The sequence below is a fragment of the Ambystoma mexicanum genome, chromosome 1q (assembly GCF_040938575.1).
Source record: "Ambystoma mexicanum isolate Mex_15411 chromosome 1q, UKY_AmexF1_1, whole genome shotgun sequence".
NCBI lineage: Eukaryota > Metazoa > Chordata > Amphibia > Caudata > Ambystomatidae > Ambystoma > Ambystoma mexicanum.
The window spans coordinates 317,980,860-318,125,038 of record NC_090922.1 but is presented as its reverse complement, the minus strand read 5'-3'; positions in this window follow the sequence as shown (position 1 = coordinate 318,125,038).

Here is a 144,179-nt window from a genome sequence, read left to right as displayed (position 1 = left end):
AAGAATTTATATTGGTTCTTCTGGAGTTTATCAGTAACAACTCATACTTTCAATATAAGAATGAGTACTATCTCCAAGTGGCTGGGACAGCCATGGGAGCCACCATGGCCCCCTCTTATGCTAATTCATTCATGCATAAATTCGAATCTGAACATATACTACAGAATGAACACTGGTTCCCGAAATTAAGTCTCTGGATCAGGTACATTGACGATATATTTGGAATATGGAAAGATACAGAAGAGGAATACCTAAAGTTCTTCGCACATCTGAACAGTATAGATGCTCGTATCCAATTCACTCAAGAACACTCCCAAACCAGCATACACTTCTTAGATGTAGACATTAAGATTACTGACACAGGATACCAGACTACCATTTTTCGCAAACCCACGGATCGTAACAACCTATTACAACGTCTTAGCTTCCATCAACCGAGCCTCATAAAAAATCTTCCATACAGCCAGATGCTCAGGGTAAAAAGATTGGTAAGTGACCCAGAAGACTACAAGCTAGCTATCCGTGAGATGGGGAAAAAGTTTCTGGAAAGAGGATATACAGAAGAGGAAATAAACATAGCGGAATCACGAGTAGCTACACAAAACAGAGAAGAGCTATTGAAAACAAAAACTAGACAGGAATCAGCTCCACCATTAGTATTTGTGTCCAGATACTCACGACAAAGTAATCGCATTAAGTGCATTATTCAAAAACATTGGAATACTTTATTATGCGATCAGAGAGTTGAACATCTATTTAAAGAAGTACCCACATTTGCTTACCAACGGAGTCAAAACTTAAAAGATAGACTGGTTCATACGAAACCAGCACCAAAAAAGAAGCTTACAGAAAGAATTGGGACGTTTCCGTGTTTAAGTTGTAGTAATTGCAGCTATGTGATGAAAGGAGAGACAATAAAACATTCACACACAGGAGAGACAATCAGACTGAGAGATTTTGCTACATGTGATTCAACCAACGTGATCTATGCTATCAAATGTCCGTGTGGACTGTACTATGTGGGTCAGACATTGCGAGTGGCAAAAATTAGGTGGAATGAACACAGATCGTGCATAAGAAACCATAATCCTAACTCAGCAGTGTCAAGACATTGGGATGAAAAGAAACACAACTTGGTCCAAATCCGTTTTGTCATCCTAGAGGTGGTTTCAAAAAGAGACATGCACGAGAATTTCCAGAAAAGGATGGACCAAAGAGAATCCTTTTGGATAGACCGGATGAGCTCCCTCTCTCCAAAGGGGCTCAATGAAGAAATTAACTTTATGTGTTTTTTATAAAAACAATTTCTTCACTTTCGATTTTTTATTTAAGGAAGATGTAAATATCTGTTATATATCTGTTATCCTTTTGTCACAATTTATATTCTAGTTGTACTATTCCGCTGTTTGCCCTATGACTTAGTAGCGACAGAAAATATGTTCCGGAGCGTAAATGCTCTAGACTGTCCATCTTTATCTTTTCCATACGTTCAATTGTTAATGCGGACCTTATGTCTTACATATAATACTACTACGACAAAATCTCACATATGCTGCTAATTTTCCAATCTCTACAGCTACGGCGCCAATTGACGCTGTAAAAGGTTAACTACTTGCACTGTCTCACAGAGCGCTGGTCACCATGGAGACATCCCCGCCCCCGGGCTACCACTCGGGGGTGGGGCGCGAGGCGTACGTGCACCAGGACGGTCCACGACGCCTCGTACCGTCTCCATGGTGACCTTTAAAAACGAAAGGTAAACTTGCATGAGCGCGTTCCGGGTAGCTCAGACTGCAGCTACACGTCGAGCACGACAGGAGCTGAGTAAGTATAGCAGTACTGATTAGGATTAACATACCCACGAAAGAGATTGAGGATGATTCACATTGTTGTTTAATTTATTCATAGATCTAATTGTACATACGTACATACGTACATAGACTCGAGTCTAAAGATCGTCTTGACCGAGGTATGACAAACATTTGGAGCTAAAAGTAAATGATAGAATGTTTATTTACTTCAGTCAACTAACTGACATACCGTTTTGTTTTATTTTTGCTTATTTCTTCTCCAAATGAACATGACTCGTGGATGGGTATGTGACTTTTGAAATAACTCTCTATCAATGTCTGCAATGATTGTTATATTGGTTGTAATCACTTGATTTGCATATATATATACTGTTACTAGTTAAGCTAATTCTTGCTATAATACCGCCCTGAAGAAGGATTGTATCCGAAATGCATTGGCACCAAAGTATTATGGGCAATTTGAGATGAGAACTCATTGTGTGATGTACAAGAACTAAAAACTTTTATTGGCGGCAAAATATAGGAATGTGAATTAAACAATTCCAGCCAAAAGAATTTATTGGAACTCTATTACTTACATATCATGAATCAGTGACTGAATATTAGCAACCATATTGGGGCAAACTGAGATGCGCCTTTCTTAACTTAGTGGATACACTTTGTTTCTTGGAAATTTTTTGCTCTTGAGAACAGGCCTTCAGCGGATTTACCATGAGGTGGAGGCTGGGGGGAGGGGTGTATGTTCCTGTGAGCGCAGTCAAGCCGGGGTCAGACTGCATCTTTCTGTGTGTGCGAGTGTGCAAGCAACTTTGCATGGACTGGATTTAAGCGCCTTTTTACACAAAATGGAGTTGTCTTAATACAAAATGCGGTCCATGCTATGTCTTATATTGTAGTCGTGCAGCCTCACATGTCGATCGGCAGCCCCCCCGCCTCCTGGGCCCTTAGTGTGAGGGGGCCGCCGACGAGTCATGAGTGTCCACCTGGGTCGGAGATGTATGTGAGGTGGGTCCTGATGACCTATCCTCCCCAACAATAGCTGGATCAGGGGTGCGCGATGGGTTTAGGGGGAATGGGCACCCAGATTAGGGCACAAATGGAGGGCAAACTCACCGGAGAAGAGCGGAGCTCCAAAGGGCCTTCAAGGGTTGCCGCGGGTCGTTGGACCCAGGCCACACAGTTGTCGGTCCAATCAGGGCAGGGAGGCGGGTCAGGAGGTGGGAGGGAGTATACCAGGAAGCGAGGGTTGCAGCGGGGAAACTAGCTGGATCAGGGGGTGCGGGATGGGTTTAGGTAGAATGGGCACACAGATTAGGGCACAAATGGAGGGCAAACTATACCGGGCACAGCTCAAGTGCGTGCGTGTGTGCGTGTATGAAATGCCAATTGTTATGCAAAGTTGCACAATGTTCCTATGGATATACCAGATCAAGCAAGTCCACGCTCTGAGACAGCCCCCAGCGCTAGGAGCAAAGAGCAGTGGCAGGAGAGCGCATGATAAATGTGCTCATGTGTCAGTAATGTAAGGCTTTCTGCTTCTAAGATTTTACAGTTCTCACAGGAAAATATGTTATTTACTGAAATGTAGCCTGCAAAAGACATACGCCAGGCAATGAATGGCTTTTACAACTAACAGGGGTGAAATGGTGACCTTGCATCCGACCTCGGGAGATTTTGGAGGTGTACCCCAAAGCTGAGTTTTATTTGTAACACAATGTTAATTGTTGCCTTTGTATTTTGCACCCCATAGCAACGAACTACACTAAGTGGAACTAAAAATGACATGAACATCATTCACGCGGTTTTTTCTTGCATTAATGCTCTGAGGAGGAAGCCGTGCGATAGTGCGCCATAGGCAAGCAGGACCCGCGGCTTCCTCGTTGACTAATGAAAGAAAATTGTGCAAGTGCCTGAAGTAATTTGTGCAAAGAAAAGGTAATAATATGCTCAGAAAAACATGGCCTCTTAAAGCAAAATGTTCACGACTGTTTTATTTTGCCATGAATTGCCCCGTTGCTTTGTTCAAAGAATGTATTCCATTGTCAACACTGCGGCCCTTATTATGAGCCCAGGGGTAAAAGTAAAGAAATGCCACAGCTGCAGTAACTTCAGTGCGGCACGTGCTCCCCCCCACACCCCTCCCCACCTTATGAAAGGACCCATTACAAGATGACTGCCACAATGGTGGTAGAATATGTGTACATGCAGTCATATTTATACTGCCTATTCTCAATACCTGCAAAGAGGGCGTGGCCATGTTAAAGGCGCAGGAAATCAATTCCTTTGACTAGAGCTCCAGTGATAACTGTCCTGGGGAAATGTCAGCTGCAGATGCTAGAAGCCACGCTGAAATCAGGAGATGGTGGCCTTTGTGCAGGGCCTAGTCAAGCATAAGGAAAGACTGGCCGTTTCATGGCCAAACAGGCACCAGGAAGAAGGCGGCAGTATGAGCCTCATTACGAGTTTGCGGTAATTCCAGCAGGATACTGGCAAACTGCGCCTACCATGTTTTGAAAATCTACAATATACTCAATTAACTCTCTTGATTTGTGAAATGCATGATGCCTTTTTGGCAATCGGTCTTTGTTGTAAGATTTTTTTTGGGATGGAACTGAATCACAGTAAAATCCCAGCTATTTGATCTGATTCACTGGCGCAATAAGACTTCTACCCATTTTCCAACAAAAATTATATGTTTTTTAACAAGATGTAACTAAGCGAAGGATTCTGGTTTTGCTCACATTAATCTTAAGGCATTAATATCTGCGTACTGGCACAGGGAGTCAATAAGATGCTTTAGACTAGTATGCGTGTTATCTAATAATATGATGGCATCTGCATAAATGAGATCAAATATTCCAGGTGCCGGCAGCGGCGGGAAATCCCGATTCCATGCAGCCCCATAGGACTCCATGGAGGAAATGGCGGCATTTATTTGCCAATGGCGGCCTCATTTACCAGCAGGTCAGCCTTGGAGGTATATCTGTGGCCCCCACTGGCAAAATTGTGTTTCCCCGGTACGGTAGAAATGCTGGTGGTGGTTTACCGTCAATTTTACCTGCATTTTTAACATACTGGGGAAACTGTAATGCGGCCCTATGTCTTAGCATCCGTGACCAGACCGATACCTTTTCCACCCACTGAAGTAGGCGCTGATGCAGTGGAAAAGAAGTCGAATGATCGTGAGGCATTTGAGAGTTATGGAACATTGCCACACGTTCATTGCCACAAGGTCATGTGAGGAAAAGGTGGGCCTAATGGGTGCAGCGCTAGCAGCGGGGACAGCGGAGGCAAGGCCTTCCCAAGGTAGTCGTCTGCCCCTTCCTCCGTCCATTGACACCGAAGGACACTTCAGTTCATTTGCAGTAGCAAAACAAGTCAAATTGGTTAAAAATCACATTGCACTTCTGTCAGAGTTTTTTTTATTATGCTTTTATAAACCCACTATCACACTGATGGTGCGAGCTAAACATACTCAAATGCTCCAGTCACTAAGAGTTCATACTATACTGCATGATGATTCCTAATAAAAACTAAAACTTATATGTAATTGTATTCTTGAGAGGTGTCCGTCTTGGAATGCATATAAAAGCTGTGTCTATAAAACAAAGACCATTTTCTGGAGCAAAAAGCATGATATTGAGCTAATTTGAATACCCACAATGCACTGCTCAGTAGCTCTGTATTGTAGGTGAACTTCTCGGAATGACTACTGGGTGGTCCTGTGACCTGTCACATTTCAGGTAGAAGGGATTTTCATGTTTTTTAAGCCTACGTTTTTTTGTGGTACAGCTTTAACATAAAACATTTCACATGTACAGTACAGTTTTAAACATCCAATTTTTGAACATCCATTTAATTGTAATATTGGTTTGTACAAGCAAACCTTACACAAAAAACAAACACACATTTGAATCATTTAAACAGACTCATTACAACAAACAATGATTTAAATACAGTAACATGTAAAATAAACATTAAACTCATTTTTAAAATTCTGTGGGGAAAAAGTAAAAATACTGCACTATAAAGAGTCAAATGCAATAAGGTACATATATTTCCATGATTTCTAACAAGTGAAATTCTTTCAGTTCATTTTTTTTTAAATTTCATTTAGTTTATACAAACTTTTTGAAAGAATGTATGATCCCACCATACACATCTTACAGAGGCAGAGAAGTAGAAAGACAAACATGCAAAGCACTTTATAAAAAGATCGATCCGCCCATGGCAAGGAGCGGCTACACACAAAAGCCCACACGATCTTCCTGTCGGTTTCGCATTAGTTCTCAGGTTTCTAGGTTTTTTCAAGTTGGTGTCCGTTGGGTTCATTTCGCGGTTTGCCTATTCAACGTCTCTGCCTCTCCGGTAGTTCCCATTTCCTGAATTAGTCTCTCACGGTCTCAGGCTGCTAACATGGTTTCTAGTTTATGCAGAAAGCTTGTCAGGCAAAAGACATCTTTTTCTCTTGGGCTAGCGAATTTCAGACATAGCTCTTCTCCAGATAAGGTGGCATATTGATTAACTACTTGTCCCAAGTGCAGAGTTCTCAAGTCTTTCAATCCAGAACAATACAGCGTGAGGTGTTTTGAGGTCTCGAGGTGGTGATTGCAAAATCGGCAGCTAACTATCGCAGTCAGTTTTCGAAATCTCAGAGCTAGACTTGTTCTTGTATCAAACAAGTTAAGTCTGAATTTCAAAAGCATCCTTCGATGCCTGGCATTAGCTGTTTTCGCCACGTATTGCAGCTGCTTTTTTTGATTTTTCCCTTCACTTGCTGCATCTTCCATCAGCTTGTGACGATTTCTGTCGTCTACCGTTGCACACCAATCTCGTACCCATAGCTTGTTTTTCACATAGTTCGGATTGGTTTTTAGTGTTTCCAGGTCAGTGCCTATCTCAGCAAGATGGTTTTTGCATGCATTTGCCCATTTTATCAGTAGGGACTCCTGATTTCCTTTCATTGCATCTCGTAGTATGGCAAATTGAGGTGTGCAGTCGTCAATGATTATTTTCCTGTAAACAGACAGCATGTTCCACATCACACGCGCGTTCATAGATATTAAATTTAGTTCATATTGTAGACACGCACTAGGAATACCTTTTTGTAGCTGCAGAACACGCCTCCAATACTGGTTTTCCAGTTGACTCCATAGATTCGAAGTTACTCCTAAGTCACATTCTGTCCCATAAATTAATGTTGGCACTGTTTTTTGATTATAATGGGCCAGAACAGGCAGCAAGGAGAACTTTCCGTACTTTTTGGTTATGATCATTCCCTGACATGCTAGTTGTTTGCATTTTTGTTTTGCATTCTCAGCCCATTGGGCATCATTTATGTTGCTGTTGATCCACATTCCGAGATATTTGGCCTTTTTTACACAACTCAGATTTTCGTTATTCAGTCTCCATGTCGGCTTGTTTTGTCTTGGAGAATTATTACTTCAGATTTTGCGTGATTCATTCTCAGTTTATTTATTAGCACGTATCCTTCAAGGGCCTTTAGCTTTCTTGTTAGACCGATTGGTGTTAGATCAAGCAGCGCGATGTCATCCGCATATAACAACCAATTTACACTCATGCCATTGATTCTAGGTGGATGAGAGTTCACCGTTCCTATGGATTCTCAAATGTCAGACAAAAACAGGCCAAACAGGGTTGCTGGTAACGGGCATCCCTGCTTTACACCCTGATTTGTCTTAATTGGCTCACTAAGGGTCCCACCGGCGTCCAGTCTGATCTTGATTTTGGTGTCAGTGTGCAGTTCTTTAATAGGATCTTGTAAGTTTTCTGGACAACTCCATTCCTTCATTTTGTCCCAGAGCATTTCACGATCAATAGGATCGAATGCACTGGACAGGTCGACAAACGCAATGTTGATCTTTTTGTTTTGTGGGATAGCTTCCATTTTTAATAAGTTTATGATTGTCAGATTTAGGCCAGAACCGACACCCTTAACAAATCCTGCTTGCCGAGGATCATAACGTTCCGATTCTTGAATCCACTTTACCAGTTTATTGTCAGACTTGATTGCCGCGAAGATTATAGGAACCTCCGTCCCCAAGTACCGAACAGAGAATAAGAAACAACTCGCTGTTCAGTCTTTGAGGCCACAGGTGGTGGTTAGGTACAGGAACGCTGGAGACCCCAGGTAGCACTGCAAAGGAAACAGGCAATTACATACACAATAATGCAAAGCACAAATGGCAGGTGTTACAAGGAATAGCAGAATGGTCTTACCAGGGTGTGGAATGAAGAATACAAGGATGGCTGTAGTGTATGCAGGTCCTGTATCCTCAGTAAAAAGAGGCAACACAAATGGAAGAACTGCTGCCCACAGGAATTCACTGGATGCCCCAGATGGTTTTTAACACAGCACAAAAATGGAGGGGCAGCGTGCTGTAAGTTCAGTTCTGAAGTAACCAAGTCCCAAAACAAAATCCAATAGAAGCAATCTGGTAACAGTTCCAAGGTCGAGGGTCCGTGATTCACACTGTTGACAAATCCAAAGGACAAGAGAAGAGGCAGCCCGTGTAACAAAGTCTGTGGTCCGTGATTCAAAAAGGTCCAGAAACAGAATACAGAATACGCGCCAAACAACCGAGTGGAACAGCTGTGAAGCACGGTGTAACGCTAATCGTGACCTTTTACAGTCACTGAGCCACATGATCGTTGTTCCATGTCACGTGACCTTGTCTCCGCATCACGTGACCAGCAACGCTGTTGGAAACACGAAACCGAAACCCCATTCGAGTCGTGGTCCTGCGCCACGGCAGCTGCCAGTGAAGAAAGGGGCGCAGACCACGGGATAAGCAGCAGTTTCGTTGTGTCCATGCGGATGATGAATGAACGCTCGTCCTTGCACGGGCTGAGGAGAGCTGAACCTGCGGCCGTGAGTTGCATGATTGGGAAAGTGTGGATGGAGATGAACATAGCCGCAGGGCATTGTGGGAATCTGAGTGCAGGGAATAAGGAGGCATGACAGAACCCCCTGCAATGGCCCATGACCCTGTGGGCTGGACGGGTTGCCTCGATGGAAACGAAAGACAAAGAGGGGAGCGTTCACCAGATTAGCACAGACCCACAACCTCTCTTCCGGGCCATAACCAAGCCAGTCCACCAGATATTGCAAGCGACCTCTACTAAAACGAGAACCCAGGATGACACTGATCTCGTACTCGTCAGAGGAGCCCAAGGAAACAGGAGAAGGAGGTAAGACAATACGAGCAGAGGGGGGACAAGGTTTGAGCAGGGAGGTATGAAAGACTGGTTCGATACGCCATTCCGAGGGAATCGAAAGGTGAAAAGCCACAGGGTTGATGACCTTAGTAACTCTATAGGGCCCCACGAACCGAGGGAGCAGTTTGCGGCAACCAGGCAAACGCAGGTGGCGAGTGGACAGCCAAACTCTGTCACCTAGAACATAGGTAGGGGCCGGAGCACGTTTCTTGTCTGCAGCATTTTTCATAGCAGCTTGTGCCTCATTGAGATGGGTAAGTGTCTGGGTATGTATCTGAGTCAAATCCCGGAAACATGCAGTGGCTGCTGGAGTACATGACAAGACCTCATCAATAAAAGGCAGGGTGCGGGGATGTTGGCCGTAGAGGGAATAGAAGGGAGAGAAGCCAGTGGAAGAATGGGGAGCATTATTGTAGGAAAATTCCGCCACGTGAAGTACCCGATACCATGACTGTTGGTGTTGCAAAGATATGCAGTGTAAGTACTGTTCTAAAGACTGATTAACCCTCTCAGTTTGTCCGTCCGTCTCTGGATGGTAAGCAGAGGAAAACCGGACGTCCATACCAAGGAGTTTGGTAAGAGCCCTCGAAAATCTGGACGTGAACTGTGAACCCCTGTCGGAAACGAGGACCAAGGGAAGCCCAAATAGACAAAAAACAGACTTGAAAAACAACCCCGCCAGAGTGGGTGCCGATGGAATACCAAAACAGGGTATGAAGCGGGCCATCTTGGTGATGGAGTCTACCACCACCCAGACTGTATCGAAACCCTTGAGTGCGTGGAAGACCCGTAACGAAGTCCATGGTGACAGTGTGCCAGGGTTTGGGTGGTCTGGGCATGGGTTGTAATAATCCCAAGGGATGTCCTTTTCTGGCCTTACACTGAGCACAGACTGAGCAGGAGTTGACATAATCGTGGCAGTCTTTTCTCATGGTGGGCCACCAACACCATCGTTTGAGTAGTAACAAGGTGCGCTTCTGTCCGGGGTGACCGTTAATGGGGGCGTCGTGAGACCACTCTAGGGCTTGTTTACGAATATCTGGTGTAGGTACTACCAACTTGTCTTGGACGTAGGGTAGACCTTCTCGATGTACTGGGTCCCACTCTGACAGATGTTCGGGATGGTGGAGAACCCAGAGGCGGATAGCTGAAATCATGGACATGGGGGTGGGGGTACACAGACAGATGACATGTTTTTTATCTAACAGGGACTCGGGGAAGACAGGCAGAGAAACACCCCCCGGGGATCGGGAGAGGGTATCAGCTTTTCCGTGTGTGGTTCCGGAACGGTGTTTGATCATGAAATCATAAGCTGCAAAAAACAAATGCCACCGAACTTGACGACTGTTGGTGCATTTTAGGGTGGCTAGATCCTGTAAATTTCGATGGTCTGTGTAGACGATAGTTTGATGTTGTGAATCTATACCCCGATTAGACCCATGGGTCTTATATCTTCAAGATAACAGAGATATATGACCTGGCTCTACCCTCCAATACCCTCCAATACCCTAGAGTGAGGTTTTCACCGCTCAGCGCATTTCTGTCAACAGAGCACTCCTCGGGAGAACTTAGGATTGGCCAGTCTAGGCCTCCTAACTGAGGGTAACACATGGACCGACAATGTCTTTGTTTTTTGTGGATGCATATATAATAGAAAGTATTAGTAGCAAATTTACTGTACGCTACTATTTACATTTCATTTTGGATAGAATTGAAGTGTTTAACACCCAATTGTTGGGTTGTTTTCTGTCTTCTTAGTCCACTACGCCTTGGACGTCACACAGTGTTGACATTGTTGACATAGATATGACAGCTCCCTGACGAATTTCCTTTTACTTGGTTCATACCCCTTTCTTTGTGTGTTTGGTTGTTGGAAAGAAACATCTTGGATGATTGTGTGTCGAGAAGGGTGTGTATGGAATATTTCTGAATGAGAGAATGATATGATGTTTGACAAAAACTTTATTAACTTTATGAAAATCACTGTGTATTTGCACTAGCACAAGACACTTTTTTTGTGCAAATACTCCAAACTTTGGAGTGCAGTTACTTTGACCAGTCCCCCACACCCACGAGACCGGCTGTCTATTCTATGCTGTTGCACTTATGTCTTTTTAGTGTTTGAAACTGTAGAACAAGAGAGGCTAAGTTGAGTGGAAGTTAACCACATTTTTTTCTTTTTTGGAACTACTCCATGCTAGTACAAGTTTACAATGTACTGCCTTGTTCTTCATTTTATGTTTTTCTGTGGGTTTTTATGATTGACTTTTGTATATCAATAAAATTCATATATATTTTTTAAGACTGTTGACATTGGCTGCCAATTTAATGAAATAGGAGCAGACTATTATTCAAAAAACATTGTTGGTTCAGAAGTTACCCATGTGAAATAGAATCAAGATGCCCGTTTGACCCTTATATATACGACTAAAGGTTGCTGACCTTTTTGAGGGTGGTTGAATACGGGCTCTTCCTCCCCTTTCTACCTCCTTTTTGTGTTATTGAAAGTTCTTGCGCCAGTTGTTGTGTTTGATATAATTTTTTGGACTTAGGTCGTATCGATCGGGATTTTTTCCCCCCAAAAGATCCTCTTCTTTGTTGGCAATTGGACTGTGCTATTGGCATCCGGGGATAAGGTCAGATAATGGTCAGGTGGTTTGTTGTCTCGAGGGTCACGTAATTCCCTTGTGTGTCTCTTTTGAGAGTCGGGTACGTGTTCTTTTGCTTAGCCCATTTGGCCCAAGGCATCTGCTCTTGTAGATTTTCATCTACAGGTGTTTCGACAAGGTGATCGGGTTTTGCTGATTTCCAAATCTTGCATTTAGTTCTCTTAGGTCTTTTAAGACCTTATCTACGGCCACAATTGAACTACGCCTATCAGGGCTTACCACAATGCTAATAGGCTTGTCAGTTAAGATGTTCGATCTCCCCCAATCTACCCTCAGCTGAGCATTTAGCTCCAATCCAGCCGTTGGTTTTTCCACCAGAGCATGAGGGCTATCTTCAGCTTCAAGTAGAGAATTGTCGGTTATCTCATGGTTCACATCGTTTCCTTGATTGACTAGTTTCAGGTCTCTACGACCCGGGGTGAGATTTCCACACGGCATCTTGTCCTTGTGTATTACTGAGATCTCTGGGCTGTTAGTATCAAGATCATTCGAGCAGCTCTTGTTAAGGTCTTTGGTGTGTGTCAAAGTTTGTGAAGCCAGAGATTGCAGGGTCTTGACGATTAGGGTGTCACCTCTCGCATTGTCTGAGGCAATGACATTTATCGGTGCAGTCAGTCGCATCTCTGCATTATAATCAGTGAGCATATGACCGACAGGCAAATCCTTTTCAGGCACTTCTGCCTCTTCAGCGTTTATTGCTCTACTCGCGCTCAAACACACAGGTAATTTCGTACCATTCAGCAACCCCCTGTCCAACCCCCTATCCACCCCCCTGTCCAACGATTCCATGGTTGTGGGAGGGGTTAGCGGGGAGAATGTCGGGGAGCTACTGACTAAAGAGTCAAAGAAGATGTCAGAGTTTGTAGAAGTGGTGGATGCACAAGTTATTTTACGAGAGGCACGGGCACTTACCAGCGGGGCCACACGGGGCTCAAACAGTTCTCTGCCTCCTGCGGCCAGGAATCGACATTGCCACCCTCTGAGCAGGTGGGCGCCTCCGTCCACTCCTGTGTGATGAATAAGAAAGACTTTGTTGTTCACACCAAGCCCCGAAGTGCTGGGGCCCAGCGTGTCCAGGGAACCCATTGAGTGTGCAATTTCACGTTCGAATCACTGTTTATGTCGAACCAGCATGTGGCCAGGGGGACCCGCACTGCGCACACCGACGCACCCCAAGCAACACGGTCAACACACTTGCAGCACTCCGCAAAGCTCCGCGTATGAATGCAGTGTTTCGTTAAAGAAACTCCTCCTCCACACCAGTAGAGAGCGAGAACAGACTCGTTGAGCAGAGGTCACTGCAGCTCCTCCAAGGATTCCAACACGGTCAACACACTCGCCGCACACATTTTTTAAAATTTGTTTAAAGCTGCAAACATCAAGGGTATTTCATTCAAACTTGAAAGGTGGGTCCAAAACTCCGGAATCAGCAGCTATTCATCACTTTCAACCAAAGGCCTCAAGAAAACCAGTCCTAAATTATGGCAGTCAATCCACTCATCACCACATGTTTTAGAGATTGTTCTGCCACATGAACAGTGCCCTGCTTCACACTCTGAGACTCGCTTCCTAATGGTTAGCACTTCACCAGTGGGCAAAAGATTCAATCCAAGCTGTAGAAATTGAGCACGCCAATAAGCGTCCGGGAACTCAATAAAATACCGCAGAGGTGTTCCAAGCAGTTTGTTGAATTTGTAGAATTTCATGACATGATTATACATTTTATAGTTTCCTACACACGCTATAGTGAAGCATCAATCCTGTAAAAAAAACTTTTCTTAACCTTTAAGGGGTTTTCAATTAATGATGCATCAGATCCCGATATATTAAAAAGAAATTCTTCATTTTTGATTTTAAAATCATAAATAGATTCAAAATTCAGATCTAAAATACTTCATTATATCAATGTCATAAGTCAATCTAAAGCACCTGGCCCTGACGGTCTTTCTAATAAAGACTTTAAACAACATCCTGAAATTTGGTCGGATATACTATATCATATTTATGAACATTTCAACTACTCTCAAAGCATTCCTGCCTGTGGACGCACTCTATAATCATTCCAATCTACAAAAGAGGCGACAGTCGCATGCCGGAAAGCTATTGACCTATCGCATTGTTAGATGCTCCCGGAAAAATCTACAGTCATATTATACTGCAGAAACTTAACAACTGGTCTCAACAAAAGCATAAAAGAGACCCTTTTCAATCTGGTTTTGTGTGTGGAATTGGTACCTCCCCAAACATGTTGACTCTCAACATGCTTAAATCAAAATATTTAGATCAAAATCAAATGCTTTATATGGCATTCGTTGATTTTCATACAGCCTTTGACTCAGTAGACCACCAGTTGCTTTTTGCTAAATTGTCACGATATGAGTGTCCGTCATCATTGCTCACTATAATTAAAAAACTTCATTCTAGCACTACCATCCAGGTTAGACTTAGCTTGGACGGAATCTTATCTGCTAGTATTCCGACCAAACGAGGGCTAAAACAAGCGTGCATTTTGGCATCCACTTTGTTTAATTTATTTCTGCTTGATTTAGGAATTTCCTTTGAGACTATTTTTGCTGATGCTCCAAAACTAGGTCATTAAAAGATCATTTGGCTTCCTTGTTTTACTGTCTCAAACACCCAAAGGTCTTAAAAATCTCGTAAATAAATTGGACGAGTATGTATGTAATAAAAACTTGACCATCAACGTTGATAAAACCCAAATTGTAATCTGCTAGAGAAAACATAAGATCAAAACTACCAATCATGCCTGGACTCTGCAAAATAAAACACTTTTAGTAGTGCCTCATTATAAGTATCTGGGAATTCCATTTACCAGAACCATTAGCGACACCATGCACATGGTGACAATGGACACTACAATTAGATTGCTTATATCCCAAGCCAAGATACTGTTATATAAGTATGTCAAATTTACTCTGTCCCAAATACTGACTTTTTTTCAACAGAAATTTGTCCCGATTGTAACATACGGTTCGGATACAAGTGCTCTGAAAACAAGACAGTACTGGGATCAGCATGAGAGTAAATTCTGGAAATCAGTTTTGGGACTTCCAAGGTGTACGCCCTTTCCACTATTACGCTATGAACTAGGCACACAATCTATCTATAGCCAAGTTATTTGGAAAACGTGCAGCCTGTACAGAAAATGTCTATTAGGCTCCATGACACCGCATATTGTAGGTATAGTAGCTCAGTATGTTCTTATCTCAAACAAAAGGTTTCCTAAAATCTGGTCAAACTGTGTGCTTGATGCTTTATATGATGCAGGCATTTCAAATGAACTTCTGTTATTGAATCCTACAAAGGCTAAGGTTTAGTTACATTGTTTTGATTGGATAAGCAAACAGGCACAGTGTTGAAAATATCAAGATTTTAACCTGGCAATATTCCTACACAAAAGATATCGATTTACAGAGAGCTATTTAATGAAATGCCCCTCAGTGCTTGTTAGAACACAAATGCTCAGAATTCGATTAAATCTTTGTAGCACTAACCAGATTCTAGCAAGTAGGGGAATGATCAGTAAAAACCAAACTGTATGTCGATTTTGTGGGGAATCAAACCAAACTGAACCTCTTTCTCACTTAGTGATAGGTTGTTCATCATTAAATACTATTCAACAAACATATTTTAACAACTTGTGCCAATTTATGTGCTCCTATCCTGAAGACGACATATGGGGATTTTTATTAACTAGTCCAAGAGGCGCAATACATATCGCACTTGTTCAGTTCATAAATGCAGTTTTGCCAAGAGAAATAAAGTTGAGCTAGGCTTTGTTATGAATATCTCTAAGCTTAGAGAAATAGGGCATGATGTATGTTTGCACAATTATGTTATCTTTGTTAGCTTGAATGGCCCTTGCAACCATACAATGCACTTTCGGTGATAATTAAGCTTGCCTGCAATACATTTTAATGTTTTATATGTACATTTTAAGCAATAACATTGTTACGATTAATTACATGTTGTATGTAAAATTTATGAAAATTTGAAAGGTTGATTCATTCAGCCAAACAAATTAAAAAAAAAAAAAACTTTTTCTAAAATCACAAACTAGAGAATTCTTCAATTGGAACTAGAGCAAAAATGTTCCACTGTAGCCTCGCATAGAGTGGGGACACACCTAATTCAAACCAAATAACAGGTATGGGGTCATACATCAGGAAGGACACATTTTTTTTTCATATTCCACTCTCAATGCTTAGGATAAGATTTTCAGAGAAGAGGTGGCAAATCTGCAACCTTTAGAGAGGTGTTGGTACTGTTTTTAAAAGATAACATTTTAATCAATGGAATAATTTAAAATCTACAATATACTCTATTAACTCTCTTGATTTGTGAAATGCATGATGCCTTTTTGGCCATCAGTCTTTGTTGTAAGCTTTTTTTCATAGATGGAACTGAATCACAGTGAAATCCCAGCTATTTAATCTGATTCACTGGCAAAATAAGACTACTACCCAATTTGCAACAAAAATTATATGTTTTTTAACAAGATGTATCTAAGCGAAGGATTCTGGTTTTGGTCGCATTAATCTTAAGGGCATTAATATCTGCGCACAGGCACAGGGACTCAATAAGACGCTGTGAACCGTGTGATCTAAAAATATGACATCATCTGCATAAGTGAGATAAAATATTTTTTCACTGCTGTTAATCTTAGGCGCAACAAAAGAAGTGGAGGCCAAGTGCACTTCCATGTCTGAAACATAGAAATTAAAAAGGCACAGGGTCAACACCCCCCCCAACATAGACGTTTGTGTTTTTATGGGTTTGGACAGGATATCACCCTTATCTAATATAACCATTAGACAAGTATCAGTGAGAAGATGTATTCAAATCATTAGCAATGATTTCGGGATTTCCCACTCATCTAACTTTTTCCCATAACAGTTCTCTATTCACAATATCAGATACCAGGGAAAAATCGACACAGGCCACATAAATAGGAGGGGATTTTTTCCCGCTGTATTTTGTGGAAAAACATATAAAATATAACCATTTAGAGTTGTTCCCAACCCCTTCCTAAAAACAGATTGCTTTTTTCCCAGCTGTCCAGTCGATACCGCACATTGCTCAAATTCTCCTAAGTTTAAGGTGGCAAATATATTACTTTCTGTTTCCAAAAGAGCAATGGGCCGGTAATTCATTGGATCCAGACGATCACCTTTTTTATACATCAGAAATATAATGGAACATTTCCATGTTTTTGGAGTATTTTTTGTCACAATCACATTTTTAAATAATAAATACAGAGTTGCTGCCCATAGACTAACCTTATGTTTTAGGATATGATTACTGAGGCTGTTTGGGCCAGCAGCCCTAGAGGTGATGCTCTTTACAGATAGTTCCATATCTTCGAGGGTAAATGACAGTTCCCAATTCAATGAACAGTTACCAACAGGGTAATCAATTCTTGAGTGATTATACAAGGTGGAGAAATGAGTTTCCCGCATTCCTTCCGAGATTGGGTTGCACTATGGATCAGTCTTTTTAAAATTCAAAGAATTTATTAAACCCCAAAACAGTTGATTGTGCTTGGTGGTGATAATATCCAACATACATCCCCTATCCTTCCGTAATAGAATGTAACAATGGCTACGATGCCAATGTTTATAATACTGTCTTACAATATACATTACCCCCCTTTTTTCAGTATCAGGAAAGTCAGATTTTTGAATTGACCGTATCCTTTTTCGCAGTTCACACATCTTGGTTTGCATATTGTGATCACAAACATGTTTCTTATTCTTTAATTCATGTCCAAGTTTTAGTTTAGGAACTTGAATTACAATAAAAATTGGGAAATTATCTGAAGTGTAAACATTACATTTGTCTTCAAAAGAGGAGTTGGTAAATATGGCATCTATTCGGTTATTAAAAAGGGAAACGTTCTTAAACCTTAATGGAACACGATTTCCTACTCCATTTACGGTTACATTTGTTAGGTGATTAAGACTAGAAACTGAATATCCCACCTTTAGTTCTGCAGAGGGAAATTCACATAATTCAAATAGGTGTGGAGTTATTTATTGGTCATTTGTAAGGCGCTTTATACAACAGAATTGTGTTTCAAAGTGCCATAAGGCTAAATGGGAGGAAACAGGGGAAATAAAACAGTAGCAAGAAGCAAAGAAGCAACAGTAATATATATACAGTAGTGGTATTACTAGGCCTTGTGGCATTCGGCTGTGCAAGTGCATTGATGAGAAGTGCAGGGGAGGTGGGTGGCAAGGGGGGGCAGAGGAGTAGAAAGTGCTGGAGGAGGGCCCAAGAGGGAAGTGCTAAGGAGAGCCAGGAGGAGCACCTCAGGCTTAGTGCTGGTGCAGGTAACTCTCAACTGTGGCATGTGGAGCCACCAGGCATGCGCCGGAAGGGCAATGCATTGGTGGGGGTGCTGAGAGTGACTCATAGGAAGGTCCTGAGAGCCTGTGGGGTTCATGAGGAACAGGCCTCTGATCACAGTGACAGTGGAGTGATTATCACGAGAGGGGAAGATGGATAGAAGTAGAGAAGAGTAGAGTTTTGGGACTTTTTGTGAGGGGTGAAGGAGAGAGTGGAGTCGAATATGATCCCAAGGTCTTTGGCTTCACAGGATGGTGGGGGAAGAGGGCCCAAGGAGGGTGGCCACAGGATAGGAGTAAAAAAGGGGAAAGGTGTCCTGATGAGGAGGATCTCTGTCTTACTGGCATTGTAACAGAGATTGTTTGCTGAGCACAATGCCTGGATGGCGGACAGACAGTTGGGAATGAAGGAGGAACAAGAGGGGGAAGTAGAGGGAAGTTTGAAGGAAAGCTGGGTGTCATCAGGAAAACACTGGAAATGAGGATAGAAGGAGTATATCAGATGAACAAGGGAGCGAGATAGATATTGAAGAGCCGGGGTGGTAGGATAGAGCCCTTGGGGACACCATAGGTAGAGAGGGTGGTGGGCAAGGAGAAAGGGCCCAATTGGAGTTGGGGAAGGCGGTTAGTGAGGAAAGAGGTCAGCAAGTCCAGTGCCATGTCAGTGATGCTGACGGTGTCACAAAGTCGTTTTAAGATGATGGAATGGTTGACCATTTCGAAAGCAGAGGAGAATGAGAACAGCAGGAGAGTTGGAGTCAAGATTTGCGAGCATGATTTTACGGGTGTTCAGAAGAGCAGTTTCTGTGCCTCTGCATGCCCAGAATCCAGATTGGGGGTCACGGAGGCAGCCAAGGAGATCAGTGTGGAGGGTCATTTGGGTGAGCGACAACCTGTTCCAGGAGTTTATGCAGGAAGGGGGCAATAGAGGTAGAGTGATAGTTAGCCAGGCAGGAGGGGTCAGCAGACACCTTTTTTAAGAGAGGGTGCTGCACAAGTGAGTGCTTAAGGGATGGAGGGAAAGAGCCAGAGGAACATATAATCAATGCAGAAGCTCCAAAAATGATTATTCCAGGTATTTTTACTGGAGATGTCTCCCCTTACGTTCCCATTTAGCATCTGCATATCCCATCTCTGCGTTTGATGTTTGATTCCTAGTTCGGCATTAAAGTCTCCATGGCCTTTCTACACTAAGAATTAATGTTGCTTGCAATCAAGATATCTTGATTTCCAGGCTCTTCGTAGAATTAATCGATACGATTACCTATATATTGAATAAAAGGAGCAATACGAAATTGGGAAGGATTACAGTAAATATGAATAATTAAAGAAGATGTAATACCATTCCCCATCTTAATGTTGGCTTTTATGGCCAGAATGCCAAAATGTCGTCTGAAATGAGTTGGTATTTTGCCTGGGCAGACTGTTTTACAGCAATGAAAAAGACCCCCCCTCTACCCCGAAGGACTAGCACCATTAGGGAAAAACCTGCTAACCATCTAAAATGCGCGCTGAACGAATCCATACTTCCTGTAATAACAGAACTGTAACATTTTTAAGATGCTTAGATCATTTCATATTAGTAAGTAGATGGCTATGACCCCTCAAATTCCATGATGAAATAGAAAGTACTTGATTACCATTCTTTTTCTAGAGGCCTGTACCCCATCTCCCAAAAGGTTTGCAGCTGATGAGAGGGTACCGGCAAGCCATGACCAATCTTCCAAATTGCATTGTGTGTCTATTGGATTTCTTACAAATTGGACTGAGCTCTTCGTGAAGTGGCCACTCAAACCCCTTCTACGTAACCCTTCCCGCCTACCCCCATTATTATCACCTTTTAACCGGTTGGTATCATATGTTGAGATATAGTAATGCTGGGCAGAGCTTCACTACGAGGTGTCAGATCATAGCCCATTTGTTTCAGCAAATCTCGCTCATCTAATGACATGTTTCTGACCATTTCAGATGGAATTTCTAATAAAGCTATGTCTGTTCTCTTTACATCATGAAAATACACCTGATCAAAATCCTTTGTAGTAAGCAGCCTCAAGCATGGTATTTCATGGAAAAGTTTTAAAATGTTGTTACGGTTTAAAATTATATCATTTAATGGCTGTAAAACAAACTCCAAATCCAACACATCAGTGAAAAGTGTATTGAGGAAGTGGATTTTTGCCTTTCCAATAGCGATTCTTTTTGACACGTTAAAGAACAGCATGGCATTGCAATGGCATTAGGGTGAGACAATAACGATCCCTCCAAAGAGAAAGCATTTGTTGAATACTCTTTCAATGGAATGTTCCTTATATCAGTATATGTTGCACAACTGACCATGGAAGCGTGGGGGGAGGGGGTCAGATTGCACTCCCTCGTCAGTTGTTTTTACTGTCTGTGTAGTGGCACCAGCTCTCTCCATAACTTTCTGCAGAATCAATTGACTCCCTTGGGCTGCTTCAGCACATTGTGCTATGGAACTACCAGGACGGTCCGCAACCGATGTTTGATTAGAAATGACTGGTTGTACTTTCTAGAACTTTTATTATTCCTGTTCAGTGTCTTTTTATTTTTGGCTTTTTTTGTTGACATATTTTCCACCTCAGTCAACAAACGTCCTTTCTGCATAAGAAGTGGCAATGGTTTTGTCCGAGGTCGTTGAACCACACTGTTAACGGGAGAAGTGGGAGTAGGTGCTCTGTCTGTCTTGTTATTTTTGTCATCTGTTGTATTACATTTTTCGACAGGAGCCACAATTTGTTTTGTCGGCCTAGGACTAATTTCCATTAATTTGAATTTTAGCATCCTTGTATGAGCTTTCAATTCCAAATTCATGTTCTCATATAAATTCACAAAGGAACTGAGGACCACATTTAAATCCGATATGGACGGAGCTGTGAGAGGTAACATTTAATCCAGGTCACGAAGTGTATAGTTTACATGAGGTGAAACTTGAGGAGAAGACCAAGAGCAAGCTGATGATACTTTATTATAGCTGCCCCCTCCTCTAACAATGAGAATAGATCATCAATCAGATCGGAAATCGGCTGTTTGTAGGTCGACCTCAAACGGTCACACTGCTCCTGTAAAATGAGTTATTCTTTAGAAGGATTTAGCTCAACAAGACTTCCTCCATTAATATCATTATCTTTGCCTTTGCTTTCTTTTGCAATTGGAACCTTCTCAACGCCTTACTTCCGTACTTGTAGAATAGAAGTCAATGATTTTTGCTCATGTCCAATCTTTCTTTTTTTTGTTTTTTTCCGTAGTGGCATGACCAGCGTCTCCAGGGATGAATTTATATCCAAAGCATTAAATCAAAAATGTACTATCCCCATTTGCCACAATGTTACTACTTACCATCACCTAATTGGTGGTCACTAGATCCTACCATTTTCGTAGGGCTTCATGCAATTATCCCATCATGGCGTTTAGCCGTGGGTTCTACTTTGCCTGGAGTATGGCCATCAGACAGAATGGCCATACAGGTGCTGGGTAAACGAGGCGTCATTTCACTCAAGTGGAGATTTTGTTCCAAACTCTGAGAATATAAAACCCCTGAGGGCACACCACCTGCACAATCCACCAGAGAGGTTTTACTCCGTAAATCATACATCCTCCTCAAAACTGTCATTTAGGGCCTGATTCACAGAGCAGTTTCCTATGGGATTGTGCCATTATGAAACGCTTCTGTGAATCAGGCCCTTAATCGTAGTCACTCTACAGAGGCCGCGCTCCGCTGCCCCATGTGGTTTTTTTTATGCTTGGTGCGTGTCACCTTAGAAAGCGTTTAACCAGCTTATTTAATATCCGGCTGTTTATCTGAAAACCAAGCAGAGGTTGTGTATCTTCTTAATTACCAATCACTGCACTCAACACTGTGTGAATCTGTGTTGAGCTCTTGTATTTGATATATCCCTTCACAAATGTGACCTGTGACCAGCTCAGAGATTCCCCCCCTATATAGGAGGACCCCACAATCACTGTGTTCAGTCTCTTTAGACAGACAGACAGTGAAGAATTGTGTAGGGACTCAGCACGTATTACAGTGTAGTGTTTTGCGGTGACACAGTCACATGGGTCTACTTGCCTTACCACCGGGCCACTGTAGCACTCTGTCCCGCCCTAACCGCCCTAGGGAACTGCAGACAAACTTCTGCCCTCAAGGTGCACGGCACAGTACTCTCAACTCTGTCTGGGCAGATGCTTTAAACGTCTGCGCTGACCACACTAACCACACTGCAAATCCAAAAGCTGAAGGCTAGAGGAGCATACCTTACAATGTCCGTTAGTCGTAACACGTATCGTCAAGCTGGACCAAACACTAGACACACGCCCTTTTCTGACAATCCACCGTCACCCACGTAAAAAAATATCCAAATTGAACAATAGAACTTAAAGAATAAAAAAACATACCGTCTTCCCAAAACTAACAGTTAATGACATTTGTTAATTAATATAAAATCATATAAATAATCTTTCCATCAAAACGTCATGGTATTTGCAAATATATCTGATCAATGCTTTTATTAAATAAACCTGCTCTCCACTCATCAAGATATTCTAAAAGTGGTCAGTTTCTATATACATTGGATTATGACCAAATTTCCTAAATATTTCAATCCCCATCTGTTTTCTTTGTTTGCATCCTAAGATGCAATGCTTCCTTATCTTATATTGATCCACAGATCGACAAATACGACAAATTCAAAGATCATTTGTAATTTCTCTTCTGTATATATTCACAATATCGACCGAAGAAGTCGAACTCAGTTGGGCACTCCATACAAGAAATGTAATCGTGCATATCCTTGTTTCATATTCTAAAAAGGTGAACAGAGAACCAACGTTTCACTGTCTCCTAAGCTTAATCATATATTACAGGGCCTGCGCTGTAAACTGGTTAAGTTTCTGAACCGATAGGGTGCACTTTTTGGGCGGCTTAAACTGTGCTCCTCCCCTCGGACGAATCCTTACCAAACTTTCCCAAAAAAGTATATGGCCCCTGTCAGATTGATTCTGTGAAGTTTGGCGAGGTTTCGTCAGGGGGGGTGGGGTTTAAAGTTATAGGGGCAGTCCAAAAATGTCAGTTTTTTCCATAGACGCAATAGAAATAAAATTTGCTCACGTTTACAGCTCAAACCGCTGGACGGATTTTCACCAAATTTTCAGCAGGAGCGGCAGCTTTGTCAAAAAAGCGTGCTTTTGTACATTTGGTGTAGATTAATCCAGTAGTTTTTTTTTAAATGGGCCAAAAATAGGTAAAACAAAATTAATGATATCTGGGTTCGGACCTTGGACATATTTCCCTGTTCGGTCCGCGGACAGGCCTCCAATTGGCCTGGAGGGCGACATGATGTCCGCAGACATCAGATGCACCCACTGATCGGATGGTGAAAAGCGTGAAGTGGATCAGAGTTTTGGAAACGCCCGCCATGTTGTATTTGCAGACAGCCACCGGTGTCCTTGAACATCGCGGTAAAAACATATTAAAAAACACAACATTGCACTTGTCAAACTCATCAAACAATGTCTGGGGAGGTAGGGGGTGATGCGCATGGGATGGAATATGGCCATAAGAAGCCAAAAAACAGATGTTCGCGTACAGTCCTTTGATGTTCGCGAACACTTCAGATGTTCAGGGACATCTGTGCCTATTTTTGCATTACAGGGTGGTGAAAATCTATTTCTGGATGGCTTATAACTTTGGCACCACTCAATGAAACTGCACAAATGATTGTAAAACTATTTTAAATCTAGATATAAATGTTTTAGCAAAGTTTGGTGGTGATGAGATTCTGTCAAGAGGGGGCAAAATTAGAGGTGGGTCCCAAAATATTGTAAAGGCTTATAAATGTGGTGCCATTTGACGAATCTGCACAAAAGTTTGCAAAAATGATTTTGGATCTAGATATAAATGTTTTCGCAAAGTTTGGTGGGATTGTTTAAAGAGGGGGCTAAATTAGAGGGGGGTCTCAATATTTTTAGATGTCTTATAACTTTTTTCCCATTTTGCGACTGTGGATAAAAGTTTTCAGAAAGATTATAGACCCAACCTTGAATGTTTGTGCAAAGTCTGAATGGACTTTGTCAAGTGGGGGCCAAACTATATGACTATTGTACGTGCATACATTTTGACACTTTTCAAAAAAGAAAACATGTGTGGATATCCAGCAAACCTATGTGAAGAGCATTGGCAAGGACCTTAAAGCATGGTTTTGCCAATGTGTCTGTGTTTTATTTTTTGACAAGTGTCCTAATGTAGGTACAAATAATAGTGATATACCTTTGGTGACTGAGGTAGAGCCTGTGGCCATGCGCAGTGGCCAGATTGTTTGGGTCATGGTATAAGGTCATGATCCGGACAATCTGGCTACTGGCCATGACCACGAGGGACGACCAATGGGGCTAAATTGGCCATGTCCACCTGTGACCCGCTATGTGCTAAAGTTATTCGAAAGTGGGATAGGTTTGAAAGGGAAAACAAATGTGCTTGTGTCAATATGGCCATAGGATTCTCTATTCGCCTTCTGTAGACTGCCATGGAAATGGAAGAGGGGCTCTGTACCCGCCTTCCCTTTCCATGATGACCATCTTGGAAAAGGATTTTCCTTCCTACAGCGGGATGCCGCGCGTGTCTCAGTGTAGGAAGAAAAATACTTTTTATTTTTTAGCACTCCAGGTTACTGATTTGGGAACCCGGGGTGCTAATGGCCTTCATCCCCTACTACAGGGGCTGGAATGGGGGATAACAGTTCAGAGCCCTCGTTATCAACCCTTGCTTCGCTTGGGCCGATAGCTTGGGGTGCCGGGCCGTTATCCCCCATCCCAGTCTCTGAAATTGGGTATGAACGCCACATTATTTCCATTAGCATAACACAAAATACTAATGGAAATGTTGGAAAATCTTATTGAGTCTATGTACTTTACTGAGAAATGTAAGTAGATGGAGGCTATAAGATTTTTTTTAGTTCTATTTTTTTAACTGTGAAAGGTGGTTCCTAAAGGAACCTTTCTATTGTTGTTTTTTGATATATATATATTTTTTTTTGCAGGAGAGTTTAGAACATAGGATAGGGAGGGAAATGAGGGAAGAGGCACCAAGCAGTAATATGGAGGGGCAGGTGGACAGGGGAAGATGTTGCACGTGTGTTACTTCTAAGTTAGAGGGCAGTGTTTCTCATGTTCCTTGATTACACCTTCTAAAGCACTTCGAAATTGCTCCCCCCTGCAGAGTGGTGTGTTGCACGATATACAGAGGACTGTTGTCTTCAAAAGATATGGATCAACAGCCACTTTTATTGCTTGCATGGTAGCTGGTTGGATTTTGTTACTCACAGAAGTAGGCTGTGTGGTTACAGTATTGGTTGAGGACGTTGAGGTGGAGGAAGACAGCCTACTACTTGCTAGCATTGCAGTGGTTGGATTTGGCGTGCGGCGCATGGAGGTGATCCCATAGGAGTACTGTCCAGGTACACCTACTCAGTGCATTTCCCTTTGGTAGCTTTAGCCTTTGGTACATTCCCAACATTGGTAAGAAAAAACAACACACCCATGATTCTCTCTGGGTGCTAGAGGTAGGTACCTCCTCTACCTCATCTTCTTGGTCTTCATTTTCTTTGGAAGTACTGTGCTTTTTTGTTGTGTAGGTCCTCCAGCTGGCGGTGGCTCTTGGGGAGGAGAGATGGAAAGAGCTGATGCCATTTTTAAGATGTATAGCAGTTTTGCTAATATTCTTTCAAGTATGTGCTCTGTACTAGATTGTTAATGGATAATGAGTAAGAATGAGTGTAGGAGCTGTGAAAGGGTAAATTGTGAGCTTGAAAGTTCCTAGATCAGTAGAAAGTGCAGTTCCGAACTGTCTGCGAAGCATGGACCCATCGCAAAGTCCGGCCACGTTCGCGGACACGTCATCATGCCGCGTGCGACTGCGTGGTCAAGTGACACTGGGCCTGATCACGACTTTGGCGGTAACGCCGGTGGTATTAGCCCTACCGCCGAACTCCCCAGCGCTAATAGCGCCGGATCACGAGTTCGGCAGTAATGTAATTCCCTATTGAGCCCATTCGGGAATGCCCCATTCCCCATTGGGCTCAATGGGGAAAATTCGCACTCTTACCGCCGGCGGATTTCCCGCCGGCGGTAATAGCGGAAATTTTCAGCGGATTTCCCCCCAGCTCAGAGCTAGGGCGAAATCCGCCGAAGTCCTGATTTGGCGGACCCTTAAATCCGGCGGTAATAGCGCGACCGCCGGATTTAAGGGTTACCGCCAAAGTTGTGATGAGGCCCGAAAGTCTGCGATGACGTCAGATGTTTGCGAATGTCAACAAAGGCAAAAACTGTAAAAAAAAGTTTCAAAACGTGTAAGTCTAATAAATTATGCTAGAAAGTGTTTTAAAGTGTTAACAGAGTTTTAAGGTGAAACTTTGTAAATTGGACAAATATGTTGCTATATTGGGGTAAGTATGATATTAGTAAGTTGTAGGAAACTAGCATGCACTGGTAAAAACCCATGAAATTCACTGAAAAAACATTGTTAAAGGGACATTATTGTTAAGTTTCATTAATAAAAATCTATGAAATTCAATGAAAAAACTTTATTAAAGGGACGTTATCGTTACAAGTAAAACCGAAAAACCTCAGAAATTCACCAGTTATGGTAAGCTAAGCAACCATAACTTGTGCCATCACCCTGCACTGCTAAGACTAACACCCAGGACATCAAAGATGACATCACAAATGTCATTGTTGACATCACTGATGACATCACATATGAATTTAATTTTGATGAAAAGTCCCTACAATGAGTTGTGTTTATAGTATGGATAACAAGATGTTGGGGGGGATCAGGAAACCTATCATGAACCACTTAATCTATTAAAGAATGTACTCGTCTAAACAAAACATTATATTGGAATGCTGTTATTAATATAGGAACCTAAGCATAAATAAACATAGGCAATGGCTGCAGCATGCACCATTGAAGTACAATATTTTTTATCTTGGACTTTTTGGATAGTAAAATAATGAATGTTACCGTATCAGATTTTTGAGTAATGTTAAACATGTAATAAAAGCTAAGAAGACTTACTACACACTTGTGCTAGTACAAACAATACACATGAAGACCCATAATGCATACAAATCAGAGGCACATACAGGGAAACTAAAGTAAGGAAGAAAGAAACAGCATCACCAGAAAATATTAATAACATTAAAGTTTTTCTTCATGTATACAAATGAATTGTATGTTTGAGGCTTGCTTATTGCTCCATGTATGTGCACCATGAGCTGAGACCAAACCCTAAGGAAAGTACTTTAAGAACATACGACAAGGTTAACGTCTAGATATATAGCACCTTTTGAATTTTAATATCCTGACTGGTAGTGAACAAAACCACCAGGCCTAGATATGTCAGTGAACAAAAAAAGTGGCCCAGATATGTGATATCATCAGTGATATCATCAATGATATTTGTGATGTCATCTTTGATGTCCTGGGTGTTAGTTTTAGCATTGAATACATATATATGTAGCTGGGATCCAGAGTGCCACCCTCATTGTCTCTCTTTTTGAAAAAGAACATGTGAGTGAAGACTAGGGCTCCAGTGGGACTACACCCAGGGGACCCATGCCATACTGTTGGTAATTCCCCCATGCCCACTGAGGGTAAAGAATGAGTAATGGATGGGAGTTGGATCCTGGCTGGCTCCTAACTACAGCAACCAGAATTCCATGCTTAAACATCTTGGTACTTATTTAAGAAGCATTTAACCTTACACACCTAAACCAGATCTGCCTCCCTGATAATTGCTGAGGCATGGAAGTGCTATTGGAAGAGAATATCACTCAACTGTGGGACTGACTGCAGTTGGTATTCAGAGTGCGCCCCTCATTATCCCTTTTTTGGAAAAACATATATATATATATAATGTTTGTTCAGACATGCGCAGAAATATAAGTGTGTAGAGCCCTGTTTTAGACAAATGTTGGCATATTCATTACACACCTTAAAGGTTATAGTAATCGTTTTTGCCAGGGGCCACACATACTCCTATAATTTCCACCTAATGTAAACATAAATTCTTTTCACAGTCATATCTAAATTTCAATAAAACCTTTCCTGATTCCTGCATACAGTTGGATTTAAGATTCTTGCATAAATCATTATTTTTTTCCAGACTACTCAGGTGTTAAGTGACAATAAACCCAATTTATAACATATTATTACTGTTGGAACTTTAAGGGGTAAATTAAGTACCTTCTTCCGCATACCACCTTCAATTCTCTTTAAACCGGTGCATTTGGTTCAATGAGATACAGCCAACCCATAGATCACACTTGGTTCAACCTTAATTTTGGGAAAATGTATTAATGGAATAATTGTCTGTGACAGAAAATGTTTTTCAGTTTATTCATCTACACTATAGAATTCTTTTATTTTTTGTTATGTCAATTAGTCGTGCTTTGCTGTTTTGATTATAACTTGGGAATCTCAAATGAATACAATCTTGTACTTGCTCCAGTTCTCTGTTATTTATACTTTTCCTCTCACTACTAAATTTAAAAATGATAACTTCCCTCTTTTAATCGGCAAGTCATTTTCTTTTACTTGCAAGACAATAGTATCCAAGCTCTGCTGTGAGCCTATTGGTGGCAAGTCAAAAAAGATAATATTGCCATCTTAAGCAAGCAACGTGGATATGTAAATATGCACAAATGTACATGGATAAGGATGGGTATTATTCAAAGCATTATTTAAATATGACAAATGTATATTTAATAGATGTGTGCTGGAAGGTAACCCCGTCTTAATCCTGAGTGTTTTTTAGCATCTGTATGTAACATCATTATCATTTTCAAACCGCCCATTTAATATACCCCATATCTTTAATGTCTTCCATAAACAACTGTGAGTGGTCGGACGTGTGAGACAGAAACTTAGGTATAGGTTTGTCACAAGTCGTCATTTTATTAAAATAAGGGATGACACAAATACCTATCTTTTCCTAGCCTAACACAGGTTTCCCTACCTAACAAACTAAGGATAAAGGAAATTGAGCTAATGTCCAAACATATCTGTCCCTCACACTAATACACGCAACAAAATCATACAGGAATAATTCGGCGATTTAGCTACATAAAATAACATATAAGTTCAAACACAAATGTTATAACCAAGAATCCTTGTGACCAGGGTTGGATCACCTTCCCCTGGATCAATTCAGGATGTTTCCAACTAAAGTTCAGTTTCAGAAAAGTTTTTTCACAGCCAAGTTCCACTCCAGGTAGAAATTAAAGTTCCTTTCATTCAATATATCCTTCCCCTGGCAAAGTGACTGTCTCAGTTCAAAAGGTCTTTCACGCTTGCAAACAATGGTTAAAGTTTCCACAACCTTCTGCTTGGCAAATCAATCTCTGAAGATCAATCCATTATTATTGCGTCACATTTCTACTTTAGAAACAACATCTTAGTCAGGATAGTTATACAACAGTTCATCAAACACTGTACAAGATTTGCCACTTCTTTTCCACCACACACTTATACCACATTCACAGTACTTCAAGTTATCTTCTTCCTGGTTTACTCTCCTGCCAGGATAAAACCTCCTACTACTACAACTTGTACTCTATGGTAAGGCTTGTTGACATGGTTGGTAGACAGTTTCCTTTTCCAACATGCTACACAAAAGGACAATAGTTCTCTCATTGGTCTGTTTGCCATAAGCAATGCAGGTTACACTTCTCACCCCTTGTTCCTTGTTACAAGGGTGGCTTGTCTCCTGTTGCATCTGACTTTCCTTAACACAACCTTTTGGCTGTGGGTAATGTGGTTTACAACTCTCTCCCTCGAGATATCTTGATATGGGACTGTTGCATTCATCAACTTTTCTTGTTTTCACTCTTAGCTTTCTTTGGCTTTGGCGATGTAAGTTACAATGTCCCCTTTTTAGATATGTCTCTTCAGGAAAGTTGTATCTCCTTTGTCTTATTATTACCTCTCTTTGGCTTTGACAATGTGGGTTATAACATTCCCTTAATGGATATTCCCCAATCTGGCTTTGGCAATGCAGGGTAAAATATTCTCTTATTTGACATCTCATTATAGGAAAGTTGCGCCCAGTTTGCCTAAACACAAAAGTTTGGTATTCAAAATTACTCGTGGGTCTCCATCAGAGCGCCCCGGGGTCACCTGTATCAGGCCAACTCATTGGTCTTTCCTGGCGTCTCCCTCTGACACACTGGTTCCACCTCTTCGCTTGTCTGGACTCCTGCAGTGTTTGACAGCTCCCGCCAACCTGCCACTGCTCGCGCTGACCATCAACAGAGCCTGCACAACGCTGAATGCTCACTGGTGAGATCCTTACACCAGAGTGGGTTGTAGGATGCAGGCACCTTCTATCTCCCTCGGGGTTGCCGCACTCGATACTGCTTCCTGCTGTGCGTCCTGTGCACACACCAGAGATTCCGACCTCCACCAGGCTCTCCACATGGCATCCTGCTGTCAGCATAGCGGGGACTCCATTCTCTGCTTCTTACTGCTGCTTCTCTACGGCTCGCAGCTGAAAGGCCTTTACATGTTTAAAGGTCCTGCTTAGGTGTGGGCCATTATAACAATTAGACCGCACATTACACCTTGGTAACTCCGGATCCCTCTTCCTCATCTCAGTAGTAGGAGCATTATGGGACTTGAAGTCCATAATGTTCCCAGTTGTTTAAACATCAAAATCCTCAATTTCACAATAGACCATTAAAACGGTATGTTATGTTATTTGTTCTGTTATTTGGCATTTATATAGCGGTCTATATATCATTGGTATGACCTCAAAGCGCTGGTAGGTTGTACGCCCTCGGGATGGTAGTCCAGGGTGCTTGGGTGCACAAGTTATGTGTGCAGCTGATGTAATTGCTTTATGGTAGCTGCATCCTAGCATAAGGTGGGGTGGTATTGTTATCAGTTGAATGTGTGCAGCTGGCGGGTGGACACCAAGACTGGGTTTTGGCTGTGTTGGGCATGTAGGACACTTATGTGTGCAGCAAGGCTGGTTTGTCATGGGATATAGCTGCGTTTTATTAGAGTGATGAGGTGTTTATGTGTTAATGTTCATATGTGAGCAGCTAGGCTGAAATTGATTGAGGGGTATAGCTGCACTCTAATTGAGTAATGGTGTAGAGAAGAGAGTAAGCATAGTGATATGGGGAGGTGAGAGTTTGGGTTGAGTTGTGATCTAAAACATAGGTGATTAAATTTCAGAATTATCTCAGGGGGGCATTCTTTTTTGTAACTCTTTATTTAGATTTTCAAGACCATTAACACATCAAATAAGCATTACATAAGTAACGTGCTCAGCATTTAACTTAAATACCATCCTCGAAAACAATAAACAAAATAAACCAATGCCAACAGAGCGGTCAAAACATCAATTGAACATTTAATCAACTAATAACTAATTGATGGTGTAACATTAAAGTTATACATTAAACTAACATAAACACAAGACATAGGACATGACAAACACCAACTCCCAAGACAAACTCCCACCCCACCAAAATACCCTATCCACTCTAGTTTATTATTATTCATAGAAATCATGAACCGGTCCCCGTTGCTTCTTATCTGCTTCCTCCCTATGTTGTTTACCAAACTTAATCTTCTCGAGGTTTGAAAGAATTTGTACATTAACAAGCCATTCCTCCACGCATGTTTTTTTTCTTTTTTTCCAAACTCTTAATATTTGTCTGGTTGCAACCAAGAGAACTTTGTTAATCCAACACAATATCGTATAATCAATGTATCAACCACATTTCAGGGATTTCAGAAGCACTGCTGAGTTTTCGGGAATACAGTATACCATATCATGTTGATCCTATCTAATACATCATTCCAAAAACCCATCACTCTGGTACAATTCCACAACATATGCAACAAAGGGCCCTTTTCCTTCGGACATCCCCAGCATTTTTCACTTTCTGTCAATCCTAATCTATGCATCCGTACCGGAGTCCAATAAATGCGCCCCAAAATCCTTTGATGGATGTAACGCAGATTCAAGTCAACTTTAGCTCTAATGGGAACCTTCCATAGACTCTCCTACTCCTTCGTTGAGATAACCCTGCCCAGTTCTTCAGACCAAGTAAGTGTCAATTTATACCATGACACTATAAAATGACCCTGCAATGGGAAGAGTTTTTAACAAAAGACACTTTATGTGGTATAGTCTTAAGGAAACCATACCTTTCATGCCTCAGCATCAATGGTACATCTAACATTCGTTGTCTTTCAGATATCAAAGCCTGCATTAATTTATATCTCCTCAATTCCCTCTTGTGTAGACCAGATTTCCCCCTCAAATATTCAAAGGTCATCATTCCTCCATCATCCCAGATATCTCTGATTGACAAAATGCCCCTGTTAATCCAGCTCCTCCAACACAGCATTTTATTATTAATCTGCAATCCTGGATCAGTGATATCAATGTCTATTTAGTAGCAACCGTTGCCTGCAAATCAGACACATGTTTAGGTAACTTCCCCAATGAATATAAACTCTCAATCCGATACAGCCTCGTTTCTTGTTTTTCAATCTGCGCCCATAGCGGTATTGATGGTCTATCCAAAGTGAAATAAGTAACCGATTTCTTCAATATGAATCCTTTAAAATAACTTTCAAGAATAGGGTAACCAAACCCCAAATCCTGTACGCTACGGACCATGACATATCGTGGTATTTTTGGTTTCTTACCTACCCCCATAGAATTTCCTGGAACTCTTTGTCTATACGTCCAAGAATTATTTTTGTAAACCTTAAAGGGAGAGACTGAATTATATATAGGACTTTTGGTAGAAGCACCATCTTGATCGCATACATTTTCGCCCAGATGCTTAATAAAAGTCTTCCCCACTTACAAATATCTCTATGAAGAATTTCTGTTAATTTATCCACATTATATTCAACCAGTCTCTTCATATCTCTTACAAGATAGATCCCTAAGTATTTCACATTTCCATTCTCCCATTTGCAGTTCCAATTCATCAATTGATTACATACAGGAGTGTCTCGAACAGGAAATACTACCGTTTTCTTCCAGTTAATTTTGTAACCCGAAAGCAAACTGAAGGATGCCTCCGACACGGTAAGTGAGTTTTAGTTTTTTATTTAGCGGAGCTCCCCGGAGCCCAACATGGCGCTCCACTCTCCAATTTCAAACCGTCTCTCGCTGGTCACGCGGCTCCCCCAGCCACAATCGAGAGTCCACGAGACCAGCTCGAGAGCAACATTCTAAACCAAAGCTCTACACATCTTTCCCCTTATGCAAATATAAATAATAAGAACTGATTCTACTAAAACCTAAAGTATATTCTATTACGTTTTCACTTAACCAAAACAGTCCTAATATTGAATTTCTTTCTGCAAAATTCTCAAGTTTCTGTTTCATAATCTCTCATCCACACAGGCTTTGACCTATGCCTATGTGAACTTTCTTCATTCACTCTTACATCTGTATCCTTCTTTTCCACTTCCACATCCACCATTCCCCCTTTCACTTTCTCTTCAGCAACTCTTTTTTCCACCCCTTCTTCCTCTTTCTTATTTTTTTCCACATTCTCTCTTCTTTCCTTCACTGTATCTTCGTCCTCCGTTCTTGCTCTTGCCAACCTTCCTTTTGACCAAACTTCCGCTCCCTCCAAGACCACAACATTGCTTTTAACCGCACATATCCTTTTTGGACCTAAAAACTTACTTTCCACACACTTATTCACCAACCTTGGATTTTTAACATACACCATCTCCCCAACCTTCCACTCTTGTTCTTTTACCCTCATCCTGTCATCAAACAGTTCCTTGTTCCTTTCCTGATTCAATTTAATTAATCTCATTATTTGATCACAATCCACACTGACCACCTTGGCCATCCCCAGCCATCCTGGACACAGTCTCATACCAGGTTCCCTACCTTTCATTGACACAAATGGAGATACACCGGTTACCGAGTGTGGCGTAGTGACGTAACTCCATGTTAACATCTTCAACACCTCCCTCCATGGTTGTTTTGACTTCATTGCCAATTGTAGGCCCCCTTTTAGATACCTGTTGATTCTCTCCACTAGACAGTTCGCCTTGGGATTATACAGTGCAGTCCTTGTGTGTTTTATGCTGTAGCCCGCCAGAAAACTCCTCATTGCCACAGACACAAACTGTACCCCATTATCAGACACAATTTCCTCTTGCAACCCTTCCTTAATGAAAACTTTTTTTCCAAGAAACCAATCAACTCCTTAGTCGTCACTTCCTTCACCACTTCCCATTCGAACCATTTAGAATGGAAGTCTACTACCACCAATATAAATTTATATCCTTCTCCCAAGCCAGTCATTGGGCCCATAATGTCCACTGCCAATTTGTTCCAAGGTTGATCTGGTACCACATTAGGTATTAATGGGGCCTCTCTTACCACTCTGCACTTGTCGCTTGTTTGACAACTCCAGCAATCCTTAACATACCTTTCAGCACTTTTGTCAATCCCCGGCCACCAATAGTTCTGCCTCAACTTCCTTTTCATGGCAGCTTCCCCTGGATGTCCTTGATGTGCCAATCTCACCAATACCAATCTAATGGGTTGAGGGGGAACCAAACACCTACCCCTCCTCAATCTGCCTTCACACAAATTCAATTCATCTCTTACTTCCCACCATGTATTGAATTTATTATCCAGCACCTTTTTATCTGGCCACCCTTTCACTGTCCATTCCTTTATAAGTTTGAGGTCTTCATCTGACTCTTCTTGTAGTGTCCACTCTTCTCCACTGACTGCACATTGTATTTCCGCCACCACTGACTCCTCTTCTACCTCTTTCTCTTCTGCCCCCGTCACTTTCCCTTGGTAGCCTGGACAGGCAGTCCGCCACCACATTTCGCTTCCCCGGCAAGTAGCTCACATCAAAGTTAAAATTTTGAAGTCCTAAACCCCACCTGCTTATTCTTGGAGAACCCAACGCCCACCTTCCACTTTCAAAGAGCTGCACCATGGGTTTGTGGTCTGACCTGACCACGAATCTTCTCCCCCACAATAAATACTTAAAATGATTTACCGCCCAGAACATAGCCAAAGTTTCCCTTTCAATGACAGAATATTTACACTCTGCCCCTCTTAGCGTCCTAGACGCAAATGCAATAACTCTTTCTGTATTGTCTTTGTCATACTGCACCAACGTTGCCCCCAACCCCAACATACTCGCATCAACCGCCAACACACTTCTATCCTTGGGGTCAAATCTTCCTATGGATGGTGCTTCACTCACTGCTTTTTTAATACACTCAAAAGCCGCCTCACATTCTGTTAACCATTCAAATCTCACACCTCTCTTAAGTAACATTCTAAGAGGAGTTGATACTTTGGCAAAATCCTTCACAAATCTGTGATAATACTCGGCCAACCCTAAAAATGATTTGACCTGTTCTTTATCCTTTGGCACCGGTGCATCCCTCAATGCTTCCACTAGATTCTTCTTCGGTCTCACTCCCTGCTCATCAATTTCATGTCCCAGATACTCCACGCTGCTCACTGAAATCTTACATTTGCTCCTTTTCACCGTTAGCCCTGCCTCACCCAATCTGTTCAACACCTGTTTCAGCACTTCATCATGTTCCTTAGTGGAACTAGCATATATCAAAACATCATCTTGGAACACAATAATGTTTTTTACACCATCCAGTACTGTCTCCATCACCCTTTGAAATACCGCAGCCGCCGAAGCGAGTCCAAATGGCATCCTACAGTACTTATATGTTCCAAATATTGTTATAAATGCTGTTAAATGTTGACACTCTTCCGTCAATGGAATTTGATGGTACGCCTGAGAAAGGTCAATGACTGAAAATACTTTGGCATTGTTTAATACAGATAATTTATCACCAATTATCGGTAAGGGATGTCTATCCACCAGGATGCTTCTGTTAAGATCCCTCAAGTCTACACAAAGTCTAATGTCTCCACTCGCCTTTGCAGCCACCACCACCGGCGACAACCATTCCGAGCTTTCACTTCTTTCTATTATTCCTCTTTGAAGCAATGACTCCACCTCCACCTTCAGTTTCTCGCTCAATTCATGAGGTACTGGCCTCACCTTATGCACCCTTGTGCTTGCGCCCGCCTTCAGCCGAATTTGGTGCTCAAATCCTTTCAACATACCCAACTCATCCTTAAATACCATGGGATACTCCTTCTCCCACTTGTCCTTTACTTCGGCCACATCAATAGGTCTCTCTGCATTCGCTTGGATTCTGATCCCTAATTTCCATTGCTCACCCCACCCCAGGAGTGTTGACCCTTCTTGAGTCACATATACTTCTGCTTCACAGCTCCTTCCCTTATATTTTATGGAGGCCTGGAACGTCCCTACCATATCAATCTTCACGTTTCCATATGCATAAGGTTCAATGTTGTGTTCTTTCAACAATTTCACGTCTCCCTGCATGCAACTCAGAAAAGTTGCCCTTGACATTAATGTCCACGGTGAACAACTGTCCACCTTCATGGTCACCACTCTCCCATTGACCATGAATACATCTGTGGGTGCACCTCCTTGGCTTGACACCTCAGAAATCTCTAGCACATGCTTTGTCCGGCTGCACAGTTCCAATTCTTGTTCCTCTATTTGTTCTGGTACCTTTCCTCCTACATCAATGTTCTGCACCACGCCTGATTCCCAACACACTCTCGCAAAATGGCCCTTCTTCTTGCACTTCAAACACGATATATTCCTGGCGGGACAAAACATACTTGTGGAAATGTGGCGGTTACTTCCACACTTGTAACATCTTATTTCCTTGTGTGAAACAATCTTACGGAAACTCTTCACTGCAGCCACTTCTCCCTCTCGCTTGTCTCCCTTCATGGTCGACATATACTTATGGGTTTGTTCCATACTCCTTGCTGTATCAATGGCTAATTCCAGTGATGCATCCTTTGATAATAGTCTTTCCTGTATTTTCACATTATTCGTGCATCTGACCAATTGGTCTCTTATAAGGGAGTCTGTGAGTAGGCCAAATTCACATGTGTGGCTCAACGACCTTAGTGCCGCAATAAAGTTCTCCACTGGTTCCTGTGGATCTTGTATCCTTTGGAAGAACCTATGCCTTACAAACGTTATGTTCTTCTTGGCTTCAAAATGGAGTTCCAATTTTTGTTCAGCCATTGAATATTGGTCGATTTCACCTTGGCCTTGCTGCACGAGATTAGGCAATCCATCATAAACACTTCTGCCCTCTGTTCCTAAGTTATGGAGCAGGATAGCTTCTTTTCTCGCCGCCGCAAACTTATCACCCCCTATTGCAATCAGGTAAGTGTCGAACAACTTTTTCCACCTGTCCCATCTTATTGGTGGAGTTCCGGGTTCTGACAGAAATGGGGGTGGCGGTGACATACTTGCTGCAGCCATAATTGTGTATTATAGTTCAATATATTCAACACTGGGCTCTATATACGCAGTTGCACACTGGCTGTATCCTCTTGCCCCACCTTATTTATTCACATCAGACTACTTATAGTCTTTACTCGTATTTCTGTCTGTCTACTGGTTCTGTAGCTCCTCTCTTTACCTTGTCCAAATCTTCCAGAAGTGCCCTCTGTAGACCTTACAGTCATTAGCCTGACAACAACCCTTATGCAGCTTCCATCTTAGGGTGTCACTTCACTTTTCTGATAATGACAAGGATGCTGTAAATATCACTGCTTTCCTCAGAAAATGCCTCCCCTTGAATCTGTTCCCTTTTTCAATGCCTCTTCTGGTTGACACTTTTCCAAAAGTTCCACTAGGTGGCACTGTATTTATATGTGCCTAAATATCACTGCTTTCCTCAGAAAATGCCTCCCCTTGAATCTGTTCCCTTTTTCAATGCATCTTCTGGTTGACACTTTTCCAAAAGTTCCACTAGGTGGCACTGTATTTATATGTGCCTCCTTTTCTTCCTGTTGTCCCCAGCCCCCTCTCCCCCTCCGTCCTTCCTCCTCACCTCTTTATCTTCAGGGGACTGGGAACCGCAGCACCAACCAGTTTCTCCTGGTGAGGTGGGGAGGATGAAGAGCTCCACTCCTCCTCCTCCGCGGAGACCGTCTCCCTGCAGCTCTGAAATGTCGCTGCCGAGACAGTCCCTCTGCAGCCGCCGCGGGGACCGTCTCCCTGCAGCGCCAAGTCTCTGCTGCTGAGACCGCTCCCTTGCAGCCCCCCACACCTCTCTCCCTGCTACGCGATCTCCCGTAGCCGTTGGGATTGCCACTACAGAGGTCCCGACACTGTTGTCTGTGTCACAGGACCACTCCGGCGGCTCTGTGGCGAGCTCCGCTCCTCGTCGCCATATGAAGGATGCCTCTGACACGGTAAGTGAGTTTTAGTTTTTTATTTAGCGGAGCTCCCCGGAGCCCAACATGGCACTCCACTCTCCAATTTCAAACCGTCTCTCGCTGGTCACGCGGCTCGCCCAGCCACAATCGAGAGTCCGCGAGACCAGCTCCAGAGCAACATTCTAAACCAAAGCTCTACACAAACCCACCTCCTCAATCATGTTTTTCAAAATGGAACCCCCTTCCTTTGGATAACCGAGAATGATAGTGACATCATCTGCGTAGGCCAGTACTTTCATTTCTACCTCCCCTACCTTTAAACCCGTAAGGATCTGACTCTGTCGAATATAAATCCAAAAAGGGCTCCAATGCCAAATTAAAGAGGAAAGGCGATAATGGACACTGTGTCGTGTGCCTCTGAATAGTTTAAAAGAAGCTAAAAAGTCCTCATTCACCCAAACCCTGGCACTGATATCCAATTGTAACTACCCAACAGCATTAACAAAAAGGTTCCAAAAACTATCTTCACCAATGTGTAATTTAGAAAAGTCCAATTTACTCTGTGAAAAGCCCTCTCGGCATCTAAAAAAATTTGTCTTCAACTTCTGATTTTGACAAATTCAATACATCCAGAAGCGTTCTGATATTATAATAACCATAACGTTGTTTCATAAATCCTACTTGTGTTCTATCAATTAGGTCTCCTATGTATTTATCCAATCTGGATACCAGTATCTTTGTAAAAATCTACACATCCACATCGAGCAAAGATGTAGGACGGTAATTACAACATTTAGATGCATCTCGTCCTGACTTGGGGATCACTGACAATAGCCTCCCTCAAATAATACCTTCTACTAGAAAACGATTATAAAGATCACACAATTCTGGTGCTAACTGAATCTCAAATGATTGATAAAATTCAACTGGTAGTCTGTCTAAACCCGGGGATTTTCAAACTCTTAATCCATTAATAGCTTGTAAAACCTCTGCAGCAGAAATTGGGGCATCTAGAAAAACCCTACCATCATCAGACAGGCTAAGGCTAAGAACATCAATCTTACCAAAGAAATCAGCTAGTTCATTTTCTAGTGGCATACGGTCTTTAGTATATAGGTTGGCATAAAAAGAGCGGAAACATTCACTTATCTCCTTCTTATTGACCGCCAGACCATCGAGACCATTATCAATATTTTAAATAAAAGACCTTTCCGAGAAACCCCTCAATTTATTTGCCAGTAACCTACCTCCGCAGTCCCCTTTCTCCCAATATTGTTGTTTCAAGTAAAATACACCACTATCAGCTTGAGCATCAACTTCACATCTCAACAATTCCCTTACTTTGTCTAACTTAATACGATCCTCTTCGGCTCTAGTCCAAGCAGAAGCTTTTTGCAAGTCCCCTAAATCCAATTCAAGTTCCCTCAATTTAATTCTCCCTATTTTCCTTGCTCTAGCAGTCAATTAATTAATTATCCCCGAATCGAGGCTTTAAAAGAGTCCCATATCATTAGACTATCAGATGATCCTTTGTTCTCGTTAAAGGAATTCACTACAAAATTACACAGAGCCTTCTAAGCATTATCCTCCTTCAGGATGAATGGTTTACGTCTCCCCCTATAGAAACTTTGCCTACTCAAACCAAAATTTAGTTTAATCTCTACTAATGAGTGATCCGAGAGATGCCGCTCACGAATATTTGCCTCAATGACTATTTCCACTAGCTTATCAGAGACAAGAACATAGTCTATTCTGGAAAAATAATTGTGAACCGGAGAGTAAAATGAGAAATACTTTTATCCCTGATGTAAATTTCACCAGATATCAACCAAATCAAATATATCCATAAGTTCTCGAAATTCTTTACTCGATTTTTGTCCAGTAAAAGAGCATGTTGATTACATCTAAAATGCAATTAAAATCCCCACCTAGGATCACCAATTCCCCTACCACGCCGCTTAACATTTTGGCTAAGGATTTAAAGAAGCTTCCCCCTCCAAAACATGGACCATATATAGAACCTAGGGTGATAAGTTTGCCTTCGTGCTTCAAGTCGACCAGAATAACACGTCCCTCATCATCCATAGCAACCTTATCCACACTAACCCCCAACCCTCTTAGAAATAAAATTCCTACACCTCTTGACTTTGACGAATAACAATTTAGCCACATTTGTGAGTATTTTGAATTAGTAAAGAGGTTCCTGGTGCCTTCTGCAAAATGCATTTCCTGTAAAAAACACATAAATTCTTTCCCTCCAGAGCTTGGACAATACTTTATTTCTCTTTATTGGGCAATTGAAACCTTTCACGTTCCACGTACTTAATGATAACAACTACATTTCCAAGTATTTAAATTTCGATTTTGATACTCTACAATGATATTAGAATTAATCTCACCTAGTATTTGCAATAATAAGCAGTCTAGTATAGCAACCTGACATTTCTAACAATAAAAGTAGAAACATTAGACCATTGGTATTATATAAACCTAGAACGTAAACTATCCTCTTCTCCCTTACAAAGACAAACACAAAGACCATGCACAAAAACATGTAACAGTTTCAATTGAAAGAAGTCCAACAGATGCCAGGCTCAACTAAAGTTCTATTATGTACATTACTAAAGATTTTCCTAACCATACCCCCCAGTAACCTATGCCCTCATTATTATTATTTCATTCTATCCTTCCCATTGTCCACGACAAGTTATAAAGCTTATCTAGAAACCAGTATATAACCTCAAACAACTAGTAATCAGTGTGATTCATGGAATTATGCACACCCATGTCAGCGAAGAGAACTGTACAACAAGGACTCACCACTATCTGTTCCTCCCCACACATTTATTTCTACCACTGCTAATACCAAATCTGGAAGCCCAGTAGGAAGAAGGGGTTGGATGATTGAGTGTCAGCAGATCTGTACATGCTAACCTGCCCCATACAAATCACAAGATGTTTCTGCAATACTACTTTCCTGTGCATTCTAGGGGTACATAGCCCATAAGTTATGATGGGGAAAGTTAAAGCTACAAGCTCACGACAATTGGAGGGGTGTCTTTGAATAACATGGGGTATATTGCTATGTATACTGGACAGATCAAGGACAGCAAGTGACTTGCATGAAAAACATATACGGAAAATAAGAATATAAAATTTGAGGGGATTGGGTCCTCCGACGTATTCCATATCTATGACAGTAATCACCACAGCTGTGCTTTGGAAAATCTTTCTGCGTCCTGCGCCGATGACGTCGATACGCCGTCCTCGAGGACCTCCTCCGACAGCCGACGTCACCAGATGTTATAAGTAGGACGCACGACGCCCGTAGCCTCAGTTCTGTTTTTTCAGCGAACGTGTTTGCTTCGGAGATCTCGGCACGCCTCGACTCTTTGGAGTATCTGTTCTTCTAACCTGTTCATTTTGTGAAGTATTATCGGGATGTCTTCCTCTTCTTCCACTCCGCGTCCGGGCTTCAAGAAGTGTGGGGATTGCGGGTCCAAGATATCGGTGACAGACTCGCACGACGCCTGCCTCTGGTGCCTCGGGGAGGCCCACGACACGGATGATTGTGTCGACTGTCAGTCGCTTACGTCCAAGGCTTTGCGGGAACGTAAGAAGAAGCTGTCGGTCGGTAAGGTGTCCAAGCCCCAGAAGGCGAGGTCCACTGGGCTTTCGACGGACGATTCGAGGGGCGACTCTCCACATCGTAGTCATAAGTCTAGGGGGCCTCGGTCCCTGAGTGGGTCCCGCCACTCCTCTGCCTCTTCGAGGCACTCCCGGAAGCGCCATCGTCGGTCGCCTTCCCGTCCTCATCCGAGGAAACCGCCCGTCAGTGGGTTTCTTATCCCATCAAGCGTTCCTCTCCGGAGGAATGGGCTTCCTTCAGGAAGAAAATGTTGGCGATTGTTGAATCGCAGGGCTCCGGTCTGTCCGTGCCTCGAGAGGGGTCCGCCGTGACCATACTAGAGACACTGCTCGTATGCCTTCGGGCTCGGGTGGTTGGCATGATTCGACGGAGAGCTCCCGCTCGGACAAGGGGAATCGTTCTAGTCATGCCCGTTCCAGGTCCCGGTCCTCGACGCCCTCGAGACCGCGTGAACCTGTGAAGTCTTCGTAGAAGACATCGACGCCTGTGGCCCCGAGGTCGTCGACGGACTCTCTCGAGGCCCCACCTCGAGGCTGTCAAGAGACACGCTCGAGGCTCCGGCCTCGAGGCCTGTGTCGAAGCCGTCGATGCTGTCAGCGCCACGCTCGACGTCGACGCTGATTCCGTCGACGCCCTCAACGCCTTTCAAGGCTGTGGTGTCGGAGGTACCCTGTAGCACGGGGGAACCCCCTAGAATGGCTCTGGCCAAGGCAAAACATGGCTTTCTCCCTTATTCAATGCCCACTTTCCAGCCTATGGATTATATTTCAGAGGTGGAAGAGGGTTCTGAAGATGGGTTGGTTCCTGACACGGTACCAGATGAGATTCTTTCTGGTCATAGCCAGATTGAGGACTTGCGCCAGTCACTGCATGACGCCAGTGGTCTGGACACCTCTTCGGAGGTGGAGTTCTGTAGGCCTGAGCCTGGCACCCATGCCGAGTCATGGTACCGGTGGCTTATGTCGAGCGTCATGGACTACTTGGGGTGGTCGGCGCCCCCAGTTGATTTTGTGCAGGATGACCTGACGGATATCCTCGACCAAGGTCCACCCACTGACCCGGTACTGCCATTCCATATGGCTTTGCAAAGAAGGGTGGCAGCGGCTTGGACTGCTCCGGAGCGTCTCCCGGCAGTGGGCAAGTCTTTGCTGCGAAAATACCGCCCAGCCAGTAGTGACCCCTGCTACTTGACCACGCACCCCACTCCGCAGAGTTTGGTGGTGCAGGCGGCTACGGCCCCAGTTAAGCAGGCGTCGTATCCTACCATCCCTCCTGTTAGGGACGACAAGCGTTTTGATGGCTGGGCGAAGAAAGTGTTTTTTTCAGGGGGTATGGCTCTTCAGGTGGCCAACTCCGTATGTGCCTTGTCATGTTTCACGCACACTCTGTGGAACTGTATTTCCTTAGCGGCTGAACATATTCCCGAAGGGGACGAACAGGATGGTTTTCTTGCCATTATTCAGGACGGCAAGGATGCCATGTGTGAGTCCGTTCAGTCGGGTTTGGACATGGCAGACTGTGTCAGCCGGTCCATGGCGGCGAGCACCGTAATACGCAGGTTTGCGTGGTTGAGGAAGTCGAGGTTTGCTCCTGATGTGCAAGCCAGGCTCCCCAACATGCCCTTTGATGGTGAACATCTTTTTGGCAGCAAGGCTGACGAGAGCCTTGAGAGGTTGCAGACCTCCAAAGCTGCAGCGAAGTCGTTGGGCGCTGCAGTCCGCCAACCTCTGCCTTTTCGTCCTAGGGGACAGCAATGGAGGGGAGATTCCTTTCGTTATTACTCATCCTTTAGTAAAGCGACTGGAGCTGCAAGTCAAAGGAGCAACCGTAGGAGTGCCAGAGGTGGAAAACAAGGCCGCACGAGCAGTTGCCTCTTTGCCCTCAGGCAACGCCGCAGCCCCTTCTGCTCAGTCATGAGGCCCATGCTTCACCGGTTGGGGTAAGGCTGGCTCAGCATCTTGTAGAATGGCGTGCCATTACTTCAGATGTGTGGGTTCTAGAGATCATAGCCCACGGCTACTGTCTTCCTTTCCGGCAGAGGCCTCACGACAATCCACCAGGGAATCTCTCTTTGAAGAATCCGGATCCGCTCCTTGCACAGGAAATTCAATCCCTGCTGGAGAAAGGCGCAATAGAACTGGTGCCTGTAGCAGAGAGGAACAAGGGATGGTATTCCCCTTATGTTTTGATTTCAAAGAAAGACGGGGGATTGAGACCCATCATGGACTTGCGCAGTTTGAACAAACTCCTCAGGAAGGACAAGTTCAAGATGGTTACTCTCTCTCAAGTCCTCCAGGCCCTTCAACTTCAGGACTGGTTGGTGTCTCTCGACCTCAAGGACGCTTATTTTCATTTGCCGATCCATCCCAAGCACAAGAAGTACCTGAGGTACGCAGTTGGCGACTCACACTTTCAGTTTCGGGTCCTGCCGTTCGGATTGACCTCCGACCCAAGGGTTTTCACCAAGCTCATGGTGGTGGTGGCAGTGTATTCCAGGAAAGTGGGGATTCACGTCTACCCCTACCTGGAAGATTGGTTGGTCAGGGCGCGCTCTCCCGAGCAAGTCCTGGATCATCTGTCCATCACCTGCCACTCCCTTCACAGGCTGGGCTTTTCCCGCAACTTAAAGAAGTCCCACCTGATGCCAACTCAGCGGCTCCAGTACATCGGAGCAGTGCTCGACACGTCCCTGGGGCAGTGTTTTCCTCCCCAGGTGAGGGCTCACAATATTCAGCAGATGGTTCACAAGTCCAGAGTCTCCCAGCGTTCGAGTTCTTGAGGCTGCTCGGCCTCATGGCATCCTGCATTCTTCTGGTGCCAGAGGCCAGGTTGCGGATGAGATCTCTGCAATGGGCTCTCATGGTCCAGTGGTCTCAGTCCTCCGGCAGGATGTCGGACCCAGTTCAGGTGCCGCCCTCAGTCGCCCAGGACCTTCTGTGGTGGGCCGAGGAAGGCAATCTGATGAGGGGGGCTCCATTTTGGCTACCCTGGCCGGAGGTGACGATCGTGACAGACGCATCCCTCACGGGATGGGGAGCTCATGCAGACGAGCTGACAGTCAGCGGTCGTTGGTCTCCGTCGGGGTCCAGACTCCATATTAATCTGTTGGAGCTGAGGGCCGTCAGGATTGCCCAGAAGGCTTTTCTGCCGACTGTGCTAGGACAGAATGTCCTGATCCTGACGGACAACACTGTGGCCATGCACTACCTCAACAAAAAGGGGGAGGCAGGGTCACTTCCTCTGTGCAGGGAGGCGATGCAGCTCTGGTTCTGGGCCATCCAGCAGGAAATTTTGATCTCAGCAGTTCATCTGGCTGGAGACGAAATCGAGACGGCGGATGCTCTGAGCAGGCAGAGCACGATCTCTCACGAGTGGGAGCTGGCTCAGGCGATTCCCCTGGAGATCTTTGCCCTTTGGGGGACCCCTCAAGTGGATCTCTTCGCCTCCAGTGTCAACCGGAAGTGCGAAAGGTTCTGCCTGCGGGAATTTCCTCTAAGAGGAGCCTTAGGGGGCGCGTTCGTGGTGGAGTGGTCCTTCCCACTGCTGTACGCGTTTCCTCCAGTTCCCGTCATTCTGCAAGTGCTGCGGAGGTTACAGAGTTTCGGTTCCCGGATGATCCTCATTGCTCCGGCATGGGCCCGCAGGACGTGGTACCCAGACCTTCTAGACTTGTCCATCTGCCCTCCACGTCGTCTTCCCTACTGAGACGATCTGCTCTCATGGGAGGGGGGACAGGTTCTCCATCCAGAGGTCAGATCCCTCAACCTTCACGCTTGGCTTCTGAAAGGTTGAGGTATAAGGATTGAGACCTCTCCGAAGACGTGATGGAGGTGTTGCTTTTGGCCAGACGGCCGGCGACAAAGTCCCTGTACTGTTACCGTTGGAGAAAGTTCTGCGACTGATGCAGGGTTCAGAATGTGGATCCTTTTTCATGTGACATTCCTGTTGTTCTGTCTTTTTTGCTTTCTTTGGCCCACAAGGGCCTGCAAGTGGGTACCATTAAAGGTTACCTGGCGGCGCTGTCTATTTTTAAGCGCTCGTCTGAGGAGTGTTCTTATTTTAAAATCCTTTTAATTTCTCTGTTTCTGGAAGGCCTCACTAATGTGTTCCCTCCGTCACCTTTCCAGGTGCCCTTGTTGGGATCTGAACCTTGTTCTCAAGTTTCTAATGGGTGCTCCCTTTGAGCCTTTGCATTCTTGTCCTATGAGACTGTTAACCCTTAAAACTGTATTTTTAGTTGCGGTCACTTCCGCTCGCAGAGTGAGTGAGTTACAGGCACTTTCAGTTAAGCCACCCTTCACTGTGTTTCATAAGGACAGGGTTGTCCTTAGAGTTCGTCCTTCCTTTCTTCCGAAGGTGGTGTCGGAATTTCATTTAAGCCAGAAGGTTATTCTTCCGGCATTTTATCCTCCTCCACATCCTGGGAAGGAAGAGGAGAGGCTCCATAGGCTGGATCCTAGGAGAGCTTTAAGCTTATACATTTCACGCTTGTCCCGGGTCAGAGTGGACGATCAACTCTTTATTGGTTACGCTGGAAGGCGTTTGGGACAAGCTGTTACTAAGCAGACTTTGTCTCGATGGATTATCTTGGCAATTTCTGAATGTTACCGCTTGGCGGGTAAGGACCCTCCGTTAGGCTTACGGGCCCATTCTACCAGGGGTATGGCTGCCTCTACTGCCCTGCAGAGGGGTGTTCCTATTCATAACATCTGTGATGCAGCCACCTGGGCTTCGGTCCATACTTTTGTATGTCACTACTCCCTCGATTCTATCCGTGGGCAGAATCTGGCCTATGGCAAGGCGGTCCTTTACTCTGCAATTTGATTGGGCATTCTAAATTTGTATATTCTTAATTCTTTTCCCACCTCCTTACGTTGGTACTGCTTTGGGAGTCTGTCATAGATATGGAATACGTCGGAGGACCCAATCCCCTCGAAGAACAAGTTACTCTCTTACCTGTTAACGTTCTTTCGATGGGATGGTCCGACGACATATTCCATATCGCTCCCTCCCTGCCTTCCCCGCTACAGAATTTCTTATGCGATTGCAGCTTACGTTTCTGCAAGGTTTTCTGTGGTCAGACTGGCAGAAGATTGGTGCCACACGTTCTGGGAAAAAACTACAACTGAGGCTACGGGCGTCATGCATCCTACTTATAACATCTGGTGACGTCGGCCGTCGGAGGAGGTCCTCGAGGACGGCGCATCGACGTCATCGACATAGGACGAAGATGCCGAAAGATTTTCTGAAGCAGCACAGCTGTGGTGATTACTGTCATAGATATGGAATACGTCGTCGGACCATCCCATCGAAAGAACGTTACCAGGTAAGAGAGTAACTTGTTTGTCTCGATCATAGCTGACCCATTTCAACACACACCAATCCTAAGGCAATATCCATATTTCATCTCCTTTGCAAAAATAAACCAGTTTATTGTACGTTTAGTTTAGCAGCAACATGCAACACATGACCTAGACAGGGCTGCAGGTATCAGAATATGAGATGCAAGCCTAACCATGAATCCAATAGATTTGAAAATCGTCTCAGCAGAAATAAAATAAAATATGTTACAGGATGAGCCATCAAGAAGAACCATACATTCGTAAATGTAAAATCAGCCCATAGCAACAGGCATTGTGTTCTTTAACTCTTTGCCTGTCACAAAATATAGAGTCAAGTACCAGGTATGAGCGGATGATTGTTACGAGCACCCGCATTGAACAGCAATGTAATGACAAGTTTGATAAGCGCGAGGGAGGTTGAGTTTCAAACAGTACTCCCTCGCGATACTGCCAACTCTAACGCAAATATTCACTAGTAAGGGATGCGGATGTCGCCATGGATCTGATGCAACCATGTGATCCATCTCTGACTTATACAATACTCCGTTGTTTCCAATAAGCTACAAATCATTTCTCTCCGCATTCAGTAAGCCACGTTTGCATTCTGAAATGGATACAGTCACACTTCATTGTCCAATCATTCCAACCAAGTATCTCCGTCTGACGGCCTGACGTAGCTCCAGAGTATGGGTATGCAGATAACATTGCAGCGCCATTTCACCCGGGAGCAGAAATTTCCCCCTCCATTGAAGCGATCCATCATTGCGTACCCGCCATTACGCATGAGCTCACAGATTCACACAGAGCGTGAAACTACGTGTAAGAAATTAGGGGTTTCCTTGAAAGGCTACAACTCCAAACCAAACAATAACAAAAACAAGCAAGTCCAATAGTTTGTCCTCTCTCCTCTCCTCCTTTCAGTCTCTTGGCAGGCTGGGTGGTCCTAGCAGGGCATGTATCTTCAGCCATTATTGAGGAAGGATAATATTAACAGCAGCAGGCACAGGAGCACAGCCCTTAAGCAGCAATCTCTGGAGCTGACCGTTCCGGAATCCTCAGGGGGACATTCTAGTTGTGAGTTGAGCGAGCGAGTGTGAGCAATTCTATTGTGCAGCGCATGCAAGTGGGACACGGTGCTATCACAGGAGTACTTTCAAGAAGGTCTAGGTTCCGCAATAGACACGTCTTCACATATAACAGAAGGGACCAAGATCACATATAGATTTGAGACCCCTGCATAGCCGGAGAGAGGCCCAGAAATCCCAACGCACCATGCCCCACCATACCACAGACAAAGGGGAAGCTACACCTAGATTTTAGAGTCCATGTTTGCTTAGCATTGACAATTCTATCTAAGTGTGGTATCCGCCAACATTCAAATCATGTCCAGATGCGACGCAGGCTACGATTCCAGATTTCCATCTGAGTGCGGCACCTATTCAACATTCGCAATTCAATCTAAGTGTGGCATCCGCCAACACCCAAAATCATGTCTAGATGTGACGCAGGCCACTGGCCACGGTTTCATCTGAGAGTGGCACTTCCTTAACATTCACAGTTCTCTCCAAGTGAGGCACCTCCTTAACATTTAAAATTCCATCCAAGTGTGGCACTTCCTTAACATTCACAGTTCTATCTAAGTGTGGCACTTCCTTAACATTCACAATTCTATCTAAGTGGGCATTTACTTAAAGTACACAATTCTATCTAAGTGTGGCATTTCCTTAACAGTCACAATTCTATCTAAGTGGGCATTTACTTAACATTCACAGTTCTGTCTAAGTGGGCATTTACTTAACGTACACAATTCTATCTATGTGGCATTTCCTTAACAGTCACATTTCTATCTAAGTGGGCATTTACTTTATGTACACAGTTCTATCTAAGTGTGGCATTTCCTTCACATTCACAATTCTATCTAAGTGTGGCATTTCCTTAACAGTCATAATTCTATCTAAGTGGGCATTTACTTTACGTTCACAGTTCTATCTAAGTGTGACATTTCCTTAACAGTCACGATTCAATCTAAGTGGGCATTTACTTAACATTCACAATTCTAAGTGGGCATTTACTTAACGTACACAATTCTATCTAAGTGTGGCATTTCCTTAACAGTCACAATTCTATCTAAGTGGGCATTTACTTAACATTCACAGTTCTGTCTAAGTGGGCATTTACTTCACGTACACAATTCTATCTATGTGGCATTTCCTTAACAGTCACATTTCTATCTAAGTGGGCATTTACTTTATGTACACAGTTCTATCTAAGTGTGGCATTTCCTTAACATTCACAATTCTATCTAAGTGTGGCATTTCCTTAACAGTCACAATTCTATCTAAGTGGGCATTTACTTTACGTTGACAGTTTTATCTAAGTGTGGCATTTCCTTAACAGTCACAATTCTATCTAAGCGTGGCATCCGCCAACACCCAAAATCATGTCTAGATGCGATGCAGGCCACTGGCCACGGTTCCATCTAAGCGTGGCACTTTCTTAACATTCACAGTTCTATCGAAATGTGGCACCTTCTTAACATTCAAAATTCCATCCAAGTGTGGCACTTCCTTAACATTCACAATTCTATCTAAGTGCGCATTTACTTAACGTAGACAGTTCTATTTAAGCGTGGCATTTCCTAAACATTCACAATTCTATCTAAGTGTGGCACTTCCTTAATATACACAATTCCATCTAAGTGTGGCATTCCCTTAAAAGTCACAATTCTATCTAAGTGGGCAATTTACTTAACATTCTCAGTTCTATCTAAGTGTGGCACTTCCCTAACAATCACAGTTCCATCCAAGTGCGGCACTTCCTTAACATTCACAATTCTATCTAAGTGTGGCATTTATGTAACGTACACAATTCTATCTAAGCGTGGCATTTACTTAACGTACATAGTTCTATCTAAGTGTGGCATGTCCTTAACATTCATAATTCTATCTAAGTGTGGCACTTCCTTAACATACACAATTCCATCTAAGCGTGGCATTTCCTTAACAGTCACAATTCTATCTAAGTAGGCAGTTTACTTAACGTTCTCAGTTCTATCTAAGTGCGGCACTTCCTTAATATTCACAGTTCCATCCAATTGTGGCACTCCCTTAACATTCATTATTCTATCTAAGTGTGGCATTTACTTAACGTACACAATTCTCTAAGTGTGGCGTTTACTTAACATACACAGTTCCATCTAAGTGTGGCATTTCCTTAACATTCACAATTCTATCTAAGTGAGGCATCCTCCAACACCCAAAATCATGTCTAGATGTGGTGCAGACCACTGGCCACGGTTCTATCTGAGCGTGGGACTTCCTTAAAATTCACAGTTCTATCCAAGTGCGGCACCCCTTAACATTCAAAATTCCATCCAAATGTGGCACTTCCTTAACATTCACAATTCGATTTAAGTGCGCAATTACTTAACGTACACAGTTCTATCAAAGTGTGGCATTTACTTAACGTAGACAATTCTATCTAAGTGTGGCATTTACTTAACATTCTTAGTTCTATCCAAGTGTGGCATCCGCCAACACCCAAAATCATGTCTAGATGCGACGCAGGCTACTGTCTACAGTTCTATCTAAGTAAGAGTGGTGAAAGTGATGTTCTTCTTGCAAGCTATGCTATTGGGTAAGGTAAAGGAAGATAAGGTAGAGTGGCAGGGCTTTCTGGAGTAGAGTGATTGCTCAACTGGCCACCCATGCCACACTTACTTCTTTTTTGTTGCTGCTGGTTGACGGCTGGCCACTGGCTTCCTTGGCTTCCCCTGCTGACAGCTGCAGACACAGTTTGGAGCCACCTCTGTGGGAGCCACCCTTTTCCTGATACCTGCAGACACAGTTTGGAGCCACCTCTGTAGGAGCCGCCCTATGCCTGACACCTGCAGATACAGTTTGGAGCCACCTCTGTAGGAGCCGCCCTTTGCCTTGGAGCCCTTAGCCGCATGGGCTGCACGGGCAGAAGGCTGCCCTGGGGAGGCCAGTGAAGACCATCTATTTAGCCAATCACGGGTTGAGGGCAGGCTGGGAGGTGGGAGGAGGGGGAAGGAAGGGGGAGATAGAGCTTGGAGCAAGGGCCAGGGGGCACAATTTCAGAAATGGCAAAAATCGAGGCCCAAGGGGGACAGCTACCATGTGCACTCATCTGCAACGCCATCCAAAAAAACAGGCGAGCAGGGAGCAGTGCCGGAATACAGTCTCGGTAGGGCCTCAGCAACTAACCAATCACGGGTTGGGGTGGGCTGGGAGGCGGGAGGAGAGAGGGAAGGAAGGGGGAGAGAGCGCTCGGAGCTAAGGCCAGGGGGCACAGACAATTCCGGAATTGGCAAGAATCGAGGCCCAAAGGGGCCAGCTACCATGACCTGACCTGCAACACCATCCAAAAAACAGGCGAGCAAGGAGCTGTGCCGGAATACAGCCTTGATAGGGCCTAAGCAACTGGCCAATCACGGGTTGTGAGCGGGCTGGGAGGAGGGAGGGAAGGAGGGAAGGAAGGAAGGGGGAGAGAGAGCCATGAGCGAGGGCCAGGGGGCACAGACAATTTCGGAAATGGCAAGAATCGAGGCCCAAGGGGGGCAGCTACCATGTACACTCACCTGCAACACCATACAAAGAACAGGCGAGCAGGGAGCAGTGCCAGAATACAGCCTTGGTAGGGCCTAAGCAACTAGCCAATCACTGGTTGGGGCATACTGGGAGGTGGGAGGCGGGAGGGAAGGAAGGGGGAGAGAGAGCTCGGAGCGAGGGCCAGGGGGCACAGACAATTTAGGAAATGGCAAAAATCGAGGCCCAAGGGGGCCAGCTACCATGTGCACTCACCTGCAATGCCATCCAAAAAACAGGTGTGCAGGGAACAGTTTCAGAATACAGCCTCGGTATGGCCTAAGCAACTAGCCAATCACAGATTGGGGGTGGGCTGGGAAGCGGAGGAGGGAGGGAAGGGGAATAGAGAGCTTGGAGTGAGGGCCAGAGGGCACAGACAATTTCCGAAATGGCAAAAATCGAGGCCCAAGGGGGCCAGCTATCATGTGCACTCACCTGCAACGCCATCAAAAAAGAAAATGGTCATTAGGGAAATTGTTCAGAGGGTTTTTCCATTCTGCCTGACCAGAGTCCCCTCCCATGTGATCCTCCTGCATACCACCACTCCCAGGGTCAGGATCAGGCAGCGGCTGCCTTTCCCTGCCCACGTGAGAAATGTTCCAGGCCAGGGTTTTTGGGATGATCACCTCTGAATCATTATATCCTTACCCAATGGCACTGTGTTTTACAGCCTCTAGTGGAAATCGTGAAAAGAAATCAACATTACCTTGTTCTTTTCCTTTCTGATGTTCGACAGAAAAACAATAAGGCTGTAAATCCAAAAACCAATGAATAACTCTAGTATTGAAATCTTCCCTAAGACTCACCCACTTAAGAAGAACATGATCAGTAACCAAACAAAATGTTCTCCCTGTCAGATAGTATTTTAAGTATTGAACTCTGCGACTCTCTCTCACTCGCTATTCTTCCCTCTGGCCCGACTCACTCTGCAGGGCACACTCTGGATGTTCTAATCTCTTCAGACCTTCGCCTTTCTATCCCTCTCACCACACGTCTCTCCTGGAGTGATCACTTTCTCCTTTCCTCCCAGCTCACCCTCTCTACCCCTCAGGGCAAGCCTACCCCAGCACTTCCACCTACCTTCTCGGTTATCCGACCCATGAAGCGTGTGTCAGTTGAGTCTTTTTCTGCCACTTTCTCACCAGCCCCCACCCGCCCCCCTTGCCTGACTCACACCCTGACATAGCCCTTTCCATGCTCCACTCTGCTTTATCCAATACTCTGGATGTGTCATGATGCCTACCTCCAAGGAGCCAGACCAGGCCCAGCTACCCCAGAGGCAGACATCATGTCCCTGAGGGAAGTCTCAGCAGCCCCAAGTAGGGGCCCTTTGGACTCAGACCTGGCGCCTTTGGCGCCAGGCTCATATTGGACAACAGTCCTGGCGCCATAGGCGCCAGGCTCATAAAAGATGACTTTGTCTTTAAAGGTGCTTGGTGTAAACTTACCTGATGCAGACCATGCTGCAACATCCGGGCCATCTAGAGGCCTGAATGGGACTACTTTCTCTTTGGGGACTACTTAACCACACGGGTGTGGCCGGAGGAAGAATACATACCTGAGAGGAAGGATACATACCTGGAACTACTTTGAAGGCTATTTAAGCCACGCCCAAGCAGCAACTCACGCTTCGCGTTGTTCTGCATCTAGCAGCTGGATGCTCACCGTGTCTGCTCCTGCATCCTGACTTCTGCCACGCCCGCCCGCATCCTGGAACACCTGCAAAGGGAGAAGAGAAGAGAATAGGAGAAAGAAGAGTCCTTAGCTGCTAAAAACCGCATTCCGGAGACATTTCGCCGACGATCCTGAAAAGGAAGACATTCATTTTAAAAGCACATCGCATCGATCGCTGCAGCGCCGCATACCACTCACCTTTACTAGGCGCCTCCATGTTCATCAGCGACCATCTGGATCCGCAACCACGTTTCAGCGACTAGGGAGAAAAAGACAAGAACAAAGGTGAGCTAGGGAAGAGAATAAGAAAACCTTAATTTGCCATCATAAGACTTACCTGTTGGGTCATTCCCACTTCATTTTGGGTCGGTGCCGCATCCTGGCATTTCCAGACCCCGGCCCCTAAGGGGAAAAAGAGACATCAGCGTTAGTGAGCGAATGCTAAGACATTACCTGAACGCTCATTAAAGACTTACCTGATATCTACTGGAACTGCACCTTTCACTTCGGGTCGGTGCCATATTTCCGGCATTTCCGAACCCCGGCCCCTTTGGGGAAAAAAGACACAAGCATTAGTGCATTAATGCAAGGACACTAAAGGAACCTCTCATCAAACAACTCACCTGAGTTTCCTTCGTCGGTTCCATTGCTCATCTCGGAATCTTTGTTCTGCACCTGAAATAGAGACAACGGACAATTATTATTTTGGGCTCATACTTATAAACAGAATTCTCACAGTACTTTACCAGGAAGGTCAAGCAAACTTGAACTCTCTACAATCCATGATCCAGTGAAGTAACTGGATTACAACGCGCCCCTGCATCAGAAGCAGGATGGAGAGCTCGTCCTTTCAGACCCTAAGGTGAGACTTCACAGGGAATCGCAGAAGGGTTTCGTGGAGGGTGAGAAGGGAGTGGGAGGCTTACACATTATCCCGCAGATTGTTAATACTCCCTTTTCACACACAGAAGGATATTTCTGCGAGTCAGAGAAGCCAGATTTGAGGGTCCGGTCCTGTCCATCTTCCGAGTCCTGCGCTTCACCATAGAAGAGGCAACAGCACTCCAAACCAGTCCTGCGTCTCCGTGGGAGTCAGGTGAGCGTAACAGGATGTCCTTGCCCCTGTCATGAGGATCCGCTTGAAGCCCAAAGCCAAGTGCAACTCGTGGTACGACTCAGACCTAGTCACCCTTAAACACAAGTGCAGGGAGGCTGAGAGGAAATGGCGTGCTTCAGGTAACCCTCTGTCAAACTGTCCTGCTGCCTGCTCCAAAGGCAATACCGGCTCTCTGTAAGCACCAAGAAGAGAGCCCACATCCAAGCCTGTGTCTCTGTGGCATCTAACAACTCGGCCGAACTCTTTAAAATCTGCAAGGAGCTGGCCAATCCTGCTGCAGTCTCTACGTCTCCTGTACCCTCCCAGGCCCTCTGCATGGCCCTGGCTTCTCATTTCATCTCTAAAACTCAGAACATCCTGTCCTCTCTCTCTTCCTCTACCCCTCCTCCCTCTACTCCCTGCTCTTCCTCTGGCCCTTCTTCAGCCACCTCTCCTCCCTCCTTCTCTGCCTTTCCCCTGTTCTCCCAAGACAAGGTTTCTAGACAAGTCTGATCTATGAAAGTCTTGTCAAAACAGGTTCTCCCCTGTTCCTCCAAAACCATCAAGGGCCAAATTGACACCCTGGCTCCTGCTCTGGCTGACATCTGCAACCACTCCTTTGCCACTGGAGTCTTCCCTTCCCTCTGAAGCACTCCCTTGTGAACCCTCTTCTTAACAAACCCTCTGCCAACCTTTTCTGCCTGGCAAACTATCGCCCAATCTCCATCACACCTTTCCTGGGCACACTTCTTGAAAAACTGGCCATCTCCTAGCTTAATCTTCACACTGAATCTGTTGGTTGTCTCCATGACCATCCGTCTGGCTTCAGAGCTGCAGAAGCATGGAAACTGCTCTCCTGAACATCCGTGAAGATATGCTCTCCAACCTTGATTCCAACACCCCCTGTGTCCTCATCTTACTTGATCTCCCGTCTGCCTTTGACACGGTCAACCATGCCATCCTGCTCAACCATCTCCGTGATAACCTAGGTATCACCGATCAGGCCCTGACTTTGCTGACTTCTTTTCTCTCCGATCGACCCTCCCAGGTCCAACGTGGGTCCTTCTTTTCCTCTATCTTTATCTCTACCTGTGGTGTTCACCAGGTGTCTAACCTCTCTACCTGGCTGTTCAACCAATACCTGACACTTCTTGCCCACTGCATTGCTGCTCTCTGTCCCAATTTTTCACTGCTACGCGGATGACACTCAACTAATTTTCAGGCTCCCCTCCGCCACCTCTTCTCCTTTTCTCATCTCTGACTGTCTGTCTGCTAACCAGGAGTGGTGTGCCGCCAATGATCTCTGCCTTAATGCCAGTAAGACCGAGATTCTCCTCATCGGCACACCTGCTCCCTCCTTTCCTGTCACTCTCTGCCGGCCTCCCTTGGCCCTCTCCCTGCTCTTACCTGTGAGGCTAAAAACCTCAGGGTCATCTTCGATTCCACACTCTCCCTCTCTCCTCACATCTCTGGCGTCTCTAATAAGTCACACACTACCAGATGCACCACATCAGAGGTATTCTTCCTTTCCTCTCCTTCCCCCAGAAGCTCACTGTCTCCAGAGCTCTGGTTCTCTCTAGGCTGGACTACTGCAACAGCCTCTTTCCAAATATAACTGCCTCTACCCTCCGCCCTCTGCAACTCATCCAAAACAGGACTGCAAGACTTATCCTTGGCCTCAAGCCCAGGGATGGTATCTCTCAGGACTGAAATCCCTGCACTGGCTCCCAGTGGCAGCAAGGATTACGTTCAAAACCCTCTGCATTGTCCGCAAAGCCTTCTGGGGCCTCAGTATCTTCAACTGAATCCTAAATATCTTCCTTCTCGAGCTCTCCGCTCATCTGCCTCTAACTCCCTAAGGGTCAGTCGCTTCTCCAAGCAATGAGTTGGTGGTAGATCTCTTTCTTCTGCTGTGGCCTCCCTCTGGAACAGCATCCCTGCATCTCTGAAACTTGAGGAAAACCATCTCCGGTTCCGGAAGCACCTCAAGACCTTCTGCTTTGCTTCTGCTTTCTCTCCTCCTCTCCCCTGCTGATCTCCTGGTTGAACCTGAAGCTGCACTGGTTACCTGGCTATCCTCTGATCTCGGGCCCAGGCCCCCTCCCTGCCAGTTGCACACCTGCACTGCCCCCCTGGTAACCCTTGCACTCAGGACTGTTTATGTATCCCTACAGCCCCCTACTGCCACTTGACACCTGATGTATGCACTTTCACCTGCACTTGCCATTAGCTGGCTGCACTTTTATTTATTTATTGTCTTATTCATCGACTGTTTGTCCTATGTACTGCACTGCACGCTTCCCTTTCCCCCTGCACTTTTCCCCCCGCACTTTTCCTCTTCCCCCTCACATGCACTTGCACAATCTCAATGACACCTGGCCTAGTAAGATCGTTGTCTATCTTCCCTCTGTTTCCCCTCCCTTACCTCGTTGCGCCTTGAAACACTTGTGTATAGGAGTGTTATAAATGCCATATCATATCATATCAAGTTACTGCACATTTGATGGCCAGGGATTCAAGTTCCAAAGTGGCATAATTCTTCTCTCAATTAAATCATTTCCCACTAATATAAAGAATTGAATGTTCTATACCATCATGGCTCTGTGATAATACAGCCCCTTAACCAGTATGTGACATATCTGTTTGTAGGATAAATGGTCTATTGAAGTCAGCCACGTTCAAGACAGGTTTGCTACATAAGATAGGTTTTAATTTATCAAAACATATCTGATCTTCGGGCACCATTTGAGTTTGAGGTTCTGCATTTCTAAGCTTGCCTGTGAGAAGGGAAGTGATGGAAGCAAAGTTAGTGATGACTCGCCTGTAATAACCAACTAGGGCCAGGAAGGCCCATAGTTCTTTCTTGGTCTTAGGGGCCTGAGTTTCTGCAACTAAACTAAATTTTTCAGTTTGAGGTTGAAAGAGTCCATTTCCCACAAAGAAGCCCACCTATTTTATTGATGATCTAGAAAGATGACACTTACTCGGATTAGCAGTAAGTCCAATTTTCCTTAGGACCCGAGTTGCCATATACAAATGGTACATATGTTCTTGCCATGACTTGCTATGAATGAGGATATCATCAATATAGGCTCCCCAAAATGGAGCATGCGGTCTAAGAACCTGGCCCATTAGTCTTTATGATATGATATATTTTATTTATAGTGCGCCTATACACAAGTGTTTCAAGGTGTGATGAGGCATGGAATAGGAACATTTCTCCGATGGGAACTAGGCACTAGCTTTACAAAACGCCCATTTCCCGATTCCAGGCAGCATCAGGTGAAGACCCCTCTGCTGACTGCCACATCCCACATCTGGCGTAACCTGTGCTAAACCGACTCCTTGGATGCCAAGAATGTAGACCTAGTGCACTGCCCTGAGATCCAAGCTGCCCAGTCCTGGCCACAGCAAGCAATGCACATACGACAGTGTTTGGATCATACCATGCATAAGCTTACCTAAATTCAATGTGGTGGAAGACCCTGGAGAGGTCTGTGCATTGGTCCATATGTGAACCATCCGGATACAACAATTGGAATATATCAGTTGATTACGCCGAAGGCGTGTGAATGAATTTTTATCGCATGGATCAACAGAGATTGATGTCTAGAATACTATAGAGTCCTGTGGAGGATTGATTCCGACGTTCTACTTACCTACCCCAGAAGTTGGGTCTTGGGGAATGAACATTGGCCTACACGCTTTCGAAAAGGGCAGAGTTTCTTTGTGCCCTACGTCCTGAAGAAGGTCTTTTGAGACCGAACACGTGTCGACGACTTGCAGACGACTTGCAGTGTGCATCTGGATTAATAAAAACACCAGATCTCTGACACCTGATACTTTGGACCGGGTCATCAGTATAGGCAAAAACTAAGGAAGATTATACTCAGAGCAGTAGTTGACACTGCCTTGATATGTCAAATTGGTTTTATTGTTGATGGTTTGAAAGTGAAAGTATGGGATTAAGTGTGATTTCTTAAAATATGAATGCCCAAGTGATGGAATGAATTATTTGATTTTATGGTTTTACATCATACATACATGAATTATGTGCAATTTGTAGTTATTAAATATTAAAAATGTATATTTGAGAAAATACTTTGTGTCATCCCATTCTACTGGTCCACTTTGTTTCAATATAGGAACAGGGGGGACAAGACAATGATCTTACTAGGCCCAGTGACACTGAGATCACGCAAGTGCAGGGGAGAGGAAAGGGAAGGAGAGAAGTGCCGGGGGAAGCGGAGGAGGAGCAAGTGCAGGACATAGGATCGAAACATCGAAAAACAAGAAGTGTGGCCAGCAGGTGGGAGTGCAAGGGTTAAGTAAAGACAGCAAGTGTTAGATAGTGCAGGTAGGGGGACTGTAGGGTTGCAGATACAGTCCCAAGTGCAGGGTTGACAGGCGGCAGTGCAGGTGTGCAACTAGGAGGGCAGGGATCTGGGCTTGTGGTTCAGAGGGTAGCCAGGTAACCAGTGCAGCTTTGAAAGGTAGATGGGGCACCATGCAGCCCAAATGGTAAAACCTTATATTGAAATAAGCCTAACCGAAGAGAAAAGGCAGTTTTTGGATTATCCATGGGATTAACAGGTGCTTGCCAATATTTTTTTGTTAAGTTGATAATAGAAAGATAAACTGCATCCCCTAACCTATCAATGATATTGTCTATCCTGGGTATGGGGTAGCTATCAAACTGTGAAATCTCATTGACCTTTCTAAAGTCAATACAAAACCTCCATGAATTATCAGGTTTGGCAAGTAGCACAATAGAGGAAGACCAAGGGCTTTGAGAGGGTTTGATAATATCCACCTTCAAAATGGTTTCTGGCTCTTCTTGGATAATCCTCTTCCTACTGTCAGGGATTCAGGAAAGCTTTTGATGAATAACCTTCCTTGGAGGAGTATGAATATAATTATACATTTCTTTAACTCTTGCTGGTTCAGTTCTAAATACATCAGGAAATTGCTGTAAGAGGTCTATTAGGTCTTGTTTTTGTTTTTGTGCCAAATCAGGAGAGATTAATTTGTTGGTATCATTCTCTTTGTTTAATAAGCTGGTTAGTTTCACAGAAACATTTTCCAATAGGGACTTCTTTCCTTTCTTTGAGTAGATTAATGTGATGAATATGAGTTTTAGTCAATCCGTCGGGCTGGGAGATTTTATAGTTGGAAGGTCCTGTGTATGTTCTATGATTCACAAGGTCCATGCCACCTGCAAAGCATCTTATTTTCAGAAGAGCGAAGTAAAACCAATGCCTTTTGACCTACATAAAAAGATCTCATCACTGCTTTCGTGTTACAATATTCGTTTTTGATGTTCTTGATATTGTGCCATATTAGTTTGGACTATATTTTGTACCACCATATTTTTTTTAATCGTTGAGCTGTTTGGGTATGGGTATGGTAGCTCTTTCTCTCTCTTCCCGGGTTTCACGTAACATATCCAACACATTTCCAGGTTCTCTTACATATAGAAATTCAAATGGGGAAATTCCAGTGGAAGACTGAGGATTCTTTCTAATAGCAAAAAACAACAAGATATCATATCCTAATTCTTCCCATCTGTTTACACTCATTTCTTTAAGATGTGTTTTAAAGTCTGATTACATTTTTCTACCATTCCATCAGTTGGGGAATGATTAACAGAGGTACGCAAAGTTTTAATCTGATGACTCTCCTCAACTTCGGCCATAAGTTTACTCATAAATATGGACCCTTGATCTGTCAAAGTTTCTTTTGGTGAGCCATTTCTAGAGAAGAAAGGAAGGAAATCTTTCAAGATCTGTTGTGAAGTGTTAATTCTCAAAGGAAAAGCCTTCAGGTAACGAGTGGCGTAATCTAAGATTACCAATATATATTGGTTCTCTAGCTTGGAGGTTTATAAAGGGCTTCTATATCCATTCAAAATCTCTTTTGTGTAGACATTTCTAGAGAAGAAAGGAAGTAAATGTTTCAAGCTCTGTTGTGAAGCGTTAATTCTCAAAGGAAAAGCCTCTGGGTAACGAGTGGCATAGTCTAAGATTGCCAGTATACATCAGTTCCCTAGCTTGGAGGTTTCAAAGGGCCTACTATATCCATTCCTATCTGTGAACAGTGGATATCTAAAATAGACAAAGGTTATTAGGGAACTAGAGCAGGAATTTGAGTACTGGTTATTTGACATAAGGCACATATATTGGCAAAATTCTTTATGTCAGCAAACATCCCAGGCCAATATAATCTGTTCACAATTTGAGCCTGGGTTTTAGCGGTTCCTAAATGCCCTCCTGTCAAATGAGTGAGCTATTCCCAGGACAATATTTGTTTGACTTTTAGGTACTACAATGTGTGACCGGAGTACCTCTGCTGGTCCCACATCTCCTCTATATAATAATCTGGACTTTAGAAAAAAATGGTCCAGTATATTTGCTGCCTTAAACTTCTGGAATGGTCTGAATAAAGGGGTTATTTATTTATTTATTCACATTTATATAGCACGCAGCAGCCCAGAGGCATCATGGCGCTGTTACAAACAGAATCCTTAGTTACAAAGTATAATGCATATTTACAATAAGAAAACAGAAATGAACATGTGGAAGAGGGAAGGGGAAAGGGGAAGTGGGGCAGAGGGTGTCATTTCTTTGAGCAAAAACATAAATCAGGAATAATCTCTTCTTCTTCTTCTTCTCCTTCTCCTTCTCCTTCTCCTTCTCCTTCTCCTTCTCCTTCTCCTTCTCCTCCTCCTTCTCCTCCTCCTCCTCCTCCTCTCCAAAGAAGGTTCTGTATCTGATTTGCCAAAACCCTGAGTTCCACTCTGTTTGGTCACTGTTCTTAATTTCTTGGGGTTTTGGAAATAGGGCTTTCTCCAATATTCCTTGAGCTATTCTTTCTCCCGCTTTATCTTGATAGGGTTTCTTCTCATTATTTTGTAGAAATATGTTGATATGACCCCTATAATCAGAATCAATTTCTCCTGGCAATACATCTAAGTCATAGCGCCAGTCCTGTTTTACAGGCAAGTCTGATATAGGTGCCAGGGGGAGGAATAAGGATGAAATCTGTGGATAGCAATGCTCTGTCTCCAGGTTGTATCAATTCTTCTCTACTACTATAAATATTAAATCCCATAGACTGTTCAGTAGCAATGGTGGGATTGGAGGCTCTCTTACTAAGTTTCTCAAAGTTCAAGGCTCTTCAACTTTTGTCAATTGATACCGATCCCACTTCTGACACCACATATGATTGTTCACACATGTGAGACGGACACTTAGCTATAAGTTTGTCACAAGGTGCCATTTTATTAGAAAATAAGGGGTGAGACAAACACCTATCCTCCCCTAGCCTAACAAAGGTTTCCTTACCTAACAAACTAAAGTTAAAGGAAATCGACCTAATGTCCCTCACACTAATACACACTACAAAATCATACAGAAATAATTTGGTGATTTAGCTTTACAAAATAACATACAAGTTCAAACACAAATGTTATAACCAAGAATCTTTGTGACCAGGGTTAGACCACTTTTCCCTGGATCAATTCAGGATGTTTCCAACTAAAGTTCAGTTTTAGAAAAGTTATTTTCACTACTCCAGGTAGAAATGTAAAGTTCTTTTAATTTACTATATCCTTCACTTGGCAAAGTGACTGTCTCAGTCAAAAGGTTTTTCACACTTGCAAACAATGATTAAAGTTTCCACAACCTTCCGCTTGGCAAATCAAAAAGACATTGGGCCTCATTACATGGAAGGTGGCGCTGGTACCTTACCAGGTCCGCCTTGGTGGATGGCGGAATTAGCGCCATATTCCAAGGTATGTGGGGGCCCTAATTCCGCCATCCACCATTGCCCCTTCACCATTGCCAGTCAGCCCCATAGGGCTCCATGTTAATGGTGATGGTGCTAATTACGGTACCGCAAATTGCGGTACCGTAATTAGCGCCAAGGTCCCTTTGCGGGTCCCGTACTTAATGTCTGTAAAAACCAGGCGTTAAGGGAGGACCCGCAAAGGGACCTCGTAGTAAGGCCGTAAGGGTTTACCGGTACCGGTACCCTTACCGGTACCGGTAAACCCATACCGCCTTCCGTGTAATGAGGCCCATTCTCTTAAATGTTCTCTGATGATCAATTATTATTGCATCATGTTTCTTCTTTAGAAACAACATCTTAGTCAGGATGGTTATACAACAGTTCATCAAACACTGTAGTGGATTTGCCACTTCTTTTGCAACATAACAGTTAATCAAACACAATAATGTAATTGCCACTTCTTGTCAGCCAAACCTTATACCACATTCACAGTACTCCAAGTTATCTTCTTCCTGGTCCACTCGCCTGCCAGGACTAACTCCAATCTGCCCCTTTTCTGGTTTACTCTTTTGCCAGGATAAAAACTCCTACTACTACAACTTGTGCTCTGGGCTTGTTAACACAATTGGCAGACAGTTTCTTTCTCCAGCATGCTACACCAAGAGGACAACAGTTCTCACATTCATCTGTTTGCCATAAACAATGCAGGTAACACTTCTCTCCCTCTTGTTCCTTGTTAAAAAGAGGGCTTTTCTCCTGCTGTATCTGACTTTTCTTTCCACAACCTTTTGGCTGTGGGTAATGTGGTTTACAGCTCCCTCCCTCGAGGTATCTTGATATGAGTCTGTTAAATTCAACTTGCCTTGTTGTCACTCTTAGCTTTCTTTGGATTTGGGAATTTAAGAAACAATGTCCCCTTTTTAGATATCTCTCTTCAGGAAAGTTGTATCTCCATTGTTTTATTATTGCCCCTCTTTGGCTTTGGCAGTGTGGGTTATAACATTCCCTTATTGGATATTCCCCAATTTGGCTTTGGCAATGCGGGTTACAATATTCTCCTATTGGACATCTCATAATAGGAGAGTTGCGCCCAGTTTGCATAAATTCAAATGTTCAGAATTCATAATTACTCAGTGGTCTCCATCAGAGCGCCCCAGGGTCACCTGTATCAGGCCAACCCACTGGTCTTTCCTGGCGTCTTCCTCTGGACTCGCTGGGTCCACCTCTTCGCTCATCTCAAGGCCTGCAGTGTTTGACAGCTCCTGCCAACCTGCCACTGCTCGCGCTGACTATCAACGGAGCCCACACAACCCTGAACGGTCACCAGTGAGATCCTTAGACCAGAGCAGGTTGTAGGACGTAGGGAGCTTCTCTCTCCCTTGGGGTCACCGGCCTCGATATCGCTTCCCGCTGCACATCCTCTGCATACACCAGAGATTCCGACTCCCACCAGGCTCTTTGCACAGCATCCCGCTGTCAGCACAGCAGAGACTCCATTATCTGCTTTTTCCTGCTGCTTCTGCTGCTTCTCTATGGCCCGCACCTGAAAGGCCTTTAAATGTTTGAAGATCCTGCTCAGGTGAGGGTCATTATCACAACTAGACCACACATTACACTTTGGTAAATCCGAACCCCTCTTCCTCTTCTCAGTACTAGGAGCATTGTGACTTGAAGTACATAATGTTTCCAGTTGTTTTAACATCAAAATCCTCAATTTTACAATAGGCCTTGAAAACTGTATGGTCATTAGGGAAATTGTTCAGAGGGTTTTCCCATTCTGCCTGACCCGGGTCTCCTCCTATGTGATCCTCCTGCATACTCCCCACACCCCAGGGCCATGATCAGGTAGCAGAAGCCTTTGCCTAGCCATATGAGAACGGTTCCAGGCCAGGGCTTTTGGGATGATCACCTCTGATTCATCACACAACCCTGTCAAAGCAATCAAACGCTGCCGTTATAACTATGCAGGTGGATTACACTGAGTTTGAGGCATTTGTACAGCGCGAATCCTGAAGGAAACAGGCAAAACTGTATCTAGCTGCAGATGTCAAATTAATTAGAGGCCATTGCAGAAGAGCTAGAAAGAGAGGGAGGGCTAAGGTCAACAGAACAGATAGGTTTTATGTTTTTTGCAGATGATTTCCAGAGAGCCAGCAGCTCGTGTGCAATGCGCAGATTATTCGACAATCTCAGCCCTGCTACAGAAAAACATCTATAACCTCTGGAGTGGCAGGTGAAGAGGACTCTCAGCTGGACTTAGAGACAAAGGGGCCAAAAAGTTACTCCTCTGCTTTCCCAGATACTACCAGATGGAGAAGACCCTCTGTTCAAAGTCAGCAGACTAGTCCTACACCTAGCATACATAAAGCCGTTACCACAAAACCAGAGACTTACATAGACACTCTGTATTTAGGTTCTGAGCCTGTACTGTGCTATAAGTAAATTATTTTATCAGAGGGAAATACTCAGAACTCAGGAATATGTTCCCAGGGAAATCCAAATCAGAATTGTTATTGGGAGGGAAACCAATTACCACCTTCTAGAAGCTATTAGCAGGACAACTTTCTCTTCCTACTAGGTTCTAGGACAAAAGATACCAGTACAAGTGTGAGAAGATACCCCAAGGAATACTTGCAATAGTAGCTATCCGAATTACCACAACTATTCTCCTACAAGAAATAGCTATCCTTTGAGGGAGGAACAGAGCTATGAACAAAAACCACCCTGCCACCCAGTGGATGGGGAAATGATTTCACAAATTGAGCAACAGGTAAAATAATCAACAGAGCATTCACCGAATCATTAGATCTCAAAAGGGAAATCCTGATTCTAATGATCATAGAAACCCTGCCGAAAATCAGTCGACCAGACAGGATGGCCAATGACAAGAGAAAATTGTCCCAAATCAAAATGCACAAGTAGAAGAGGAAAGAGGGATGCAGTAAAAAAAGATATGCCAACCCTTGGAGAAGGCTCCGGTCAAGTCTTGGGAAAATACCCCTGAGTTTGCTAATAAAATGTGCCAAAGGCCAATAGTGGCGCCTCTATATTTCTTAAGGAAAATCAGATAAAAGCAAGAAAGTGAAGTTCACTGAGGAGAAAAATGTGACAATTACATTCCAGAAAGTAGAGCACTCTGTGGAAATACAACCCAGTGTTAATTCTTTCAAAGATGTATTGCCAGCTACAAGAGAGCAGAGAATCAGAGTTTGAAGGAATCCAACAAAGGATGTAAAAGAAACAAAAAGAGATTAACCAAGAAATCCCTAGGCAGAAGACCCAGAAAACAGAAGATAAAACTATTCTGATAGAAATATCAGAATAAATGTTTCTATGTCATATTTCTGCATTTGAAAGCCTGAACACAAAAAGTCTGATTTTTTGGCCGTTTTTGTGTTGGCTTTAAAATGCAGAAATATTACATACTGCCGACCTCCTTCCCCACCCGCACCCCCCTCCCACTCATTCACTCATTAATCGGGGGGATTTAACACCCTGCAAACCCATCATTTCCCCACCCACCACCCCCTTCCCACCTCTAAACACACATACTCCCCACACATACGCACACAGACACATACACGCACATATGCACACCGACATACAGTCCAAAACTCACCCCTCGCTCCCGCGACGAGTCAGGGGGGGCTCACAGAGCCTGTCGGCCTCTGTGTGCACTCGTGTGGGGCAGGGGCATGGCAGTTCGATTTAGAAATACTGCTCCATGCGGTCATGGAGCAGTCTTTCTATATCAGTCTTTTTTCCTTTTGGAATCTTTTGACCTAATACCAAATAAACAGTTAATGCTTCCTTTTTAGATTTTTCTAGGTATCGCTATCCAAGCAGTAGTGGTGACTGGGAACCCAAGGAAAGGGGGCTCCCAATTCCAATGTTAATTTCAAAATTAATGTTTATTTCTACAGCGTCCTTGACCAACCCGCATACAATTGAGCTTGAGGAGAATACCCATTAGGAGGTGGTCCCAGGGTCAAGCCTATGAAGACACAAACATCACGAAATGCTATTAGAATTATACACTTACTTATACGAGGAGAATTGATTAATTGGATGGCTAGAGCAAGGAGGGAGGGTGAGATGAGAGTTAAAGGTCTGGAATTGGAACTTAAGGAATTACAGCAGAAATATGCTTTATCTGGTAAAGGCACGGATAGGTTGAAGATGGAATGTATAAAGGATAGATTGAGAAAAACAATGGATGAAAAGGCGGAGAAAGGTTTATATTTTATGAGGTAGAAATTTTGGGAGGAGGGCAACATGGGGAGGATGCCTATTGGCTAGAAAACTGAAGAGTTTGTCAGAGAGATTGTTTATACAGAGGATTGAGGATACAGTAGGAAGGTTGAAGGTTAAAAGTGATGATATCTGTGAATGCTTTAGATCTTTCTATGCTTCCCTTTATTCGGATGCATCGCAGGTTGAGGAAGACAAACTCGCTGAGCTTTTTGCCAAGATTGATATTCCCTATTTATCTGAGGAAGGAAGGGAGGCACTTGATGCTCAAATTTCAGAAACGGAAGTTGGGGAAGCTATTCTTCAACTCAATATGGGTAAGTCTCTGGGCTCAGATGGGTTACCTGTGGAGTTTTATAGATCCTTTAGTTCGGTTTTGGTGCCCAAATTGTGTGCTTTATTTAACCGATTCCTTTCAGATGGGGTATTATGTCCTTCGATGCAGGAGGCAATCATTACTCGGATTCCTAAGCAGGGGAAAGATTCTTCCAAATGTGCTAATTACCGTCCTATCTCTTTGCTAAATGTGGATGTAAAAATCTTTGCGAAGGTCATGGCCATCAGGTTACAAAAATATATAGGGGAATTGATAGGCTGTTCACAAGTGGGCTTTATGGACAACTGGTATGGCTATGATAATATTAGGACATTATTGAATATAATAGGTTTATCTCGCACTAAGGTGGAAGAAATACTCCTTATTTTCTTTGATGCTGAAAAAGCATTTGATTGTGTGAATTGGTCGTTTCTAAATTATACATTGCTTCGGATGGGCTTTGGTCCGCAATTCTTAAAGGCTATAGGCGCTTTGCAGCACAAAATCTCGGCTCAAATATGGGTTAATGATGTCCTGTCTCAAGCTTTTCGGTTGTTCAAGGGAACCAGACAGGGTTGTCTACTTTTGCCCTTCTTATTCAAGTTCTTGAACCACTGCTGGCATATCTTAGACAGGAACAGAATATTTGTGGCTGGAGGATAAAGGATGGAGAGGTGAATGTTCTGGCGTACGCTGATGACCTGACGGTAGTTTTAACATATCCGGATGTGGGAGGGGCTTTACTAAGAAATATATTACAGGAAGTGGGGGAGTTGTCTGGTTACAAGGTAAATTGGGGAAAAACGGTGGTCTTTCTGCTTAAGATGAATCCACTAAATAGAAGGTTATTGGATTGAGATTGTCAGTGGGCCGATGTTTCGGTGAAATATTTAGGTATTTATTTGGTGCGTGATAATAGAAGAACGGTTGAATACAATGTGGACAAGTTGAAGGAAGTAGTGATAAAGGATATGCGAAGGTGGGATAGATTGACTTTGAGCATCTGGGCTAAAGTTAATGCCATAAAAATGATGTTGCTGCCAAAGGTTTTGTATTATATTCAACTCTTCCCCTCAAGTTTACTAAGAAGGTACTTAGGTGTATTGACAGCTTTTTTATGGATTTTTTGTGGGGAAAGGGCAATAGACTGAGAATTCCGGCATTTATCATGATACGTAGAGTTAAAGATGGGGGTTTTGGCTATCCGGTGTTGGAGAATTATTATAAGGGATTCTTATTAAAAAAGGCTTCCCATTATTTTAGGGAAAGAAGGAGCTCAGACCCTTATTGGCTTTTGATGGCAAGGGAGAAATTATATCCCTTTTCCTTAGATTGTTTATATTCTTATGGGAGGCTACCAAATTCTGGGACAAAAGAAGCCCTGGTGGTTTCGAAATCTGCTTTGGTTTCATGGATTCAAGGGTGTGGGCAGTCCTTGTTTTTTTATGATTCACATCTATTTGGTTGAATCTGGGTCTGCAAGTTGAGAATAAAATGCTTAATTGGAGGGGTTGGGTCAACATGGGCATTCTGGAGATAGAAGATGCGTGGAGGGAGGGAAGGATGGTTTCATTTGAGGATTTGGTTGATCGTTATGGATTGAGTAATAGGGAGATCGGGAGACACCAGATTTTAGAACAATTGTGGACGGAGAGGCTACAGATGTTGAGTGGACCATTGAGTTGTAGACCCCAAATCTGTGAATTATTTACTACTCCTCCAGGTGCGGTTTCTACATATATTAAATTGATGCCTCTACAGGAATGTATGTGGAATTCTTGGGATAGATTGCAAATGGAGTGGGTGTCAGAACTGGAAACTGAGTTGTCTGAGAAATTGTGGGATAATGTTTGGAGAGTGACGGTGAGAGCCAAAATAGATTTAAATCTGAGATACAACTGGAGGCCTGTGAGGATGAATAGGAGAGGATTGGCAGATACAGACCTATGCTGGGGTTGTAATCGCTCAAGAGGGACCTATCTACATATGCTCTGGGAATGCGGTAGAGTGTTGGATTTTTGGAAGGATGTTTTGGATCGGATTGATTTGGTGGCGAGTATATCATTACCTCGTACTTTTATGTCTGTAATCTTCCTCTCATTTGATAGTAGGAGTGAGGAAATATGTGATTCTTTGGATTGGATTGATAGGGCGTTGCTAATGGCAATAAAGCATATAATGAAGGTGTGGAAATCTAGAAAAAAAATGCATTATGAAAACGCTTTCATGGTATGAGAAGACTCAGGCTTCTAGACGTCATCGGGAGACTGATTATGATGAGATGTGGGGATTGTTTAATAATTGATTTGGATAAGGTGTAGGATTTGTTCCTTAGGTGTAATAATGATAAGGGGGTTAGGTGGGGGTGTGTGTTTTGTCTGGTGTTGTGTTTTTGTTGTGTCATGTCTTTCATTTGGGATATGGGGGTGGGAATTTGTATGGTAATGTTAAATTGACTGTTATATATATTCTATAGAATTGATATATATGGAATTGCTTATACCCTGTTCTCACTTGTATGTTTCTCATTTTTAATCTTTGAAATAATTATTAAATACAGTTGGGAAAAAAAGAAAAGAATTATACACTTACTCACACTTTCTTTGCAAGTTGAAGATGGAAGATTATAGCTTTCACAGCCCGGTGCGAATAGGTTTTATTTTTTGTATGCGACGGGAAATGAGCTCTGCACGCCTAGAAAAACTTGTGTAGAGGCATCTTTTAAATGCCATATCATATCATATTGTAAAAGCAAAGAGAAATATCAAGGCTGAGTACCCTAAAAGGAAATACACCAAACACAGGCTTATAAAGATTCACAGATCTTTATTCTAAAACTGTACAGTTAACAAAGAAACAAAATAACAGATAGCTATCTGGCCCTCAGTACATCACAGCGAATATCAGCCCTTTTGGTGTGAGAAGTGAGAGGTACTGGACGTCTAAATATTTCCATCTTTTATACATTTTCAATCATAATGTCCAGCCCCTCTACAAGTTAATTAATTCAGCCTAGGGTTCGTGCCAAGTTCACTTCTAGTTAGTCCAACCATATGCATATGGAATACCTCTAATTTATACAGTGACAGGTCACAATGGCAATAGTGTATCTTCGAATTTAAAATGAAGGCTTAGTACATATCACATACAATGTAGTTAAACAAGCGTTCACATTTACAGGCCGATTCATGGAAATACAGTCAAAAGTATCGCACGCGGCTGGCGCAGAGTGTTCCCGTTCGAATGTCTGCGCCAGCCGCGTGCGATAAAATCCATTTCAGCGCACATCGTATTCATGGATTAATCCTCCAAAACAAGCCGTGGCGCAGAGTGGCGCAGCGACCCTGCAGCAGCGCCAGTTACGCCCCCAAGAACGCCCTTGCACAAGGAAAAGCCATCAAAATCGCTAAAACATCGCAAAGGGCTGCGCCAAACCTTGACCAGTTTACCGGACTGCCAAAACGGGGAAAGTGTATTACGGGTTTCGCGGTAACACGCGATTGGCCTGGGTGCGTGGATTTCAGGGGTGCGCGAGAAGTATCAAACGCTTTTGGGCTGTGTGCGTGTATTCCAGGGGTGCGCGAGAAGTTTTACACGCGATTTGCCTGGGCGCGTGTATTTCAGGGGTGCGCAAGAAGTTTTACACGCGTTAGGGCTGGGTGCATGTATTACAGGGGTGCGCGAGAAGTTTTACACGCGTCAGGGCTGGGTGCGTGTATCTCAGGGGTGCGCGAGAAGTATTACACGCGTTAGGGCTGGGTGCGTGTATTTCAGGGGTGCGCGAGAAGTCTTACACGCGTTAGGGCTGGGTGCGTGTATTTCAGGGGAGCACGAGAACTTTTACACGCGTTAGGGCTGGGTGCGTGTATTCCAGGGGTGCGCAAGAAGTATTACACGTGATTTGCCTGGGCGTGTGTATTTCAGGGGTGCGCAAGAAGTTTTACACGCGTTAGGGCTGGGTGCGTGTATTTCAGGGGTGCGCGAGAAGTCTTACACGCGATTTGCCTGGGCGCGTGTATTTCAGGGGTGCGCGAGAAGTTTTACACGCGTTAGGGCTGGGTGCGTGTATTACAGGGGTGCGCGAGAAGTTTTACACACGTCAGGGCTGGGTGCGTGTATCTCAGGGGTGCGCGAGAAGTCTTACACGCGTTAGGGCTGGGTGCGTGTATTTCAGGGGAGCGCGAGAACTTTTACACGCGTTAGGACTGGGTGCGTGTATTCCAGGGGTGCGCGAGAAGTATTACACGTGATTTGCCTGGGCGTGTGTATTTCAGGGGTGCGCGAGAAGTTTTACACGCGTTAGGGCTGGGTGCGTGTATTTCAGGGGTGCGCGAGAAGTCTTACACGCGTTAGGGCTGGGTGCGTGTATTTCAGGGGAGCGCGAGAACTTTTACACGCGTTAGGGCTGGGTGCGTGTATTCCAGGGGTGCGCAAGAAGTATTACACGTGATTTGCCTGGGCGTGTGTATTTCAGGGGTGCGCAAGAAGTTTTACACGCGTTAGGGCTGGGTGCGTGTATTTCAGGGGTGCGCGAGAAGTTTTACATGCGATTTGCCTGGGCGCGTGTATTTCAGGGGTGCGCAAGAAGTTTTACACGCGTTAGGGCTGGGTGCGTGTATTACAGGGGTGCGCGAGAAGTTTTACACACGTCAGGGCTGGGTGCGTGTATCTCAGGGGTGCGCGAGAAGTCTTACACGCGTTAGGGCTGGGTGCGTGTATTTCAGGGGAGCGCGAGAACTTTTACACGCGTTAGGGCTGGGTGCGTGTATTACAGGGGTGCGCGAGAAGTATTACACGTGATTTGCCTGGGCGTGTGTATTTCAGGGGTGCGCGAGAAGTTTTACACGCGTTAGGGCTGGGTGCGTGTATTTCAGGGGTGCGCGAGAAGTCTTACACGCGTTAGGGCTGGGTGCGTGTATTTCAGGGGAGCGCGAGAAATTCTACACGCGAATGTGCTGGGTGCGTGTATTTCAGGGGTGCATGAGAAATACTACACGCGAATGGGCTGGGTGCGTGTATTTCAGGGGTGCCGGGGAGTCCTACATGTGATTTGCCAGTGTGGGTCCTCCCAGGTGTTCCCTGTACACCCTCCACGGCCCCTGCAGGCAGCCCACACCACAGGGGACTACCCTGCATCCCTGGTCATGTCCCGCAGGCAGCCCACCCAACATGGGCATGCCCCCCAGCAAAGGCACATGTCTCCTTGCACCAATGATCACCAACTCATGTCCCCTTGCACCCCCACCCCCAGAATTGCGGGGCACCTGCCAGTAGGCCCCCACCCATGTCTCCCACTACCCCCACCCCCCAGCACTGTGGGGCACCTGCCAGCAGGCCCCCACTCATGTCCCCTTGCACCCCCACACCTCATGACCATCCATAATCATGGCCAACAAGGCCACACAATTCACCCCCCACGCCACCCCAGTCCGAACACACCATCAGGTATTACACCCACCCCCCAAAGCTATACCCAGCACATGATGCATCCCAAATGTCAAGTAAGTACATCAACATAATCTGGTAACACCCACCCAATGGGTGCATTTGAATGATAAAACACACATCATGACATGCATGAATTCAAACTGAGAAAACGACACATAGAAATATCAACCAAAAATGTATTGAACAGAAGAACAATGGAATGAGAACAAGCAACAAAAGAATGCAATAGAACAACCAAAATCAGCATGGAATAAATGAAGAGCCAAAAAAACATTACAAGAGAACCAAGAGCAAACTAAAATAAATGTATCCCAAAACGCAGTCTGTGATAAATGAATCCAAGGTGTCCAAATGAAAAAAAACCATTGATCCATGGGAAAATAAAATTATATCAAAATCCATAGTCCAACTATATACAAGAAACAAATCCTGGGTCCATGTGCCCTAACCAAGAAATGAAACCTATCTAAATAAACCCTACCTAAAGAAGAACTATATACAAGAAGTTGGGGCAATGTCCATGCGCCCCAAAAAATAAAAACAAACGGAAAGGAAACTTAACACTAAAGAACTATATACATTGGCAGCGGGCAAGTCCTGCGGCTCAATCCGTGATGTTGTGGGCCAGGGCATCCTCGAACTCCATGTCGACGTCCTGGAGGCGGGACTCTGTCCTGGCCCCGAGGTCTCGCAGGGACGACGCCATGGCCACCTCCAACTCCCTGCGAGATGCCTCGAGGCACTCAGCCCGCCTCAACGCCCGACGCATGGCGAACTCTGCCCTGACCATGGTGAGCCGCGCCTCTTCCGCCCGCTGCCGCTCCGCATCTATGCGCTGGCCCAACCGCTGCCACACGGAAGACACATCCTGTTCTGGGTCCCCCTGCCCTCCGGCCAATGCCTGCCCCTCCGATGACGAAGGCCCCGAGCCATCATGGCTCCCACTTTCCTGCTGCTGCTGCTGCTGCTGTGCCTGTGCCCTGCCTCCTGCTGCCTGCACATCCTCCATCTGCTGGGGTGCAGTTGCTGGGGTGTCCACCCCTGCTGGACCTACGACTCCCGACTGTGGCAGGGATGGGATACCCACCGAGCTGGCTGCGTTGGTCGGGGCAGGTCCACAGGGGGCCCTGGTGGCATCTGGGCCGGAAGACGGCATGGAGCACGACTGGCGCATAGTCTCCACAGAGGAGGAGAGGGCCGCCAGAGTGTCCGCCTGGGATGGGGCATCCCTGCTGGTGCATGGTGGTGCAGTCACAGTGTCAGGGACAGTGACATGCACCTGCACCTCTACGGCGACCTGTGCTGCCTCCTGCCCCTGGCCCTGGACTGCACCACTTGCACCAGCAGGAATGCCCCCACCAGGCCCCATGTGCGGCTCAGTGACGGCCTCCTCCTCCTCCGTGGAAACCACCAACCTGGATGTCTCCACGCCGTGTTCCGCCGTTGCAAGCCCCTGTGGGAGCTCACCCACCCGTTCCGCTGCAGCCGTGGGGGCATCCCCGCCGCTTGGCTCCACAGCGCCGTCTCCGCCCTCTTCTTCACCTTGCGCTGTGTAGAGGGAGACACAGAACACAAGCATCAGGGTACTGTACAATGGTTCCCTAGACCGGAAGCAATAGCAGATGAGTGGCACTGTCATACATCCCTCCACAACACATGGGTCAGTGCAGGCAAAACACATGCAGGAGCAGGCATGGCGCATGCTATGGACATTAGCATACATGTCCGAGGGACTCTTGAAACATACAATGTTGTCTTGAGACTCACATGCATCATGGCTCATGCCTATCACATGCACACACCTCACCGTAGTTCCATCCATCTGGACTCGTACACCCCAGACACAGTGGATACAAGGATGACTAGGCTGCATCAGCGATTCGGAACATTCTCACAGACATGTGTCATGCATCCATGGCATTTACAAGTCACAGACACGCAGGTCAGACACACAGACATGGACACCATACATGTACATGCCATCAGCACCCATCCCTCACCCCCACCCATGTCCAGGAACAGAGACTGGCATGCTTTCATGTGTCCATTCTGCATAGAGATCCCCATGTTGCTGTTGAACACATGCACCAACCATGTGGTTCACACATTACTGGTCTCACATGCATGACCATCATGTCCCAGCATACACACATACATACATGGCCTATGTCACACATACAGGCAAGTATCAGACAACCAGCACACTGCAACATGCCCTGTCTCACACATCAATGCCTGACCACTTACCGCTCAACTCCAGACAGGCCTGCCTCGGAAGGATCCGGGCGTGGAGCGCTGCCCCGGCCCCCCTCCACGAGGCGCCGGGCCTTCAGGAGGGTCCTGGACCTCAAATCATCCCAGCGCTTCTTCACATGATGGAATCTTCGGACTGCCACCCCCTCCTCGTTGATGGCAGTCACGATGTCCGCCCAGATCCTATCCCGTCCTTCCCTGTTGGCGCGTCTTGGTCCGAAGAGGGCATCATAATGCCCCAGGACATGCTCCACCAGGACACCAACTTCGGTGGCACTGAAGCTGGTGCCCCTCTGCCTCTTTGGCTGGGGGTTGCCAGTGCTGCCAGATGGTGGTGGGCCCGACATGGCAACCCCAGAGGCAGGAGTGGGTGGGCAAGTGGGTCCTGGGGCTGGGCTGTGGAGCAAGATGGTACTCCAGTCGGGAGTCTTTGGTACCAGCAGGGGTGGTCACAGCTACTGCACCCCTGGCTGATGTGCAGGCAGCAAATGGCAGGGCACGTGGGCAGCAGGCAGTCAGTCAGGCAGCAGCAGATGGCAGGTGGGAGCGTGCTCGGGGCTCTGGGGGGCAGTAATATGGCCTTCTGGGCAGGAGCGTGGTCTTCCGTGTGTTTTCGCGTGGCCAGCTTGATACGGAGTGATTTGGCATGTGAAAATCCTGCACGTCTGCGTGTAATTCGAGGAAAGGCCCTTAGCGCGTCAGCGCGTCAGCACGCGTACGCGATTTCATTGGACCAAATGCCCTTACAGCGTAAGCGCGTCTGTGGAGTTTCGCGCATGGGCGTTGCCCTGGCAGGGCTTGTCTGTACGTGCTTTTCGTGCGGTGCGTGTGTTTTCTATCCGTTGGGGTTCACACGCTATTACTTCACAGCGGGTGTTGGCTACCACCCGCAGGCCCCTGAAATACACGCACCCCGCTCACCCAGGCCCCATCGCGTGTGAAACCACCCGCAGGCCCCTGAAATACACGCACCCAGCCAAAACGCGTGTAAAACTTCTCGCGCACCCCTGTAATACCCGCTCCCGCTCCCCCAGTCCCCATCGCGTGTAAAACCACCCGCAGGCCCCTGAAATACACGCACCCCGCTCCCCCAGGTCCCGTCGCGTGTGAAACCACCCGCAGGCCCCTGAAATACACGCACCCCGCTCCCCCAGGCCCCATCGCGTGTGAAACCACCCGCAGGCCCCTGAAATACACGCACCCAGCCAAGACGCGTGTGACACTTCTCGCGCACCCCTGAAATACACGCACCCAGCCAAAACGTGTGTGAAACGTCTCGCGCACCCCTGAAATGCACGCACCCAGCCAAAACGCGTGTGAAACTTCTCGCGCACCCCTGTAATACACGCAACCGCTCCCCCAGACCCCATCGCGTGTGAAACCACCCGCAGGCCCCTGAAATACACGCACCCCGCTCCCCCAGGCCCCATCGCGTGTGAAACCACCCGCAGGCCCCTGAAATACACGCACCCAGCCAAGACGCGTGTGACACTTCTCACGCACCCCTGAAATACACGCACCCAGCAAAAACGCGTGTGAAACTTCTCGCGCACCCCTGAAATACACGCACCCAGCCAAAACGCGTGTGAAACTTCTCACGCACCCATGAAATGCACGCACACGCTCCCCCAGGCTCAATCGCTGGGCTGTGTATACGGTATTTTTTAAGCGCACATTTTGGCGCACATGTATTGGGACGCTACCGCCTGCTTTCTGTGGCGTACGGGTATGGGCCTGTGCGCGTCTTTGGCCGTGCGCTGTTTTACCCGATTCGATTCCATGAATGCCTGTTATAGGCTTGCGTCTGGGCGTTCCGCGCACTTGCCTCCTGGACCTCCCCTGTGACGCCCATATTTTCACGAGTTGTTCCCCATTCCGAGATTCACGCCCCGTTTTCCGCCTACTTTTGGGATGTGCGCCGCGCTATGTGCGAATTCGCTGTGGCTTTATCGCACAGCGTTAGATGACCTGTGCGCTGGCATGCGGCGCGCACTTTTTCAGCGCACATCCCACTTTTTGCTCGTGCCCGTGCTTCCATGAATGGATGTGCGCTGTTTTCTGTGCGATTTTCTGCGATTTTTTTCTGTGCCACTGCGAATCGCACGTTTTCGCACGTGTGCGCCGGTTTTTCCGCGCACATTATTTCCATGAATCGGCCTGTTAGTATTTAAACAACATTGTTATTCAATATATGTCCGCGGTTCGGACTTGTTGGTGCAGGTAATCCTTTGATCTACAGGTCAAACATAGGACTTGGTCTCATTACATGACCCAAACGTTCAGCCTACGGGCAGTTTAGACATTAATCTATGTGAAGGTCGGGTGGACAGGTTATGGGCAGGAGAGACTGTCCACCATTTTAGAATACAGAGTGACTTTGAGATGGAAATCAAAATGGCGCATGAACCTAAAACGGCGGCTAAGTCGATCTAAGGTCAGAACTGCACAACGCGGATTTCTTCGCAGAGCAACTGGGCTTAGGCCAATCTATATACACGATAAAGGAGGCACAATATGGGATCCCGTTTAACAATATCTCCCGCTGCAAAAATGAAATGCAAAAAAAAGCTGCTGCCATTGAAATGGGAAAGGAACTAGGTCCCTTTTCCGATGATGGCGGCCATGGAAACCATTGTCCAAAATGGCCACTGTCATCCAAAAAGGGACCTGGTCTCTTTTTTATTTCGATGGGGGCAGCCAGATGGGGGGAGGTTCGGAGACCAGAGCACAAGGTCCAGTCCCGCAGGTAAGTTGGGGCATGGGGAAGGGGAATTGCGGTTTTCTAACATGGGGAGGCCACAGGGAAAGCCTCCCTGTGGCCTCCCCACATTAGAAAGAAAAAAAAAGGAAAATTAAAAGTGCCACCAGGGGAAGGGAACAGTGGGCAGGGATTGTGTCTTAGCGCCCACTGTTCCAGTCACCTGGTTGGCTGAGCACCCTTCCCCTGGTGTGAATAACATTTTTTGCTCATTCAAATTAAGGGACAGTGCGACTTATGGGCTATCAAAGATACATGGTCTCAGGTGACTCTGATATCTCGAAGTATTTGATACTCTAATCTAAGGAAGAGAGGAATATCACAGTATTATCCTCAATCCCCTGATTGGGGAATTGCATAATTTTGATGAAAAGGAGATCTCAATAAATAGGGCACCATTGGCCGACCCATACTGGGAAATGATTTACTGCAAGGCTTTAAATGTGTATAGATTGCATGAATCAGGTCTTCTGGACCCAAATTCACTGTTCAATCAAATTGAAGTGACAATTATGTCAGTTTGAATGGTACTTGTCACTTGATTGAAAAACATCCACACTGGGTGAAAATGAATTTGCAAAATACTGAACCATACCTCTAAAAATAAATCTACCTTCAAATGATGAGTGGATTTCTCTTGAGGGATGTACACAAAAATGCTGTCCACGGCAAACCTCCAGTGAGGGTCAAGGACAACTGGTGTATGACGCAGGAGATAAAATAAGTCGTTTAGCTACTTTAAAAATGGAATTCATCCCTATTTAACTTAAAGAATGTAGGGATTCAGTTCACGCAGAAATTGAGCCAAAGTTTAGAGACCTCATTCACAGGTACTCTCCTCTTTTGTATATCAAGAACTGCTTCCTTTGCTTAACGTTGACATGCTGGTTGTGTGCATGCGTGAGTACACATCACAGTTGGGAAATGAATATTTGCATATCATTCTTTGTTCTGCCCACACGGGCAGGCCAGCACTGAAATGCTATGGCAATTCCCTTCTGAACAAGAGTACCAAAAGCAACCCCATACACATGTTTCAGCCTTGTTGGGCTTCATCAGTGAGGTGGAGCTGTGCCTCTCTGAGCATAGTGAGCAGGGAGTCCACGCCGGTTGCCCCCAGGTAATTTAGGGTGACCAACCCCAAGTTCCTTCCAAAAATACAAAAAAGGTAGCAGGCGCCCCTCTCTCGAAAGAACATGGCATGATAACCTGTTCAGTGGTTTTTAACCACTTTGAGAGTTCACAGCCATCTGCTTTTTGCTCACTGTACCTTTCACAGATGGGAAATACATATTTGCATATCAGTCTTTGTCCCGCCCACGTGGGAAGTCCAGCACCAAAATGCTATGGCAATTCCCTTCTAAACAAGAGTACCAACAGCAACCCCATACACATGTGTATGGGGTTGCTGTTTAACTTCATGCTGTCACATAATTTGTTCACAATTTCCTCCCCTTTCATTCACTTCAATCTTCTTGATGGCAAAAAAGCTAATTCCATCTGGATCCTCTTGCTTGTGTTGAGTCTGCCAGTGTACGTCCGATGGATATTTGTCATTACGTATCTTCACACAGGTATTCATATATATGTAATTTTATCTGCCTCTTAGTGTTACCTATGTATACTTTGTTACACACACAGGTAATTGCATATACAACATACAAACTGTTACAATTAATGAACTCTTCGATTTACATCCTTCTGTTAACATCAGAAAAAGTGGTGTGATTAACCGCAAAGTACAATAATTGCAGTTAGCACATTTGAGAAAACCTTTAGGTTTGGTGGGTAACCATTGCATTCTGGAGTCAACCCCCTGTGCGGATTTCTTTAGAAAAGTTGGAGCTAATGAGTTGCCTATCGTTGGAGCTTTCGTAAAAACCAACTTAGGTACATTGTTTTTTTTTAATATCACACTTTATTGGTTTTGCAACAAAAGAAAAACATACAACAACTGGCCCTGTAAAGGTCCAAACCTTAATAATAGATGGAAGACATGAATTCAAGTAGGTCACACATGGTACATGCTCTATGGTGGTCTTCTACAGTGACATTTTTAGCTTACACCCTGTGATGTCATCGGTTCAGGAGGTTCACATGGCATCTTCCCATCGTTGCCCAATTTTCCCAGCTTTTTCTGGGCATCCCCTTGCCCTGTACACCCTCCTTTCTATGGCAATGTATATCTGTACGTCTGTAACCCATTGATCTACCTGCAGTGGCTCTGCTGCCCCCACAATTGCGCTATGTTCCTTTTAACTTATGTACATTGTTGATAAAAGGAAGCAATTCCGTATCTGATAGCAAGATATTCCAATGTTTGTATTTTCGGGCAAATCCAAGTTCATGTGTGTCATTACCTGGTTAGACTGGCATTTTGGTACAGCCAGTCTAGCCATTGCTTACTATGGCATGCCATGTATTACTCAGCATCTTTGATAAAGCAAGCATGATAAGTAGTATTACCTCGCTAGACAGACGTTTTGGGGTAGCAGCCTGTATATTTCTTACTGTAGCATGGCTTCTTAATAACTAAGCATTTATGATGAAGCAAGGATGATAAGTGTTCTTATGGGTCTAGACTGGCTTACATTGGAACCAGTTTGAACATGTTTTCTTATTGTGACATGGCACTTTTAATGGCCAAACCCACAGGAATATTTTCTTACAGGAGTACTGGCATATATTGGCAGAGTATATTCATAGAGCATATATTGGAAGAGAATGCAGTGAGAGTGGATGCAAGAGAAGGTGTATGGGTCAGTGAGTGGTGGGTGAGTGAGTAGGAAGGTGAGTGAGTGTGTGTGTGTGTGTGTGTAAATATTCTCGGTGGGGGGTGCCAGTGTAAGTGTATGTGAGAGAAGGTATATGGGTGAGTGACTGGTGGGTGAATGGCTATGAATGTGATTGCGTGTGTGAATGTTCTAGGTGGGTGGGTGAATTCTTGTGTGGTGAATGCAGTGTGAATGAATGTGAGAGGACATGTATGGGTGGGTGAAAGGGTATGCGTGCATGTGTGTGTGCGTGTGTGTGTGTGCATGCGTGTGTGTGTGTAAGGCCCTGGGAGACTGGGATCACTAGAGCATTTTTGACACATCCATTATTGACTTTGCATGTTTTACTAGTATTTTCGGGCAAAGCCAAGTTCATGTGTGTCATTTTGGTACAGCCAGTCTAGCCATTGCTTACTATGGCATGACATGTATTATTCAGCATCTTTGATAAAGCAAGCATGATAAGGAGTATTACCTTGCTAGACTGACGTTTTGGTGTAGCAGCCTGTATATATCTTACCGTAGCATGATGTTTTATTAACTGAGCATCTATGATGAAGCAAGGATGATGTGTTCTTATGGGTCTAGACTGGCTTATATTGGAACCAGTTTGAACATGTTTTCTTATTGTGACATGGCATTTTTAAAGGCCAAACCAACAGGAATATTTTCTTACAGGAGTACTGGTATATATTGTCAGAGCCAGCTTTGTGCCTAGTGCCAGTAATGATACTTTAGAAAAAAAACATATCAAAGCGAACATCAGTATGTTCTTATATGGGAATGCTAGCATGTGTTGGTGGAGCCAGCATGGAAATGTATAGGCACAGCCGGCATGAAAATGTTTTTTATACTGGCATATATTGAAGGGACCGGCAGGACAATAAATTGGGAAATGCGCTTGTGCAATTTTGGTGACTTGCATCTATTGTACTTTTTTTCATGAGTTACCCTACACCCTACAAAACCGATTGCAAACTGACTGGCCTTCTACCCACATTTTTACAGAAAGTGTGCTGTGTAAAGCACCATTTTAACCCATTATTCAAAACATTTTCTCATGGGAGGGCGAAGAATCCCCCAGACCTCCCCCAAACCGGTTTTTGTTAGTTCGAGCCCCCTCGCTATGCTCGCTCGCAGTCGCATACTTGTGCCAAATATTTACATCCTCCAATACAACAACTCAACAGCCACCTCTGGTGGCAGGTACATTTTGTGAACAGGCACCACCCCCTTCTTTCTACGCTAGGTGAAACATTTAAACTTTGATTAAAAAACATATTTACTTCTTTTACTTGGAGTAGTGCATGCCCCTGCAGAGACATACATATCATGGCCATTGTGCACACGTGGTGGTCGCGTCAGACTGGGTGTGGCGTGCACTGAGCTTTCTTAGGGTGCTTGGGGGGTGCCTCTGCATGGCTCATAGGGGGGCCTCCAGATTGCGTGCTATGCCTCTGATTGGGCTCTGCTCACCTTGAACGCATTCAAGTGTGATGTGAATGGTTGAGAGGGCCCGTAAACACAACCAGGACCCTGCTCTGGTGTAACACTGTTTAAGATAATAAGCGTTGGGCACAGAGGGCCTCATTAGGAGGCTGGCGGCCGTGGAATGAACGGTGCCGGTAAGGGACCGGCACCGTTCATTCTGTGCCGCCCTATTATGAGGTCTGCAGCGGGTCCCGCTGAGGACGTCTGGTCAGACCAGGCGTCCTTAGCGGGACCCGGTAGCAGACCAGGATGCTAACAAAAGGCCCGTCATTAATGGGCCTGTTGTTAGCATCCTCCCCATTCCCAGTGAGCCCTATGGGGGCTCAAATGGGAATGGGGATGTACCGGGTCTGGGTCCCGCGAAAGGGATTTACCGGGCCCTCCAAGGTTGGAATGGCCCGGTAAGTTCCCTTTTGCAGGACCCGGACCCGAGTTTGGAGGTAGCCATGCCCTTGTTAAGGGCATGGCTATCTCCAAACTCGTAATGAGGCCCAGAGTCTCAGAAGTGATAGAGCCAACTTCGACTCCACTCTCTCCTTCGCTCCTCACATCTCTGACATCTCTAAGAAGTCACACTACCAGCTTCACCTCCTCAGAGCTATTCTTCCTTTCATCTCCTTCCCCCAGAAGCTCACTGTCTCCAGACCTCTGGTTCTCTCTAGGTTGGATTACTGCAACAGCCTTTTTCTTAATCTGCCTGCTTCTACTCTCCGACCTCTGCAACTCATCCAGAACAAGACTGTGAGACTTGTCCTTGATCTCAAGCCCTGGGATCGTATCTCTCCAGGACTGAAATCTCTGCACTGGCTCCCAGTGGCTGCGAGGATTAAGTTAAAAACCCTCTGCATCGTCCACAAGGCCTTCTGTGGCTTGGGGCCTCAATACCTTCAACTCTCTCTTCCTAAATGTCTTCCTTCCCGAACTCTTCGCTCATCCGCCTCCAACCCCCTTCAGAGTCAGTCGCTTCTCCAAGCAACAAGTTGATGGTAGATCTCTCTCTTCAGCTGGGGCCTCCCTCTGGAACAGCCTCCATGCCTCCCTGAAACTTGAGGAGAACCATCTCTGGTTCCGGAAGAACCTTAAGACCTTCCTCTTTGCTTCTGCTTTCGCTCCTACTCTCCACAGCTGAACTCCTGACTGAAACGTCACTGGTCACATGGCTACCCTCTGATCTACGGCCCAGGTCCCCTCCCCCAGCAGCTGCACACCTGCACTGCCTCCCGGGCAATCCCTGCACCCAGGGGCTGTTTCAGTACCCCCACAACCCCCACCAGCTCTCAACACTTTGTCTGCACTTACTCTCGCACTTGCCACTAGCTGGCCGCACTTTTACCTATTGTTTTAATTATTTTATTCTTTCTTACTGTTGATCCTATGTATTGCACTGCCCCCTCCTCCTTCCCCCCGTACTTCCCCTCTCCCCCATCCCCTGCACTTGCCCAATCTCAATGTCACCTGGCCTAGTAAGATCGTTGTCTTTTGTCCGCCCTGTTTCCCCTCCCTTGCCTCGTCGCACCTTGAAACACCTGTGTATACGAGCGTCATAAATGCCATATCATATCATAGCCATGGAGTGACCCAACCCTCCCCACTCAAACTCCTTCTTGGAAAGAGCTTTGTGGAAACTTCATTCACAGGCCGGTCCTGGGGTCAGGGGGTTGTTGAATCGTGTACCTCGCCCATAGAGCTCTGAAAATTGTAGATGCATTTCCCCCTCTCTTGAGGAAAGTGCAGCCTCCCTCCCTCCCCACACTTCACCCCGTTAAAAAAGATTGAAAAAGAGCTGTGTATCAAAGCCTAGGACATTACGGTGTTATGTTCGGCTCTGGGTTGTGGGGGACAACATGTGGCTGCTTGTCACATAACTTAAAGATACATGCACACTGAGACTGATGGCCTCAGCTTACACCCACACAATAGGTTTCTTCTATCATAGTGGTAGCTGACTCATAGGGCCTCATTACACGGTAGGCGGAGAACCATGGCGCTATTAGCGCCATGGTTCATGTCGGTAAAATACCAGCACCGCCTTGGTGGAAAGGGGAATTACCGCCTTGGTGGAAAGGGGAATTACCGCCCCATTCCAAGGTTGGCGGGGCGGTAATTCCCCCTTCCACCATTGCCCTTCCCCATTCCCATTTTTGCCCCATAGGGCTCTATGGGAATGGGGAAGGTGCTAATTACGGTACCGCAAATTGCAGTACCGTAATTAGCTCCACTGGTCCCTTTGCGGGTTGGTTTTTAACGCCTGCAAAAAGCAGGTGTTAAATTCCCCAACCCGCAAAGGGACCTCGTAGTAAGGCGGTAAGGATTTACCGGTACCGGTAAACCCTTACCGCCTACAGTGTAATGAGGCCCATAGATACATTTATAACCAGGGAATGTTGTTGATTCTAAATCCTGGACCATTATTTAATTTTCAGGCCTTACTTATGCAGCATTTTGCTCCTAGGTAAACAGACAGTGCACGCCTCCCCAGGTCAGTGCTTTTTTGGCTTGTTTAACACATCAATGTCACAGATAACAAATACTTCTGTGTCCATTGATCTATAGGTGTTTCATACACTAGCTGTAGCCTGTGTTACAGTACTGCATTATGTATGTTTTACATGTAGGCTCCACGTCGAATCTGTAAAATGACATTCCCCAAATGTATGATCGTGGATAAATCTCGCCTCCCTCTGTGCCTCGGTTATTAGATCTGGCTGAAATGAAAGCACCTGGAAACACCGGTGTTAGACGTATCTGATGGTTGTGTGCCATCACTTCCCATGATGTAACTTGGGTGCATGGTCAAATGACATCACTTCCTGTGATGTCATCAGAGGTCAACGGTTGTGTGACGTTACTTCCGCTACCCCTGGCATTTTGGTCAAATGACGTCCCTGGGGCCAAGCTCGCAAGCCCCTGACAAATTAAAAAGCATTTGCACAATTTCTTTTCAAAGCAATTGAAAATCAGCCATAAAATCCCACAAAAATTATAAAGTAGGGTGCGAAGGAAGCAATGTATAGATGAAAGCTAATTTCCACATTTAATACAACTAATTACAATCTTTAGGACGGGAAACATCAATATTTCGGTAAAAACAAAACTAAAAACAAATATAAAAACAATGTAAAGTGTCCCCTTTTTGCCCTTTTCTTTTTGCTTTATGGAGGAATCGCCCCTACAATATGTGATGGGCGAGCCCATGCCTCGGGCCGCTCTGTACTCGCACACACACAATCACGGAGACAGAAGACATACATCTGTGCTTTCCAGGGTCCCGGCGGCAACTGCCGCACGGACCGTCTTTATTCACAATTCGCATGCGCGGCCCAAAATGAGGCTCGCGCATGCGTACTTTCAACATAAGATGTCACATCCCTTTTTTTCTTTAACCAAAAACAAAACTGCCATCAACACATTAAACATGGTAACTATAGCGAGACCCAACGTGGGTCGCTGATCTGACTCGGACGTCGGCTCAGTCTCCTGAGTCCAGGACGTAGTCCTTGAGACGAGTAGGCAGTCTGCGATCATGTTGCACCGGATATCGGCTGCTCAGCTCAGCCCGCAACGGCACGTCCAGTGGTACATCAGCCACGGGATTCTCAGCTGCAGCTTCCGATGAGGCTCCTTCCTCTGGATCGGCTTCGGCACATGGGATATCCACTTTTCTGAAGAAGGACCGGTTGCGGGTGACTGTCCCTCGCTCGTTGGCAGCAGTGACCATGGTCCCCTTGACATTGGTGACAGTCCATGGCTGGGGTTCGTACGGTAGTGACAGTTTACCTTCAGGTCTACGATTATGCACCAACACAGAATCTCCGATGGCCACCTCCGTATCTTGCAAACCCCTCCTCGCACTCTCTTTTGCATTTCGTGCAGCTCGCTCCTCACGGACTTTCTCGTTGTCGATAACCCTGGGCTCTCAGCCCTCGATCTCCGGGATCAAACCTCTCGGACAGCGTCCAAACAAAGCTTCGGCTGGGGCAAAGCCTGTGGACTGGTGAGGCGTAGTTCTGTATTCTCTCAAGAACTCGACCAATTTCTGCCGTAGGTCATCCCCTCCATATGCCGATATTCTGAACACTTTGTTTAGGGTCCTCATAAGTCTTTCGGCTTCGCCATTTGTCCGAGGCCAGAGGGGCGAGACTTTCCGGCGTTGGATGCCTTTTTCCTTCAAGTACTGCGCAAACTGGCTCCCCGTGAACGGAGGCCCATTGTTCGAGCACAGAAGTTCGGGAAACCCATGAGTTGCGAACATTTTGTCCAAAGCCCTGATTGTGTGGTCGGTCGCTGTTGACTCTACCACCTCCACTTCCAGATACCTCGACCATTGGCCAACCACTGCCAAAAAGTCCATGCCCCTCCCCGTCGATCCAAAATCGGCGTGGACGGTGCCCCACGAACTCTCACTCCTTTCCATGGAGCTGATGGGTGGAGCACTTTCTACGGGGCTCGCCACTTGGCACGGCAGGCACCTCTTCACGTACAACTCCACTAGGCTTTCTAGATCGGGGAACCATACTTTGGGTCTCAGCTGCGCCTTCGTCTTGGCGACCCCTTGATGTCCCATATGTGCCAGTTGTAGGACCCGATTCCTCAGGGCCTGTGGAATGACAATCTGCCTTCCCCGCAGCAGTAGGCCGTCGTCCGATATTGAGAGCTCGTCCTTCACCCTCCAGAGCGCCTGAAGGTCCTTCTGCACTCTCGCTTCCCGCCTGGCGTTGCTCTGGAGCACCTCTTTCCAATCGCCACATCTCACCACGGCCTCGATGATTCGAAACACTTCGTCCTTCGCCGATTCCTCGGCCACCACTGCCCTGGACACGCCACGGGCATTGCGCCTTCCAAGATGTTGTGCACCAACTCCTGGCACTCCACCATCTCGCTGGGACCCTCTGCCCGCTCGTAATTCGGGTGGCGGGAGAGGTAATACGCAGGATTATTAGTCCCTGGTCGGTATGTCAACTTGACCCCGTACTCGATGAGTGCAAGCATCCAGCGCTCTATCCTCGGGGGAGAGGGGGCTTTGACGACACACCCGCTAAGATGGGCAGAAGTGGCTTGTGGTCCGTTACGACCGTTACGGGTTTGCCAAGAATATACAGACGGAAATGCTGGCAGCCCCAAAGGATGGCCAACGCTTCCCTCTCAATCTGCAAGTAGCGTCTCTCCGTGTCCGTGAGGCACATGTCACCTCTAGTGTCCGCCTGCATGAGAACAGCGCCCAGTCCCACCGGGCTGGCATCCACCACAATCTCTGACTCTGCGGTGGGGTCAAAATATGCCATTGTGTCGCGATCCGACAGGGCTCTTTTGATCTCCTGGAAGGCCTCCTGCTCTCTGCTGTCCCACACCCAGGTGGCCTCATTCTTGGTCAGTGCTCTGAGAGGCTCGGCTAGGGACGCCAGTGCCCTGATGAAACGCCCACAGTAGTTAACCATCCCCAGGAAACTACGCACCTCCGTAGGGGACTGGGGCGCCGCCGCCTCGCGGATGTCTTTGATGTCCACCTGGTACACCTCCAGGGCAAAGTGCACCATGTCCAACGCCTCCGACGCCGCACAGCTGAGCTGTGAGTGTGGGCTGACATTGGTGATGAAGAATCGGGCCTTGATGGTCTTGGTCACCTTGGTAACGGGTGCCACAAACACCCCTTGAATGGGTAGCGGGGTATCACCCCCAAAAGTAAAAATCTTTGCTTTTGACACGTTCAACGGTGGCGGTCCCGGGAGTGCCTTGTAGTGGTCGGTGGCAAGCACACAAACAGAGGCCCCTTTGTCTATCAGTACCGGTGTGGGGACGCCTTAAATGTCTACAACACACGTAGGCTGCCTCCTTTTCCAAACTCCTGTCGCAAGATTCGAAATAAAGAAGATTTCCTCTTCCTCCTCTTCTTCTGCGATGTTGAGTCTTTGAGCCTCTTGTTCTAATGTCGCAATACTGCGTTGCCTCCTAAACCCGCCTCCGCTTGTCCTCGCTGGCCCTCGTGAGTGGTCACCGGTGCTGCGGCGCGACACATCCTAGCATGGTGACCACGACTGTTGCACCTACCGCAGACCCTTGATTTGGCGGGACAGTCATCAGAGTGAGGCAGATCATACCCACAGTACTGGCAAATAGTAGCAGACCCATGCGCTGGAGCCGCCTCTTGGCGCTTCTGGCCCCAGCGAGCTTTCGACGAGGCTTGCCTCCCGACTGCAAACGCCTCTTCCGACTTGCCAGGGCGCACTGCTGCATCCATCTTCACACCTCTCGACTCAGCCAACTCATATATTCTGCCGCTATCTAATATTTGAGTTAGAGTCATGCCTGGCTCCCGCAGGATCTGTCTGCATAGCTGGCTGGAACTGCAACTTTGGATCACCTGATTGCGGACCATGATCTCTTCATTGTCCCACCTGCATGTGGCAGCCATCTGCCGCAGCCGTGCGCAGAACTGGTCAAGGGATTCCTCCTCCCGCTGTTTCTCGCCACAAAAGAGAAATGTGTCATAACATTCGAAATTACTCACTTATTTCCTGGCCGGGTTATGCATGGTTTGGTCCCTTGCCTAAGCTGTCTGACCTTTCTAGTCCAAGTCCAACAATTGCTAGGCCACGCCCCTTGTTACAACTCCCCATGATCAATTACTGACCACACTTGAAGCACTGAATTTGCTCATGGCAAACTGCTCCTCAACGAGCTTTGTGATTCCCAAACGAACAAGTCAGTGCCAGGGATCCTGTTCACGATGAAGTGCAAAGTAAACAAAAAATGTGGTGTCAGTCAGTAGGGGAGGTGGAAAAGAAATCAGGAAATAGTGTTAAAGTAAACTGGTAATAGTTTCTGGAGCATTACCCCATTTCCAGGAACAGGGCCACGCTACATCAAAGTGATTTGCTTCTTTATATTCAAAAATGTTTTGGTGGATAGAAAACCAGTGAAGGGACTGACAAGGGCAGTCTGCAGTACCTGCACGCTGTGCTGGTGCATGAGTGACTTTTCCTGTTCCATTGTTGGAGGCGTGTGCTCGGAGGCGTGACCTGAGCCCTCCACCCTTTTTCTGCTCAGTCCTCCGCGAAGCGGACCACGAAAGGACTGACAAGGGCAGTCTGCAGTACCTGCACGCTGTGCTGGTGCATGAGTGACTTTTTCTGTTCCATTGTTGGAGGCGTGTGCTCGGAGGCGTGACCTGAGCCCTCCACCCTTTTTCTGCTCAGTCCTCCGCGAAGCGGACCGACAAGGGCAGTCTGCAGTTCGCGGGCCCGCGTGACTGCGCGACCCTTTCTACAACTGTGAATCTTCTAACAACAGAATTTCCGTCCTTCAAACCAACTCGACTTCGGTAAACAGCGCAGCCGGCGGGCTGGCATATGGCAGCCCAGGACGAGGCCGTAAAGCGGAACCTTGGCTTGGAGGAGCAAGATAAACGTTCGCTAAGAAGCACCAAAGCCCGCCTGCAGAACCGTAACAAGGATTGCGCAGTTTCGCCGGAAACCGTGGAGCAGCTGGCAACCCAGAGACTCCAGCGCATTTCCCGCATCAAGCTTGCGGGGAAATTGACACAGGCAAACATAATCCGACCATCTGAGCCCAACGAAGTAAGTGACTTCATGTTTCCCCCGATAGAATCTCTGGGTCTGGATTGTACGCCGTCCCACTCGGCGGTGTACACAGGGCATGACCCAACCATCTCTCAGGGTGCTCTTCCAGTGGTCATTTGTCCCGTTACTCCCCACACTCCCCCCTCAAATAACCCTAATGTTCGAGGTTTGGAAACTGGGCGGGGTCCCTCCACTCCCCTGGAGCTGATCCCATCGTCCAGTCAGGGAGCGCAAGAGGTCGTGTCTGAGCAGCCAATGACCCCCTCACGGGTTTTGGAGGGGGGGGAGCCCGAAGCTGCTCAGCAATCTTGGCTCTTCTTCGAACCGAACTACGAGTTTCGGGGACTGGAAAGCACCCCAGACAGACCCCATTCCGCTCTTACCTCGGGGGGAGCAGGTAGTGACTATGATACATAATACAGAGGGAGTGGAGGATTTAAGGACACCTCCTGGATTAGATGTTCCCCAACCCTCTCCTCAGTTGTCGGGACATGCTGGTGAAGAGGGAGGGGAGGAACATAGGGTGTTGGAGAGTGCGGGGCTCGCTTTGGAAGAAGGTGGTGGCCAGATTACTGCTACTCCCTCTCAGCCGACAAGTCCAGGGCGAAGCTCCGGCGCCGTGAAATCCCTACAATCTTCTCCAAATGCTCCCCCCACTGCCCCACATGACTCTGTCGTTTTGCCAGTAAACGGTAATCAGATCCTTGGCAGCTTGCCGAAAACCTCGGGAGGCAGTCAAAAGATGTCTTCTCGTAGGACGGTGAGGGCCAAAGCCCCATACAAAAGAGGGCAGGTGGGCTGCAAAAAACAAGCAATCCCCCATAGTTTGAAATCTATGTCAACACTGAAAGAGTTTTTTGGAAAAAAAATACAAATGGAAGGGGAAGGTTGTCAGGATGTATCAGACGCGGAGCTATTGGCCATAGTCGAAGATACAGCCACGCACCTATCTATCTTGAACTTTCCTCTTAAGATGCCACTTTTGTCAGAAAAAACTGCCTATAAGTCACCACTGCCGACCCCCCAGGGGAGTCGGGGCCTTAAAATAACAAAGACGGGATCCGAGGCTCTGATGGGGAGGTGTGTTACAGAGCCTTACCAGGGTGGTGGAACCAGTGGTCCGCAGAGCAGTAGGCCTACTACACCTCAGCGGAATGCCGAGACAGTTCAGCCGGGGAAGGGGGTCCAGGGGAGTGCCACCCAGATACCAGGTCTCTCACCCTATATGGATATGCAAGCACGGGGAAAGGGGCCGCCTGGGGCCCCCAGGGGAGGTGATATCCCTGTCCCCGGCTTTGGAGATCGGCCCCCTCGTGCCACCAAAAGTGGCCGTTCCCAGCCCTCCCCGACCTCTAGCGGCCAGCTTGGATCTATGTATGGGGGGGGTGGGTCCTCCTTATGACATAAGTCCGGGGCATTCCCAAAATCCGGGCTCTCCAATGCCCCTTAGACCTTCAAGCGAAATTCCATCTAGACCAGCGACTGAAACCCCCTCAAAAAAAGTGGACCCAATGACCATTCTACCCGCAGTTACTATTGCACTGGCCCCGTTTGGGAAATTATATGAAGCAATTAATGACACTCTAAAAGATCAAACCGCTCTGATTGCTCATATGCACACCAAATTGAATTATTTAGAGGGGTTCATCACTGCTTTTCAACAGTATAGGGGCGCCGACACGGGGGGCAATAGCACTGGGAGCAGTGGACTATCAGTGGTCCGAACAGCATCCCCCCAGCCGGGCTTGGTAACTAGGACGGTATGTGCCCAGGGGACACAAACGATCGCATGGCTTCGTCGGAGGGAAGCCTCTGCGCAGGACCAAGGTTCAGAGCTTTCCCGGGAGGTGGAGTTCATCGATCGGCCCCTAGATCGGTCCCCCCTCCGGTGAAGGGGGCAGTTCAGATGGAGCGATGTACAAAAGGGGGACAATCCCAGAACGGTTCGACTAGTAATCCAGCAAAGAAAAATGGATCGGTGGCCTTTGCCCTTCCAGAAAACGCAGCTATTCAACCAGCTGCGAAAGCAATAGACTTTTCCACAGTGAAAATTCCTTCTACTTTCGAAATATTTCAACACATAGGTCAAAGTAAACTGGTTCGTAAAAGTAAGAAGGTCTGGCAACATAATCCCTCGCAACAGCCCGCGCAAAAAGATAAGCCCGAGATAAGAGGGTCAAGTAACCGAGAAAAAGATACTCCTCCAATGCAAAACCGTCAAGTGTTTAAATTAAAACCCTCGGACAAGCCGCGGCAGGCTCCATCGAGTCCAGAGAGGTCGCGAGAGGTCTCACGTAGCTCAATGGACTTAATGAACATGAGTATTTACACGGTCGAGGAATCGGAATCAGAAATTCCGCTAGCTCTCCACCAAAAAAGAAAAAAAACAGAAAGCCGTGATAATAGAGAAGTGGATGAACCGAAATCAAAGGCCCTGCTCCTTGACTCTCCCTCGACATCGCCGCGGGCTGTGGAAAAAGCAACCCCGCCTCATAGAAGAGTAAGCAGGACGCTGGGCCAGGGGTGGGGTAAGGGGCAACAGGGGAGAAATCAAGGGGAAGGTCACCCCCGAGATCCACAGCGACGATCCAGCCCCCCGGGGCGAAAAACCCTTGGGTTCAGCAAGATAGAAAAAAGGACAGGAATCCGTCTGTGGATAAATCTAAATCCCACTTCAGATCAAGGGTCCATGCTCCGAGGGGATCTTCAGATCGGCTGGCTGGTAGAGACACTCGACCAAATCACTCCTCTCTGCCCAGGCAAAGGAAAATGACGTCAAGAACGTTTAAATTGCAAAGGATACATGAGACTAAGGATAGCTGGACACTGAACCGTAGGGCCTTATTTAAACTGTTCCAGGAGAGTCGGTTGTCCAAATTGATGTTACAAAAGATATAAACATCTTGGAACCTAATCCTAATGGAAGAACAGATAGTTTGTTTCTATATATAGGGTCAAATCATATCCAAGAGCAAATCTGGAAAGCAAGAGGCAAATTGCATAACCTTGGCTTTGACCTGATAAATGCAGCGGAGGGCAAATCGTCGACCTCGTCTCCTCAGGAACTGACTCATCGTCGCCCCTCAACATCCCGATCTAGACACCAGGAATCTGATCAAGGCTCTTTGCTTCATAGGAACAACTCCGGGGAAAGGGCTTACAGTGAAAACGTGGAAAACTGGACTTTTCGAAAAACGAATGCCCCCAGCACTCGACGGGATGCATATAGGAGACCGAGCCCGAAGAGGGGTAACTCTCCGGTACCTCACTCCATACTCAATTCCACTCGTAGAATTTTTGAACGTGTGGAAAAAACAGATGATGCAACGAAGCAGGGCAGAAGCCCATCAAGAAAAATTGTTCCCCGCGAGGAGGGACCCAGACACAGCAGGATCTTCCCGAAACCACAAGTGAGAAGGCTGTAGCCACCAGAGGGACTTACCCGTCACTCCACCCGGAAGGATTTGGTTCCCTTGGAACCGCTGGAGGTGATTTTGAAACTGGGCTCGTGGAACACCATAGGTTTCGCCCACTTAACTATCACATCAGATGTTAATTTTGGGAGTTTCGACGCCCTATGTTTGCAAGAAACATGGCTAACGGAGTCACCCACGCTGGACGGTTTCCAATTGGCACATTCACCTGCCCACAAAGGTGATATGGGTAGGCCTAGATCTGGCCTTATTACTGCCATAAGAGTGGGTTCTGGTTTATCACTGTCCAAGGTGCTCTTGGCTTCAGAATTCATTTTGGCGACACTATTGGAGTGTGAAAGGGTGGAAAGCCCCCCGGAGTCAATTCAACGTGCAGCGATCCTGCTGATCAACGCTTACTGGAACCCAAAGCGTGTGACTAACGACCATTTCCTCGCCCAAATCGAGTCCCTAATAGATGACTTTCTGATCACAACTAAGTCCAGTGATATCATCATTGCTGGAGATCTAAATGTCGACCTATCCCGGTGCTCCAACGCGCCCCAAAGCAGAAACAGCATGTGGCACAGCCTACTAAATTCTAGAGAGATGCACATTCTCAAACAAAACGATGCTGTGGTGACTGAAGTCATCCCCACTTGGGAGAGAGAGGACCAAGAAGCAACAATCGATTACATCCAGGTTTCTAGGAGCCTACTGCCGGTGTCTTTATCTTTTACAGTTACCAGGACGCAGCACAGTGATCATAACTTGCTAACCTTCTCGTGGTACTCACGGAGAAGAGAGGCGGTTTATGGTGCTCAGAACCTTGTAGTAAACCAGAGCGGTATAAGGCTAAGATTGTCAGAAACAGCTATTGCCAAACTAACCAGGCAATATAAGGAACGCAATATGGTTGACCTTTCTAGCCCGGCAAGCTTGGTCGATTATTCGCCTCTCCTGACAGTGTATCAACGGAAAAAAGGAGTGGTAAAACCAGGAAATAAGGCTCGACAACATGCATATAACGAACAGCTGGTTGCCCGAAGAAAAGGGGTCAGAAAGTTACAACGGGAGGCTGCTAAATCTATATCTACAAGAAAGAAGGTAGAAGCTATCACTGCAGCAAAATCTTATAAATGCTGGCTGAAGTCAACAAAAGCACAGAGGGCCCAGGTAGATGCGGAAAATATGCTACGCGCTATCTGTGGTCACAAGGCACGCGATTTCTGGTCACTGATTAAGGGTAACTCTAAATTAGTGAACCAGGCATTGCAAAACTCAATTGGTGAGAAAACTTGGCTATCCCACTTTGAAAATCTCTATGGAGTCCCGGACAAGGAGAAAGAGATCCGGGTCCCAAGTCCTGGGGTAGTGTGGGCAATTCCTCTGGACCTGAACACAATCAAATGGAAAATAACCCATCTTAACGGGTCAAGGGCGGCAGGCCCGGATGGAATAACCAATTTTGATATAAAAAGCAACATGGAATTTTGGGCCCTATTCATCAAGGAGGTCTTCTCAAATTGCGTCCAGTTTTCGACCATTCCATCGTCCTGCAAAAAAGCGATCTTGGTCCCCATTTTTAAAAAGGGAGACAAAGACAATCCTCTACACTATCAGCCGATCGCTTTACTCGACTCTATAGGAAAGCTTTTTGGTGCCTTAATCCTGGACTCCTTCAGCAATTGGATCTCCGTGACTGGCCTGTCAGACCCCTTTCAGGCCGGTTTTGTAAAAAACGTCGGAACCATGGTTAACATCTTGGCGGTGAGCACATTCAAAGCTAAAGTGTTCGAGGGCAGCCCGAAGATCTATATGGCATTCATCGATCTGGTCCAGGCCTTCGACCGGGTAGACAGGCAATTACTCTGGTCAAAATTACAACACCATGCCTGTCCTCCAAGGATCTTGGAGCCTATAAAGGCCTTATATACCGAAACCACAATGTGTGTCCGTTTGAACAATCAAGGCCTCCTATCGTCCTGGATTCAGACGGAACGAGGGGTAAAGCAGGGATGCCCCCTAGCCCCCGCCTTGTATAACGCATACACGGCCGATTATAAAGACTATGAAGCTAGAGTCCGTATGTTCCCCCCAACACTGGGAATTAGCAAAATCTCACGCTTATTATATGCGTATGATATAATACTTTTTGATGTAACACCTATCGGACTCCAGAGGCAGATAAATAATCTTGACTCCTATCTTAAAGAGAACAAACTCCTGATGAACTTGGAAAAAACTAAAATCATGACTTTGGGCGGAAATGAAAGGAAGTCGGAGAAATTTTCATGGTTGGTAAATAACATCAAAATTGAACTTGTGGATAGTTTTAAATACCTGGGCGTTATCATTAATAAAAGCAGTAATGAAACGCTGATGCAGGAGAGCATCACGTCAAAGGCGAGATTGCTTATTTCTCAATCTCGGGCTATGATGAACAAGTATGGCAAATTCACTATGGTGCCAGTGGTGATCTTCTATAAGTCGAAAGTGATTCCAACTCTCACTTATGGGGCAGAAGCCTTTCCTAATCTTCCTGCATCATTTTGGTTAAAATTGGAAGGTTTTTACTGGAGAAAGGTTTTCAACCTTCCTGACTCACTTCCAACTGTGTTAATAAGAAGAGAACTCTCTCTCCAATCTCTGGGCTCCATCGTGATTCGCAATGAAATTATGTTATTCCGAAAAATCTTACTTCCAGGTCCTCCATTGATTGTGCAAGAAATCCAGAGGGAAATCCAATCGGGATCCTGTAAAATGTTAACGGAATGGGCAGCAAAGATCTACTCATTGCTAGATGGGGCTGGCAGTTCCAAAGAAGAATTAATTCATAACCCTTCTAAGGTCAAGCAACGCCTCCTAAACCAAGACTGGATAGACACTTTGGAAAAGGCAGCAGCCTCAAAACTGTTAAAAGATCTGCCTCCGCAGCTGACTAAAATGAATGAACTAAAATCTTACCTGATAAAAATCCCTGACCCTAAACTCAGGGCGAACTTTCTAAGAATCCGCCTTAATATCCTTCATACAAGGGAAGTCCTGTCAAGAAGAAAATTGGTAGCGGATGCAGCTTGTAGATTTTGCAAAAATCCAGAGATGGTGGAAACTATAAGACATCTCCTGTTAAATTGTTTAGGGGTCACGGGCCCCCGTTTGTCACACCTGGGGCATTTGTTCAAAAACTTGCATGTTTATGACGAAAAGGAATGGTGGTGACGGCTTTTTAGTGGGGAAAAGACCACCTGGGTTATGGCGGTGGTGGGCTTCTTCCGAGATATCGACCTACTTACTTGACTGTCGTTATGGTCGGGCAGGGCCGAAAGCGGGTGTTCTCATCTTAACATCTCCTAAGGGGACGTCGACTCCGACTCCGTCTCTGAATGTGAATTTGAAACTGAGCTGAATTGTCTGATTGGGATCGTTCTTTTGCTTCCTCCTCTTGTTCTTGTTCTCCTTTTTTCTTTCCCTCCTTCTCCTTTTCGGCTCCTCGCTTTTTCACTTTCTTCTTCAAAGTGAGATCAGGTTTGTTTAGAGCAGAGAGACGATCTGGACATTGCATGTGGAGTGAACGTGCTAATGTGGGGATTATTATTCATTTTGTAAAAATTGTTTTATACAATTAAATCAAATAAAGAAATTTAAAAAATATATGTTTTTTGGGGGAGGGGTTGCTACCTGTATACTCAGCAGAAAAGAGCAATACTCCCCAAACAGTAACCCCAGTAAAAAACGAAAACCTCACTCCTTCACAATAGATACACTGGTCATGGAAAATGGGTCAACAGCTGTGGCCCCAAAAGAAGGCTCAGGTCCACACCCACATGACACATTAGCAATCCAGAACTCCACCCCAGCACAATCATATACGACGGTCATTGTAGATGAACCACATTGCTGCTTCTTTGTGAGTCACAAAGGTGTTTCCCTAGCTTCTATGGCCTGACTACAGCCATTCCCATTCTACAGGTGCACATTTTGACCAATCGGATTTCCATTCCCTTACTCACATGTGGCTCAATCTGTAAGCATGCATGTCAAACATCTGCACGTGCATATTTCGTTCCATACACCTTAAGTGAATCAGCCGCAATCAGCGTGTCCTCCAGGTGTGCTTATTTTAGGAGCTGAAATGCATTGCCACTCGCAAAAAAAAATGTTGTGACTTTGGTGCATAGTTTTGAGGATGGAACAAGAGTGTGGGTTAATAATGAGACTATAGAGGAGTTCATTTTCGATGAGCCCGTAATGTAAATGGATGAAATAAAATCCCCATTCATTCAAGTTACGGCTCATCTGTGGAAGGGGGCTCCCCTGGTAGGAGGCCACCCTGTGCACCGTGAGCCCCCCGAGCAAACAGAAGACTTGTGAGGATCTGCTTCTCGTCCAGGCTCGACGCATGCTCTGGTGAGCACACGAGACCTGCCCCATTTATTACAATCCACACAACGGAATTATGTCACTCAGCCGCGTGTGCCAGTTAAAGGGACACCACACTCCTCCTTTTTCATAACAACAGCAATGTAACAACAGCCACCACCCACACAAAACACTTGGCAAATCAACTCAAAACAATTCTTCATGATAAAATGGTAACACAGTCCCCAGCACCTTCTGTTTGCTTGAATCAGGGGCCGACTACATAGTCATTTAGGTGGGCAAACCTCTCCCATCCAGTTTGCGGGGGATACCGTCTGCCGCCTTCCCAGTTTGGCCCTTCGCAGCTCTGCCTCTCCTCACCTGCATCCCCTTGGTCCAGGGGACTCTGAGGGCAACCAGCCCCACCACCTTCATCCGGATCTTCAGCACAGTCTCTGCCCGGGGACGCCCGAGCCGTGTGCCATCTCCCAGACTCTTGAACAAACTGGCATTCCTGGTCACAGTGTCAGTCCCATCTGAAGCTGTCCACATCGACCCCTTTGCTGCAACCACATCCATGGGGCTTGGCTCATAAGTCCGTGACAACTTTCCTTGGGGGTGCCTATTCCTTATGATCACCTCATCCCATCGGGCTAACTGGTGCTGCCGAAGCCCCCTTATCATGTTTTCGCCCTCATTCCGGCACCTCCTCTCCTCTTCCACCTGGGCGTCATCAATTATACAGCTGGTTCCCGGTCACCCGCATCCGGCAGTAGGCCCCTGGGACATCTCCTAAACATGGCTCCCGCAGGGGCTACTCCAGTCGAGCAGTGGGGCGTTGCTCGATACTCCCTAAGGAACTGGTAGAGGGCCCTGCGAAGGCATTGGCCCTGTCCATGGGCCATTCTAAACACCTTATTGAGGGTCCTCATGAATTGCTCCACTTTGTAGTTTCTGCCCTGTGCACCGTGAGCCCCCCGGCAAACAGAAGACTCATGAGGCTCTGCTTCTCGTCCGGGCTCCATGCGTGCTCTGGCGAGTGCATGTAACCTGCCCCATTTATTAAAATCCACACACGACAGAGTTATGTCACTCTGCCACGTGTGCCAGTTAAAGGGACACCACACTCCCCCTTTATCATAACAACAGCAATGTAACAACAACCACCACCCACACAAAACACGTGGCAAATCAACTCAAAACACCTCTTCATGACAAAACAGTAACACGGTCCCCAACACCTTCTGGTTGCTTGAATCAGGGCTCCACTACATAGTCATTTAGGCAGGCAGGCCTCCCCCTCCAGTTCGCTGGGGATGCCGTCTGCCCTTTTCCCAGCTCAACCTCTCCTCACCTGCATCCCCTCGGTCCAGGGGACTCTGAGGGCAACCAGCCCCACCACCTTCATCTGGTTCTTCAGCACAGTCTCTGCCTGGGGACGCCCCCAGCCGTGGCCATCTCCCAGCCTCTTGAAGAAACTGGCATTCCTGGTAACAGTGTCAGTCCCATCTGTGGCTGTCACCATCAACCCCTTCACTTCAACCATGTCAATGGGCTTGGTTCATAATTCAGTGACAGCTTTCCTTGGGGTGCCTATTCCTTACGATCACCTCATCCCCTGGGGCTAACTAGTGCTGTTGAAGCCCCCGTTTCCTGTTTACGCCCTCATTCTGGCACCACCTCTCTTCTTCCACCTGGGCGTTATCAATTACAGCTGATTTTCAGTCACCTGCATCTGGCAGTAGGCCCCAAGGGCATCTCTGAAACATTGCTTCCACGGGAGGTACTCGAGTCGAGCAGTGGGGCGTTGCTCGATGCTCCCTGATGAACTAGTAGATGGTCATGCCAAGGCACTGGCCCTCTCCATGGGTGATTCTAAACACATTTTGAATGTCCACATGAATCGCTGCACTTCAACACACAGGAGTGATTTTGCTGTGATGCACACCATACTCTTTCAGGAACTCCCCGAACCTCTCTCCTTGTAGGGGCGGACCTTTGCCTGAGCACAGAGTTTGTGAGAGACCAATGGTTGCTAAGATCTTCACCAGCGCCACCGCCACATCATCGAATGACACTGAGTCAACAAACTCCACCTCCTGGTACCTCAATGTTACGCTCACCTGGTCTCTGCGGAGGCGTTGGGGCATGGTTGCAGCCCTCCCGGGGGTGCGGTCGCTCCGGTCCGACTTTGCCCTCTGCGCTTATGTGGTGACTGGTGGTAATAGGTGATGCTGCTCGGGACTGCTCCTGTTGATCAGTTTTGGCGAGCACTCCGTCCTGCTGCTTCTGGCAGGGGCGCTTGTATGATCTGGACCGAGTTCCTTCACTGGTCCCTTGCACGTGGTAGTCCAGTCCTGCTGCGACTAAGCCACTATACTTCAGCTAAGTGTTCCTGTTTGCCTTTGTCTTTCCTCGTCTGTTTTTGTTGTATTGTAAAGTTTGTTGTCTTGTATTGCTGTCCGTTCCACTTTTGATGTTTGCTCTTTTGCTTTCTTCCATTGCAGGTGATATTGCCGGCCCGGCAGAAGCTGTGGGGCTCGAAGCGGCAGCCGGAGGGAATGAGGAACAAAGCTGCAGCGGTACTTTAGCTGGTAAATTGTTAACTAGGGGGTGCGCAGAGTTCAAATGCGGCGCGGCCCTAGGACGAATGTTCTAACCTTGTCTTTCTTCTTCTTCACATGGTCCGAGTTTGTGGATGTAGAGTGCAGTGCTGCAGCATCGGGATCAAAATCATTGGATGTCAGGAGATGAGCCTGCAGATGAAGCAATGAAGCACCGGTTTCCTGGAGGTGAGTATGCAGGAGAATGCCTTTTTTCAAAGGTAAGTAAACTGGTGCAAGCGGCGGCGAGCATCACGTTGCACGCGAGTGCACAGAAACGCAAAGCACCGGCCTTAAGGATGGGGCAGCTTATATAGCTGAGCTTCTGAAGCCACGCCCACCAGGCTCAGCCTGCCTGCCACACCCTACCACACCCGATCTGTCAGCACATGAGGATGTTCTCTGGAATAAAGGCTTTCAGCTCCTGGAAAGTTCTTGTAAAATAAAAGCACTCCTGCACTGAAATAAAGTAAAAGCACTCCTGCACTGAAATAAAGTGTTCCTGCTCAAATCTATATATGAGCCTGGTGCCAAAGGCTGAGCCCAGCCAGGGCCCCTCTGTTTATGGGTCCCAAAGGGACATATGTGAGTCAAGTGACCCATTGCCCCCATCACTAGATGGTGTGGTTTTTGTGTTCTGGGGCCTGTGACCATGACATTCGACCACTGATTCACCACCACCAGGAAATGGACGTCTCTCCTGGTGGACCCTCAGTCTGCATGCACTGCCTCCCACGGCCGTGTTCCTTGAGGCATTGACTCAATCGGGGGGTCCCTCTGCACCGGAGATGCCGCCTGTCACCAGGCACAGGCTCCTATGTACTCCTCCACTCTTTTCTCCAAGTCCACGAACCACACCTCACGGGCCGTCATCTTGGACATCCCCTGGTGACCTTGATGTGGCAGGTCAATCACCTGCTGAATCTTGTGAACGGGCACCACCATCCTATCTCTCCACAGTAATAACCCGGAGTCTGTGAATAGGAGCTCATCCCGGACCCTCCACAGCTGCTCCAGAGTCACATGAGCTTCCTGAGTTCTCTTGCCAAGGCCTTCCAGGAGTGACTTCCACTCCCCTCTTTGCAGTGCATCCCTGAGAATCCGTAAGCATTCATCATTTTCTGACGCCATTTCCAGCTCCTGGATAGGTATTGAGTTTGTGGTAGCCGATTCCATGATGAGTCACACGTGCTCATCAACCTCCTCGATGCTGGATACGTCCACGCCATCTCCTCTGTCATGGGGTGGCGTGACAAATTGCCGAGTTGTTTACTCCTGGGCGGTACACCAGCAAGACCCCATATTCTAGTAGCGCCAGCATCCATCTCTCAATCTGGGCTGGCAGCTTCGAGGACGAGCCCGCCATGATGGGCAGCAGAGGCTTGGGATCTGTTACCACCATCACCGGCCTCTCCAGCACATAGAGTCGAAAATGCCTGCACCCCTACAGTACCTACTGCCAAGGCCTCACGTTCAATTTGCGAGTACCTCTGTTCAGTTTCCGACAGAGCGTGACTAGCATAAGCAATGGGCCTTACTTCCCCCTTGGTGTCCACCTGTGTTATAACTTCCCCAGACCAAACAGGCTTGCATCCACCGCCACCTCCGATGGGAGGGCCAGGTCAAAGAATGCCATTGTGTCTTTAGCTGTGAGTGCCCCCTTCATATCCTCAAATGCTGTCTGCTCGAGAGGACCCAATTGCCAGGTGGTATCCTTCATCGTCAGCGTCAGACCTAATGCCTGAATGCTTTCCAGGGTCCTCATCAGCCGTGTCATGTGTACCACCTCTGACTTGGCAAACACCAGGATGTCATCACTGATGTTCAGGACACCTTCAAAGTCCACTAGGGAACCCTCGTATTAGGTTTTGAAAAACTTCTGCTGCTGATAACACACTGAAACTGAGGCGCTCGTACCAGTATGGCCCCCGGTGGGTCGTAAACATTCTGATGTACCTGGATTCCCGGTGCAACACGACCTGATGGTATCCAGCCCTCAGGTCCAGCTTGGAGAAAAACCTTGCACCTTGCAATTCAGCGATGGTGTCTTCAATCGTGCTGGCGAGTTACCTCTCCCACTTGATCACCTTGTTGAGGAGGGGCATGGCCATGCAGATCCTGACATCCTCAGGCTGCTTGGGATTATGGGCAATCATGATGGGCGATACCCAGGGCGTTGGGACTTCCACCTTCTCAATTATGTCCAAGTTCACAAAGTTCTCCAAATCCTTATCTACCAAGTCTCTCAAATGGAAGGGGACTCTCCAGTGCTTTATGCTACTTGTTGGATGGAATCATCAATATGTAATCTCACTGGCTCGCCGACCATATGCATGCCTTTGGACGTTGAAGGGTCAGGGGTTCTCTCATGGCCTCGTAGTGTACCATGCCCATGACATTGCATGTTCTAAAATTGACTACTGCTGTGGTCTTCTTATCGGCATTCCACAATCCAAAAAAACAACCATCTATAGGTCATTCAGAACGGTGCAGTCCAGGTGGTTAAGAGCCTTAAAAGGAGAGACCATGTGTCAGAGGCCAGGCAGAGTCTACACTGGTTGCCAGTGAAGGCAAGAGTCCTATTTAGAATGATATTGATTACCTGTAAATGCTGCATGGATTGCATGCCAGCATATCTGATGGAGAGCATAGTTGAGAAACTGTCATGATCACCTCAAAGGTTGGAGATTTGGGACCATTACTGCAGGCTAGAAAGTCTTCTTTGAACAGACATGTGGAGGCTAGATCGTTATTGGCCTGGCGTGCCAGGCATGCCTCATGCTCATTAGCATCAGAACCATAGTAGGGCCCACAGAGACTCAATGGTTGAGGAGTTCCCTTAAAATGGCAGCCTCGTGGGTCGCAGATTGAATCACATGAGAGAACTAGTAGTTGGGCTTGGAGGACTATTTAAGCCCCGCCCGCGCCTTCGCATTTGCTTCGCATTGGTCCTGCTGACATCGGTGCAACGCTTAACGGCGCTCCGTTCCACAGACCTGCAAAGTAAGAGAAAATTCATGTTATAAACTTACCAAGTATCAGAAAATGCACAGATTGAACGTACCTGACCTGACTTTCGTAGCAGCTGCCTTCAGTAGTGGAGCTCCGTTCCGAGTTCCACACCTCAGACCTGTGACATTCTTCTACAGCCGCGGCCATATTCCGCAGAGCTTCTGAACTCCGATACTCCAACAACCAGAAAGACAAGGTACAGAGTTATCCAATAAACTCCAATCCAATAAACTTGAATCCAATAAACTCTTCGGCCTCAGACAATCCAGTTTCCGACCAAGGCATGGAACTGAAACTGCCCTCATCGATTTAAAAACTGAAATCTTGGACTTCAAAGATAACGGAAAGTTGGCCTTCTTACTGTTGCTTGACCTATCAGCAGCATTTGATCTGGTGGACCATCAAATCCTCTGCCATCATCTCAAGTCTGCCGCACATTTCGCAGACAAAGCCACTACATGGATTATTCTTTCCTGGCAAATAGATCCATGAGGGTATTCTCCCCCTCAGCCTCCACTGAACCCTCGCCAGTTCTGTGCGGGTTCCCTCAGGGAGCTTGTGTTTACCCTACCCTCTATAACGTGTTCACAAAACCGCTTTTCGATATTCTTGATTATTTGGATGTCACCTACACTAATTACGCAGATGACACCCAAATACTCATCCCTATCACTGGAGACCATACAGTTGACACTAAAGCCTTAAATTATGTCTATCAGGTCGTCCAGGCATGAATGGCACACCATGGGCTCTGTGTTATCGACGATAAGACAGAGCTACTCATCTTGGGCTCCCAACACAGACTCAACAGTCTGGATCCAACATTCAAATCTTTCATCATTGATGGCATCACCATCAAGGTATCCAAAGATACCAAAACCGTAGACATTTATTTCGATTCCACCCTATCTCTTAAGATACAAACCAATGCTGTTATCTCAGCGTCAGCCTATACATGTAAACTTATTACAGCATGTCGACCTTTCCTTACCACGGCTAATTGCATCATCCTTGCCAGAACCCTCATCTTGTCGAAACTCGACTACTGTAATGCGCTTTATCTAGGGACCAATCAACGGAACCTAAGCAAGTTACAGGTATCCCAAAATAGCGCTATCAGGGCAGCATTAAATATTCCCAGGAAACAGCATATCTCTGACACCAGATGTAGCCTACACTGGCTTTCGGTCTCTCAAAGAATCTCCCTCAAAACTCTTGCACTTACATACAAATTCTTAGCTAACCAGGCGCCAGAATAGCTGGTGAACCGGTTCACACCCCACACTTCCAGCCGCCCACAGAGAGCAGCCCAAGCTCATTGCCTCTCTCTACCGAGGTACAAGCTTCAGAAAGCGGGGGGTGAGGGGGCAGTTTCCCAGTCCTGGCTACCAAACTGTGGAACTCACTTCCCAATCCTCTCAGATCTGAAACCTCGTTCCACGCCTTTGAGAGTAAAGCTAAATTGTGGCTCATAGCGCAGGACACTCAAAACCTCCACCTGTCTCATTGACCTCAATAGCCTACTCTGCCTCATACTACCTTTGTTACTAGATTCTACCGCTCTAACCTCCTCGTAACTACCTCTGCAACTATCTTGTATATAACCTGTAAGTATTCTGTAATTATTGCTGTAATTATTGTACTGCTCTCGTGTATGCATAATATGTAACTGCAACTTCAAGAAATGCGCCAAGATGCCTTTGGGCCAGGTGCGCTATATAAATAAATAAAACACAAATAAGAAACATTTTTAAAAAAGACCGCTCATGAAAACAAGACAACACGCTTATACTCACCTCAGACATTTACGAACCTCTGTGAGTTGTGAAGCGCTTGGCCCCTTAACGAACACCAGCAGCAAAACCACGCAGTCTTGTTGCACCGCGCACTATCCAATTACTCGCGCAGACTTACCTCAATGAACAATACGTCGCAGGTGTTTCCAATACGCCGTATTACCTTCGGAAGGTTTTTTCCTCCAACCTGTAAGAGAGAAAGAGAGAGACTGAATGTGAAACAGAGACTTCAATATTCATTTTGACAACAACAGTTTCAAATATCAAGATACTTACCATCTCGAGGCTCTTCCAAGTTCTTCAGCATAGAGGGGCACGTCATCTCCCTTTAGCCTCATTTATCAACGTGCCCCTGCATGACAGCAGGACAGAGAGCTCCATAACTAAAACTCACAGGTGAGAAGGGGACGGGGTTTTCCGTTCACAGAAAATAAGCACAACAGAGCAGGAATGGGCTATAGATTTTTGACCCACATTTTAGAATCATTCCTTGTTCCTTTTTCTCTCATTAATACAGAGGGGTACCCTTTCCAGCACAGTAGTCTCAGCATCCTACACGTAAGTGTAGGGTGGCTGAAAGGAAATGGAGGGCTTCCTGTTCATCCTCTGACAAACTGGCCTGTTGCCTGCTACACAGGCAATACTGACTCTCTGTCCTCACCAAGAAGAGAGTCCACATCCAAGCTCGTGTCTCTGCGGCATCTAACAACTCGGCCGAACTCTTTAAAATCTGCAAGGAGCTGGCCAACTCTGCTGCAGTCTCTACCCCTCCTGTTGCCTCCCAGGCTCTTTGCAATGCCCTTGCCTCTCACTTCATTTAAAAAACCCAGGACATCCTGTCCACCCTCTACACACCCACACCTCCTCTCCCCTCTCCTTCTGTGCTTGCTGACCCTCCCTTAGCCACCCCCCCACCATCCTTCTTGTCCTTTCCTCTTTTCTCCCCTGATGAGGTCGCTAGACAAGTCCGATCTATGAAAGCCTCATCAAAACAGGTTCATCCCTGTTCCTATAAAACCATCAAGGGCCACATTGACACCCTCGCTCCAGCCCTTGCTGATTTTTGCAACCACTCTTTTGGCTCAGGATCCTTCCCCTCTGAAGCACTCCCTTGTGCATCCTCTTCTCAAGAAACCCGCAGCTGATCCTTCTTGTCCAGCTAACTATCGCCCAATTTCCATTAATCCCATTCTGGGCAAACTCCTGGAAAGGTTGGCCATCTCTCAGCTTAACCTTCATTCCAATTCTGTTGGCTATCTCCATGACCACCAATCTGGCTTCAGAGCTGCCAGAAGAATGGAATCTGCTCTCCTGAACATCCGTGAAGATCTGCTCTCCAACCTTGGCTCTAACATTCCCTCTGTCCTCACCCTCCTCGATCTCTCTTCTGCCTTCGACACTGTCAACCATACCATCCTACCCAACCGTCTCCATGAAAACCTGGGTATCACTGATCAGGCTCTGGCCTGGCTGACCTCTTTCCTCTCAGATCGACCCTCCCAGGTCCAACTTGGGTCCTTCTCTCCATCTATCTTCCTCTCTACCTGTGGTGTTCCCCAGGGGTCTAACCTCTCGCCCCCTGGCTTTTCAACCAATACCTGGCAACTCTCGCCCACTGCATTGCCACTTTCTGCTCAAATTTCCAGTGCTATGCTGACGACACTCAACTCATTTTCAGGCTGCCCTCTGCCACCTCCTCTCCCTCTCTCATCTCTGATTGCCTAACTGCCATTCAAGATTGGTGTGCTGCCAATGATCTTTGTCTGAATGCCAGCAAGACGGAGATCCTCCTCATCGGCACATCTTCAGCATCCTTTCCGCTCACTCTCTGGCTGGCCTCCTTTGGCCCTCCTCCTACCCCCACCTACGAGGTTAAGAACCTCAGGGTCATCTTTGACTCCACCCTTTCCTTCTCTGCCCACATCTCCGAGGTCTTTAAAAAGTCAAATTTCATACTGCACCTCCTCAGAGGTACTCTGCCTTTCCTCACCTTCCCGCAGAAGCTCATGGTATCCCACGCTCTGGTTCTCTCTTTGTTGGACTATTGTAACAGCCTCTTTCTAAATCTATCTGCCTCTGCTCTCCACCCTCTGCAATTAATCCAGAACAGGACTGCAAGATTGTCCTTGGCCTCAAGCCCTGGGATCGTATCTCTCCAGCTCTGAAATCTCTCCATTGGCTCCCAGTGGATGCAAGGATTAAATTCAAAACCCTCTGCATAGTCCACAAGGCTTTCTGGGGACTGGGTCCAAAATACCGTCAGCTATCCCTCTGCAAATACCTCCCCTCTCGAGCTCTTCGCTCCTCTACCTCTAACTCCCTCAGGGTCAGTCGTTTTTCAAAGAAACGAGCTGGGGGTAGATCTCGGTCTTCGGCTAGGGCCTCCCTCTGGAACAGCCTCCCTGCCACTCTATATCTTGAGGAGAACCATCTCTGGTTCCGGAAGCACCTCAAGACCTTCCTCTTTTCTTCTGCCTTCGCTCCCCCTCTCCCCTGCTGATCTGTTCTCTCTTGGCACTGTGCACCTGGCCACCCTCTTTCCTCCGGCCCAGGTACCTGCTCACCCCGCCACCCTCCCGCACTGCCTCCGGGCCACCCCTTGCACTGGGGTCTGTATCTGTACCCATACAGCCCCCCCTTTTTCTTCCTGCACTTATCAGACCTACCCTGTCTGCTGCTTTAAACCTAGCACAAATTGCTGGCTGCAATACCACTGTTTGTTGCCTTTATTATTTATTTATTGTTATTGATCTGTTTCTCCTCTGCTTCACACTTTCCACTTCTCCCCCCTTCCATGCACTTTTCCCCTCCCCCTCTCCCATGCACTTGCACGTTCTCAATGTCACTGGGCCTAGTAAGATCGCTGTTTTGTTCTCCCCTGTTCTCCTCCCTTGCCTTGTCGTGCTCTGAAACACTTGTGTACGAGCGCGATAGAAATAAAATATCTATATCAATATCCACTGTACCTAGTCAACCGACCCTCCTGCAGAGATAAGGTAAGCGTTACAGAAACAGAACTTGAGGTTTCTCAGATCAAATAAAACCCATCAACTAGAAACACCCCTCTGTAATACCAGTAAAGTCCGCAAGGGAGCATTTAGTATTGCTGCTCCTATAGCATGGAATTTGCTACCACTGGACATAAGAGAGGTTAAGTCCACCGTAATCTTTAAGAAGAAACTAAAAACGCTACTATTTTGTTAGATCCCGGATCTGCTGGCTCCTCCATTCACCACATTCTCAGTACAATTAAATGGCCCTTAGGTTTTGTTATGTGTAGTTCGTTATATGTGTGCCCTTAAGCCTTTGGGTACCTGGTTCGCTCTATAAATACAAAATAAAGTAAAGCACCAGTGTCCACCAACACCCGCACTGGCGACCCATCCACCTGCACCATACACTTCTGCTGTATCCTGGCCTTTGATTTCAGGATGCTCACACTCGAGATGAAAAATATATTCTTGTCATCCTCCTCTTCCTCCCGGTTTTTGGCTGCTCTGTCCTCCTCCTGATCCACGAGGGCCACATTTGGCAGGGACTGCTGTCAGAAGAATCCAGCCCGGATGGGGCCTCTCTAGACCACCACTGACACCGGAACGCTGCACATGCGAGCATAATGGTGCATCGTTCTGCGCTTTACACAAGCCTTTCCCTTTTTTGGGACACTGCAGGATGTGGTAGATCATACCCACACTTCATACATGACTCTGGCACTCAACTGTTCCTATCCTTCTGCTGCGCTGCGGGCCGACTGGCCCCTCTTGCCTCTTGGCCACGGCCAATGACACACACTTCCTCCGACTTGCCAGGGTGAATCGCAGCGTCCATCCTGGACGCCCATTTCTCTGCCACTTCATGCGACTATCCAAGCTCCAGGATGTGGGGCAATGTGAGGCCAGGTTCCTGAAGGACTTGACGCCAGAGTTTACCGGACACACATCCTTGGATGAGCTGATTGCGAATCACGGCTTGCTCATTGTCCCAGGCACATGATATTGCCATGTGCCGGAGGCAGTCATGAAAAGCGTCCGAAGACTCGTCGTTTTTCTGCTTAGAACTACACATAATGAACCTTTCATAGTCTACATTTGCTAGAGGCATAAAGTGTTCACGCAGTGCGTTCTTCGCCTCAGCATAGGACGCATCCACCGTTTGTAGCGATTGGAATATTTGATGCACTGCCGGGCCAGCCGAGTATAACAGCGTCACCACCTTGCTTTCCTCATCAGTCTCTCTGGTGGCCTTGAAGTATATGTCCATACAGTCGATCCACGATTTCCACCACAGACCCAAGCTCGATGGCGCCCCGGAGATATCAAACTCAGGAATTGGGGCAAGTGCTCCCTGTTGGCGGGGAATTCGGGCACCCCATTGCGCAGCAGGCACAACTCCAGCAGGGGCTCCTCCTGCAAGCTGGTCATCCGCCATGTTGGTGAACGCACAATCACCCCTTCCTTGTTACAGGCCGTAACCCACAGTGGAACCAAAATGGAATACCCAACAGGGCGTTACGCACCATCAAAATCCTATACTCCCCCAATGTGTCCTGCCCCTCCACACCAGGCAGAAGGACTGAAGAAAAAATTAAGCAAACTGAAAGGCAGACCCTCCCAGCTGCACTCAAAAGAAGACCAAAGTCACTTGAGAAACACTCCCTCTCCACCAGAGATGAGGAAACAGAGCGAGAAAAACAAACAAAAAAACACCAGAGGGAGAGAGAAAAACAAGTTCTCCCTCCTGCCAAGTCACACGATCCCTCACCTTCCTTGCGCTTGATGAAGGATCCAAACTCCCAGACTTCTGCAGTGTACCCACTCAGCAGTGGGATTTTCCCAAAATTTGGCGTGGAGGTGCACAAGCACTCCTCTATGGAGCCGCAACCTCCCCAACCAGTACAGCAAAAAATGGCAGCCGAGAATGCTGCACTCGCCGGCTCCGTGGCATAAGAGAAAGTTGTTTCATCAAGCCGAAATTCTTATCTCACTGCCGCATTAGCCCAGCTGGTCTGTGTCAGCATGGACGACTACCTTCTCGCCAATGTGGAAGGGGGCCCCTCTGGTAGGAGAATGCCCTGTGCACTATGAGCCCTCACAGCAAACAGGACACTCGTGAGGCTCTGCTTCTCATCCGGGCTCCACGCGTGCTCTGGCGAGCGCACGTGACCTGCCCCATTTATTTTAATCCAGACGCGCAGAGTTACGTCACTCCATTGCGTGTGCCAGTTAAAGGGGCACCACATTATCCAGAATGTCTGTGGCAGAGAGGAAGTGGCGGAATGCAAACATACGTTTCTGCCGCCTCCCGTCCTCTCCACCATACAAAAGCTCCAGTTTTTTTTCCGCCTTTTGCCCTGCACATTTGCACTCTGGTGTTAGGGACCTGGCTATGCCTGAGTGCAGATGTACCAGGTCCGTCGCCATATTACTCAATGGAGCGACATGAGCTCTAAAATGGGTTTAGAGCAAGCTGGAATAGGAGCAGTCATGTTACTGGCTTGTATATAGTCCAACTGCAGCTATTTTCCTACACTCTTAGCACCTCTCTGAGACACTTGTGTGCTCTGAGAATCATCAGAAAGTTGGAATGTGCTGACTTATGGAATCTTGAAAATGATTGTGCTCCTGAAAAACGTATGTATGATATGCGCTCGCAGTAAAGAGATTTTAGTTTAAAGTATGAATTCATCAGTTGATGTAAATATGTACTCAGTTCACACGTTTCATTTTGTACACTTATCCCAAAGCCATTTGCCTCGGTCTGTTATCCCTTAGTAAGCACATCAGATGTCCAGTGCATTCAGCTCTGATGCATGAAACCCTCTACTTACTTATTAATCGCCGCTCCCTGAAGGCAAACTTTGAAGTGGACTTTGGTGTGAACTTCCCAGCCATGGAATGTTCAGCTAATTAGTGTTCCCCCAGGATCAGGCTGAAATGCAAGTTGTAAGTTAGAACGTGCTATCCAACTCTGAGGGTCATTCCGAACAGGTCAAAATGACCCGGAGAAAGAGCGACCGGCAATTGGGAACTTTCTGATCCACCTACGCACAAGGTCCAGTCCTGACAGAAAACGGAATCAAAGCTAGCGTGCATTGACGCGCGCGTAAACTGGGAAACGACGTACGTTTACGGCCCAATCCGCCACATCCACACAGTGAACCAGCACTAGTGACCACAGCCGAGGCCAGGTGCACACGTCCGGGATTGGCTATGATGGGAACCATTGCCTCCCCCCTATTCGTTTTCACGGATTACGCCTGAACACTGAAGACAGATGAACACCATTCACAACCCTTAGAATTGGAATACGTGTGTCTTGCAACCTGAAGAGTTTCCAAGTGGGTCTAGCAATCTCACACACGTCGTTGGGTTCCCACACACATTAATTTATGCAGAAACACTGCATGATGACATAGCTCTCAACCATTTGTGTCGCAAAGGCGGGTGTAATCACCCGATTTTGTTTTTGGCGGGTGAGATGCCCATTGGAATGAATGGGCTTGCAGGAGGCTTGGCGGGTGAGTCAGCCCTTTACAAGGCGGGTGACACCCGCCAAAAGCGTGTGAGTTGAGAGCTATGCAGGATGAAACACACTGCACTATGTGAATGCGACTTTTCCCGCAAGATGCCCTTATGCACAGGGACACAGGGATGAGTCTGATGTAAGATGGCAGTTCATAAAAGAGCATTATAAAAGAGCAGATCAGTCTGTTCGTTCCGTATTCTAAACAGACACATAATGATGCAGCCTCAACAAATGGAAAAGCCAGGCGTGGCAGCTGGTGAATGTGTTAATTAGAGCAGAGTAAATATAGCAATGGAGCCTGAACCAACTCATGTGATCAGTGGGGGTTCTCCCATGAGAAAATGTGTAAAATAATGAGAAAATCACATAGAGGCAATTTACCAACAATGCACAGGAACATTTCCCAATGTATTTTCATGATGCCTTTTCCCACAATGTATGCTAGTGTAAAAACATGTTCATGCTGGCTGTGCCCATACATTTCCATGCTGGCTACAGCAATATCTGCCAGCATTCCTGTATCAGAACGTACTCATGTTTGTTTTGTGCATAATGCCATTCATGCTACTATAAGAAAACATGTCCATGCTGGCTGTGCCAATATATGCCAGAATAAGCATGTCAGAACATACTCCTGCTGTCTTTGCCAGTAATAATGCCATGCCACAATTCCGAAATCATGTTAAGACTGGCTGCACCAACATAGGCCAGTCTAACCATGTAAGAACACTCATCAAACTGGCTTTACCCTTCATGCCGGTAAAAAATGCAATGCCACGTCAGAAAATATATCCAGACTGGTTGCACCAAAGTAGGTCAGTCATGCCGGTAACAACACTTATTAAGTTTGCTTTACTCTTGATGTCCTGTAAAGGAATGCCACAGTAAGAATATGTGGCCACCAAACCTGCTGCACTAAAGTAGACCAGTCTAGCTACATAATAACCCTGATCATGTTTGCTTTAATAACCCTGATCATGTTTGCTTTAATCCTGATGCTCATTAAAACATGCAATGCCACAGTAAGAAAATAAATTCAGAATGGAACCACCAATGCAGACTAGACCTCCTATGTAGTAACACATACATTTGCTTTAGTCCTGAAGCCCATTAAAATATGTTGTACCACAGTAACAAAATATATGCAGACTGGCCCACTATTGTAGGCCAGGCTTATCACGTAATCGTGTTGGCTTTACTCTTGATTCCCATTAAAATATGCCATGTCATAAGAAAATATATACAGATTGGCTCACCAACGTAGGCAAGTCTTGTAACATTTGTCATGTTTGCTTTACCTTTGATTGCCAGTACAAAAAGGCATCATTCATGCATTAATTCCTACATCCATTCATTTCTCACACTCACTCATTCACGTGTTACCAATTACAGATACAAACAATAACATACATGCATATGTACAATACATACAAATACACATTTAAATAAATACATTTCTTTCATTAACTGCAGCCTCAGTTTGGATGCTTCTTTCCACGATGGCTCTCTGGGACGCATGCAGCATGAACAGGAACCAGGAAGCAGAGAGAGCTTTCATGCTTCCTGAGGGCATGCATGGTTGAGTCAACACGCCTCCCAAGGGGACATTAGTGTGTGGGGAGCTGCGGGAGCACCCCCTAGGAACATTTCTTCCTGCAGGTCCCTAGCCTGCACCCCCAATGGGCTGTGCAAAGCTGTGGAAACAAAATGCCCCATTCCTTGCATGTCCACTGGGCATGCGCACAGGGGAACGTAAACTGTCGATGGGAAACAAAGCCATGTCAAAGGTTAAAGCGGCTCGTCCATATTGGGCAACGGTGGTGAGTCGGCACCACGTCACCCATTATGGATGAACTGCCCCTGGTAGACAGGCCAAGACTTGTAAAAGAGCATGAGGTGTGGGTAGCTAGTTTGCAAAATAATCTGCAATGTCTACAGCAAATTGAGTACTAATTCCAGTATATTGTTTATGGTAATGTAATAAAGCTACGAGAAAAGTAATAGTGACAAAATAGCTCTATATCCTGCAGTAATATATCACTAAGAAATAGCACTGGGTGTATTTGTGAAAGTTAGCATGGCTGTAAAAAAGCAACATGTAAATAGTGAGCAAAATAAGTTCAACTTATGAGATGCCTAACGTTTTGGAACAATGACTGGACCCGGACCCAATGCAACTAATAACCTGCAATGTAATGCATAAATAGGGGAGCATTTCTGAGTGCCATCCCTTCGTGCCATGAGGTGCTGGAAAGTATTTAATAGAGACAGGTTTCTCGTCAACATTTTTCACCACAACATGAAAGGACCAGTGGTGGATGGCACATCAGGGGGCACCAGGATTCCAAATGAATCCCGATCTGTCACAGCAGGTGAATATTCTAAGTGGAGGGGCCTAAATATTTCCCCAGGATATGCCATAGTGACGGAGCGTAGCGAGGGAGCCCAAACCAATGAGGCAGGGTTCGGGGGGTTTCCCCCCGGGAATTATTTTAAAATAATGGGTTAAAATGTTGCATTTTAGAACATACCATTCCTGTCACCTGGGCCCCACAATGCCTAACACAATCAACATGATTATGTGTGTATGGCAGGCGCTGTGGGCCCAGCGGCAAAGCATGATATGTTTGACTGGACATCTATAATAGATGTCCAGTCAAAAATACCCTCCCTGTCCCATGGGCTCCACAGTGCCTCAGAAGGAGAGCTGATTTTGGCAGGTGGGTAGGGGGATTGTGCAGCAAAGGCATTTTTAAAATTTTTAAAACAACTTTATTGGTTTTACACAAAATGAAAACAACAAGGCTATGCACCTGCCATCGTGAGCAAAAAACCCCTCGTGCCCCTCTTGACCCTCCCCAATCTTAGATCCCCTTTACTCACCTTGCGGGCATAGGTTAATGCTTGAAAACAAAAGTCATTGTTACGTGTTATCTGTGCAGCTGGCGGCAGATTGTGGTGAGGACAATTGGCTATGCGGCGGTGACAAGTTCTGCGGGTCTAGATCATCTGTAGTCGTTAACAAGTAAGACATGTACAGGCCCCAGATGTCGGGAGGACGCGCGTGCCATGGCAGTGTCTTGATGAAACCAGATTCCACGTCCTGGCAGTATGTGATATAATTTAGCCCGCGCTGCAGGCTTGAAGGCGGTCCTCTCCCCCAGTTGCATGCCACTCTTATCTGTGCTAAGACAAGTAGTAGGTTTGTCAGTTTCTGAACTGAGCTGGGGAGGTGTTTGGTTAAACATAGCATTGTTAATACTGGTTCACAGTTCAGCTGTGTTCCAATTATCGCAGGTGTTTTTTCCAACACCAACTTCCAGAATGTGGCTACTCCGAGGCAAGTCCACGCCAGGTGCATAAAATCCACTTCCGGGAATCTGCATCGGTTGCATGCTGCGGATATCTTCGCTCTTTGGGCGTGGAGTTTCGCCGGGGTGTGGAACACTTGGTGTAGATAGTTAAAATGAATCTGCTTGTATCTTGTGTTGATTGCTATTTTTTTGGTAAGATTTAGTATGTAGTTCCAATCACCATCTGCGATTGTGGCGTTCAATAATCTTTCCCATATCCTTCTGGCATTCAAGTTGGGAAGCTTTGTTTCAGTCAGGAGGGATCTGTAAATGTTTGCTACCAGGAGGCCTTCTCCTTGAGCTTGTATGACACTATGTAGTAATGGCCAAGTAGGAGGTTGTTGTGGAAAGGAGGGGATGTGAGCTTGTAGGGTATGTCGTAACCTGAAGTAAATGAACGTATCTAGAGCATTATTGCTACCCATTTCGTGAGCTTGTTGTAGGGATGAGACAATGCCTTCTGGGAAAAGGTTGCTCATAGTTTTCACTTCCAATTTTCTGTCCATTGTTTAAATATTTTCTCTGCTGTGATCGAAATGCCTGGTGGGATGTGGTTAACGGAGAGGAGAGGAGATATTCTGGTTTGAACATTGCTTCTCTTGGCTATCTTTTTCCAAATTGTGTATGTTGTAAAGACAATGTTCATTGGCGTTTGGGGTGTTTGTATTTTGCTGAAGATTATGGCCTGAAGGAGGTGGGGGGCCGCCAATGCTCTTTCGATCTGTACGTGAGGTCTGATGAAGTGTGTGGCATACCAGTGACTAAGAAACTGTGCCTGGGCGGCCCAGTAATAGCGTTCCATATCCGGGAGGGCTAGTCCTCCTTGTGTTACCGGGAGGGTCAGCGTGGTATATGCCACTCTCGCAATTTTACCGGCCCATACCAGGTCTAGGACCATACTCGTGATGCATTGTAAAAACCGTTGTGTTAACACCAAAAGGATGTATGAAAAGAGGTATAACATTTTTGGAAGGATAGTCATTTTGACTAGAGATACTCTGCCCCAAAGTGTAAGAAGAAGAGATTTCCACCTGTTTATTTTTGTTTGAATGGCATCCACTGTCCTTTCGTAGTTATCTCGCATGATTTCACAGGTAGATCTGGACATATAGATACCCAGGTATCTGACTTGTCAGTGTTGCCATTGAAGCCGAAGTCGTCTGCAAATTCTTTGGTGGAGGCGGTTAGGGGGAAGATTATGGATTTTGAGGGTTTCATTTTCAGTCCTGAGAAATGGCCAAATTTGAGTATTGCCTGCATCACTGGGTTCAAGTTTTCGTCGGCAGCATATAGGGAAATAATCAGTTTTTGTGGGCCTAATGACAGGCCTCTGTGAAGGTGGTGTAGTCTAAGATCAGCCTGTGGTTCCATGACTAGGGCAAATAGCAGTGCGGACAACGGGCATCCCTGTCTGGTTCCTCTCCGTCGGTGTATATCGGCTGAGCGTTTGGTACCTATCGTGATGTTGGATGTTGGATGTTTGTACAGGCGATGTAACGCTCACCTGATTCCCACAGAGACGCTGACCCGAACTGGACTGCTACCGTTTCTTCTATCGTGAGGCGCAGGGCCCGGAAGATGCTCTGGACGGGGCCTCCGAATTTGGATTGCCTGGCTTGAAGAGTAAGTTTTCTGCAGGTGGAAGAAAAGGGATTGATTACCAGCTGGGGTGGATATGTGTTCCCACCAATCTCCCGTTTCTCACTCTTCTTGACCCCCAACTTGGTTTCTGCGAGCTCTCACCTTAGGTATTGTAAAGATGAGCTCTCCATCCTGCTTCAGGTGCAGGGGTGCGTAGAATCCAGTTACGTCACTGGATGGGAAATAGTTGCGGACACTGTGTCCTTTCGTCTCTCCTGCGGTAGCCGTAAGTATGAGTGTCTTTTCTCCACAGGAGCCGGGGCCCAGAAACCTAAAGCAGGTAAGTCTCTTGGTGAGTATTTGTTCTCTGTGATTAGTTAGTGCTCACCATGTATTCCTCTTATGCAAGTGCTGGGATGTAGCTGGCGTTGTAGCCTTCAGCCAGACTGGATTGTTCTGGGTAAGTATGCAGCATGGTCTGCCTCAGGTAAGTCCACCCAAGTATTATTACACAGTTTATCAATATGAGCCCGGCGCCTATGGCGCCGGGACTGAAGTCCTTTATGAGCCTGGCGCCAAAGGCGCCAGGACACGGTCCAAAGGGCCCCTGTAGGGGTCTGCTGGGTCCAGAGATGTGGAAGAAGGGTCTGCTTCCGGGGGCGCTGGGCCAGTCCTGGCTCCTCGGGAGTAGTGATCATGACAGGCGAGATATTAATTGTAGAAAATGTTTGCCGATGCCCATGCGTTCCAGGACTGCGTGTAGAAAAGGCCATTCGACTGAATCGAAGGCCTTTTCGGCATTCAACAGTACCGCCACTGCTTGATTTTCTGGGTCGAGGGCTTCCATCACCCCGAACATTCTCCTTATGCCAAATGATGTGTTTCTACCTGGGATGAATCCGGCCTGATCGGCCAATACCATGGCAGGCATCAGAGGCAGTAACGGTTTGGTAAGGATCTTTGCAAAAATCTTATTGTCCAGGTTTATTAGTGATATAGGTCTGTACGATGCGCACTCATCTTTGGGTTTGCCGGGTTTGTGGAGAAGAATTATGTTAGCGCTATAGAGCATTGGAGGTAGTTGGTCTTTAGCCAGGGCTTATTCATAGACCTGTAGCAGAAGGGGCGGCAGGAGCAGTGCAAAGGATTTGTAAAATTCTCCTGTTAGGCCATCTGGGCCAGGTGACTTTGTGTTTGGTAATTCCTTGATGACTTCAAGAATTTCTTCTGTAGTGATAGGTTCATTGAGTGGCTCTCGGAGATCGGCACTCATCTAGTACAGTTTGATTGCATCTAGGAATACGTCCACCAAACCCTGATTGTGACAAAACTCCCTCAGTTCCTTGAAACATTTCAAATATGTTTTCTGTGATACAGATCCCTCAATCAGAAGAGCCAACTCTGGGCACCAAGCTCCCATAGTTTCTCGGTAAATGGTGTCATCGCCGGGGCTGCTGTGGGCAGACACCACTGGAACTCCTGTAATTTAAAACGGGACAAGGTGTCAGCAGCGTTATTATAAATACCTGGCACATGTTTGCGTGAAAGAGCACATTGTTCTTTAAACATGAGAATACCAATCTCTTTAGTAATCTTAAAACTGTATGGCATGCTGCCTTTTGACTGTTAATGGAGCACACCACGGACATGCTGTCCGACCAGAACAACACATCCCTGTCCTTTAGTTCAACTGTTAAGATGGATTTCTGAACTCTGACCTGGTGGGCAGAGGTTCAGAAGGCCAGCCTAGTTTCTTGGAACAGTGTAACTTTCTGGACAAGCCACATCAATCAAGGTAGCATTGGCATCGGTCAAGACTATGTCTCAGGAGGGGTGAGGGTGACTGAAAGCCCACAATGAGCACACACAGTAAAGGACACTACAAATCACTCCCAGTCAGGTGTATATATCAAAAATACTTATATATTTATTCAAGGGTTTTGAAATCAAATACAAAGCAAATATCAACAGTAATACTTTAAACCAATACAACACTACTTTAAAACATATATACAGTTACCAAGTGGCCTAAATGATTAATGCACAGAATGGGTTCACAACCTATGAAGAAAGGGACAAAACAGTGCAAATAGACTTTAGGCAGTTCTTCATCAATCAATCCCTAACTAAGAGGCAGTCCAGTCCCTACGAAGCATGGAGTCTAACGCTCAAAAGTACTTTCGGATGCAAGTGCACGCGATGGTGCAGTAGAGCGAAAATAGGGTCTCTTGCAGGGGCTCTAGTGACTCAAGAAGTTGAGTGAGGCGATGAAGAATAACTCTCCACTATTCCAGGAGGATCTCCCAAAGAGGGCAGAACAGGTTCCAGGAGTTTGAAATCGGACTTTAGCACAGGCTATCTGTGGAAAGGTGAGTGGCCCTCAGGGGACACTTGTGCGTAACAATTGATAGATGCGCTAGGGGCCACTGGTTAGGGTTGCAAGTACTTATCGACCCCAGGTGCACTCCGGACCAAACTTCAGCAGTCGAGTCCACCTCGGTTGCAGGTTCAAATGCGGCAATTGTGCGGCTCTGCAGCTTTCAATGGCAGCGATGATTCAGTGGCAGCACAGTGGCGATTTCTCTGCTCCCATTGAAGGGATCAGGCCAGTTTAACTGCAGCAGGATTCAGGGCAAAGAGGGGCACAGCGGGGCACAGCAGCAGGGCACCTGCGAATTTCGTCACCACAGCTGGGGGACATGGTGAACGTGTCCACTTGGGTTCAGGAGTAATCTCCTAATTGCAGACCTAGGGTGCCTAGGTGTACAGAACTCGACAGCCGAGTGCCTTGGACCCAGTGCTTACGATCTACCAAGTATCAACTCGAAATGGCAGTGGTTTCAGAGCAAAGGTCCTACAAAAGCTGGTCAGTTTGCTGGTTGGTTCAAGAACACTTCCGAAGAGGCTCGCTTGCAGGTTAAGATGAAGGTGCAATTAATAGTTTTTCCCACTATTCAATTGTGTCGAAGTACCTTTGCAGACCTTCTGGTGCGATCAGATGCAGAGGGGTCTTGCAGTGCCAAACTTTCCAGTGAGTCACGAGCGGTTCCTCGACTCGGCTTTTTCATTTCAGGATTCTTCGATCCTATCCTAGGTTCAGTGAGAACTCAAGAGATCGACCTGGTATGGGTGTTTGGAGCCTTCTCTTATCCAGAATCTCCTTCGCGCTAAAACGAAGAGGACCCAATGGGAGATCTGCTCACATACAGGCACACCAGACGTGGACCAATCACGGACCACAGTGGTCCCAATCATTCCCAGCACACCAGACTCTCTGGCACCCAGGATGTGTATTGTAGCTAAAAAGTCCAGGCAACATCCAGGATGCACACACACAAGGCATGCTTGGCGTATCGCAGGAGAATGCATGATCAAATAAGGACTGACCTGGGTCTGCTCGACCTGGGGAAGGCAAAGGGACAAGATTGCCAAAGGACAGGGCAAAGAATCTCGTGGCATGGCCATTTTGGAGCCAGGCCACCTTCCTGTGCCAACCACAGTAAATGCAGTTTGCATAGCAAGAAAGGGTTAAAACTATGTGAAAGTAAGAGCTGCCACCTGCCCTGTCCAAGGCACATCTGTACTTCTCTTAAAAAATCCTTTGCGGGAGTCTAGGGCCTTTGGAAAAGAAAGGGAGCCCCGCGCACTGCCCTGTAAAGTGCTTTGTGAACTTGTAACATGTTGCAGAAAAGTTGCAACATAGGAAAGGACTAAGGGAAACAAAGTCTCCCAGCACTGACAGTCTTTAAGGGCATGTCAGTTTCCCCATAACAAAGTGAGCAAAAACCCAGCAGAGTGCAGCAGAAGGATGTGCTGCACTGGCAAATGTCAGGCTAGGCTTGTCAGAAACGTTGGGGGGTTCACAACTGTAGGGAAATTGCACATAAATGGGAAACTTTCCTAACTTCACCCCCCACCCCCCCACAAACAATCTCTACTGACACTACTATGGGAAATAGTTCCAAAAATGTAATGTTCCTGGTCAGTCCACTGTCCACCCAACTGTCAGGCCACCGCTGTTGGCACCATTACTCCTCCTGGTAATGTCCCTTTCCTCAGCCCGTGCCCGCCCGCACCACCACCTCGACCCATTTCCCAAGCCCCCCTCATTAGCTGTGTCTCCCTACCGGAGCCGGCGTTTCCAATGTACAAAAAGAAAAAAGATTCCTTCTTCCAACACAAATGCACTGACAGACCGGAGCCACGGCAGGAGCTCCCAGAGACGGACCCTCAGACGAGCAAAAAAGCACTTCTGATGCAGGCAGGTCGACAGCACAGGCCCGAATGGCAGGAACACAGAGGTGCAAAATCCTCCTAGGCTAAGGCAGAGAACTGTGCCCCTTTGAACTTTTGCCCCCTTTTATGGGACATTTCACACCACTGCGCTCCCCCGCTTGGCCCAAGCCCGGAAGACCTGCCCGACCCCCTGCCATGGAACTGGTTTTCACCTGGTACCTCCTGTCTCCAGTCAGCCCAGCCCCTATCATGCCCCATGCCGCCCCCCTGCACCCCTAACCCGGCATCCCCACAAGTGCGGGTTTTTTGCCTTTTGTTTGTGCTTGCCACTCTACTTGTTTGCGCCATCCTCATTCCTAAGAAGTGCATACAAAGTGCATACAAAGAGAGGCCGATCCAGGGGAGGCCAATTAAGAGGGTTCACCACCTGAGAACGAGGGTCACATATATGTAGGGCTCTGGAGAATTTTGTCATGGTCGAGGGCTTTCAGACATTCGTACTTACACAGGTGGTACAAATAGTACTATTTGGTTGCTAATAGCAACAGCTGTTATTGGCAATGCAATGACGGTAGCCTATAAAAGCTCAAGATCCGGTTTGGTCGGGAGAGCATGCACGTAGTGAAAAAAAGAATCACTCTTATTTTATGGGGACCCTGCCCGAGTTTCACGTGTATATGGTGCAGGTCAACACTGTAGGGAAAATATTTCTGCAGGCCAACCTTTGTATGCTAACCTTTTTTGGAAGTGTGCTAGGAGGCTTGGTCACTATGTGTGGGTTAAATGTCTTTATAACGAAAACTTAAATAATGAAAACGTTTTCAGTGAATTAATAATAACGAAAACATTTTGATTTTTTTCTTCTCTTGTTTAATTTGGGCCCCACAAACCCCCCGTTTCCCAAGCTTTTTTACCCCCGAGTCCCCTCACCCTTTTTAATCCCTTACCCCACCCCATATATATTTTTACTAAAGATTCAACCATTTTTTTTATTTCACTGAAAAAGCTTGTACTTATTTATTTTTCGTTATAAACGCCTTCTGTTCTGCCACAGAAAATACATCTCCATGTAAAATAGTGTAAAAGTTCTAAAGCTAGTAAAACACTCCCCACTTTGCTCAGCCAACTATTTCATTCACAGTCTAGTTTCATAAAAACATAACGGAACAGATCTCTGACACCACGTTCTGTCAGCCTTGGTGTGGTTAGGACATGTCATCGGCATTCCGGAACAGCTCACGAAAACGGATCTATAGATATCAGAATGCAATGTGATGTCAGCCTAACAGCCAAGACTGGTTGACAGCTTCACACCTGGTATGGGACAACCTGGGGCTCTGCCCAGCGAAATGCACCACGCTGCATAAGGGCGTGCGCCATAAAAAGACACATCCCTTCCGTTATTGCTTTTGCGACCGGAATGCAGTTTGTTGTTATGCATAAGGAGAATAACATTCACAGATCAACAAAAAAGTTCAACACGTTTTTTGCATTAGACAACAACCAACTCCACCCTCATCTGCAGCTGCCAAGTACAGCTGTCCTTGGAATGGCAGGCTGTGCCCTGGGGCAGTGCGAGTGGGCCTTCTCCCTCATGCCACGCCCTGACTCCGGCACTGGAGTAGATTTAGTTATTTTATTTATTTATTTACATTTATAAAGCGCTCACACAGCCCGCAGGCATCGAGGCGCTGTTACAGGAATTGTTTGTTTTTCTTAGTTGCGTAATTGCGTTTTTTTTGTCTTAGTTTTGTCTTATAACGCGCTTAAACACCCGGAGGTTTCTAAGCGCGGACCCGGGGATCGAACCTGTTGCTGCTTCGTGTCGTCTTGCTTCCAAGACGCGCACGCTGCCGCTGAGCTATCCTCCCGTCCATGAGAAGGGGGTAGAAGAGGTGTGTCTAAAGCGTTGCGCATGCGCAGAACTGCATGAGGGATTCTGCATTCACGTTCTTGAGGGCCGCTGCCCCATAAGCAGGTACTCATCACATAGAACTGCCTCAGCAATCAGAGCTTTCATCGAGGGATGCACAGGATTCAAGAAGCAGACCGAAAGGGGTAGATTAAGAGGAGGCTGGGGATCTTGGAGGGTCGGGGTGTGCTGAGGGCCTAAGTCTTGAGTGTATAAATACAAGGAAGTGCTATTTGAAATGGATCGCTCAGTGGTGCATTGGGCGTTGCTGAATCTTTGAAGCAGAAGGGTGTAAATAATGTCACCTAAATCGCACAAACAAGTGAGCATAGCAAGCTTTGAGCCATTTAATCATCGCACACATTTCAGAAAAAAGAAAATGCACTACACTTTACAATTCTTTCCGCATTTGATCACATGAGAAACTCCAATAGAAGCTAGGCCATCAACGGTGCACATGAGCCTTTTGCAACACATGTTTTGTGCTTGGTGTACCCAAAGAAAGAAATATCAGGCCTATCCCAACAATATACTCTAGCATTGCCCTGTAAAACCCATCCTGATGTGGCTAGTGCCCTAAATATATACTATGCAGCTAGTGTCCTAAACATATACTAGCATTGCCCTGTAAAACCCATCCTGGTGCGGCTAGTGCCCCAAACATATACTAGCATTGCCCCGTAAATCCCATCCTGGTGCGGCTAGTGCCCCAAACATATACTAGCATTGCCCCGTAAATCCCATCCTGGTGCGGCTAGTGCCCCAAACATATACTAGCATTGCCCCGTAAAACCCATCCTGGTGCGGCTAGTGCCCCAAACATATACTAGCATTGCCCCGTAAATCCCATCCTGGTGCGGCTAGTGCCCCAAACATATACTAGCATTGCCCCGTAAAACCCATCCTGGTGCGGCTAGTGCCCTAAACATATACTAGCATTGCCCCGTAAATCCCATCCTGGTGCGGCTATTGCGCTGAACATATACTAGAATTGCCCCGTAAAACCGATCTTGGTGCGGCTAGTGCCCTGAACATATACTAGCATTGCCCCGTAAAACCCATCCTGGTGAGGCTAGTGCCCTGAACATATACTAGCATTGCCCCGTAAAACCCATCCTGGTGCGGCTAGTGCCCTAAACATAACCCATGTTCTTGCTGCTAATGTCCACCAACATAGGCCAGTAATGCCACGGAAAATAACATTGTCCATGTGCCTGCCTCCATAATGTTGCAGTATTGCCACAGTAAGAACACTTGTTCGGCTGTGCCGAATATATAAGGGTATGATCATTGTAAGGACAAATGTTAATGGTGTCTGTGTCCAATAAATGGCAGCATACCACTGTAAGAACACATTTTCATGCGGGATGTGTACACTGTATGACAGTACTGCCACTGTAAATGCACATGTTGATGCTGGCTGTGTCCAATATATGCCACCATGCCACTGTAGAATGTGCTTTCATGTATTGTATTTATTGAGCGCAGACCTAACTTTGAGAAGCAACAGAGCGCTTTGCAGAGGTATGCAATTTATTTTTAAATATTTTTATTTGCATTTACGGTCATACATAAAGCAGTTAGACATAGGTTATGTCTCATAATATTGATTGTGCGACACATTCGACAAATGAACAATAAATGACAATAAAACAACAAAAACAACAGCTTAGACTGTCCTCTCTCCTGCTGTTACAATGCGGTCCACTCGTCACATGTAGGCTCAGTATCGGGGCCGTCACTCTCCGTGCCAGTCTTCGGGGGGTAGCGCCAGGACGTGTACAGGTTTGGTGGTCTCATCAGGATGGCTAATTTGCAGTTCATGCGATAACACTCTGCTCAGGGGGGTTTGAAATTCGTCGAGAAGATCATGTCTCTCATGAGGGCCTTCCAGGACTCCAGTGTGGCACTCACATCTTCTCCGACCCTGCTGTTCCCCTCCTCCCAGGCTCTGGTTTCAGCGGCAGTCCATCTCTCCATTTCCTTAATCCAGGGTCCGTATCGCGGGCCTGCAGGCGACTTCCAGGCCATAGCTATTGTTCTCTTCGTGAGTATGCATGCCATGTCCATAAGTTTGACTAGATGCCTGACTTTGCTAAGTCTCGGGTAGGTGCCCAAGAGGCATTCCGTGGGGGTCCATTCATACCTTTCCAATCCAGCTTTCCTGCAGTTCTGTTCGGCAGCCAGCCAGAGCTTCTGTGATCTGGGACAGGTCCAGAACATGTGGATCATGTCGGCGTGTTCAGAGGAGCACCATGGGCACGTCGAGGGAATGCTGTCGTTGAAAGTGGATATTCTGTGCGATGTCATATAGGTCCTGTGGAGGACGTTCAGCTGAATTATCCTGAACCTGGAGTTCCGGGAAACCTCCTTCGGTTGCAGCAGGGCCCGTGCCCATTCGCCCTCCGTGATTTCGGTTCCAAAATCAGCTTCCCACTTCTCCTTCAGGTGCACACTTCTGGGGTTAGATCGAGCGTTTATTTGGGCATATAGTCTCGATGTTGGCTTCCAGCCATCACTCAGATTGTACATTTCCTGTACAAGAGGGTGTGTCTCCGGCTCCTCGGGCCATGTGTTCCATTTTGCCTTGGCTACATGTCTCACCCTCTGGTACCATAGGAACTGGCCCGGTTAGAGCCCATCTTTTAGTTGGAGCGAGTCAAAGTCTCTGAATGATCCCTCATCGAACATGTCTCTCCATGTGTAGAGACCGCAGGTCTCCCAGCTCCTCATCGTTGGCAGTTCAAGGGGGGTCTTGCAAACATCAGCCAGAATGGGGATTTCAGGCATGTAGGGGTGCTGAAGTTGCAGAGGTATGTAATAATACAGATACACAACAGAGCGCTTTATAGAAGTATACAACAGTATAGATGCAAACAGAGCGCTTTTCAGAGGTAACAACAGAACAGATAAACAGCAGGGGATAGAATATAGACAGCACAGAGGAGGGGTACAGCTGTATAGGATGGCAGGGAGGGGAGGGGCAGACAGCATCTAGCGGGTGAGGTCACGTAGGAGTGTTGTGATGGGTTCTATGTCATTTTCTCAATTTTATTAGGTCGCCTAACAAAAGGTTTGATTTTTTTTTACCTGATTTTGGGCGGCCTACAAAAATTGAAAAAAGGACATTTCTTCACTCCACACCCCTGACTCCCACCCCCACTCTCTCTTGCCCCATTTGTAAAAAGTCAGGGGGTTTTACCCCCGAACCAATCCACCACAGTACCCTCCCCCAAGACACCCCCCACCATTACATACAGAAATACACACAAACACGAACACCCAATACCCATACTCCCTTGTGGGCGCTTCCGAGTCCTGGCATGCCTGTCAGCCCCTGTGCGCACTCATGGGCATCACAGGGATTGTCAGTCCAAATGGAAAAAAGACTGATTTAGAAAGACTGCTCTGTGACCGCACAGAGCAGTCTTTCTAAATCAGTGTTTTTTCCTTTTGGAAAAAAGAAAAACGTCTTTTGACCTAGTACTGATGTGATGGCCTAGGTGTTGAGGAGGAGACACTCCTTGAAGAGGTGGGTCTTGAGTTCTTTTCTGAGTTGTAGGAGCATGGGGCGAGTCCCTATTGAGTATTGCCACTGTAAGATCCTGGTTTTATGTTAGCAATGCACCACAGTATATGCCAGATTTCCCAGGGTAAACATTTCATTGCCCCTGTGCCCCCTGTATAACAGGTTTTCATGGTGCCAGACCATCACAGACATACACATGCATTCTTTCCTTTATTACCTCCACACTAGGAAGTCCTTACAGTCCTTCACTCTCAGCTTTCCTCTTTGGGGCAGGAAGCAGGAAACAGGCCCTACCTCATGTGCATGCCCAAGGGCTGTGATTCACTGCACCACTAAAGCCTGGATCGCCTGAGATGCTGCAGATTGCCTTTGTTTCCAGACAGTGCCGGCAATGCCCCAGCCAACGTTCCTTAGGGCCATGAAAGGCTGGGAAATATGAACAGCCCGTGCTGAGCATGGACCAAACAGAATCACTGTCTGGGGAGCTGCAGGAGTAGAAAGCAAAGGTTTGCCCTTGAGTGCTCAGCTAAGCGGTTCAATGCAGCTGCTCACTGCTCTGAGAGCGCGGTCAGATTTTACTCGTCCGTTGGCTCCTCGCTCCTCCATAACGGGTGGCAAGGACCAGCTCGTTTGCTTCTCATGGATGAATCCCTACAGCACTAGAAGCTCCTTATTTAAGCTGTACAGGCTGTTTTTCTTTACCAATCAGGAGGCACACGGCCACATTTGGAACCTTCTGTAATCTCTGCGTTTGAAAGTCTTGGAGCCCAGCACACAGTTTGTTCCCATAGTTTAGGCATGTGTTGATGAGGGCTGGACTAGCATAGGGTGGGTGTCTTTTGGGATAGCTACACCATTTGTCAGAAACTTTAGTAGGAATAAGGTATTTGTTACATTAATGGCTTGGTGTGAAGTCTCATGCCAGCATACTTGATGAAGTATGGATGGACTCATCAGTTAAAAGCGATCAATGTTTACACTATTTTGAAAAGCTCTTGGGCTTTGCAGATTGCATTACAACACTTGTGTATAGGCGCGTTATAAATGCCATATCATATCATATCCATCCGTTTGGAGGCGTGGTAGTCTTGTTTAGCCCCTATGACTGCCTTCTGATTAATAGCTCTGGAATATTTATTCATGACATCTTTGCTCAAGGGGGCTTTCTGGCAGACCAATCAGAATTTGCTGCACTCGATTTTTAGAGGGTCGTGGGTCAAGGAATCGATAAACTAATTTTTGTGAGGGAGTCTTTATTTACTTTTTTAGGGGGCACCAGTATTGAGCAGTGGGTCGGCGTTTGTTAAGTTAGTGGAGAGGATTTCTTTTTTTGTACTATGAGGAGCTGATGGTGGGACAGGCAAACGGTGAGAAGGGCACACAGGGGAATGCTGAACAGGATCAGGTGTTGGTCAGATTTGAGCCCTGTGAGCATGGTGGAGTCGCTGATGGTTTCAGAGGTACATTTATGTCTACACAGAAGACTTAACGAGCACACGCATATCTAGATGGCTATCAAGGAAACACATTTGGAGGAGGCAGATATATGTTGAGGGATGTGAGGAGGTACCTGTATGATACATGGAGGAGGAAGGGAGTAAGAAGCAGGATGGGCAGCAGTGATGAGGAGCATGTTCTGTGAACAGCGGGGTCATCAGTTCCTTTCTGAAGAGCGTGGGAAGGGGTGGAGGGGAGAGTTGCCTGACAACTGCTGATATCTTGCTTCATAGTTGTGTCAAGATTGTCAAATTTATCACAGGATTTCTCAGAACCTGAACTATTTTGATCCTGACCCCATTCCTCCTCACCTGAATCTTCTGATGATGACTCTTGTCTTCGCCCCTTTCTCCTTGATGTTTTCTTTTTAGTGAAGAGAAAAGGCCTTCTGCGGTTAGAAGCCACCCTGTCTCCCTGATGGAGCAGGAATGCAAGGGACCCCTTCCCGAAGAAGCCGAGAAGAGAGGAAAAAAGCGGGTGCTTAAAAAACCTCTCTAATAGTTGAGTCTTGTTGTAGAGTGACTGTACTTTAACTCGAGGTAAGTGTTGACACCGGGTAAGTGCTGGCTCCAGTTAAGAATTGACTCCAGGTATGTTCTAAATCCAAGTAGGTGATGGAACTTGTGACCACACTTCGGATCACGTGATGCGAGGAGTAGTAGGAGTGGTATGTAGAACACTGGCAATCCGGGATTCCAAAGAAAAGGAAACCCAGAATGCAAGAAGGACGACTGGGATAAGCCAGGGAAGAGTAAGGCTGAAGGACACCAAGAAAGAAAAGAAAAGGTAAGAGGCGGAAAACCCGAGGATGGGTCGGAGTATAGGAAAGCAAACAGAAGAGGGAGGGGCCGAGGAGCCGCAAGAAGGAGGAAAGACTAAGAACGAAGTGGGTGAATGGATACAAGCGGAGAGTAAAAGGCAAAAGGAAGGAAACTATGCGCCGAAGGCGGTAGAGGCAAAAATGAAAGCAGGAAGCAAAAATACGGTACCGGGCTGGGACCGGTAAGAAGACGGAACAAGGCAAGCAGAGAGCAAGGCTCAGAGCGGGTACGGAGCGTTAACGCAAAAAGTTGCAACGCGCCAAACCAAACAAAAGGGTGTGGCTAAATACGGAAGCAGAGGACAGTAGAAAGAAAGACTAGATCGAAACAAAAGAAAGTAGAAACCCAAACGTGGAACATTCTAATGGCGGTGAAGCTGCCATTGGCTTCCTAGTCGCCAGGGAATCCTTCTTGCAAACAACGGCATGACAGTATGCCCCCTCCTGAGGGGCACACCACCCGTCTTACCAGGGTGAAAACGATGAAATTATTGCACAAGACGGGGGGCATGAATGTGTGCCACGGGCTCTCATGAATCATCTGATCGTGAATACCCCTTCCAATGGACCAGATACTCCAGTCTACCTCCCTTATACCGGGAATCCCTGATGGCAGCCACTTCATACTCCTCAGGAGGTAAATCCTTGGGTGCATGACTTTTTGGTAAGTTACATTGGTATGAGTCTTCCCGGTATTCCTTTAGCAGTGATGAATGAAACACTGGATGAATACGCTTCATGTAGTTGGGCAACTGGAGTCGGTAGGCCACTGGATTGATCCTGTCTATGATGGTATATGGTCCCAAATAGCGTGGGGTAAGTTTGGAGGGATGCAATCATCGGGGAAGATACTTCGTGGACAGCCAGACTTTGGTCTCCTTCTGCCATCGGGGGGAAGGAAGGCACCAGAGATTACCGGAAGAGTTGGAACAAAGCTTGCTGGCTTGTAGACATTCAAAGGCCATCTTGTGAGCCTCAGAGATGTTGGTAAGCAAGACATCAATGGATGGAGTATCAGCCGGAGGAAAGGGAATGGATGGTAAGAAGCAGGGATGAAAACCATAAGTACAAAAAAAGGGCTGAGTTTGGTGGCCCTATGAGAAGAGTTGTTATATGCGAATTCTGCAGTTGGTAATAATGCCACCCAGTTGTCTTGTTGAGAGTTGACAAAACAATGGAGATATTGCTCTAGTGAGGCATTGATCCGTTCAGTTTGGCCATTGGTTTGTGGGTGAAATCCCGAAGACATTGCTCTTTAAACACCCAGTCTTTTACAGAGTTCTTTCCAGAAGCGTGAGGCGTACTGAGTTCCTCTGTCTGAAATGATCTTGTCAGGTATCCCATGTAATCAGAAAATCTCCTTGGCGAATACGGAAGCCATTTCCACAGCTGTAGGAAGACCAGCCAATGGAGTGAAATATGCCATTTTGGTAAAACTGTCCACTGTTACCATTAAACATGAGCAACCTTCCGAAGGAGGTAGATCGACGATAAAGTCAGCTGAAATCACCTCCCATGGTCTTTCTTCTAGGCGGTTCCTCTTGTTGAAGAAATCCTATAGGTTTCTGGGTGCTGTATTTCGACCTACAGCAGATTGGACAGGACAAAACATAGTTGTTTACCTCCTTCTCCATTCCAGACCACCAAAACTGACGTCTGAGAAGGTCCAGAGTATTCTTTACCCCTCTATGCCCTGCCACCGGATCATCATGACACCATTTTAAGAAACTTTGTCTGGATTTAGAGTCTGGTAGATACAACCGTTGTTTGAAGAAATATAAACCTTCCTGTAGAATGCGATCCCCTGAAGGTTTAGCTGAAGGGGGTTTGTTTAGATTAGTAGTGGCTCTGCGCACCCCTTCCAGGAAATAATTCATAGTACATATCACTTTCTTCTGGGGTAACATAAGACTTGGTTGATGCTCTGGTTGATTTCCCGGAGAGGGTCTTCTAGAAAGAGCGTCTGCAAGCAAGTTCTTAGTACTAGGCAGATACGTCAAAGTGAAATCATACTGGGAGAAGAAATGGGCCCATCGGGCCTGCCGAGAATTGATGCACTCCATATTTTGTATCACTCTGAGCTTTTTGTGGTCTACGTTGTGTACGTTGCTCAAAAGGGTAGACCGCCCCTTGCAGGAGATGTCGCCACTCTTCGCATGCTATCTTCATAGTCAGAAGCTCTTTTTCGATCACTGAGATCACTGAGTGGTGGCTTTGATTGGGAGTCAAAGTTTTGGAAACGTACGCCACAGGATATTCAAAACTTTCATGTTCCTGTAACAGAGCTGCTCCCAAAGCTGCGGATGATGCATCGGCCTCTACAATAAATGATTGCCCTTGATCCGCCTGACGTAACACCGGGGCAGAGCAGAAGGCTTCTTTGAGTTGTTGGAATGCCGCATCGGCTTTGTTGGACCAAGAAAACGGAGATGAGGATTTTTTTAACAAGTTGGTGATGGGCAGTACCTTATAAGAAAAATCCGGAATAAACCTGTGGGAAAAATTTGCCAGTCCTAAGAATCTCTGAAATTCTTTTACTGAATTAGGACTTGGCCACTGTAGGATGGCATCTACTTTACGGAGTTCCATTTGGATACCTTCAGCGGACAAGATAAATCCAAGGTACGGAACCGTGGACACTTGGAATACACATTTGTGGTTTATAGTCATAATATCGAAAACAAAATTTCGAATTACAAAAATGTCGAGAAAAAAAATGTCGAATTCAAAAATGTCGAAATCACATACATATAATAGAAAAAGTCATTAATTCGAAAATAAAATGTCGAAAAAAAAATCGAAAAACCAATGCTAAAATAACTATGTAAAATGTCACAAATACTAACGTTTTTTATGGGGGGGTCCCCCCCAACCCCTCCATCCCAAACCCCTACCTCAAACCCCTACCCCACCCCCCCTCCTTCCCATCCCCCCAATACCCGCCATGGATATACCTTTAATTTTTTAAAAAAAATATTTAATAAAACATTAATTAAATGGAGAATATACTGGCCCCCTGAACTGCTTCTAGTACATCCTTGATCAATGGCATCGGGTACCGGTCTCTGATGGTAACTCTATTCAAACCTCTGTAATCGATGCACGGTCTTAGCTCAGTAGTGCCCTTCTTCGGAACGAAGAACAAAGAAGCCCCAGCAGGAGAACGAGATGGTTGGATCAGACCATTTTGTAAGTTAGAGTCCAGGTATTTCTTGAGCATATCTTTTTCTTTTAGAGAGTGAGAACATGCGCCCAAACAGCACCAGGGCTTCTGGTACCAAGTCTATGGCGCAGTCCTCAGGTCTGTGTGGCGGTAACTCTTGTGGTTCCTTGTCTTGGAAGACTTCGCTGTACTGTGCAAGGTCGATGGTTATGTTATGTATACCCAAGGTATTGGACGCTGTAGAGGAATCAGATATGGCCTGGACAGTGGTGTAATTGGTCTCAGGTTGACATGTCTTTAAGCAATAGTCAGATGAGAAGGACATTTGGTTAGTCTTCCAGTTTATGGTAGGGTTGTGTTTGCGTAGCCAAGAAACACCTAAAATAACTGGAAAGTGGGCAGCTCTTATGAGGTCAAACTGGATGGTTTCAGTATGTTGTAACAACTTCATTGTCATGGGAGGTGTAATGTGAGTGATAAGACCGGAGTTTAAGGGCTTGCCATCCACCCCTTCCACCTTTTGGTCTTCGCCCTTCTCTAAACGTTCAATACCAGTCTTATTGGCCCACATGAGATCCATAAAGCATCCTGCTGCACCACAATCCAATAACGCCAAGACATCATCGGTCTTTTGGTGTAGATTTAGTTGAATGGCCAAACCCATAAGACGATTGTCCTCAGTGGATGTTACCAATGTAACTGACATTGAGACGTAGGACCAGGCAATCCCCCTCGATAACTTGTCCCTACTTGTTCTGAGGAGTGGCGTTTCCCGACCGCCGTGGTGGTACTTCTGAACAGTCTCGTAGAAGGTGTTGATTCGATCCACAATATAAACACAGATTATTGTCCTTCCTTCTCTTCCGTTCATCCGGAGCAAGGGGCCCCCGTGTGGTACCAATCTGCATGGGTTCTTCCTTGGTTTGATGAATTGAGGAGGAAGTGGGTAAGCAGGGTTCTGAGGGCAGAGGAAGGGTTTGGCCTTTTCGTCATTCTGAACGCCTTTCAGAAAGACGGAAATCCAATTGCAGAACGGTTGACCATAGTTCTGACAAGGTTGCGGGTCTGGGCACTCGTGCCAATTCGTCCTTAAGATCCTCTCGGAGACCCCGACGGAATATGGTATATTGGGCCTTCTCTTGCCACCCGGTCTCTGTAGCTACTCGTTTGAAACGAGAGATGTAGGATAACAGATCGGAGTTCCACTGACGAATATCAAGCAGCTGTTCGCTGCCAACCAAGGCAATTGCTTGTCTCTCAAAGGTTTCTTTGAACTGGGCAGTAAACCCACTGTAATCCTGTAACAGCGGGCTAGCGCTAGTAACTAGAGGCGTGGCCCAAGCCAAGGCGTTCCCAGTGAGGTTAGAGATAAGGAATCCTATGCGGGCATTATCAGAGGCATAAGTTTGGGGTCTGAAGGTGAAGTGTATGATGCATCCCTCCCTGAATTCCTTAAACTTGTGCGGGGAACCATCATATTTACCAGAGGCTAAGGACATAGGGGGTAGTTCTGTACATGCTCTTTCTTGGTTGTCTACCCGTTGTTTAAGAACAATGTTCTCAGCCTTTACTGTTTGGAGTTTTTAAGTGAGATTATGAACAGCAGTGAGTAGTTCCTGAACCTGTTCAGCAGTAGCCATAGTGGGTTCTTTTGGGCGTTGCAAACTGTCAAGATTGTCAAATTGATCACATGATTCCTCAGAACCAGAACTATTTTGATCTTGACCCCATTCCTCCTCACCTGAATCTTCTGATGATGACTCGTGTCTTTGCCCCTTTCTCCTTGATGTTTTCTTTTTAGTGAAGAGAAAAGGCCTTCTGCGGTTAGAAGCCACCCTGTCTCCCTGATGGAACAGGAATGCAATGGACCCCTTCCAGAAGAAGCGGAGAAGAGAGGAAAAAAGCGGGTGCTTAAAGAAACTCTCTAATAGTTGAGTCTTGTTGTAGAGTGACTGTACTTTAACTCGAGGTAAGTGTTGACTCCGGGTAAGTGCTGGCTCCAGGCAAGAATTTACTCCAGGTATGTTCTAAATCCAAGTAGGTGATGGAACTTGTGACCACACTTCGGATCACGTGATGCGAGGAGTAGTTGGAGTGGTATGTAGAACACTGGCAATCCGGGATTTCGAAGAAAAGGAAACCCAGAATGCAAGAAGGCCGGCTGGGATAAGACCGAGAAGAGTAAGACTGAAGGACACCAAGAAAGAAAAGAAAAGGTAAGAGGCGGAAAACCCAAGGATGGGTCGGAGTATAGGAAAGCAAACAGAAGAGGGAGGGGCCGAGGAGCCGCAAGAAGGAGGAAAGACTGAGAACGAAGCAGGTGAATGGATACAAGCGGAAAGTAAAAGGCAAAAGGAAGGAAAGTATGCCCGGAAGGCGGTAAAGGCAAAAATGAAAGAGGTAGGCAAAAATACGGACCGGGCTGGGACCGGTAAGACGACGGGACAAGGCAAGCAGAGAGCAAGGCTCAGAGCGGGTACGGAGCGTTAATGCAAAAAGTTGCAACGCACCGAACCAAACAAAAGGGTGTGGCTAAATACGGAAGCAGAGGACAGTAGAAAGAAAGACTAGAACGAAACAACAGAAAGTAGAAACCCAAACGTGGAACATTCTAATGGTGGTGAAGCTGCCATCGGCTTCCTAGTCACCAGGGAATCCTTCTTGCAAACGACGGCATGGCAAGTTGAGAAGATTAGTAGGAAAACATTCCTTCCTGATTTTAGTTCTTGGCTTTGTAGTCTGATGAGGTCAAGGCTTTTAGTATTGCATTGGTCTTATTAGATTGTGTGCTTCTGAGATCTGCACACGAGGGCAGGCGGTTAGGGTTGTCATAGATTGGTATGTGATGCGGCCCGATTTCGAGAGGATGTGGAACTGGATAGCCAGCCAGTGAACTTCCCTGAGAACTGGGAGGTGGTTTGTACCTCTGGAGAGACAAGCTGCAGTGGTCATCCCTCTCGGAAGGATGGTTCTTGAAGAAGGGCATTTTTCCAAAGAAGGTTTCTCTAGCAGGGATCTTGAGAGTTAGGTTATCTAACAAACGCAGGATTTCCCTGGCAGAAGGCATGCTGATAGTCTCCATTCAGGGGGTACCAGCAACATAGAGAGTGTTCGGGGTGACAAAAGGCTCAGTGGGGAGCGGGGCAAAATCTTGCAAAATGTCTTTAGATTTCCTGGGCTGTTAGCCGGTAAGAATGATGATGCCCTTGTGTGATGCCCTTATGTGGGTTTTATTCTGCTATGTCTTTGCCACTGGTGGATGATGGTAGCTTCAGGCCAGAATATGGAGGAAGGATGTGTGTATTAGGGCCAATGTACCCACACCAAGTGATTCTCTATTTTTTCTTATCATGCACTACCAGCGAGGGCAAAGTGGGTAAACCAGGTTAGGTATCTGTGAACCAGGTTATGGTGATTATGGAGGGGTTTAAGGTTGTCCCCCAGGATGGTGATGGGGTGATCCTGAGAATGTGTCGGGCCGACTTGGTGATACTGAAAGTGTCACCAGGACAATCTCCAGATTGGTAACAGGAGGACTCTAGACTAAAACCCTCTGCAACAGCATATGAGCTGCAAAATATGATGATCCACGCCCCTGTATCGATTGTAAATGGGCGTTATTAGATGATGGCCCCGTCTCACACAATGTAAGTTGGAACCACTGCAAAGACTTACTGATGGCACATGAGTGCGTATATGTATGAGCACATTATATTTGGCCAAACAGCTCGCTTTTTTGCTTTAAAGGTTCATAATACGATGGAACCTCTGACATTGGATTTGCTTTATTCGCTAAACCATTCTTTTTGAGTTTAAAGGTTTTATTTTATTTAGTATCAGAATAAACAATTACAATCTGAGTAGATATGAGCTATCAATTGTATGACATAACATTTCAAATCATTAAAATACATTCTGTAACGTAATAATTAAGAACAAATACAGCACAAAATTAATTAACTTTGAAGATATTTTGTAACGTAATAACTAAGAACAGAATGATCATGAATTAATTTACAGATACGTAAATTACTCAGATTGATTGAGATGAGAAGAGGCATAATAGGAAGGATGAAAAACTGGGGGGAAAAAGGAAGGCATTTATCTCAGATAGGTGATAGGATAAAGCGAAAGAGTCATAAAACTGTAGCTAGAATTAGCAATACAGGTAAGCTTAAACATTTGTATTGTTTAAATAATCCACAAAAAGATGCCATTTTATATTATGTCTGGAGGGTGAGTTAGCGATACACTTCTCCTGTCTGTGGACATCAGATATAATATTCCACCAACTTTTTTTATAGAGATTTTAGTGAAAAAGGTCCAGTTTGATGACATTTAGCATATTGCCAGAAGTATAAACAGGTCAAGGATAACAAAGGATTACCTAATCTTGCCCTCATTGAGAACTAGGCTACCAAGTAGGATATTAGTTAAATTTAAGGGAAAAGAGATTTTAAAGATCTGTCGAAGAAAATTCCAAACGTGGTTCCGAAACGTATTTACCAAGGGACAGTCAAAACATATGTCTAAGACGCAGAGGTTGAATGACTAGACCAGCATAAGTCATTATCTGCCAATTTAGATACAAATAATTTCTTGGGTGTGATAAATGCTCTATGCATGAAAAAGTTAAGGGTCTGGGTTAGGTTCGCCGATGTGGATATAATTTTAGGTGAAAGGGGACCACTTTCTCTAGTACCGCAATTCATCCCCAAAGAAAATTCCACAGCCATCTTCCCATTGCAATTCAGATTACTATAAATGATTGGGAATTTTTTATGACCTTATAACCTTGCCATGGTTGGATGCTTTGATTGCATCAGAGGGTTCTATGACACACATTTTAGCAGGGTCTACAGGTAATTGCTGGGAATCGTTTCTACTGCTAGCATTGAAACATGCATTAATTAAATTAAAATATTGACTAAAAGGAAATGTTGGCAATAAGAATTTGTTTTTAAATTCTTCTGCAGAGAGGATATTGCCAGCAAAAATGATTTGATCAATGAATTTAATTCCTTTGCTAACCCAGATTTTGCAAAAAATAGGTCTATAATTTATGGTTATAGACTTATTGCACCAAATAAAGGGAGAGAGGGCCTTAGCCAGCTTATTGATTTGATGAAACAGAAAGTCCTTCAAGTAAGAACTGGCGAGACAGATTGTTTTAGAGAAGCCCAATTTGGATCAATTGAAAATATATATTGCACCTATGATATCAAGCGGTGAAACAAGGCACTTTTCAACAATTAACCAAGTAGGTGGGTTTATCACTTCATTGACAGGGAACCAATTTCTGGCTTGTTTGAGAATGAAGGCTCTATGATAGTTTTTAAAATTTGGCAAATTGACACCACCATTGACAAATGGATATCTTAGTTTGCTAGCAGCAATTCATTTCTTTTTCTTAGATACCAATAAGAAATGTATAAGTATTTTATCAATAGTTTTTATAAAGGAGACTGGCAAAGGAATTTGAAGCATTTGTAAGCAGTAAACAATCGCAGGTCTGAACATCATTTTAATGGCTTCTAATCTTCCATACCAAGACAGGTATAGGGGGGACCATGTGGTTACAAATTAATTTAGCTTTGATTGCAGTTTTTGTAGTTTAATTTTAATCATTTGAGGCAATGAGGAGGCAATTGAAATACCTAGATAATCAATAGAGATAGGATTCCAGCTAAGACCAAAATTGATCAAATCTTCTTTAACACAGTAGGCATTAAGTGGAAGCATTTCTGATTTATCCTTGTTCAACCTGTACCCCGATAATTGCGATAAAAATGTAATCAAATCTAGTAAGTATGGAAGAGTTGTGGTCGGATTATCAAGGAAGATGAATATGTCGTCCGCATAAGCAGCTAACTTAAATTCAGATCCCCAAATCTAATACGAGCAATATCTTTATTGATTAGTATTAATTAATTCTAATAACGGTTCCAGGACAGTAGAAATAAAATAGGTGAAAGGGGACCACTTTCTCTAGTACCACTATGGAGGGAAAATCTAGGAGAGAATTGATTATTAATAAAAAATTGAGGTTTTGCGGTCTGAGTATATAAGTTTATCTAACATAATATACCCATCCCCAATGCCGTGCCATTTTAAGGCCTGAAATAAAAAAATACAATTCAACACGGTTAAACGTTTTTTCAGCAGCTAGTGCAATTGCCATATAGGGTTTTTTGGGTTGATTCTACTTATGTATCTAATCAAAAGGTTTATAAACAGTCTGGAATTTGCAGAAATGATTCTGCCTTTGACAAATCCTACTTGATCGGGATTCATTAATTTATACAGAAAGGATTCTATTCAATTGGCCAAAATCTTTGCGAAGATCTTACAGTGAGAGTTAATTAACGAAATTGGTCTATAGTTCTTGGGTAATTCACTATCTTTATTGTATTTGGGGATTAGGATCAGAAGGGCTTGCATAAAGGAGCCTACTGACTTATCTGCCTTAGGGAAAAATGTATGAAGTGATTCCAGTTTAGGTGAAAGCATTGACGAGAAATGTGCAAGAAAGTCCATAAAAAACACATCAGCCCCAGGGGCTTTGACATTTTTATGATCTTTTATGGCCTTAGTGAATTCATTGATATGAATAGGGTCTTCTAGGCTGCTCAAGTCCATATTAACAGGGTGGTTGTGTTTCAGGTGATCAAAAAATTCATTGAAATGAATATTAGAATTAGTATGATCAGAAGTATATACATTTTCATAGAACTTAGTGAAAACACCCAGGATATCGGCATCAGATGGTCATATTATTTGCAAGAGTAATTATTAATAGCAGATATCCTGGATCTTTATTTTTTTTATCTCAAGATATTAAGCCAAAGCTTTACCAGCTTTATTGGATGGTTGATATATTTTTCAGCACTACACCACAAGCTTGTTCTGTGTATTTTCTGTTAATAGAGAAATGAAGAACTAAGATGTATTTAAGCCTCACTTGCTGTAGCATTGTATCTTTTCTCTAGAGCTCGTACTTCATTATTTTTCTTTAATTTTTTTTAATTAAGTGTCAATGGTCAACAAATGACCTTTACACTGTACAAATTATAGATTAAAACAATTACTCGTGCAACACATCATTAAAAAAAATAAAAAGAATTAAACCAACACATTTCAACAGAACAAAAGAGATACATCATCAGAATTGATAATAGCACCAGTTCAATATCAGTAGAGATAATACAATTTTAAATGTAACCCTTTAGTATATCCAGTCTTTTTTCCACTTTTTGCCAAATATGAAATGCTGCAGCCGTTGTGACCAAGGAATTTGACCCATAGATGGAACTCCAGGACTGGTCTGATGTGTAATCCACAATCGCTTGGTGTCCCTTCTCATATAAGCCATGAAGCAAGCTACATTGCGTAAGTAAATTTATTTTATTTATGTATTTTTACATTTGTAGAGTGCACTGCAGCCCTGAGGCATCGAGGCTCTGCGAGCTTAAGAAGGCTTAATTCAGGGTCACAGGGTGTGTCCCCACAACAACAGATCTTGATACAGGTTACATATTGGTTTCAGAAGTGTATCTATAGCCACATAGATAAGGCAAAGGTGAGGTCATAGAAACAGCTTGGTTTTGATGGCTTTCCGGAATGCTGAGTGTGAGTCAATGGCTCTGAAGTGAGAGGGGAGGCATTCCAGAGGGTGGCGGCTATAGTCGGAAGCAGGTCCCACCGGCACGAACTCTGCGGGATTTTGGAACAATGATCGTGTTGATGTAGGCCGCCCTAGTAGGCCTGGCAGGGTTGTGGATGGAGATTCTTTGGACCAGCTAGGAAGGGGCCAGGTCGTGGAAGCATTTGTGTGTCAGGGCAAGGATTTTGAACGTGATCCTTTCCTTGACTGGGAGCCAGTGGACATGTCTTCTAACCTCTGAAATATGTTCCCTTCTTGAGATGCCGGTGGCCGCCCTAAGGGCATTGTTTTGAACAAGTTGGAGTTTGGCTAGATTTTTGCCAGAGGTCCCAGCAAGAAGGGCATTGAAGTAGGCCAATCTAGACCCAATGATTGCCCTGGCGATGGTGAGGCAATTCTGTTGGGATAGGAAAGGTCTGTCTGCATTAAGAAGTTTAGAGTGGTAGGCTGAGGTAGATACTATGGCATTAACCTGCCTATTCATAGTCAGGCTCGGGTCTAGGTATACGCCCAAAGTCTTCACGGATTGGCAGACTGCTATGGGAATGTTGTCAACCGTGAATGACGTGTATTGTTGGTCAAGTTTGTCCAGGGTGGAGGGAGATCCAATTAACAGAAGTTCAGTCTTGCCACTGTTAAGACATAACCAGTTTTCTGCCATCCATGATTGGATCGTAGAGTAGATGGAGTTTAGGGTGTTCTGGTCTGCCAGTTAATCGCCCAAAAGGGGGATGAGCACCTGAGTGTCATCTGCATAATTGGTGTATGAGATGCCCACGGCATCCAGAATTTTGTACAGGGGTCTCGTAAAAAGATTGTGGAGGGTGGGAGCTGTGCATGAGCCCTGTGGGACCCCACATGTGATGGGACTAGGGTTGGCACAAGAAGAGTCGGAGAAGACCTTCATAGCTCTTTCCTGTCGGAACGAGGTGATACAGGCACAGGCCCTCGGGGAGAAATTGGCTGCAGTGGAAAGGTGGTGGCATAGGGTTTTGTGGTCCACCAGATCAAAGGAATCGTCAGGAACCAGGAGAAGAAGGAGCACAGGTTTGCCTGCGTCCGTAAGGATGTCCATTTGGTTTTTGAGGTCCAGTAGGGCAGATTCGGTGCCGTGGCGTGGTCGGAATCCAGATTGCCACAAACCAAGGAGATGGTTAACCTTAAGGAATTCTTGAACTTACAGGTAGGCTGCTTTGTCCAAGATTTTTAGAAGGAAGGGCACAGTGGTGATTGGCCTGTAGTGTCCAGGAACCAATGGGTCATGGGATGGTTTTTTGAGGAGCAGACGTACCCACGCTTCCTTGAGTCCCGTGGGGACGTAACCCGACTCGAAGGAGGAGTTGATGAAGGCAGTGATGAGAGGGGTGAGAGAAGGGGCACAGTCTTTGATGAGCTAGGCGGGGTAGGCATCCCCTTTACAGTTTGATGGTTTGGTGGATTTAAGGAGGGTGCTGACCTCAGGTTCGCTCATATCTCTAAAGTCAAATATGGGGGATTGAATATTAGGGGATTGGTTTTTGTTGTAGTTGGTTACCAGGTGGGAGAGAGATTTTTGGTGTTCTAGAATTTTGGAGTGCATCGTGTCCAGCTTGTCAAGCATGGCAGATTGAATTTTGTTGCACCAGGACTCGTCCTTCGGGAAGGTGGGGGGAGAAGAGGGGGATTCCAACTCTCTAAAGATAGAGAAGATCTCCTTCATCCCGGATTTTGCATTTTCAATCCTGGTATTGAAGGATGAGGCTTTGGCCTTAGTGATGGTGGTTTTGTAATCTTTGGAAGTGACTTTGAAGGCTGTCATAGTGGAGGTGTTAGGGTTATTTTTCCAATTAGCAAGCTCAGCCCTTTTTTTGTGCAGAGCTTCAAGAGTTCCTGGGTGAACCAGGCATTGGAGTGCTTAGCTTTCTTGGCTTTCATGAGGGTAAGTGGCACGACAATGTCGACGCCCTGCGTGATGACCCTGCTGAAGGTGTTGGCAAGGGACTCGGGATCAATGGTGAATGGGGGCTGGAGGTTGGGGACAGTTAGGTAGGGGATGATGTTCTCTTTGGTGAGCTTACGTGAGCTTCTGGTGAATGCAGCAGGGAGGGGGAGAGTGGGTTTGGGAGGCTCTTTAGCGGTGCTGAGGTCAAATTTGATGCAATGGTAGTCAGATCAAGGAATGTGAGAGATCTCAGTGACCAAGAGGGCGCAGTTGTGGTGAGACACCCAGTCCAACGTGCGACCTTTGATATGTGTGGGCTTATCAATGGCTTGGTAAGTAAGGAGGCAGCGTGAGTATCACTTGGACCATTAAGCCCTAGGTTGGAGTCACCCAGGAGCATGATTTTGGAGGTCTTTTTGATGTTATCTGACAGGGCATGGATTAAAGCCTTGTGGAAGTCAGAGGTGGGGCCAGGAGGGCGGTAGACGACATGGAGGGCAATGGTACAGTTAGGGGAGAGCGTCAGTTTGAGCAGCAGGTAGTCTGAGTTCTGGTAGAGTTCGCCTTGAATCATTCTGCTGGAAAGGGACTCCTTTGCAATAACAGCTACTCCCACACCCCTGTGGGATGAACGATCCTGCTTAAAGATGGTGTAGCCATCGGGAATGGCAAGGGATATGGACGGGCCAGAGGTCTCGTTCAGCCAGGTCTCGCTAAGAAACAGTAGATCAAGGTTGTCTTGGGTGATCAGGTCATGCACATCTGGGGCCTGTGCTGGTAGGAAGCGGGAGTTGATAAGTGCGCACTTAAGTGGGGCATCATGGGAGGGGGGTGTGATGGCCTTATTGGGGAATATGGTGAGCAGTAGGTTGGGTGTCAAGGGCAAGGACGGGGCGTGGTTGCTGACACTGGGTGCAGAGCCCACCGAGTTGAAGCAAGACAGTACAATAGAAGCATGGTTATTACATACAGATGGCATAGTTGCATATACAATGGGGACATAGTATTCACATGCAGATGGTCGGGTTGCAAATACAGTAGGAGCATAAACATGGTCATTACAAACAGATGGTATAGTTGCATATACAGTGGGGACATAGTCTTCACATGCAGATGGTAGAGTTGCAGGTACAGTGGAAGGGTGGTCATTGCATGGCAATTGAAGTGGTTGAGGGCTAAGCAGAGCAACAGGCGGCAACGCAATAACTGCAGTGGGATGAATGGTTCAAGTGGCAGTAATGGAAATGATGAGAAGGATACAGTATGGAGGAGCGTAGAGGAGAAACGTCCAGTGGCGCACGTGTGGCAACTTGAAGGGCAGTTGGCATGTGCTGATCCAACCTAGTAATTGGGAGATTAGGGCTGCTGATGCAGGGCGGAGCATTTAACTTCTGGATAAGTTCTGCTGGCTGGGACAGAGTTATTGATGAATGCTGAATAATGGGAGGCGATGAAAGAGTCTGTGAACGGTATGCCCCCGGTAGCAATGTTGTATAGCTGAGAACTGCGATCTGTGAAAGCTCCGAGATGGCAGGGGAGCAAGATTGAGCAACGTTGAAGCACGGTAGCTGCCTGTGTGGTACAGCGTGAAGGTGAAGTGGTTTGTACTGCCGAGAGTAACGGGCAGTAAGTGGGCCAGTACGAGAGGGGGCGGGAGCTTCTCATACAAAGGAAAGCATTTCCGGAGGTCAAGTTGGGAGTTACAGTTGTTGAGGGCGAGTACATGGTGCACGAGCAGAGGCGCACATTCCTCATAGAAGCAGCGCACAAGGGTAAGGCAGAGTGGGGCAGGGTGCACAGTTGACCCTTACCTTCGACTAGTAGACAGACGTCAGACGCCAGCGACGTCGAGCAGCAGAGAGATGTTGAGAGTGAGCGAAGCCTTTCCTCACGGCCTTCGCTCAATGGTTTCGCCTCCTGGCGCACCTCCCCTCCATTTAAAGCAGGAGGGGAAGGCCGGGGAGGCTGAGCCGATGATGAATCCACAAACGGCAGCATCTGCATGTCCTTGTTGATGGTTGTCATGGCAACCATTGCGCCTGCCATTTTGTTCGGTATGGCGGCCTTGCGGTGTGTGATGGTGCTGGGCAGCTCCATCGGGCAGCACTCCTTTGTCTTGATGGGTGCAGGATCTGGAACTACATGGGGCAGATGTGTTCTCTCTCGCAGCGGAGCTGCAGAGAGTGAGCGCGGCATTTCCTCACGGCTTTCGCTCAACGGCTTAAATGCCTCGCTGTTTCAACAGCAAGTTTACATATACGACACAGGCACTCGTCCATTTCAAGACCAAACCAGGCCCCTGTATTTACATAGACCGGTAAGGTTTCAAGGCGCAAAGATAGAATAAAGTGCATCAGTTGAGGGGAGTAAGCGTTGACTAGGTAGTTACACAGAGTATTTATATTCATTCCCTGAGTGGAGAAGGGATGATATATCCATTTTATTGTAAGATAGTCAATTGACTGAGTGCAATCAAGGTCCTTCAATTTCCTTTCGAAGTCTGTCGCATATACTGTCCCCAGTGAATCCGGCAGTCTCTTCATGCCTATATTCTCACAGTGTTTTAAAACCATATTTTGCATATTGGCAAACCATGCACTAGACACACAACATTGTTCGTGTCACGTAGTTAGGTTCAAAAGTATTCATTTTCCTGGATCGCTAAAACATATAGAAGCCCAGTATTTACAGGCTGACAACACCCATAATATATGTAAGTAGGGCAGTCCAAGTTCTAGATGAATAGCCTCAACCGGAACTGAGGTCGGGAGACCCAACAGTGATCTGAGATGTTTAGCCTCTACTTTCTTTAACCAAGATACTGAGCCCAAAGGCAGTGTTTCCAAGGCATACAAGATCCCTGGTACTACCAATGTCTTATATGCAGAGAGTTTGGCCTCCACAGATCTTCCTCCTTGTCTGTCAATCACATTTCTTATTGACAGTCACTTTATCCATGCCTTGGAGGAGGTCGCTTTTGCATGACATGTGCTGTCTAGACTGTGGGAAATATGCATACCTAGGTATCTATAGGTTTCAACTTGATCCAGGCTTGTGCCGCCTAATCGCCAGGTGAATCATTTCCCCCACTAGGCCCCCTTGCCTGTGGTCATGATCTTCAACTTTCCTGTATCTACACAGAGGCCATGTAAGTCAGCATACTGTAACAGGGCATCAAGCGAGCGCTGGAGGCCCATAGGTGTCCAGTGTGAGAAACATGAAGGTGTCTCCCTGTCTAGTCCCCAGGAATCTGTCATCCAGGTGGACAGGACAGGGCCATCGCTATTAGATCCAGTTTCTGGGGGTGGACCAATGAGGGACAATCACCTGAATGTGGGGG